The sequence below is a fragment of the Somniosus microcephalus genome, unplaced genomic scaffold (genome assembly GCF_052327205.1).
Source record: "Somniosus microcephalus isolate GS21.2 unplaced genomic scaffold, FLI_Smic_1.0 unresolved_chr9, whole genome shotgun sequence".
Lineage (NCBI taxonomy): Eukaryota > Metazoa > Chordata > Chondrichthyes > Squaliformes > Somniosidae > Somniosus > Somniosus microcephalus.
In genome coordinates, this window is record NW_028225187.1 from 26,708,179 (window position 1) to 26,843,126 (window position 134,948).

The 134,948-nt window shown below is 53.9% G+C and overlaps 1 protein-coding gene across 1 annotated transcript; it reads right to left on the minus strand.

Moving 5' to 3' along the window:
- Window positions 1-7,129: 7,129 nt before the first annotated feature.
- On the minus strand, window positions 7,130-107,377 carry LOC147084971 (uncharacterized). The gene is made up of 6 exons (XM_085979392.1): window positions 105,074-107,377; window positions 37,572-37,679; window positions 26,747-26,941; window positions 23,813-23,949; window positions 13,797-14,272; window positions 7,130-8,303 (listed from the first exon to the last, which is right to left on the minus strand). Exons 1-6 carry the CDS (start codon window positions 107,375-107,377, stop codon window positions 8,167-8,169), a joined length of 3,357 nt encoding a protein of 1,118 aa, XP_085835518.1. The 3' UTR covers window positions 7,130-8,166.
- Between the last annotated feature and the right edge of the window lie 27,571 nt (window positions 107,378-134,948).

The window sequence follows — 134,948 nt, forward strand, 5'->3', positions numbered from 1 at the left end:
CCTCAACCTCGTCATCCTCCTGAGGTAATCCCACAGCCCCCATGACTGTGAGGAAGTGTTGTGAGCCGAAGCCTTTAAAGAAATAATGAGTGACTTTTGCACTTGAAGCAACACTCCCCATCAACAGAAAAAAACTTGAAATAACTAAAGGGAGCGGTTTCAGTGGCAGGAAGTAGCGAACATGCACTGAAACCATGTCAGTTGGAGCTGATTGGGGATGGTGCCTTTAAACATCATCGCTGCAGCCTGCTTCCTGCTGTTAGACACCAGCTCTCCCTGTCGCTGTTCTGCACTGCCGTTAGGGTAAGTGGCTATAACGAAGTTGGGAGATCAGGCGTCCAGTGAGCGTTGCACACTCACTGATGTCACGATCTCCAAGACGTCACGATCTCCATGACGGCACGATCTCCATGGTGGCAAGGTCCCTGGCGATCGAGTTTACCGGCAGCACCGATATGACACATGGGGCTGGAACCGGCCTCAGCTGTCATTACAGCCGGCAACGGCGTTTTTGCGCTATCTTGTGGCGCCAAACCACACAAATTTCCCCCCCCCATGCCTCTGTTTATAAAGCTGAGGATCCCGAATGCCTTTTTAACAGCCTTCTCAACTTGTCCTGCCACCTTGTGTCTGCCCATTTCACCAGTCTATGTCCTCCTGAAGTCTGTTACTATCCTCCTCACTACATTTCCCAGTTTTGTTTCATCTGCAAACTTGGAAATTATGCCCCGAATACAAAAGTCCAGGTCAGTAATATACAGGAAACTCTTTTTGCTGGCACCTAAATATCCGGAAATCTCTCTTAACCGGCAATATTCAGGAGTAGGTTCAGGTTTTACTTTATATTAGTGGCCGTGTAACCAGGGTTCCTGCACCTGTGGCCGTGTAACCAGGGTTCCTGCACCTGTGGCCGTGTAACCGGGGTTCCTGCACCTGTGGCCGTGTAACCGGGGTTCCTGTACCTGTGGCCGTGTAACCGGGGTTCCTGCACCTGTGGCCGTGTAACCGGGATTCCTGCACCTGTGGCCGTGTAACCAGGGTTCCTGCACCTGTGGCCGTGTAACCGGGGTTCCTGTACCTGTGGCCGTGTAACCGGGGTTCCTGTACCTGTGGCCGTGTAACCGGGGCTCCTGCACCTGTGGCCGTGTAACCAGGGTTCCGGCACCTGTGGCCGTGTAACCGGGGCTCCTGCACCTGTGGCCGTGTAACCGGGGTTCCTGCACCTGTGGCCGTGTAACCAGGGTTCCTGCACCTGTGGCCGTGTAACCGGGGCTCCTGCACCTGTGGCCGTGTAACCGGGGTTCCTGCACCTGTGGCCGTGTAACCAGGGTTCCGGCACCTGTGGCCGTGTAACCAGGGTTCCTGCACCTGTGGCCGTGTAACCGGGGTTCCGGCACCTGTGGCCGTGTAACCGGGGCTCCTGCACCTGTGGCCGTGTAACCAGGGTTCCTGCACCTGTGGCCGTGTAACCAGGGTTCCGGCACCTGTGGCCGTATAACCAGGGTTCCTGCACCTGTGGCCGTGTAACCGGGGTTCCGGCACCTGTGGCCGTGTAACCGGGACTCCTGCACCTGTGGCCGTGTAACCGGGGCTCCTGCACCTGTGGCTGTGTAACCGGGGTTCCTGCACCTGTGGCCGTGTAACTGGGGTTCCGGCACCTGTGGCCGTGTAACTGGGGTTCCTGCACCTGTGGCCGTGTAACCGGGGTTCCTGCACCTGTGGCCGTGTAACCGGGGCTCCAGCACCTGTGGCCGTGTAACCGGGGTTCCTGCACCTGTGGCCGTGTAACCGGGGCTCCTGCACCTGTGGCCGTGTAACCGGGGCTCCTGCACCTGTGGCCGTGTAACCGGGGTTCCTGCACCTGTGGCCGTGTAACCGGGGTTCCTGCACCTGTGGCCGTGTAACCGGGGTTCCTGCACCTGTGGCCGTGTAACCGGGGCTCCTGCACCTGTGGCCGTGTAACCGGGGTTCCTGCACCTGTGGCCGTGTAACTGGGACTCCTGACCCTGTGGCCGTGTACGGGGCTCTTGTACCTTGGTAAGTATACCTCTCTGTAATCCGGACTTTTTGATCAACCGGCACCACGCCGGTCCCGTATAAAAAAGAGTTTCCTGTATATCATAAAGAGTAGTGGTCCTAATACCGACTCCCTGGGGGACCCTACTGCACACTTCTCTCCAGTCCGAAAAACTAACCGTTCACCACTACTCTCTGCTTTCTGGCCCTTAGCCAATCTTGTATCCACACAGCCACTGCCCCTTTAATCTCACGGGCTTTATTTTGGCTAATAAGTCTATTATGTGGTACTTTATCAATCGCCTTTTGAAAGTCCATATATATAATAAAATATCCGCACTGCCTTCATCAACCCTATCCATTACTTGATCAAAGAAGTCAGTCAAGTAAGTCAAATCTGATTTGCCTATAACAAATCCGTGCTGACGTTCATTTAAGCGCCAAGTAATTTTGTCCTGGATTAACCTCTCTTTAATCTCATTAGTTACTCCAACTGATTAAATCTAGTTAGTTCCTCCCCTTTATTTATTTTTATTGTTCCCTCGCATCTCTGGTACTTCATCCTCATGCTCTACTGTGAAGAACACGACAGAGCAATTTAGTACCTCTGTCATTTCCTGATTTCCAATTACAGGTGCTCACTCATCTCACTATACTCTTAGTCACTCTCTTTGACACAGAGTGAGACAGAGAGAGTGAAACAGAGAGAGAGAGAGAGACAGGGTGAGACAGAGTGAGACAGAGAGTGAGACAGAGAGTGAAACAGAGAGACAGACAGAGAGACAGACAGAGAGAGAGTGAGACAGACAGAGAGAGAGAAAGACAGAGAGAGAGAGAGAGGGAGACAGAGAGAGAGGGGACAGAGAGAGAGGGGACAGAGAGAGCGGGGGAGAGAGAGAGAGGCGGAGACAGAGAGAGACAGAGACAGAGAGAGCGGGGGAGAGAGAGAGGCGGAGACAGAGAGAGACAGAGACAGAGAGAGGGAGACAGAGGGAGCGAGAGAGAGGCAGAGAGTGAGAGACAGGGAGAGAGAGAGAGGGAGACAGAGAGAGAGGGAGCGAGAGAGAGAGAGACAGAGAGTGAGAGACAGGGAGAGAGAGGGAGAGAGAGAGAGGGAGACAGAGGGAGATGGAGAGAGGGAGGGAGACAGAGAGTGAGACACAGCGAAAGAGACAGAGAGAGAGACAGAGGGAGACAGAGAGAGAGAGAGACAGAGATATAGAGATACAGAGAGGGAGAGAGAGACAGAGGGAGAGAGACAGAGAGAGAGGGAGACAGAGAGAGAGGGAGACAGAGAGAGAGAGAGAGAGAGAGACAGAGAGAGAGGGAGACAGAGAGAGAGGGAGACAGAGAGAGAGAGAGAGAGAGACAGAGAGAGAGGGAGACAGAGAGAAAGGGAGACAGAGAGAGAGGAAGACAGAGAGAGAGGGAGACAGAGAGAGAGGGAGACAGAGAGAGAGGGAGACAGAGAGAGAGACAGAGAGAGATGGAGAGAGAGAGAGACAGAGACAGAGAGAGGGAGACAGAGAGAGAGATAGAGAGAGATGGAGACAGAGAGAGAGATGGAGACAGAGAGAGAGAGAGAGAGCGAGAGACAGAGAGAGGGAGACAGAGAGAGAGAGGGAGACAGAGAGAGAGAGACAGAGAGAGAGAGAGAGACAGAGAGAGAGAGAGACAGAGAGAGAGGGAGACAGAGAGAGAGATAGAGAGAGATGGAGACAGAGAGAGAGGGAGACAGAGAGAGAGGGAGACAGAGAGAGAGGGAGACAGAGAGAGAGGGAGACAGAGAGGGAGACAGAGAGAAAGGGAGACAGAGAGAAAGGGAGACAGAGAGAGAGGGAGACAGAGAGAGAGGGAGACAGAGAGAGATGAGGAATTATGCCTTACTTATTGTCAGGCACTAACACAATACAAAAACACACTCAGAACCAAGAAAGAGCAGTATATTAAGAATACACTCATCTCCATTGAGGAATCCATTGATTCCAATTGTTTCTGGGACAACTGGAATACATTACACAAAAAACAACACGACGAATTGGCCATTCAAAACGGAGACACATGGGAAAACCATTTTGAAAAATTATACCAGAAAAACACACTAAGCCCAGAGCAATACCAAATATGCGAAAAACTGGCAAAGCTAGAATTTGCCATAAAAGATAACCAAAACCCGATAGACCCCATAATATCTGAAAAAGAGCTAATTGAAAAACTCAAAGACCTGCGACCAGGAAAAGCTTGCGGTGCAGACGGCATCCTAAGCGAGATGATTAAACACACGGACGATAAAATGAAATTGGCTATACTGAAACTCTTCAACTTGGTTCTGAGTGTCGGTTACTTCCCTGATATCTGGAACAAAGGACTCATAACGCCCATATACAAAAGTGGGGACAAAGTTGACCCAAATAACTATCGAGGCATCTGTGTAAACAGTAACCTGGGGAAGGTTTTCTGTAGTATCATAAACAAAAGACTTATAAACTTCCTTGAGGAGCACAATGTCTTGAGTAAAAGCCAAATTGGATTCCTACCAAACTATAGAACATCAGATCATATCTTCACCCTACAGACCCTAATTGACAAACATGTTCATCAAAATAAAAGCAAAATTTTTGCCTGCTTTATAGATTTCCAGAAGGCTTTCGATTCCATCTGGCACGACGGTCTATTCTTGAAACTTATTGAAAGTGGTGTAGGGGGAAAAACATATGATGTAATTAAATCAATGTATACAAACAATAAATGTGCAGTTAAAATTGGAGACAAACAAACAAAATACTTCCCACAGGGCTCGCCCATCTCACCGACACTCTTTAATATTTACATAAATGAGTTGGCAAAACTACTTGAACAATCTACAGCACCCGGCCTCACCCTATATGAATCCAAGGTTAAATTCCTCCTCTATGCAGATGACCTGGTTCTGCTGTCACCAACTAAGGAGGGTCTACAGCAGAACCTGGACCTGCTGGAGTCATTCTGTCAGACCTGGGCCCTGACAATAAACCCCCAAAAAAAACAAAGTCCTTGTGTTCCAGCAAAGATCCAGACATCAGGGACCCAGAATAAATTTCACACTAGGAACAACTAAAATCGAACAAACCACTAACGACACATACTTGGGCATAAAAATCAGCTCTACGGGAAATTTTCATCTGGCTGTGAATGAACTGAAAGAGAAAGCTAGAAGGGCTTTCTATGCCATTAAAAGATCAATCCAAATAGAAATCCCAATTAGCATTTGGCTCAAAATTTTTAAATCAGTAATTGAACCAATTGCACTCTATGGCAGTGAGGTGTGGGGACCGCTAACACAACAAGAATTTGCAAAATGGGACAAACACCCAATTGAGATCCTACATGCAGAATTCTGTAAAAGTATCCTCCGGACTCAAAGGAAAACCATAAACAATGCATGCAGGGCAGAACTAGGCCAATATCCACTAATAATTACTATCCAAAAAAGAGCCACCAAATTCTGGAAACACCTAAAAATGAGCAACCCCTACTGCTATCATTACAAAGCCTTGAAATGCCAAGAGAGGACCATAAAGAAGAATACCCTCAGTCAACTAGTCCTGGGACTCAGTGAAGCAACCACTAACACTACTAACAATAACCAGCCCCAGGACAGTGACATCGTAGCACAGATAATTCGACCCAACACAATTGTCACTAAGCAAAAGGAAAAATACCTGTCATATTGGGCAGAAACAACAAAAACCCAAAACAAACTCAATTGCTACTTGGCCCTAAACAGACAATACAACATGGCTGAATACCTGACCATGGTAAAGGATAGCAAACTGAGAAAAACCTTGACAAGGTACAGACTTAGTGAACATAGCCTGGCGATCGAAAAAGGCAGACACAGACAGACCCGGCTGCCAAGAGAGGACAGGTTATGCTCTCACTGCAGTCAGGGAGTGGTGGAGACAGAGATGCACTTCCTCACAGCTTGTGGAAAATATCAGGGCATCAGGGAGAATTTCTACCCAAAATTCTCACAAATATGCCCTGAATTCAGAAATTTGAATGACGACCAAAAACTCCCATACCTACTAGGGGAACAGAGAAACTGTGTAACCTTAGCGGCACACTATGTTACAGCTTGCCATAAACAGAGGGACAACCAGTAAACCTAAGAAAAGAGTACATACAAATTATACGAATGTATATTTATGCACTCAGGGATATATCTGTTTATACACTGTATGAATAGATCTGTGTTTATGTGTTCAACCATAAATGTTTTTCGATGCTTTGGCAACATAAAATGTACCTTATCATGCCAATAACGCGATTTTAATTGAATTGAATTGAATTGAAAAATTGAGAGATGGAGACAGAGAGAGAGAGAGAGAGGGAGACAGAGAGAAAGGGAGACAGAGAGAGGGAGACAGAGAGAGAGAGGGAGACAGAGAGCAACAGAGCGAGAGGGAGACAGAGAGCGAGAGGGAGACGGAGAGCGAGGGGGAGACGGAGAGCGAGGGGGAGACGGAGAGCGAGGGGGAGACGGAGAGCGAGAGGGAGACGGAGAGCGAGAGGGAGACGGAGAGAGAGAGAGAGAGGGAGAGGGAGAGGGAGAGGGAGAGGGAGAGGGAGAGGGAGAGGGAGAGGGAGAGGGAGAGAGAGAGGGAGAGAGAGAGGGAGAGGGAGAGGGAGAGAGAGAGGGAGAGGGAGAGAGAGAGGGAGAGGAGAGAGAGAGGGAGAGGGAGACAGAGAGCGAGAGGGAGACAGAGAGCGAGAGGGAGACAGAGAGCGAGAGGGAGACAGAGAGCGAGAGGGAGACAGAGAGCGAGAGGGAGACAGAGAGCGAGAGGGAGACAGAGAGCGAGAGGGAGACAGAGAGCGAGAGGGAGACAGAGAGCGAGAGGGAGACAGAGAGCGAGAGGGAGACAGAGAGCGAGAGGGAGACAGAGAGAGGGACAGACAGAGGGAGCCAGAGAGTGGGAGAGAAAGAGAGAGGGACAGACAGAGAGGGAGAGACAGAGAGTGGGAGAGACAGAGAGTGGGAGAGACAGAGAGAGGGAGAGACAGAGAGAGGGAGAGACAGAGAGAGGGAGAGACAGAGAGAGGGAGAGACAGAGAGAGGGAGAGACAGAGAGAGGGACAGACAGAGAGAGGGACAGACAGAGAGAGGGACAGACAGAGAGAGGGACAGACAGAGAGAGGGACAGACAGAGAGTGGGAGAGACAGAGAGTGGGAGAGACAGAGAGAGGGACAGACAGAGAGGGAGAGACAGAGAGTGGGAGAGACAGAGAGAGGGACAGACAGAGAGGGAGAGACAGAGAGTGGGAGAGACAGAGAGTGGGAGAGACAGAGAGGGAGAGACAGAGCGAGAGTGACAGAGAGAGATGTTAATGATGTCCTACACTTACCCAGCGACTGAGGGGAGGGTGATACACAGAAACTACGAGAAAGACGAAGTGGTTTGAATAAATACCATTTATTTTGAATTGTGACTCTACCCAGGCCTGGGAGTTACTCTCTGGCCGCACTGGGATCGAAGTAGCACATGGAGCTGGATAGAGCTCCGCCACACCCCATTTCTGGTCACCCCAGTGCCCACGCCCCACAACCCTCTCACGCAGTCCTGCCCCGCTCCCTCACCCTGCCCCCTCTCACTTCATCCCGCTGGGCATATCCCGCCATCTTGTTAAACCTGTCATCGCTTCCCCCTTTCCCACCCCCACCCCCGGCCAACAGCGCCCTCTCCCTCACTCTCTCTGGCTGGTTGTCCCTGCTCCGTGGGTGCCTGTGTATCCTATTCTGGTGGCCCATTCTCCTTCAGGAGCAAGTGCCTTGCCGCCAGCTGTTCGACTGCAGGGGGCATCGCCCCCACCGCACGCAGAGCCTCTGGCAGCGGGTGCCAAGACGGGAGTCGCCTGATTGGTTTGCCACGCCCCCACTCCCGGCGCCCCGCCCAGCATCACCAACGCAGGAGCAACACACCGGGTGAGGGGGCCTAACTCAGCACAGGCCGGGGATGGGGCCAGGGCCGGGGCCTGGGCCTTTCCTGCTCTGGCCGGCTGCCTCCGAGACCCACAGCCCCGTTATCGATGAACGAGGTATTGTCGCTCCTCCCCGCCACCCCCTGCCGCCAGCAGCACCACAACGACCCTGTGCTTGCCACCCTTGCCTCAGCGTTCCCTCAGCTGCCGCTCGAGGCTGTGGAGGTGGGCCAGGGCTCGGGCTCCATTGAAGGCGACGGACAGGCCCGTCCTGTCTTTCAGCCAGTCCGAGACTTCGCTCGACAGCAGCGCAGCCATCTCCGCACCTGTCGGGGTCAAAGCAAACACAGGGCGGTCAGACGCTAAACTCTCGGCCTTTTGCGGTCAGATCCGGGGCCCAGCTGCTGTCCTGGGACAGTGTAGAGGGAGCTTTACTCTGTATCTAACCCCGTGCTGTGCCTGCCCTGGGAGTGTTTGATGGGACAGTGTAGAGAGAGCTTTACTCTGTATCTAACCCCGTGCTGTGCCTGCCCTGGGAGTGTTTGATGGGACAGTGTAGAGGGAGCTTTACTCTGTATCTAACCCGTGCTGTACCTGCCCAGGGAGTGTTTGATGGGACAGTGTAGAGGGAGCTTTACTCTGTATCTAACCCGTGCTGTACCTGCCCTGGGAGTGTTTGATGGGACAGTGTAGAGGCAGCTTTACTCTGTATCTAACCCGTGCTGTACCTGCCCTGGGAGTGTTTGTTGGGACAGTGTAGAGGGAGATTTACTCTGTATCCACCCCGTGCTGTACCTGCCCTGGGAGCGTTTGATGGGATAGTGTAGATGGAGATTTACTATGTATCTAACCCGTGCTTTACCTGCCCTGGGAGTGTTTAATGGGACAGTGTAGAGGGAGCTTTACTCTGTATCTAACTCCGTGCTGTACCTGCCCTGGGAGTGTTTGATGGGACAGTGTGGAGGGAGCTTTACACTGTATCTCAGCCCGTGCTGTACTTGCCCTGCGAGTGTTTGATGGGACAGTGTAGAGAGAGCTATACTCTGTATCTAACCTGTAGTGTATGTAACCTGAAGAAGGAACTATATTCTGCAGCCCCTGTATACTGCAGTACCAGTATTGACCACCCCTGTATATAAGCCTGTGTAGTAACCTTGCATAGTAGTTCCAGTTTTGTCTCCATTCAGTAAACACCTGTTATAACCAACTCCTGCAGTCCGTGTCTCAATTACACACGGACGTTACACTGGCGACGAACAGATCCGAACTTACCTACAGTTCTGCACCACCTCACGGGGATCCATCCCTGAAGCGAAGTTGTTCGAGGTCGAGGCCAGAAGGAAGAAATCCAAAAAGAAAATAAAGAAACAGAAGAAACGGGCGTCGACCGTGGGCAACCGCCCTCTGATTCATCGAATTCAAAGATTTGCAGGAGAGGCTGTCGAGAGCTGGGCTTGGTTATCCAGTCTATGGTGTTCCAGCTAATCGGGCTGGTGGCAGGTAGTACAGATCCTTCCTGGGCTGCGGCGGGCTAGAGCTCGATCGGGTGACTTTTCAACGGGGCCGAGCAGCGTTGTCGGGAAGAGGAGAGAGAGAGAGGGTGGAGCACACAGGGCGCGGCCGGTGCTACGAAGCCGGGCAGCGTACAGACCCGAGCAGAGGGAGGAAAGTGTCCCATAGGGTCTGCTCTGACGACAGGAACAGTAATTAACATAAAAGAATTTGGAAGCGCAGAAAGCCGCGAGGAGCTGCAGTTTGCCACGGGGACCGCGGAGAGCGGCGTTGGCAGCAGCGCGGGGGGGAAGTGCGCAAAGACCATAGGGCGTCACCATCAAGGCATAAAAACGCCAGCAACAGCGCTAGCAGCAGCGGAAAAGACAGAAAGCGCGGGAGGCGCCATCTTAATCCAGCGGGGAAGAAGGCAAAGCGCGGGAGGCGCCATTTTGTTCAATCGGGGAAGAAGGCAAAGCGCGGGGGGCGCCATCTTAGATCTCCAAGATGCCGAAGACTGGCAATATCACTGCCTTCGATAATGCAATAGAAGACTGGACCACGTATGTGCAAAGAGTCGAAGTATATTGCAAGGCAAATGAAGTAGCCGATGAGAAAAAGGCATCGGTAGTACTAAACTTAATGGGCGCAAGAACGTACGGCCTATTGCGGAACCTGATCACTCCAGTCAAACCGATGGCGAAGAGTTTTAACGGAATTGTTGATATCCTACAGGAACACCTAAATCCTACACCGCTGCTGATAGCAGAAAGATTTAAATTCCACAAGAGAAATCAGCATAAAGATGAGAGCGATGCTGATTACCTTACAGAACTACGCGGGCTATCGAAGCACTGCCAGTTCGGAGCAGGACTGGCAGATACCCTACGGGACAAATTTGTCTGTGGACTCCTGAGTGAAGGAACCCAGAAGAGGTTACTCTCAGAGAAAGAGCTGACGCTAGATAAGGCTTTCAGCGTGGCAGTATCGTACGAAGCAGCAGCAAGGGGAGCTGCGGAAATACAGCAAAAGCCACAGGAATACGGCACCCATGAAATGACACGGGGATTCGAAAAATGTTATCGCTGCGGCAGAACAACCCATGACCAGAAGGACTGCTGGTCCAAGGACAAAACATGCAGGCAATGCAGAAAGATGGGACACATTGCATGAGTTTGCAGGTCCGGGAAGAAGACTAACGACAACAAAAAAGGCTACTAAGGAACAGTACAGGAAAGTACAAAAGATGACGGACAGTAGTTCCGAAGACCAGAAGAGCGATAGTGAATCCGGGAACAAGAGACTAAGCTGTCTCAAACTACACAACGTAATCGCAAAAGAGGGTCACCGAACCATTTGGGTCACCCTCACGATAGCAGGGTCCCAAGTCAAAATGGAATTGGATACAGGATCAGCCCTGACCGTCATGAATCGACGAGACTACGAGCGGCTATTCTCACACATACCCTTGAAAGACACATCCATGGTCTTGAAGACGTATACGGGGCAGAAAGTATACCTGAGGGAAAATAAGGGTGCCTGTCGAATACAACGGCAAAGAAATACAGAAATTGTATCTTTACATACTGCAAGATGGCGGACCACCGTTATTGGGACGTGAATGGATCAGAAAGATAAGTTTAGACTGGCACTCCATTCAGGCACTGACTGTGGCTGGTAAAAAGGATGACGACGTCACACCTGGACGATTGTCAAAAATCTTAGCTAACGCTAAAGAGGTATTTCAACAAGGACTGGGAACTCTTAAAGGCGTAACCGCCTCGATAAAAATAGAAGACAATGCAATTCCCAAGTTTTTCAAAGCAAGACTGGTACCGTATGCAATTCGCCCAGCCGTCGAGGCAGAGCTGGAGAATCTGGAGAATGCAGGCGTGTTATCTAAGGTCGACTGGAGCGAGTGGGCGACACCCATCGTTCCTGTCATGAAGAAAACGTTAAACAATAAATCTGAGGAGCCAAGGAAGGTTCGCATCTGTGGGGACTTCAAGGTGACTGTGAACCCAGTCCTTCACACAGTACAGTATCCTCTTCCGAGGATAGAAGATATTTTCGCCTCACTATCTGGAGGGAAGCGTTTTACAAAAATTGACCTAGCACAAGCATATTTGCAGATGGAGGTTGAAGAATCCTCTAGGAAATATCTCACGATAAACACTCACAAAGGTCTTTACCAGTATAATCGACTGGTATTCGGAGTAGCATCAGCTCCGGCGATATGGCAAAGAACGATGGAACAAGTCCTGCAAGGGATTCCGGGGACTCAGTGTTACTTGGACGACATCCTAGTGACAGGTGAAAATGACAGTGAACACCTTGCCAACCTAGAGCAGGTGCTCACTAGACTAAGAGAACATGGGCTACGAGCCAATCGTCCCAAGTGCGAATTTTTTAAGAAACAGATATCGTATTGTGGCCACGTGATTGATGAAGAGGGGTTACATAAGTCCCCTGACAAAATTGAAGCGGCAGTTAAGGCTCCAGCGCCTGAAAATGTGTCGCAACTGAGGTCATTCCTCAGATTGGTGAATTACTACCATAAGTTTTTGCCGAATTTGTCCACAATTCTGCTGCACCCACTGAACGCCCAACTACAAACTGGAGTAGCATGGAAATGGAGCGATGAATGTAAGCGGGCCTTTCAGAAGTGTGAAGACCTGATCACTTCAAGAGAAGTATTGGCTCACTACAACCCATCACTACCAATAAGACTGGCGTGTGATGCGTCTCCCTACGGCATTGGAGCGGTACTGTCACAAACATTCAAGAAGGCTATCAAGGCAATGTGTAATGAACACATACCCCTACATCACAAGGTGGATAACTTCTTGTTTGCCTACCGGAATGCGACACATGCGGTTACCAACCAAACCCCAGCCATGATGTTCTTCAATCGAAGACTAAGATGCCGCTTGGATTTGGTTAAGCCAAACATCAGAAGAGATGTGGAGAACAGGCAGTTTCAGAATATGAATGAAAGGCCAACCAGGAGTTTCAAGATAGGTCAACCAGTTTTAGCCCGGGACTACCGCACAGAGAAATGGCAGCCAGGAACGATCTGCACACGGCAAGGACCTCTAATGTATACCGTGGACGTTGGAGAGAGCATTGTAAGACGCCATGCTGACCAGATTCTAGAGTCACTGGAAAACGTCAAATCTACACCGCGATCCTATACACCTGGTGATGAAACCGAAGTACCAATTGCATCTACCTCAGAATCGGTGATATTGGAAGCAGACGAACCAAACAACGACGTTGATCCCGAATCAACTTTGCCAGAAGAACCTGATACCCCAAAGAGGCGTTATCTGGACAGAATCAGGAAGCCTCCTCAAAGACTGAATTTATAATTGATTAACTTCAGCTAATGTACATAGCAACTGTAATTGTAAATATGTTATTTAACTATTAATCGAATGTTATGTACTGTTTAGCTAAAAGGGGAGGAATTGTAGTGTATGTAACCTGAAGAAGGAACTATATTCTGCAGCCCCTGTATACTGCAGTACCAGTAGTGACCACCCCTGTATATAAGCCTGTGCAGTAACCTTGCATTGTAGTTCCAGTTTTGTCTCCATTCAGTAAACACCTGTTATAACCAACTCCTGCAGTCCGTGTCTCAATTACACACGGACGTTACATAACCCGTGCTGTATCTACCCTGGGAGTGTTTGATGGGACAGTGTAGAGGGAGCTTTACTCTGTATCTAACCTGTGCTGTACCTGCCCTGGGAGTGTTTGATGGGACAGTGTAGAGGGAGCTTTACTCTGTATCTAACCTGTGCTGTACCTGCCCTGGGAGTGTTTGATGGGACAGTGTAGAGGGAGCTTTACTCTGTATCTAACCCATGCTGTACCTGCCCTGGGAGTGTTTGATGGGACAGTGTAGAGGGAGCTTTACTCTGTATCTAACCCATGCCGTACCTGCCCTGCGAGTGTTTGTTGGGCCAGTGTAGAGGGAGCTTTACTCTGTATCTAACCCATGCCGTACCTGCCCTGGGAGTGTTTGATGGGACAGTGTAGAGGGAGCTTTACTCTGTATCTAACCTGTGCTGTACCTGCCCTGGGAGTGTTTGATGGGACAGTGTAGAGGGAGCTTTACTCTGTATCTAACCCATGCTGTACCTGCCCTGGGAGTGTTTGATGGGACAGTGTAGAGGGAGCTTTACTCTGTATCTAACCCGTGCTGTACCTGCCCTGGGAGTGTTTGATGGGACAGTGTAGAGGGAGCTTTACTCTGTATCTAACCCATGCTGTACCTGCCCTGGGAGTGTTTGTTGGGCTAGTGTAGAGAGAGTGTTACTCACCACAATCGGCCGATGTGTCGGTGCGGCGACGCTGGTGGAGGAGGGTGAAGGTGTGGGCCAGCATCAGCTCCTTGATATGCTCCTGTTGGGCCCGGTGGACCAGGGCCACCAGCAGCTCGCCGTTGTTGGAGGTGGTCTTCTTGTACAGCATGTTGGAGTGGCCCAGGGCTCGCTCGTTGCGCTTGAGCTGGAAGAGGCGCAGGGAGCGGTGGATCATCAGGGTGCCGAAGAGCAACAGCACCAGCAGGAAGTCCACCTGCAGGCTGTAGAAGCCCAGCACCGTCAAGTTGCCGAGCATGGCCGAGCCCCCCGCCACCAGGGTGAAGTAGAGGAAGGTACGGTCGTAGAAGGGGATGTGCATCTGCACTTCCGGCAGCAGGTGCTCCAGGCTCTCCAGGGGGACGTCCTTGAACGACTTCAGGATCAGCTGGCCGTTCCGCAGGCGAGATGCAACTAGTACCCGCTTGCAGTACCGCCTGCGGGAGTGAGGGGGGAGAGGAGGGAAAGAAAGATTTGCATTGATACACTGTCCTCAGGGCTACCCCAAGCGTCTTCACTCTTGTCATCCTATTAAACATGCCCACCGTGCCCCCTTCAGAGATAGCCACCCTGCCCATATCAAGCATGGCCGCTGTGCCCACTCCAATGATGCCCTCCCTGCCCACATGAAACATGGCCGCCACGCTCATTCCAAAGATGGCCACCATGCCCATTCCAAAGATGGCCGCCCCGCTGACATTAAACATGCCCATCATGCCCATTCCAAAGATGGCCTCCCCGCTGACATTAAACATGGCCACCATGCCCATTCTAAAGATGGCCTCCCCGCTGACATTAAACATGGCCACCATGCCCATTCTAAAGATGGCCTCCCCACTGACATTAAACATGGCCACCATGCCCATTCTAAAGATGGCCTCCCCACTGACATTAAACATGGCCACCATGCCCATTCTAAAGATAGCCTCCCCACTGACATTAAACATGGCCACCATGCCCATTCTAAAGATGGCCTCCCCGCTGACATTAAACATAGCCACCATGCCCATTCCAAAGATGGCCTCCCCACTGACATTAAACATGGCCACCATGCCCATTCTAAAGATGGCCTCCCCGCTGACATTAAACATAGCCACCATGCCCATTCCAAAGATGGCCTTCCCACTGACATTAAACATGGCCACCATGCCCATTCTAAAGATGGCTTCCCTGCTGACATTAAACATAGCCACCATGCCCATTCCAAAGATGGCCTCCCCACTGACATTAAACATGGCCACCATGCCCATTCTAAAGATGGCTTCCCTGCTGACATTAAACATGGCTGCCATGCCCATTCCAAAGATGGCCACCCTGTTGGAGTTTTGCTAAGTGGGAGAAAAATCATTTAAGTGTATTTTGTGAATTTTAGTGTGTTAAGAAGTCAATTATTTGAAGTAAGTTTAATTTTTTAAGGGTTTTTTAAACTCTTGGGCAGTTTAAACAGGAAGTAGAATCCGGGTATAAAAGGGGAGGGGCTAGTGCAGTGGACGGAGTGCTTTGTGCATTGAGTGCTGTTGGAGTTTTGCTAAGTGGGAGAGTTCGGATAAGTGGGAGGTGAGGGTGTATTTTTTGCTCTGTTTTGTTCCCCACTCCCAGGCTTAGACAGCACTGCGGAGGCGGAGCAGCGAGACGAGTCAACCAAACAGGCCCCACAGACAGTATTCAAGGAGGAGGTTGGTGATCAGCTGGTTGGTTGGTTTTCTTCCTTCTCTTCTCTTTTATACCTTTAAGTTGGTAAGTCCTATTGAATAGTGGTGTGATATTATCATATATATCCGGGCAGGGTCTTCATAACTAATAATAAGAAATTAAATTAATTATATAGAATGGAGCAGGTGATGTGTTACTGTTGAGAGATGTGGGAGCCGGTGAACCCCATTGAGGCTCACGGTGATTACATCTGCGACAAGTGTTTGCTGCTAGAGGAACTCAAGTTCCATGTTATGGAGCTGGAGACCGAGCTTCAGACACTGCGACACATCAGGGAGGGGGAGAAGTTCCTGGACTCTATGTTTCAGGAGATGGTCACACCTATGAAGTTAATTACTGCAGATGTAGTCCGTGGTCAGGGACAGGACGGTGTGACTACGAGTGAGGAGGTACAGGGATCCAGGATGTAGTGTTGAAGGAGACGCAGCCCTTGTTCTTGTCCAGCAGGATCGAGGTACTTACTCCCTGTGAGGGCGGGAGTGGGGACTGCAGGGAGGATGAGCAACCTGACCACAGCACCGTGGTACAGGGGGCCATTCAAGTGGAGGGAGTAAAAAGAAATGTTGTAGTGGTAGGGGGTAGTATCATTAGGGGGATAGATAGGGTTCTCTGCAGTCAAGAGCGGGAGTCCCGAAGGCTGTGTTGCCTGCCTGGTGCCAGGGTTAAGGACATCTCTTCTGGGCTGGAAAGAAACTTGGAGTGGGAGGGGGAGGATCCAGTTGTCGTGGTCCATGTTGGTACAAACGACGTAGATAGGACAAGGAAGACGGTTCTGTTAAAGGAGTATGAGCAGCTAGGGGTCAAATTAAAAAACAGAACCTCAAGGGTAATAATCTCTGGGTTATTACCTGAGCCACGAGCGAATATGGCTAGGATAAATAAAATTAAAGCGTTAAATGCGTGGCTCAAAGACTGGTGTGGGAGAAATGGGTTTTGCTTCTTGGGACACTGGCACCAGTACTGGGACAGGAGGGAGCTGTTCCGTTGGGACGGACTCCACTTGGCCAGTGCTGGGACTAGAGTCCTGGCGAATCATATAACTAGGGCTGTAGAGAGGGCTTTAAACTAATTAGTTGGGGGGGAGGTTTCTAGAGAGCAAATAATAGAAATGACAACAGAGAAGGTCATAGACTTAGGTAGCAGTGGGGGAATTAAAAAACAGAATGTGTCAGGAAGGGACAGAAGGTATGGAGTAAAAAGTGAAGTACTAAAAAGGGAAAAAACAGGAACTAAGTGTTACAAAACATATTTGAAAGTTCTTTATCTGAATGCACGTAGCATTCGTAACAAAATGAATGAGTTAACGGCACAAATAATGACATATGGGTATGATCTTGTGGCCATTACAGAAACATGGCTGCAGGGTGACCATGACTGGGAAATAAACATACCAGGTTATTTAACAATCAGGAAGGACAGGCAGGAAGGGAGAGGAGGTGGGGTGGCTATGTTAATAAAGGAAGGAATCACTATAATACAGAGAAATGATATTGGGTCAAAGGAGCAGGATAGTGAAACAGTTTGGGTGGAGATAAGGAATAATAAGGGGAAAAAAACACTAGTGGGTGTAGTCTATAGGCCTCCGAACAGTTGCAACTCTGTTGGACGGAGTATTAATCAGGAAATAGTTGAGGCTTGTAATAAGGGAACAGCTATAATTATGGGGGATTTTAATTATCATATTAACTGGACAAATCAAATTGGGCAGAGCAGCCTTGAGGAAGAGTTCATTGAGTGTATTAGGGATGGGTTTCTTGAGCAGTATGTAACTGAACCGACCAGGGGGCAAGCAACCTCAGATCTGGTCCTGTGTAATGAGACAGGATTAATTAAAAATGTCCTAGTAAAGGATCCCCTTGGAATGAGTGACCATAACATGGTTGAGTTCCATATTCAATTAGAGGGTGAGAAGGTTGGATCTCAAACAAGCGTGCTGAGCTTGAATAAAGGAGACTATGAAGGTATGAGAGCGGAATTAATTAGAGTGGACTGGGAAAATAGATTAAAGGGTAAGACGGTACATCACCAGTGGTGCACATTTAAGGAGTATTTTATAACTTCCAAAAAAATATATTCCACTGAGGAAAAAAGGGTGTAAAAGAAAAGACAGCCATCCGTGGCTAAGTAAAGTAATTAAGGATAGTATCCGACTAAAAACAAGGGCATATAAGGTCGCCAAATCTAGTGGGAGGATGGAAGATTGGGAAGTCTTTAAAAGACAGCAAAAAATAACTAAAAGATTGATTAAGAAAGGGAAGATAGATTATGAAAGTAAATTAGCAAAAAATATAAAAACAGACAGTAAAAGTTTCTATAGTTATATAAAAAGAAAAAGGGTGGCTAAAGTAAATGTTGTCCCTTAGAGGATGAGACCGGGAAATTAATGGTGGGAAACATGGAGATGGCAAAAACACTGAACAATTATTTTGTATCAGTCTTTACAGTAGAGGACACTAAGAATATCCCAACACTGGACAAACAGGGGGCTCTAGGGGGGGAGGAACTAAATACGATTAAAATCACTAAGGAAGTGGTACTTGGTAAAATAATGGGACTTAAGCAGGATAAATCCCCTGGACCTGATGGCTTGCATCCTAGGGTCTTGAGGGAAGTAGCGGTAGGGATTGTGGATGCATTGGTAATAATTTTCCAAAACTCACTGGACTCAGCAAAGGTCCTGGCAGATTGGAAAACTGCTAATGTAACACCCTTATTTAAAAAGGGTAGTAGGCAGAAGGCTGGAAACTATAGACCTGTTAGCCTAACATCTGTGGTTGGTAAAATGTTAGAGTCCATTATTAAGGAGACAGTAACTGGACATTTGGATAAACATAATTTAATAGGACAAACTCAGCATGGTTTCATGAAGGGGAAGTCATGTTTGACAAATTTGCTTGAGTTCTTTGAGGAAGTAACATACAGGGTGGATAAAGGGGAACCAGTAGACATAGTGTATTTAGACTTCCAAAAGGCATTTGACAAGGTGCCACACAAAAGATTATTGCTCAAGATAAAAAATCACGGGATTGGGGGTAATATTCTAGCGTGGGTGGAGGATTGGCTCTCTAACAGAAAGCAGAGAGTTGGGATAAATGGTTCGTTCTCAGATTGGCAACCAGTAACTAGTGGTGTTCCGCAGGGGTCAGTGCTGGGTCCCCAACTCTTTACAATCTATATTAACGATTTGGAGGAGGGGACCGAGTGTAACATATCAAAGTTTGCAGATGATACAAAGATGGGACAGAAAGTAGTGAGTGAGGAGGACGTAAAAAACCTGCAAAGGGACATAGACAGGCTAAGTAAGTGGGCAGAGATTTGGCAGATGGAATACAATACTGGAAAGTGTGAGGTTATGCACTTTGGCAGGAAAAATCATAGAGCAAGTTATTATCTTAATGGCAAGAAACTGGAAAGTACTGTAGTACAAAGGGATCTGGGGGTCCTGGTGCACGAAACTCAAAAAGTTGGTATGCAGGTGCAGCAAGTGATTAAGAAGGCCAATGGAATGTTGGCTTTTATTGCTAGGGGGTTGGAATATAAAAACAGGGAGGTATTGCTGCAGTTGTACAAGGTATTGGTGAGACCGCACCTGGAATACTGCGTACAGTTTTGGTGTCCATACTTAAGAAAATACATACTTGCTCTCGAGTCAGTACAAAGAAGGTTCACTCGGTTAATCCCGGGGATGAGGGGGTGGTCATATGAGCAGAGGTTGAGTAGATTGGGACTCTACTCATTGGAGTTCAGAAGAATGAGAGGCGATCTTATTGAAACATATAAGATTGTGAAGGGGCTTGATCGGGTGGATGCGGTGAGGATGTTCCCAATGGTGGGTGAAACTAGAACTAGGGGGCATAATCTTAAAATAAGGGGCTGCTCATTCAAAACTGAGATGAGGAGAAACTTCTTCACTCAGAGGGTGGTAGGTTTGTGGAATTTGCTGCCCCAGAAAGCTGTGGAAGCTACATCATTAAATAAATTTAAAACAGAAATAGATAGTTTCCTAGAAGTAAAGGGAATTAAGGGTTACGGGGAGCGGGCAGGAAATTGGACATGAGTCTAGGTTCGGAATGGTCATGGCCCTGTGGGTAGTGGAGCGGGCCCAGGGGCCGTGTAGCCTTGTTCTGCTCCTACTGTGTTCTAATTCTGTGTTAGATTTCAGGAGATGGTTTTATTCCTGTTCCTGGCTGGGGTGGAGATCGCCTTTACAGAAGGTAAGTACTGTAGAAAATATAGGGACAGAGTGATCTCCTGGAAGAATTTCGATCGCCTAGATGGGTCGGAGAGGAATTTCCCAGATTTTTTTCTCCCAAATTGGCCATTGGGTCTTTATCTGGTTTTTCGCCTCTCCCGGGAGATCACATGGGTTCGGGTGGATGCAGAGTGATAGAAGATTTGGGGTTAGGATCAGATCAGCCATGATCTTATTGAATGGTGGAGCAGGCTCGAGGGTCCGATTGGCCTACTCCTGCTCCTATTTCTTATGTTCTTATGTTCTCCTCACACTAAACATGGTCACTGTGCCCAGATTAAACATGGCCATGCTGCTCACATTAAACATGGGGCCGCTCGCCACACTAAATGTGGCCACCCTGTCCAAAAATATACTTGGCTACTCATTGTGTACCGATTGCACTATTAAACTGCAACAAGCTCTGAGCATTTTTGCATGGTCTCACTCAAATCTTTATCACAGAATCATAGAATAATACAGCAGGGAAGGAGGCCATTTGGCCCATCGTGCCTGTGCCGGCTCTTTGAATGAGCTATACAATGAGTCCCTCTCCGCCCTGCTCTTTCCCCAGATCCCTACAAATTTCTCCTTTTCAAGTATTTATCCAATTCCCTTTTGAAAGTTATTATTGAATTGGCTTCCGCCACCCTTTCAGGCAGCGCATTCCAGATCACAACTCGCTGTGTGTAAAAAAAAAAAATTCTCCTCATCTCACCCACTGGTTCTTTTGCCAATTATCATAAATCTGTATCCTCTGGTTAATGACCCTCCTGACAGGTTTTTTCATACTTACTCCATCTAAACCCTTTGGCCTAAAAATTCAGTTGCTTTGTGCCTCCGGTTACCGCCCAAGGAGGGCGCTAACGTGGCACAAAGCAACTAGCGCCCGGGCACGGTGCCACCAACGCCTCCTGCGCAATTCAGCAGGAGGTTAGCGGCGGCGGTAACCGTTAGCGCCCCGCAGCGCTGCACCGCCGGCGATGATGTCATCGCCGTGCGCAGCGCCCCGCTCGCGCCCCGTCCACGATCTTCGGTAGCACCCCCTGACTTACCGCCGGACGCTATGCCCAACGGGGTCAGGGGGGCGTACGTGCGGCACTAATTAACGGGAAGGTGCTGGGCGGCCATTTTGGTTGCTGGCCGCCTGCCAGCACCTGCCCCCTCTGCCGTCCCCGGCCTCCTCTGCAGCCCCCCCCCCCACCCCCAGTCAGCTCCGTGAGTCTGGCACTTCCCTTGAGTGCCGGGCTCTTTTGCCGGTACTCCGATCCCTGGTGGCCCAGCTGGGCCCCGGATCGCGCTGCGCAAGGCCCCTCCCCTTCAATAAGGGGAGGAAGGCCTGCAGTACTGCAGCACCTAGCGCCGCGACATTCACTCGCAGTGCCCCAAGAGGGAGGCGGGGCGCTTCCAGTGGCACCTCGCCTCCCTCTTGGGGCGCTACCGATGAATTTCGGCCCCTCATTTTTTCGGGGCGCTAAAAGTAGCGCAGTTAGTGCCCCAAAGGAGGCGCGACTCAGTTTTTCCCCCTTTCTCTCATTGAAACATATAAGATTCTGTGGGGGATTGACAGGGCTGAGAGGTTGTTTCCCCCTGGCTGGAGAATCTAGAACCAGGGGTCACAGTCTCAGGATAAGGGGTCGGCCATTTAGGACTGACATGAGGAGGAATTTCTTCACTCAGAGGGTGGTGAATCTTTGGAATTCTCTGCCCCAGAGGGCTGTGGAGGCTCAGTCGTTGAGTATATTCAAATCAAATCAAATCAAATTTTATTGTCATTGTTAGTGCACAAGTGCAGTACAACGAAATGTAGGCTTGCGGCTCCCGAGAGTGTACAATTTGGATTAGGACACTTAAACATTTCAACATACATTTGTACATATATATTAGCATAAATATGACCATAATAAAGTGCATCGGCAGATGTGCAGGCTTTAGTGTTTATTTGTGGAGTTCAGTAGGATGACAGCCCTGGGAAAGAAGCTGTTCCTAAATCTGGTCGTACGGGTGCGAATGCATCTGTAGCGTCTTCCAGATGGTAGGAGGGCGAACAGACTGTGGCTGGGGTGGGTAGGGTCTTTGATGATGGACCGTGCCCTCCGTAGGCAGCGTTTCTGATATATATGTTCTATGGTCGGTAGCCGGGTGCCGGTAATGCGTTGGGCAGTTTTGACTACCCGCTGCAGGGCTTTCCGGTCATGGGAGCTACAGCTGCCGTACCATACCGTGATACAGTTTGTCAGGATGCTCTCTATAGTGCAGCGGTAGAAGTTAGAGAGGATCGGGGGTGACAGATTACATCCCTTCAGCCTCCTCAAGAAATATAGGCGCTGCTGGGCCTTCTTCGCCAGAGAGGAGGTGCTGAGGGACCAGGAGAGATCGATAGATTTTTGGACTCTAGGGGAATCTAAGGATCGGGCGGGGAGAGTGGAGTTGAGGTCGATGATCAGCTATGATCTTATTGAATGGCGGAGCAGGCTCGAGGGGCCGTATGGCCTACTCCTGCTCCTATTTCTTATGTTCATGATTTTGAACATCTCTACCAAATCTCCCCTTAACTTCCTCTGCCCGAAGCAGGACAACCCCAGTCTCTCCACATAACTGAAGTCCTGCATCCCTGGTACATCTCCCCGTAAACCTCTCTGCGCTAACGACAACTTGCATTTATATAGGCGCCTTTTAACACAGTGAAACGCTCCAAGGCAGGTAAGCATTTGCACTGACCCATCATAAGGCACTTCACAGGAGCATAGTCAGACGAAATTTGTATGTGACTTGGGCGGGTGTTAGCACGCCATGGCTGCAGTGCATACCAACCGCAAGATGCACTGCAGCAGCTCGCCAAGGCTTCCTCAGCGATGGCGTCACCACCATCTTCTCAAGGGGGCAACAAGGGATGGGCAAGAAAAGCCGGCCTTGCCAGTGACGCCCACGTCCCGAGAATCAATTTTTTTTTTAAAAAGGTGGGGCGGGCAATGGGCCTCCAGAGAACAAATCAAATCATTAAAAAGGGGTGACGCAAGATAACTACTAGGCACTTGGTCTAAGCATTAAACAAAGCTTTAATCAACTGTTTTTCAACATGGAGGTCCAGTTGTGTCCTTCACTAGTTCCTGTTAAAGAATGTTCTGAGCAAGCTGGGCCCATGCCCGAGTATTTATACTCTCCCTGGACAGCGCCACCCATAGGCCGCTCAGTATTAATTCATAGAAACATAGAAGATAGGAGCAGGAGTAGGCCATTCAGCCCCTCGAGCCTGCTCCGCCATTCAATGAGATCATGGCTGATCATCCAAATTCAGTACCCTGTTCCTGCCTTCTCCCCATATCCCTTGATCCCTTTAGCCTTAAGAAATATATCTAACTCCTTCTTGAATATATTTAATGAATTGGCCTCTACTGCCTTCTTTGGTAGAGAATTCCACAGGTTCACCACTCTCTGGGTGAAGAAATTCCTCCTCATCTCTGTCCTAAATGGCTTACCCCTTATCCTTAGACTGTGACCCCTGGTTCTGGACTCCCCGACCATCGGGAACATCCTTCCTGCATCTAGTCTATCTAGTCCTGTTAGAATTTTATAAGTTTCAATGAGATCCCCTCCTATTCTTCTAAACTCCAGCAAGTACAAGCCCAATCGACCCAATCTCTCCTCACATGTCATTCCTGCCACCCCAGGTATCAGCCTGGCGAATCTTCGCTGCACTCCCTCCAAGGCAAGAACATCCTTCCTCAGATAAGGCGACCAAAACTGCACACAATACTCCAGATGTGGTCTCACCAAGGCCCTGTACAACTGCAGCAAGACATCCTTGTTCCTGTACTCGAACCCTGTCGCTACGAAGGCCAACATACCATTTGCCTTCTTAACCGCCTGCTGCACCTGCATGCTTAATTTCATAAGTCTTTCTTCCATGAATGACTGATTCATGTCAAAGGGTGGCCGTTGACACTCGCAATCCGCGCGGTGCGCCCGTTATCCGTAAGCGACCGCCGATGTCTTGCGTTACCACCCCCCCCAACGCGGAGGGCGCCCTTACCGGTTCATCGGCGCCTTCACCTTGCGCTGGAAGAACGTGGACTGCATCATCTTCTTCATCTCCCTTGGCGGTGCTCCCACTCGCACGCCGAGTGCCCAGAACTTCATGTACTCGTAACGCGCCACGTCGACTTTCACCTGGGGGAAGAGGAGAGAGAGAGAGAGAGGGCAGATTGTTCAGCTCGGCTCGCTGGGGGGAGGGCGGGCGGGAGGGAGAGGCCGTCCCATCTTAAAGAGGCGCGAGCGAAATAGGAAGCTGAGAGCAAGAGGCCCAGCCACGCGCGCGCCAGCCAAGTAATTCCATCCGTTGGTCGGGCTATGAAAGCTTTGCTCTAGTGCTGGAATCATAGAATGGTACGACGCGGATGGAGGCTGACATGAATCAGTCATTCATGAAAGAAAGACTTATGAAATAATACTGGGCGGCCTGCGGGTAGCGCTGTCCAGGGAGAGTATAAATACTCGGGCACGGGCCCAGCTTGCGCAGGACATTAACAGGAACTAGTAAAGGGCACAACAAGACCTCTATGTTGAAAAACAGTTGTTTAACGCTTAGACCAAGTGCCTAGTAGTTTTGTCCGTCAGAGGCCATTCGGCCCATCGTGCCTGTGCCGGTACTTTGAAGGAACCCACTCCCACTCCCTTCCTCTTTCCACATAGCCCTTTTCAAGGATATATCCAATTCGCCTTTTGAAAGTTACAAATTTCTAGGCCAAAGAGCCTGCAAAGGGATATGGACAGGTTAGGTGAGTGGGCAGTAAGGTGGCGGAGGGAGTTTAATGTGGGGAAATGTGAGGTTATTCACTTTGGTAGGAAAAATGGAAAAACATAACGGCCCAGAACTTCGGGTCTCCACGGGTGAGTACGCACGGGGTACTCACCTGTAAGCCCAATGGAAGTGCCGGTTTCGTGCATGCACTGCCCATGTGCGGGAAACCGGCACTTCCGTTCCCCTGAACGAAGGGGTTCAGAAGTCGAACGCGTGCGCCGGAGAGGCAGCGCGTGCGCATCGAACTTACGTTGTTTTTGCAGGTTTTCCCGGGAGGGTAAGTCTCCAGAAGTTACACATTTAAAAAGCAGGCGCAAGGCCTGCTTTTAACAAGGTAAGTGGTGAATTAATTAAAATTAAAACATTGTTTCCACAGGTTTATTATTTTTAAATACTTTAAAGAAAGGTAAGGTTATTTTTAGCCCTGTTACAAAATAAAATAATTTTTTCAAAAATTAAAATTATTGTTTAAAATAGTTATTTCATGTAATTTATAGTTTATTTAAAAAATGTGATTTAAAAAAAAAATTATTTCAAGATTTAGTGATGTTTTGGGGCTCGTAGTATTTCTAAGTTTGACAGCACTTCCTGTCAAACTTATGAATGGAGCATTCCCTGCTCCGATTGGCTCTCCATGGCCCACGTGATCCCAGGGGACGCATCGAGCTAACTGCGCCCCCGGGATACACAAGCACTGCGCGCCGGCAGTGGGAGGAGGCCCAGGATCGGAATCCCACGCGGGCCCACAGCTCAACGGCCGGCGCGCTGGGTAAGTGCAGGTCGGGGGCTTGCACCCACGGGAAGCCCCCGACCCGAATTTCTGGGCCGTTAATGTTTTTGAAATGGTGTGAAACTATTAAACGTTGGTGTTCAGAGGGATTTGGGTGCAAGAAACACAGAAAGCTGGCATGCGGGTACAGCAAGCAATGAGGAAGGCAAATGGTGTGTTGGCCTTTATTGTAAGGGGGTTGGAGTATGAGAGTGAGGAAGTCTTGCTAAAGTTGTACAGGGCCTTGGTGAGACCACACCTGGAGTACTGGGCACAGTTCTGGTCTCCTTATCTAAGGAAGGATACACTTGCCTTGGAGGCGGTGCAACGAAGGTTCACTAGATTGATTCCTGGGACGAGAGGGCTGTACTATGGTGAGAGATTGTGTCGAATGGGCCGATACTCTCTGGAGTTTAGAAGAATGAGAGGTGATCTCATTGAAACATACAAGATTCTGAGGGGGATTGACAGGGTAGATGCTGAGAGGTTGGTCCCCCTGGCTGGAGTGTCTAGAACTAGGGGGCATAGTCTCAGGATAAGGGGTCGGCCATTTAGAAGATGAGAAATTTTACTCACTCAAAGGGTTGTGAATCTTTGGAATTCACAACCTCAGAGGGCTGTGGATGCTGAATCGTTGAGTATATTCAAGGCTGAGCTAGATGAGGAGTGTGATGGAATACTCTCCACTTGCCTGGATGAGTGCAGCTCCAACAACACTCAAGAAGCTCGACACCATTCAGGACAAAGCAGCCCGCTTGATTGGCACCCCATCCACCACCTTCAAAATTCACTCCCTCCACCACCGGCGCACCGTGGCTGCAGTGTGTACCATCTACAAGATGCACTGCAGCAACTCGCCAAAGCTTCTTCGGCAGCACCTCCCAAACCCGCCACCTCTTCCACCTAGAAGGACAAGGGCAGCAGACGCATGGGAACATCACCACCTACAAGTTCCCCTCCAAGCCACACACCATCCTGACTTGGACCTGTATCGCCGTTCCTTCACTGTCGCTGGGCCAAAATCCTGGAACTCCCTTCCTAACAGCATTGTGGGTGTACCGACACCATATGGACTGCAGCGGTTCAAGAAGGCGGCTCACCACCATCTTAAGGGCAATTAGGGATGGGCACTAAATGCAGGCCTAGCCAGCGACGCCCACATCCCATCAATGAATAAAAAAAAGATAGATTTTTGGGCTCTAGGGGAATCAAGGGATATGGGGATCGGGCGGGAAAGTGGAGTTGAGGTCGATGATCAGCCATGATCTTATTGAATGGCGGAGCAGGCTCGAGGGGCCGTATGGCCGACTCCTGCTCTTATCTCTTTCGTTCTTCAGCTTATCTAGTTCTAGACGGTAAGGGGAGGGGCTTCAAGTACAGGAGGTGTTGGAGCCTACCTGGGATTTAAAGAGCGGATCGTGTTGCGAAAGTGCGTACTTGATAGTTTCGTCCGACAGCGCGTTGAAGTTGGCCTGCTCCAATACTTCGCGCAGGTTACTGAGGAGAATCTTCTCCTGCTCCAATCTCTTCGGGTCCTCCAGGGTCAGATCGGGCAGCGTGTCGCGGTCTGGATTGATGGGTTCATGCAGTGCCTGCAATTCATCAGAAAAAAAACACCGTGCATCAGTTTCTTCCGCAGCGCCTCCCAAACCCCGCGGCCTCTGCCACCGAGAAGGACAAGGGCAGCAGGCGCATGGGAACACCGCCCCTTGAGTCACTACACCAAGTGTCAGTGTCAGCCGTGGCTCAGTGGGCAGCACACTCGCCTCGGAGTCAGAAGGTTGTGGGTTCAAGTCCCACTCCAGGGACACGAGCACATAAAGCTAGGCTGACACACCAGTGCAGTGCTGAGGGAGTGCTGCACTGTCGGAGGTGCCGTCTTTCGGATGAGACGTTAAACCGAGGCCCCCGTCTGCCCTCTCAGGTGGACGTATTTCGAAGAAGAGCAGGAGGTGTTATCCCCGGTGTCCTGGCCAATATTTATCCCTCAACCAACATAACAGAAACAGATTATCCGGTCATTATCACATTACTGTTTGTGGGAGCTTGCTGTGCGCAAATTGGCTGCCGCATTTCCCAAATTACAACAAAAGTAATTCAAAAGTACTTCATTGGCTGTAAAGCGCTTTGAGGTGTCCGGTGGTCGTGAAGGGCGCTATATAAATGCAAGTCTTTCTTTCAGGTCACACACCGTCCAGCCTTGGAAATATATCGGCCGTTCCTTCATCGTCACTGGGTCAAAATCCTGGAACTCCCTTCCTAATACCACACGGACTGCAGCGGTTCAAGGCGGCGGCTCAGCACCGCCTTCTCAAGGGGCAATAAATGCTGGCCTTGCCAGCGACGCCGACATCCCGTGAACGAATAAAAAAAAAAGTTTTGCATCCATCTACTCTCAGCCCTCCCTTGTTTCCTGTAAGCTCCAAATTCCCCGTATCCCACACACTCTCCTTCCTCCTCCCTGTATCCCACACACTCTCCCTCCTCATGTTCCACAATCGCTGTATCCCCAGACGCTACTTTGATACGGGGCTATGGGGGGAGAGTGGGTTATTTCTTTAGCGCCTTTCATGACCTCAGGATGTCCCAACACACTTGACAGCCAATGTAGTACTTTTGAAGTGTAGTCACTGTTGAAATGTGGGAAACGCAGCAGCCAATTTGCGCACAGCAAGCTCCCACAGACAGCAATGTGATGATGACCACTGCTGCTGCCAATGGTCTACAGAGCAGCAGTGATACCCGCCCTGCTGTATGCCTCAGAGACATGGACCATGTACAGCAGGCACCTCAAAGCACTGGAGAGGTACCACCAACGCTGCCTCCGCAAGATCCTGCAAATCCGTTGGCAGGATAGGCGCACCAACGTCAGTGTTCTTGCTCAGGCCAACAGCCCCAGCATCGAAGCTTTGACCACGTTCGATCAGCTCCGATGGACAGGTCACATTGTCCGCATGCCCGATACGAGATTCCCAAAACAAGTGCTCTACTCGGAGCTCTGGCACGGCAAGAGAGCCCCAGGTGGGCAGAGGAAACGCTTCAAGGACACCCTCAAAGGCTCCTTGAAAAAGTGTAACATCCCCACTGACACCTGGGAATCCCTGGCCCAAGACTGCAGCACAAAGTAGAGGAGAAGCATCCGGGAAGGCGCCGAACACCTCGAGTCTCTTTGCCGGGAGCAAGCGGTAGCCAAGCGCAGGCAGCGCAAGGAGCGCACGTCAACCCAAGCACCCCACCCACCTGCCCCCTTCAACCACCGTCTGCCCCACCTATGACAGAGACTGTAGGTCCCGCATTGGACTCATCAGTCACCTGAGAACTAATTTTTAATGTGGAAGCAAGTCATCCTCGGTTCCGAGGGACTGCCTAAGAAGAAGAAAGGAGGAGATAAAGTAGATAAAGTGACATTTAAAAGGTTGGCAGCAGCACTCAAAGTAGAAAAGTCACCCGCTCCGGATAGGATACATCCTGGGTTGCTGAGGGAAGTAAAGGTAGAAATTGTGGAGGCTCTGGCCACAATCTTCCAATCCTCCTTGGATACGGGGATGGTGCCAGAGGGCTGGAGGATTGCAAATGTTACAGCGCCATTTAAAAAAGGGGAGAGGGATAAACCCGGCAATTACAGGACCATCAGCCGACCGTGGGCGGTGGGGAAACGTTTAGAGACGATAATCCGAGACAAAATTAACTGTCGGTCGGAAAAATGTGTTGCTGAATGACAGCCAGCACAGATTTGTGGAAGGCAAATCGTGTTTGACTAACTTGATTGAGTACTTTGATGCAGTAACAGAGATTCTTGATTAAGGTAGAGCGGTTGATGAGCTAATGGAATTTAAAAGGTGTTTGATAAATTATTACACTTGTTGGCAAGATTGAAGCCCGTGGGATTAAAGGGGCAATAGCAGCATGGGTATAAAATTGGCTAAGGGACAGAAAGCAGAGAGTGGCAGTGAACGGTTGTTTTTCGGACTGGAGGGAAGCGTGCAGTGATGTCCCCCCCAGGGGTCGGTGCTAGGACCACTGCTCCTTTTGATATATATTAATGACCTGGACTTGGGTATACAGGGCATCATGTCAAAGTTTGCAGATGACACGAAACTCGGAAACGCAGTAAACAGTGAGGAGGACAGAAACAGACTTCAGGAGCACGGAGACAGACCGGTAAAACGGACAGGCACGTGGCAGATGAAATTTAACGCAGAGGAGTGTGAAGTGACACACTTTGGTAGAAAGAATGAGTAGCGGTTATATGAAATAGACGGTACAATTTTAAAGAAGGTTCAGGAATGGAGAGACCTGGGTGTGTACGTACACAATTCTCAGGTGGTGACGGGACAAGTTGAGATGACTGTTAAAAAAGGCATACGAGACCCTTGGCCTTCTAAACTGCGGCATAGAGTACAAAAATCAAGGAAGTTATGCTAAACCTTTATAAAACATTGGTTAGGCCCCAGCTGGAGCATTGTGACTAATTCTGGGCACCACACCTCAGGAAAAATGTGTAGGCCTTAGAGAGGGGGCAGAGGAGATTGACCAGAATGGTACCAGGGATGAGGGACTTCAGTGATGTGGAGAGACTGGAGAAGCTGGGGTTGTTCTCCTTAGAGCAGAGAAGGTTAAGGGGAGAATGACCAGAATGGTACCAGGGATGAGGGACTTCAGTGATGTGGAGAGACTGGAGAAGCTGGGATTGTTCTCCTTAGAGCAGAGAAGGTTAAGGGGAGATTGACCGGAATGGGACCAGGGATGAGGGACTTCAGTGATGTGGAGAGACTGGAGAAGCTGGGGTTGTTCTCCTTAGAGCAGAGAAGGTTAAGGGGAGATTGACCAGAATGGTACCAGGGATGAGGGACTTCAGTGATGTGGAGAGACTGGCGAAGCTGGGGTTGTTCTCCTTAGAGCAGAAAAGGTTAAGGGGAGATTGACCAGAATGGTACCAGGGATGAGGGACTTCAGTGATGTGGAGAGACTGGAGAAGCTGGAATTGTTCTCCTTAGGGCAGAGAAGGTTAAGGGGAGATTGACCAGAATGGTACCAGGGATGAGGGACTTCAGTGATGTGGAGAGACTGGAGAAGCTGGAATTGTTCTCCTTAGGGCAGAGAAGGTTAAGGGGAGATTGACCAGAATGGTACCAGGGATGAGGGACTTCAGCGACGTGGAGAGACTGGAGAAGCTGGGGTTGTTCTCCTTAGAGCAGAGAAGGTTAAGGGGAGATTGACCAGAATGGTATCGGGGATGAGGGACTTCAGTGATGTGCAGAGACTGGAGAAGCTGAGATTGTTCTCCTTAGAGCAGAGAAGGTTAAGGGGAGATTGACCAGAATGGGACCAGGGATGAGCGACTTCAGTGATATGGAGAGACTGGAGAAGCTGGGGTTGTTCTCCTTAGAGCAGAGAATGTTAAGGGGAGATTGACCAGAATGGTACCGGGGATGAGGGCCTTCAGTGATGTGGAGAGACTGGAGAAGCTGGGATTGTTCTCCTTAGAGCAGAGAAGGTTAAGGGGAGATTTAATAGAGGTGTTCAAAATCATGAAGGGTTTTGATGGAGTAAATAAGGAGAAACTGTTTCCAGTGGCAGGAGGGTCGGTAACCAGAGGACACAGATTGAAGATAATTGGCAAAAGAACCAGAGGCGAGATGAGAAATTCTTTTACGCAGCGAGTTGTTGTGATCTGGAACGCGCTGCCTGAAAAGGGCGGTGGTAGCAGGTTCAATAGTAAATTCCGAAAGGGAATACTAGGAGGGAAAACATTTGCCAGGTTATGAGGAAAGAGCAGGGGTGAGTGGGCCTAATTGGATCGCTCGACCAACGAGCCAGCACAGGCACGAAGGGCCGAACGGCCCCCTTCTGTGCTGTATCATTCTATGGCCTAGAAATTCAGTATAGCCACGTTCGGGGCGCTAAAGTCGGGCGGCCGCTAAAGTTTGCGCCCGGCGCAAGTTCGCGCCACCTTCGCCGATATTCAGTCGCATCGCCCCAAGAGGTTGCTGCTGCGCTAAAACAGGCGATGCACGACTATCTTTAGGCGCTAAGCCGGCGGTCCGGGGCGATACGCCCGAGGGCAGGCGCAGCGTAGGTGCGGCGAGTTGTTGATTGACGGCAGACACTCTGGCGCCGGTCAGCCCTTAAAGGGGGAGGGAAGATTTGTTTGCCTGCCACGCCCTGCACACTGCAGCCCTCAACCTAGGCCTGACCACTTCTGCTTCATCTGCGCAACGCCCAGGGCTATGGAGAAGGCCAGGGAGAGAGCGCAGCGCTTCAGCGAGGGTGACCTGAGGGTGCTGGTTGGCGGAGTGGAGCACAGGCGCCATGTTCTGTTCCCAGAAGGTGGCAGGAGGCCGCTGCCCAGCGCCTACCGGAAAGCCTGGACGGAGGTCTCAAACAGGGTGTCTTCCAACAGCGTGGTTGCCAGGACTCCTGTGCAATGCCGGAAAAAGTTCAACGACCTCACTCGGGTTGTCAGGGTGAGTACCCTTTCCAGTGTCCTCCTCATCCCTGCATGTGCACCTCACTTTATGGGCAAAGGGACCTGAAAGCCCTAATGGCCAGCCCTCATCCAGCAGCTATGGGACTGTCATGAAAACCACTTGCACATTCAGCACTTTACACACTGTACAATCTATTCGACCATGGGAGGCAGTGCAGACAAGATCAGGGCTTCACACTGTCAGGGCCAGTCCACCATGGGAGGCAGTGCAGACAAGATCAGGGCTTCACACTGTCAGGGCCAGTCCACCATGGGAGGCAGTGCAGACAAGGTCAGGGCTTCACACTGTCAGGGCCAGTCCACCATGGGAGGCAGTGCAGACAAGATCAGGGCTTCACACTGTCAGGGCCAGTCCACCATGGGAGGCAGTGCAGACAAGATCAGGGCTTCACACTGTCAGGGCCAGTCCACCATGGGAGGCAGTGCAGACAAGATCAGGGCTTCACACTGTCAGGGCCAGTCCACCATGGGAGGCAGTGCAGACAAGATCAGGGCTTCACACTGTCAGGGCCAATCCACCATGGGAGGCAGTGCAGACAAGATCATGGCTTCACACTGTACTTAGAGGCCGTCCGTTCTCTTGCAGGCCAAGGTGGCGCACAACCGGAGGAAGCAACGTGAGACCGGGGGAGGCCGTCCTGACGTCAAAGAGCTCTCCGACCTCAACCAGCGTGTGGAGCGCATTATGGCAGGACGGCTGATTGGCCCCGTCGCCAGTGGAGATGCCGACCCTGTTCTGGGCACCAATGGTAAGGGCATCACCTTTTTGACCTCTCTCTTTCCACTTGCGCCTCAGATCAGCATCCTTTGCCACTGTCCGACCAATGCAGTGCATGGCAGCACTCATGCCTCCCTCGCTGCTGCCCTGTCCTCACTCTAAAGCTACTCTTGTGCCTTCCTGCTTTCAGATGGTGAATCGCCAGGTGAGGAGGCGGGCCCTCAAGCTGCCACTGTCAGCGATTCCGAATTCGAGGAGGAGGAAGAGGAAGCCGGCCCATCAGTGCCACCCTCAGCCGCGCCAGCCCATGGCGATGAAGGGGACACGTCTTCCCTGGAGGGGAGCCGGGGGGAAGGGTCGGAGGAGAGTGAAGCTCCGGGGCCCAGCGGCCTGCAGCAACGCGGGAGGGGTGGGGAAGCTCGGCGGACTTCTCCCCAGAGGGTGAGTGCGGCCTCCAGTCCTGCGACGGTCAGCGCAGAGGAGGTCCGGCTCCTGGAGGAAATGGCCGTCCAGGCTGAGCGCAGGCACAATGAGCTCATGGCTGCAGTGGCAAGGATGCCTGACTCCATTGAGTCTCTGTCAAGGAGTGTGCAGGAATTCGGAGCAGCACAGGCCAGGAGTCTGCAACAATTCAGTGCAGCACAGGCCAGGAGTCTGCAGGACTTCGCGGCAGCACAGGCGGCTTCGAGCCAAGTGCTCAGTCGTGCCGTTCATTCACTGGCTGGTGTCATGCGGACACAGACCAGGGCCACACGGGCACTAACTGCTGCCACCCTTGCTGGATCGGCCAGGCATCGCCAGGGCACTCGCCGCGCAGCAGCAGCCCAGCAGTCTGTTCTTCAGCAGTTTGCTGCGCATGCTGCAGTGCTAGCCCGTGCGAGTGCCAATGTCTCAGGCGACCAGGGAGCACCTGCGATCTGCCAGGTTGGCACCATTCCTGCAGCCGACACTGCCATTCCGCCATTGCAGCTGCCATGAGCTGCTGGACAGACTGCTGCCGCCCAAGCAGAGTTGGAGCAGTTAGCAGCCGGACCCTCCAGGGCCAGAGCTGGTGCAGGCCGACCCCCAAGGGCATCTGCCGTCTCGCCATCTGACCCTCAGCAGCCTTCCCCCAGCCTTGCTGCAGCCACTGGGCTCCCATTGAGGAGGAGCTGCAGGGCGGGCAGGGGCCAGTCACGGATGCGAAAGGCATCGCCCTCGCAGGGCAAAAAGTAGAAGGTCTGGCCAAATGCTTTGTGTTTGTTGAAAGGCCGAGACTGGTGTCTTTCTTTGTTTTGTAAGGCCGAGACTGGTGTCTTTCTTTGTTTTGTAAGGCCGAGACTGGTGTCTTTCTTTTTTTGTAAGGCCGAGACTGGTGTCTTTCTTTGTTTTGTAAGGCCGAGACTGTTCGTTTTGTGTTTTTGGAGGGGGCTTCTCTCCATGAGGTTGTAATGTGGGAAGGGCAGAGGTTTCCAATAAATAAATGTTCTTAAATCGCACTGTGCATGCTTTTTTTTGCAAGTCCTGGTTGCCCTGCTCGGCTGAGGGCTTGTGGAGCAGCTACATTCATCTGCTGACATTGGCACAAGCCATTCCCTGAGAGGGGGCCTAGAACCGACGTTCAATAAGCCGCCGACGGGCGGCCCTTGCACTTTCTGCCTCCCTCCTGTGCTGGTCCTCCTCCTCCTCCTCCTCCTCCTCCTCAGGTGGTCCTCCAATCTCTGGTGGCAGTGGCTGAGTCCTGCGGATAGCCAGGTTGTGCAGCATGCGGCACACGACCACGAAATGGGAGACTCGCTCCGGCGAATATTGTAGGGCTCCACCGGAACGATCCAGACAGCGGAACCGTTGCTTCAGGACGCCGATTGTTTGCTCAATGATGTTCCTGGTCGCTTGATGGCTGTCGTTGTATCCCTCTTCAGCAGGGGTGCTGGGCGCATGGAGCGGGGTCATCAGCCAGGTACACAAAGGATAGCCTTTGTCCCCGAGAAGCCATCCTCGTGGGTGAGGCTGGGCCTGGAACATGTCTGCCACAGAAGTCTGGCGCAGGATGAAGGCATCGTGGCTGCTGCCTGGAAAGCGGGCATTGACAGCTAGGATGAGCTGCCTGTGGTCACACACCAGCTGTACGTTCAGCGAATGGTAGCCCTTCCGGTTGCGGTAATCCTCGGCATTCTCCAGAGGTGCCCGCAAAGCCACATGCGTGCAGTCAATGGCGCCCTGCACCATGGGGAAGCCCGTGAATGCTGCAAAGCCCATTGCACGCTGTTGCTGCTTGACAAGGGCCATGGAGAAGGAGATGAACTGACGTCTCCTTTTGAAAAGGGCATTGGTCACCTGGCGGATGCAGCAATGCACGGCGAACTGGGAGATGTTGGAAATGTCCCCAGTAGCGGATTGGAAGGAGCCGGTGGCATAGAAGTTGAGAGCCACCGTCACCTTCACTGCCACCGACAGAGACGTCCTGCACCTCAGGTGTGGCTGCAGATCAACGGCAAGCAGCTGGCAGATCTCTGTGACCACCTCCCTTCTGAATCACAGCCTCCGAACACACTGCTCGTCAGACATGTTCAGATAGGAGAACTGCTGGCGGTATACCCTGGGTGGGTAAGGCCTCCTTTCCCGACGCCTGTTGCCCCCTCTCCATCTAGCCAGGACTGCCACTCTCTCACGGCGTCTGTGAGCCCTTTGGATGCAATGGAGAAGGCCAGCGTTTGCACCCATTGCAGCCCCCATTATATGTTTGCAAACAATGATATGACACTGAAGGCAAAGACAAGTGGAAAGCTGTGGCCTGAAGCCACAAGTACCTGTCCGAGTGTTGAGCCAAAGCAGAAAGCTCTCTACCTTTGTCTCTCTGCAAAGATCCGTCTCTCACAAAGGAGTGCTGCAAAATGGCAGCCTTTTCTAGTGCAGGAGGAGTGCCCTTTAATTTGCGCCCCCCGCGCCCCGCATCGACTGAGAACCGTTCCCCTCTACCAGTCGCTAGGGGCGCCAGGCGCACAATAGGGCGTCGCGACTGAATTTCCGGTTTGGGGCGCACAAAGGGCATTGCACGAGGGAATGACGTCAGGATCTGCGCGCGCAGCTGAGCGCGCGCAAAGACTTTGCGCCGCTGCTAAATCGTGAGTGAAGTTGGGGAGAGGCGCAGATCGCGCTGCGCCCGGCCGCTAGCTGCCTAGCGCCCAACATCTCCTCCTCCTAAGGTGCTACCGGCTGGCGCAAGCAACTGAATTTCTAGGCCTATGATATTCTGTTTTATTTTAGTGATGCTGGTTGAGGGATAAATGTTGGCCCAGGACACGGGAGAGAACTCCCCTCTGCTCTTCTTCAAATAATGGCCGCGGAATCTTCTACGTCCACCTGATGGGGCAGACGGAGCCTCAGTTTAAAATCTCATCCCAAAAGGCGACACCTGCGACAGTGCGGCACTCCCTCAGTACTGACACTCCGAAAGTGCAACGCTCCTTCAGTACTGCACCTCCGACAGTGCAGCGCTCCCTCAGTACTGCCCCTCCGACAGTGCGTCGCTCCCTCAGTACTGCCCCTCCGACAGTGCAGCGCTCCCTCAGTACTGCCCATCCGACAGTGCAGCGCTCCCTCAGTACTGCACCTCCGACAGTGCGGCGCTCCCTCAGTACTGCCCCTCCGACAGTGCAGCGCTCCCTCAGTACTGCCCCTCCGACAGTGCGTCGCTCCCTCAGTACTGCCCCTCCGACAGTGCAGCGCTCCCTCAGTACTGCCCATCCGACAGTGCAGCGTTCACTCTGTACTGTCTCTCCGACAGTGCAGCGCTCCCTCAGTACTGCCCCTCCGACAGTGCAGCGCACCCTCAGTACTACCCCTCTGACAGTGCTGCGCTCCCTCAGTACTGCCTCTCTGACAGTGCAGCGCTCCCTCACTACTGCCTCTCCGACAGTGCAGCAGTCCCTCAGTACTGCCCCTCCGACAGTGCAGCACTCCCTCAGTACTGCCCCTCCGACAGTGCAGCACTCCCTCAGTACTGCCCCTCCGACAGTGCAGCGCTCCCTCAGTACTGCCTCGCCGACAGTGCAGCAGTCCCTCAGTACTGCCCCTCCAACAGTGCAGCGCACCCTCAGTACTGCCCCTCCGACAGTGCAGTGCTCCCTCAGTACTGCCCCTCCGACAGTGCAGCACTCCCTCAGACTGCCCCTCCGACAGTGCAGCGCTCCCTCAGTACTGCCTCGCCGACAGTGCAGCAGTCCCTCAGTACTGCCCCTCCGACAGTGCAGCGCACCCTCAGTACTGCCCCTCCGACAGTGCAGCGCACCCTCAGTACTGCCCCTCCGACAGTGCAGTGCTCCCTCAGTACTGCCCCTCCGACAGTGCAGCGCTCCCTCAGTACTGCCCCTCCGGCAGTGCGGCGCTCCCGCAGTACTGCCCCTCCAACAGTGCAGCGCTCCCTCAGTACTGCCTCTCCGACAGTGCGGCGCTCCCTTAGTACTGCCCCTCCGACAGTGCGGCGCTCCCTTAGTACTGCTCCCCAACAATGCAGCGCTGCCTCAGTACTGTCCCTCCGACAGTGCAGCGCTCCCTCAGTACTGCCCCTCCAACAGTGCGGTACTCCCTCTGTACTGATCCACTCCAGATACCTGAGCCCCATAATCCATTACTGAGGGAGCACTGCACTATTGGAGGGGCAGTACTGAGGGAGCGCTGCACTGTCAGAGGTGCCGTCTTTTGGGTGTGATGTTAAAACCGAGGCCCGTCTGCCCTCTCAGGTGGACGTAAAAGATCCCGTGGCACTAATTCGAAGAAGAGCAAGGCAGTTCTCCCTGGTGTCCTTGGGTCAATATTTTATCCCTCAATCGAGGGATAAAATAGATTATCTGGTCATCATCATACTGCTGCTTGTGGGAGCTTGCTGTGCGCAAATTGGCTGCCAAGTTTCCTACAGTATAACCGTGACTGCATTTTTAAAAAAAAGGCGCTGTATAAATGCAAGTCTTTTCTTTTCAAACACAGTACCGGGGTTGTGCTTGCGATCATGCGACGCTTTGACATGGGCCCTTACCATAAGCCGTTCCAGTGTCTCGTGGTAATGCATCATGATGACTATTTCGGCCTTTTCCACCAGCGTCCTCAGTGAGGCCCTCTCCTGCTCCGAGACGCAGCTCAGCTCCTGGGGCGAGAGGAAATGGAATAAGCAGAGAGAGAGAGAGAGAGAGAGTCAGTGTGTGAAGGGCTGGACAGACAAGACGTAGGATCACACGGAATTTCACAGCACAGGAAGGAGCCCATTCAACCCAAAGCTCCACACGAGCCTCCTCCCCACCCTTCTTCATCTCACCCTATCCGCATATCCTCCTATTCCTTTCTTCCTCACACGGTAGCGAGTTCCACATCCTCACCACTCTCTGGGTAAAGACGTTTATCCTGAATTCCCTATTGGATTTATTAGTGACTGTCTTATATTTATGGCCCCTAGTTCTGGTCTTCCCCACGTGTGGAAACATTTTCTCTAACAAATTCCTTCATAATTTTAAAGGCCTCTATCAGGTCACCTTTTCCAGAGAAAAGATCCGCAGCCTGTTCAGTCTGTCCTGACGGTCATAGATAAGGCGAGGCATTCCCCCAATTTCACTTTCTACTCAGTTGTGCCTCAGTATCTCACTGCCTCCCATAGAAACATAGAAGATAGGAGCAGGAGTCGGCCATTCGGCCCCTCGAGCCTGCTCCGCCATTCAATACGATCATGGCTGATCATCCAAATTCAGTACCCTGTCCCTGCCTTCTCCCCATATCCCTTGATCCCTTTAGCCTTAAGAAATATATCCAACTCTTTCTTGAATATATTTAATGTGGCAGAGAATTCCACAGGTTCACCACTCTCTGGGTGAAGAAATTCATAGAAACATAGAAGTTAGGAGCAGGAGTAGGCCATTCGGCCCTTCGAGCCTGCTCCGCCATTCAACGAGATCATGGCTGATCATCCAAACCCTAGCACCCGGTCCCTACACCGACAGCCATCCCACCCAAGCCCTATCCCCGTAACCCCGTAACCCCACGTATTTAATCCCCCTAACACTAAGGGTCAATTTTTATCATGGTCAATCAACCTAACCCGCACATCTTTGGACTGTGGGAGGAAACCGGAGCACCCGGAGGAAACCCACGCAAACACGGGGAGAATGTGCAAACTCAACACAGACAGTCACCCGAGGCCGGATTTGAACCCGGGTCCCTGGCACTGTGAGGCAACAGTGCTAACCACTATGCCACCACTATTCCTCCTCATTTCAGTCCTAAAGGGCTTACCCCTTATCTTTAGACTGTGACCCCTGGTTCTGGACTCCCCGGCCATCAGAAACATCCTTCCTGCATCTCGTCTGTCCAGGCCTGACAGAATTTTATAGGTTTCGATGAGATCCCTTCTCAATCTTCTAAACTCCAGCGAGTATAAGCCCAATCGACACAATCTCTCCTTATACGTCATTCCTGCCATCCCAGGTATCAGCCTGGTGAATCTTCGCTGCACTCCCTCCATGGCAAGAACATCCTTCCTCAGATAAGGTGACCAAAACTGCACACAATACTCAAGATGTGGTCTCACCAAGGCCTTGTACAACTGCAGCAAGACATCCTTGTTCCTGTACTCAAACCCTCTCGCTACGAAGGCCAACATACCATTTGCCTTCTTAACTGCCTGCAACACCTGCATGCTTACCTTCAGCGACTGGTGCACAAGAACACCCAGGTCTCTTTGCACTTCCCCTCCTCCCAATCTATTGCCATTCAAAAAAATAATCTGCCCTGTTTTTGCCACCAAAGTGGATAACCTCACATTTATCCACATTATAGTGCATTTGCCATGTTTCTGCCCAATCACCCAACCTGTCCAAATCGTACTGGGGTTTCACGACATCCTCCTCACAGCATACCCTCCCTCCCAGCTTTGTGTCGTCTGCAAATTTGGAGATATTACATCCAATTCCTTCGTCCAGATCATTAATATATATTGTGAACAGCTGGGGTCCTAGGATCGATCCTTGCGGTACCCCACTAGTCACTGCCTGCCACCCGGAAAATGACCCGTTTATTCCAACTCTTTGCTTTCTGTCCGCCAACCAGTTCTCTATCCAAGTCAATACCTTGCCCCCAATCCCATGTGCCTTAATTTTGCACGCTAATCTCTTATGCGGGACCTTATCGAAAGCCTTCTGAAAGTCCAAATACACCACATCCACTGGTTCTCCCTTATCTATTTTACCAGTTACATCCTCAAAAAATTCCAGTAGATTAGTCAAGCATGATTTACCTTTTGTAAATCCATGTTGACTTTGTCCGATCCTATCACTGTCTTCCAAGTGCGCTGCTATTTCATCTTTTATAATAGACTCTAGCATTTTCCCCACTACCGATGTCAGGCTTACCGGTCTATAATTCCCCGCTTTTTCTCTACCACCTTTTTTGAATAGTGGGGTAACATTAGCTACCCTCCAATCCATGGCTACTGTTCCAGAGTCTATCGAGTTCTGGAAGATGACCAGCAATGCATCTACTATTTCTAGGGCCACTTCCTTAAGTACCCTAGGATGTAGATTATCAGGCCCTGGGGATTTATCAGCCTTCAGTCCCATCAATTTTCCTAACACCATTTCCCGACAAATACTGATTTCTTTCAGTTCCACCCTTTCATCAGACCCTATGTTCCCCAGCATCTGTGGGAGGTTATTTGTGTCCTCCTTTGTGAAGACAGAACCAAAATATGTATTTAGTTGGTCTCCCATTCCAGGTTGTCCCTAATCCACTCTGTGTTCCTCCCCCCGCAGTGTGTCCTAGCTTCACTGTGTCTCTCCCTCTCTCTCCCCCCGTGTGTGTCGCAGTCTCTCTCTCCCCGCAGTGTGTCCTAGCTTCACTGTCTCTCCCTCTCTCTCTCCCCCCGTGTGTCCCAGTCTCTCTCTCCCCGCAGTGTCTCCGAGCTTCACTGTGTCTCCCTCTCTCTCCCCCCGTGTGTTCCAGTCTCTCTCTCCCCGCAGTGTGTCCTAGCTTCACTGTCTCTCCCTCTCTCTCTCCCCCCGTGTGTCCCAGTCTCTCTCTCCCCCGCAGTGTGTCCTAGCTTCAGTGTCTCCCTCTCTCTCTTCCCCCGTGTGTCCCAGTCTCTCTCTCCCCGCAGTGTGTCCGAGCTTGACGGTGTCTCCCTCTCTTCCCTCGTGTGTGTCCCAGTCTCTCTCTCCCCCGCAGTGTGTCCGAGCTTCATTGTGTATCCCTCTCTCTTCCCCCGTGTGTCCCAGTCTCTCTCTCCCCCGCAGTGTGTCCAAGATTCACTGTGCATCCCTCTCTTCCCCCGTGTGTCCCAGTCTCTCTCTCCCCCGCAGTGTGTCCAAGCTTCACTGTGTCTCCCTCTCTCTCTTCCCCCGTGTGTCCCAGTCTCTCTCTCCCCCGCAGTGTCCTAGCTTCACTGTCTCTCCCTCTCTCTTCCCCCGTGTGTGTCCGTCTCTCTCCCCCGTGTGTCCCAGTCTCTCTCCCCCGCAGTGTGTCAGAGCTTCACTGTGTCTCCCTCACTCTCTCCCCCGTGTGTCCCAGTCTCTCTCTCCCCCGCAGTGTGTCCGAGCTTCACTGTGTCTTCCTCTCTCTCTCTCACCCCGTGTAAACCAGTCTCTCTCCCCCTCGCAGTGTGTCCGAGCTTCACTGTGTCTCCCTCTCTCTCTTCCCCCGTGTGTGTCCCAGTCTCTCTCTCCCCCGCAGTGTGTCCTAGCTTCACTGTCTCTCCCTCTCTCTTCCCCCGTGTGTGTCCGTCTCTCTCCCCCGTGTGTCCCAGTCTCTCTCCCCCGCAGTGTGTCAGAGCTTCACTGTGTCTCCCTCTCTCTCTCCCCCGTGTGTCCCAGTCTCTCTCCCCCGCAGTGTGTTGGAGCTTCACTGTCTCTCCCTCGCTCTCTCCCCCGTGTGTCCCAGTCTCTCTCTCCCCCGCAGTGTGTCCGAGCTTCACTGTGTCTTCCTCTCTCTCTCCCCCCGTGTCCAAGTCTCTCTCTCCCCTGCAGTGTGTCCGAGCTTCAGTGTCTCCCTCTCTCCCCCCGTGTGTCCCAGTCTCTCTCCCCCGCAGTGTGTCCGAGCTTCACTGTGTCTCCCTCTCTCTCCCCGTGTGTCCCAGTCTCTCTCCCCCGCAGTGTGTCCGAGCTTCTGTCTCTCCCTCTCTCTCTCCCCGTGTGTGTCTCAGTCTCTCTCTCCCCGCAGTGTGACCGAGCTTCACTGTGTCTCCCTCTCTCTCCCCCCATGTGTCCCATCTCTCTCCCGCAGTGTGTCCGAGCTTCACTGTGTCTCCCTCTCTCTCCCCCCGTGTGTCCCATTCTCTCTTTCCCCGCAGTGTGTCCGAGCTTCACTGTGTCTCCCTCTCTCTCTCCGTGTGTCCCAGTCTCTCTCCCCCGCAGTGTGTCCGAGCTTCACTGTCTCCCTCTCTCTCCCCCCGTGTGTCCCAGTCTCTCTCTCCCCGCAGTGTCCTAGCTTCACTCTGTCTCCCTCTCTCTCTCCCCCGTGTGTCCCAGTCTCTTCCCCCTGCAATGTGTCCGAGCTTCACTGTGTCTTCCTCTCTCTCTCCCCCCGTGTCCAAGTCTCTCTCTCCCCTGCAGTGTGTCCGAGCTTCAGTGTCTCCCTCTCTCCCCCCGTGTGTCCCAGTCTCTCTCCCCCGCAGTGTGTCCGAGCTTCACTGTGTCTCCCTCTCTCTCCCCGTGTGTCCCAGTCTCTCTCTCCCCCGCAGTGTGTCCGAGCTTCTGTGTCTCCCTCTCTCTCTCCCCACGCGTGTGTCCCAGTCTCTTCCCCCTGCAATGTGTCCGAGCTTCACTGTGTCTCCCTCTCTCTCTCCCCGTGTGTGTCGCCCTCTCTCTCCCCGCTGTGTGTCCGAGCTTCACTGTGTCTCCCTCTCTCTCCCCCGTGTGTGTCCCAGTCTCTCTCCCCGCAGTGTGTCCGAGCTTCACTGTGTCTCCCTCTCTCTCTCCGTGTCCCAGTCTCTCTCTCCCCCGCAGTGTGTCCTAGCTTCACTGTGTCTCCCTCTCTCTCTTCCCCCGTGTGTGTCCCAGTCTCTCTCCCCCGCAGTGTGTCCGAGCTTCACTGTGTCTCCCTCTCTCTCTTCCCCCGTGTGTGTCCCAGTCTCTCTCTCCCCGCAGTGTGTCCTAGCTTCACTGTGTCTCCCTCTCTCTCTTCCCCCGTGTGTCCCAGTCTCTCTCTCCCCGCAGTGTCCCAGCTTCACTGTGTCTCCCTCTCTCTTCCCCCGTGTGTGTCCCAGTCTCTCTCCCCCGCAGTGTCCTAGCTTCACTGTGTCTCCCTCTCTCTCTCCCCGTGTGTCCCAGTCTCTCTCCCCCGCAGTGTGTCCGAGCTTCACTGTGTCTCCCTCTCTCCCCCCGTGTGTGTCCCAGTCTCTCTCCCCCACAGTGTGTCCGAACTTCACTCTGTCTCCCTCTCTCTCTCCCCCGTGTGTCCCAGTCTCTCTGCCCCCGCAGTGCGTCCGAGCTTCACTGTGACTCCCTCTCTCTCCCCCGTGTCCCAGTCTCTCTCTCCCCGCAGTGTGTCCGAGCCTCACTGTGTCTCCCTCTCTCTATCCCCGTGTGTGTCCCAGTCTCTCTCCCCCGCAGTGTGTCCGAGCTTCACTGTGTCTCCCTCTCTCTCCCCCGTGTGTCCCAGTCTCTCTCCCCCGCAGTGTGTCCGAGCTTCACTGTGTCTCCCTCTCTCTCTCCCCCGTGTGTGTCGCAGTCTCTCCCCCGCAGTGTGTCCGAGCTTCACTGTGTCTCCCTCTCTCTCTCCCCCGTGTCCCAGTCTCTCTCCCCGCAGTGTGTCCAAGCTTCACTGTGTCTCCCTCTCTCTCTCCCCCGTGTCCCAGTCTCTCTCCCCCGCAGTGTGTCCGAGCTTCACTGTGTCTCTCTCTCTCTCCCCCGTGTGTGTCGCAGTCTCTCTCCCCCGCAGTGTGTCCGAGCTTCACTGTGTCTCTCTCTCTCTTCCCCCCGTGTCCCAGTCTCTCTCCCCCGCAGTGTGTCCGAGCTTCACTGTGTCTCCCTCTCTCTCCCGTGTGTGTCCCAGTCTCTCTCTCCCCCGCAGTGTGTCCGAGCTTCACTGTGTCTCCCTCTCTCTCCCCCCCGCCGCCGTGTGTCCCAGTCTCTCTCCCCCGCAGTGTGTCCGAGCTTCAGTGTCTCCCTCTCTCTCTCCCCCCGTGTGTCCCAGTCTCCCTCCCGCAGTGTGTCCGAGCTTCACTGTGTCTACCTCTCTCCCCCGTGTCCCAGTCTCTCTTTCCCCGCAGTGTGTCCTAGCTTCACTGTGTCTCCCTCTCTCTCCCCCGTGTGTGTCCCAGTCTCTCTCCCCCGCAGTGTGTCCGAGCTTCACTGTGTCTCCCTCTCTCTCTCCCCCGTGTGTGTCCCTGTCTCTCTCTCCCCCGCAGTGTGTCCGAGCTTCACTGTGTCTCCCTCTCTCTCCCCCCATGTGTGTCCCAGTCTCTCTCCTCCCGCAGTGTGTCCGAGCTTCACTGTGTCTCCCTCTCTCTTCCCCGTGTGTCCCAGTCTCTCTCCCCCGCAGTGTGTCCAAGCTTCACTGTGTCTCCCTCTCTCTCTCCCCCGTGTCCCAGTCTCTCTCCCCCGCAGTGTGTCCGAGCTTCACTGTGTCTCTCTCTCTCTCCCCCGTGTGTGTCGCAGTCTCTCTCCCCCGCAGTGTGTCCGAGCTTCACTGTGTCTCTCTCTCTCTTCCCCCCGTGTCCCAGTCTCTCTCCCCCGCAGTGTGTCCGAGCTTCACTGTGTCTCCCTCTCTCTCCCGTGTGTGTCCCAGTCTCTCTCTCCCCCGCAGTGTGTCCGAGCTTCACTGTGTCTCCCTCTCTCTCCCCCCCGCCGCCGTGTGTCCCAGTCTCTCTCCCCCGCAGTGTGTCCGAGCTTCACTGTGTCTCCCTCTCTCTCCCCGTGTGTCCCAGTCTCTCTCCCCCGCAGTGTGTCCGAGCTTCTGTCTCTCCCTCTCTCTCTCCCCGTGTGTGTCTCAGTCTCTCTCTCCCCGCAGTGTGACCGAGCTTCACTGTGTCTCCCTCTCTCTCCCCCCATGTGTCCCATCTCTCTCCCGCAGTGTGTCCGAGCTTCACTGTGTCTCCCTCTCTCTCCCCCCGTGTGTCCCATTCTCTCTTTCCCCGCAGTGTGTCCGAGCTTCACTGTGTCTCCCTCTCTCTCTCCCCCGTGTGTCCCAGTCTCTCTCCCCCGCAGTGTGTCCGAGCTTCACTGTCTCCCTCTCTCTCCCCCCGTGTGTCCCAGTCTCTCTCTCCCCGCAGTGTCCTAGCTTCACTCTGTCTCCCTCTCTCTCTCCCCCGTGTGTCCCAGTCTCTTCCCCCTGCAATGTGTCCGAGCTTCACTGTGTCTTCCTCTCTCTCTCCCCCCGTGTCCAAGTCTCTCTCTCCCCTGCAGTGTGTCCGAGCTTCAGTGTCTCCCTCTCTCCCCCCGTGTGTCCCAGTCTCTCTCCCCCGCAGTGTGTCCGAGCTTCACTGTGTCTCCCTCTCTCTCCCCGTGTGTCCCAGTCTCTCTCTCCCCCGCAGTGTGTCCGAGCTTCTGTGTCTCCCTCTCTCTCTCCCCACGCGTGTGTCCCAGTCTCTTCCCCCTGCAATGTGTCCGAGCTTCACTGTGTCTCCCTCTCTCTCTCCCCGTGTGTGTCGCCCTCTCTCTCCCCGCTGTGTGTCCGAGCTTCACTGTGTCTCCCTCTCTCTCCCCCGTGTGTGTCCCAGTCTCTCTCCCCGCAGTGTGTCCGAGCTTCACTGTGTCTCCCTCTCTCTCTCCGTGTCCCAGTCTCTCTCTCCCCCGCAGTGTGTCCTAGCTTCACTGTGTCTCCCTCTCTCTCTTCCCCCGTGTGTGTCCCAGTCTCTCTCCCCCGCAGTGTGTCCGAGCTTCACTGTGTCTCCCTCTCTCTCTTCCCCCGTGTGTGTCCCAGTCTCTCTCTCCCCGCAGTGTGTCCTAGCTTCACTGTGTCTCCCTCTCTCTCTTCCCCCGTGTGTCCCAGTCTCTCTCTCCCCGCAGTGTCCCAGCTTCACTGTGTCTCCCTCTCTCTTCCCCCGTGTGTGTCCCAGTCTCTCTCCCCCGCAGTGTCCTAGCTTCACTGTGTCTCCCTCTCTCTCTCCCCGTGTGTCCCAGTCTCTCTCTCCCCCGCAGTGTGTCCGAGCTTCACTGTGTCTCCCTCTCTCCCCCCGTGTGTGTCCCAGTCTCTCTCCCCCACAGTGTGTCCGAACTTCACTCTGTCTCCCTCTCTCTCTCCCCCGTGTGTCCCAGTCTCTCTGCCCCCGCAGTGCGTCCGAGCTTCACTGTGACTCCCTCTCTCTCCCCCGTGTCCCAGTCTCTCTCTCCCCGCAGTGTGTCCGAGCCTCACTGTGTCTCCCTCTCTCTATCCCCGTGTGTGTCCCAGTCTCTCTCCCCCGCAGTGTGTCCGAGCTTCACTGTGTCTCCCTCTCTCTCCCCCGTGTGTCCCAGTCTCTCTCCCCCGCAGTGTGTCCGAGCTTCACTGTGTCTCCCTCTCTCTCTTCCCCGTGTGTGTCGCAGTCTCTCCCCCGCAGTGTGTCCGAGCTTCACTGTGTCTCCCTCTCTCTCTCCCCCGTGTCCCAGTCTCTCTCCCCGCAGTGTGTCCAAGCTTCACTGTGTCTCCCTCTCTCTCTCCCCCGTGTCCCAGTCTCTCTCCCCCGCAGTGTGTCCGAGCTTCACTGTGTCTCTCTCTCTCCCCCGTGTGTGTCGCAGTCTCTCTCCCCCGCAGTGTGTCCGAGCTTCACTGTGTCTCTCTCTCTCTTCCCCCCGTGTCCCAGTCTCTCTCCCCCGCAGTGTGTCCGAGCTTCACTGTGTCTCCCTCTCTCTCCCGTGTGTGTCCCAGTCTCTCTCTCCCCCGCAGTGTGTCCGAGCTTCACTGTGTCTCCCTCTCTCTCCCCCCCGCCGCCGTGTGTCCCAGTCTCTCTCCCCCGCAGTGTGTCCGAGCTTCAGTGTCTCCCTCTCTCTCTCCCCCCGTGTGTCCCAGTCTCCCTCCCGCAGTGTGTCCGAGCTTCACTGTGTCTACCTCTCTCCCCCGTGTCCCAGTCTCTCTTTCCCCGCAGTGTGTCCTAGCTTCACTGTGTCTCCCTCTCTCTCCCCCGTGTGTGTCCCAGTCTCTCTCCCCCGCAGTGTGTCCGAGCTTCACTGTGTCTCCCTCTCTCTCTCCCCCGTGTGTGTCCCTGTCTCTCTCTCCCCCGCAGTGTGTCCGAGCTTCACTGTGTCTCCCTCTCTCTCCCCCCATGTGTGTCCCAGTCTCTCTCCTCCCGCAGTGTGTCCGAGCTTCACTGTGTCTCCCTCTCTCTTCCCCGTGTGTCCCAGTCTCTCTCCCCCGCAGTGTGTCCAAGCTTCACTGTGTCTCCCTCTCTCTCTCCCCCGTGTCCCAGTCTCTCTCCCCCGCAGTGTGTCCGAGCTTCACTGTGTCTCTCTCTCTCCCCCGTGTGTGTCGCAGTCTCTCTCCCCCGCAGTGTGTCCGAGCTTCACTGTGTCTCTCTCTCTCTTCCCCCCGTGTCCCAGTCTCTCTCCCCCGCAGTGTGTCCGAGCTTCACTGTGTCTCCCTCTCTCTCCCGTGTGTGTCCCAGTCTCTCTCTCCCCCGCAGTGTGTCCGAGCTTCACTGTGTCTCCCTCTCTCTCCCCCCCGCCGCCGTGTGTCCCAGTCTCTCTCCCCCGCAGTGTGTCCGAGCTTCAGTGTCTCCCTCTCTCTCTCCCCCCGTGTGTCCCAGTCTCCCTCCCGCAGTGTGTCCGAGCTTCACTGTGTCTACCTCTCTCCCCCGTGTCCCAGTCTCTCTTTCCCCGCAGTGTGTCCTAGCTTCACTGTGTCTCCCTCTCTCTCCCCCGTGTGTGTCCCAGTCTCTCTCCCCCGCAGTGTGTCCGAGCTTCACTGTGTCTCCCTCTCTCTCTCCCCCGTGTGTGTCCCTGTCTCTCTCTCCCCCGCAGTGTGTCCGAGCTTCACTGTGTCTCCCTCTCTCTCCCCCCATGTGTGTCCCAGTCTCTCTCCTCCCGCAGTGTGTCCGAGCTTCACTGTGTCTCCCTCTCTCTTCCCCGTGTGTCCCAGTCTCTCTCCCCCGCAGTGTGTCCTAGCTTCACTGTCTCTCCCTCTCTCTCTCCCCCGTGTGTGTCTCAGTCTCTCTCCCCCCGCAGTGTGTCCGAGCTTCACTGTCTCCCTCTCTCTCTTCCCCCGTGTGTGTCCCAGTCTCTCCCCAGTGTCTCCGAGCTTCACTGTGTCTCCCTCTCTCTCTCCCCGTGTGTCCCAGTCTCTCTCTCCCCCGCAGTGTCCTAGCTTCACTCTGTCTCCCTCTCTCTCTCTCCCCCGTGTGTCCCAGTCTCTCTCTCCCCGCAGTGTCTCCGAGCTTCACTGTGTCTCCCTCTCTCTCCCCCCGTGTGTTCCAGTCTCTCTCTCCCCGCAGTGTCTCCGAGCTTCACTGTGTCTCCCTCTCTCTCCCCCCGTGTGTTCCAGTCTCTCTCTCCCCCGCAGTGTGTCCGAGCTTCACTGTGTCTCCTTTTCTCTCCCCGTGTGTCCCAGTCTGTCTTTCCCCGCAGTGTGTCCTAGCTTCACTGTGTCTCCCACTCTCTTCCCCCATGTGTCCCAATCTCTCTCCCCCCGCAGTGTGTCCGAGCTTCACTGTCTCCCTCTCTCTCTTCCGTGTGTGTCCCAGTCTCTCCCCAGTGTCTCCGAGCTTCACTGTGTCTCCCTCTCTCTCCCCGTGTGTCCCAGTCTCTCTCTCCCCCGCAGTGTCCTAGCTTCACTCTGTCTCCCTCTCTCTCTCCCCCGTGTGTCCCAGTCTTTCTCTCCCCGCAGTGTCTCCGAGCATCACTGTGTCTCCCTCTCTCTCCCCCCGTGTGTTCCAGTCTCTCTCTCCCCCGCAGTGTGTCCGAGCTTCACTGTGTCTCCTTTTCTCTCCCCGTGTGTCCCAGTCTGTCTTTCCCCGCAGTGTGTCCTAGCTTCACTGTGTCTCCCACTCTCTTCCCCCATGTGTCCCAATCTCTCTCCCCCCGCAGTGTGTCCTAGCTTCACTCTGTCTCCCTCTCTCCCCCCGTGTGTCCCAGTCTCTCTCCCCCGCAGTGTGTCCGAGCTTCACTGTCTCTCCCTCTCTCTCCCCGTGTGTCCCAGTCACTCTCCCCCAGTGTGTCCGAGCTTCACTGTGTCTCCCTCTCTCTCTCCCCCCGCGTGTGTCCCAGTCTCTTCCCCCTGCAATGTGTCCGAGCTTCAGTGTCTCCCTCTCTCTCTCCCCCCGTGTGTGTCGCCCTCTCTCTCCCCCGCAGTGTGTCCGAGCTTCACTGTCTCCCTCTCTCTCCCCCCGTGTGTCCCAGTCTCTCTCCCCACGCAGAGTGTCCTAGCTTCACTGTGTCTCCCTCTCTCTCTTCCCCCGTGTGTGTCCCAGTCTCTCTCCCCCCGCAGTGTCCTAGCTTCACTGTGTCTCCCTCTCTCTCTTCCCCCGTGTGTCCCAGTCTCTCTCTCCCCGCAGTGTCCTAGCTTCACTGTGTCTCCCTCTCTCTTCCCCCGTGTGTCCCAGTCTCTCTCCCCACGCAGTGTGTCCTAGCTTCACTGTGTCTCCCTCTCTCTCTCCCCCCGTGTGTCCCAGTCTCTCTCTCCCCGCAGTGTCCTAGCTTCACTGTCTCTCCCTCTCTCTCTCCCCCCGTGTGTCCCAGTCTCTCTCTGCCCCGCAGTGTCTCCCTCTCTCTCCCCCGTGTGTGTCCCAGTCTCCCTCCCCCCGCAGTGTCCTAGCTTCACTGTGTCTCCCTCTCTCTCTCCCCCCGTGTGTCCCAGTCTCTCTCTCCCCCGCAGTGTGTCCGAGCTTCACTGTGTCTCCTTCTCTCTCCCCGTGTGTCCCAGTCTGTCTTTCCCCGCAGTGTGTCCTAGCTTCACTGTATCTCCCACTCGCTTCCCCCGTGTGTCCCAATCTCTCTCCCCCCGCAGTGTGTCCTAGCTTCAGTGTCTCCCTCTCTCCCCCCGTGTGTGTCCCAGTCTCTCTCCCCCGCAGTGTGTCCGAGCTTCACTGTGTCTCCCTCTCTCTTCCCCCGTGTGCCAGTCTCTTTCCCCGCAGTGTGTCCGAGCTTCACTGTGTCTCCCTCTCTCTCTCCCCCCGTGTGTGTCCCAGTCTCTCTCCCCGCAGTGTCCGAGCTTCACTGTGTCTCCCTCTCTCTCTCCCCCGTGTCCCAGTCTCTCTTTCCCCGCAGTGTGTCCGAGCTTCACTGTGTCTCCCGCTCTTTCTTCCCCGTGTGTCCCATTCTCTCTTTCCCCGCAGTGTGTCCGAGCTTCACTGTCTCTCCCTCTCTCTCTCCCCCCCCCGTGTGTCCCAGTCTCTCTTTCCCCGCAGTGTGTCCGAGCTTCACTGTGTCTCCCTCTCTCTCTTCCCCCGTGTGTGTCTCAGTCTCTCTCTCCCCGCAGTGTGTCCGACCTTCACTGTCTCTCCCTCTATCTCTCCCCCCCGTGTCCCATTCTCTTTCCCCGCAGTGTGTCCGAGCTTCACTGTGTCTCCCTCTCTCCCCGTGTGTCCCAGTCTCTCTCTCCCCCGCAGTGTGTCCGAGCTTCACTGTGTCTCCCTCTCTCTCCCCCCCGTGTGTCCCATTCTCTTTCCCCGCAGTGTGTCCGAGCTTCACTGTGTCTCCCGCTCTCTCCCAGTGTGTCCCAGTCTCTCTCTCCCCCGCAGTGTGTCCGAGCTTCACTGTGTCTCCCTCTCTCTCCCCCCGCGTGTGTCCCAGTCTCTTCCCCCTGCAATGTGTCCGAGCTTCACTGTGTCTCCCTCTCTCTCTTCCCCCGTGTGTGTCCCAGTCTCTCTCCCCCCGCAGTGTCCTAGCTTCACTGTGTCTCCCTCTCTCTCTCCCCCCGTGTGTCCCAGACTCTCTCCCCCGCAGTGTGTCCTAGCTTCACTGTGTCTCCCTCTCTCTTCCCCCGTGTGTCCCAGTCTCTCTCCCCCCGCAGTGTGTCCTAGCTTCACTGTGTCTCCCACTCTCTTCCCCCGTGTGTCCCAATCTCTCTCCCCCCGTGTGTGCCCAGTCTCTCTCTCCCCGCAGTGTGTCCGAGCCTCACTGTGTCTCCCTCTCTCTATCCCCGTGTGTCCCAGTCTCTCTCCCCCGCAGTGTGTCCGAGCTTCACTGTGTCTCCCTCTCTCTCCCCCGTGTTTGTCCCAGTCTCTCTTTCCCCCGCAGTGTGTCCGAGCTTCACTGTGTCTCCCTCTCTCCCCCGTGTGTCCCAGTCTCTCTCTCCCCGCAGTGTGTCCGAGCTTCACTGTGTCTCCCTCTCTCTCTCCCCCGTGTGTGTCGCAGTCTCTCTCCCCCGCAGTGTGTCCGAGCTTCACTGTGTCTCCCTCTCTCCCCCGTGTGTGTCCCAGTCTCTCTCTCCCCCGCAGTGTGTCCGAGCTTCACTGTGTCTCCCTCTCTCCCCCGTGTGTCCCAGTCTCTCTCCCCGCAGTGTGTCCGAGCTTCACTGTGTCTCCCTCTCTCTCCCCCGTGTGTGTCCCAGTCTCTCTCCCCCGCAGTGTGTCCGAGCTTCACTGTGTCTCCCTCTCTCTCTCCCCCCGTGTGTCTCAGTCTCTCTCTCCCCCGCAGTGTGTCCGAGCTTCACTGTGTCTCCCTCTCTCTCCCCACCCCCCGCCGTGTGTCCGAGTCTCTCTCCCCCGCAGTGTGTCTCCGCTTCACTGTGTCTCCGCTTCACTGTGTCTCCCTCTCTCTCTCCCGTGTGTCCCAGTCTCTCTCTCCCCCGCAGTGTGTCCGAGCTTCACTGTGTCTCCCTCTCTCTCTCCCCCGTGTGTGTCCCAGTCTCTCTCCCCCCCGCAGTGTGTCCGAGCTTCACTGTGTCTCCCTCTCTCTCTCCCCCGTGTGTGTCCCAGTCTCTCTCCCCCCCGCAATGTGTCCGAGCTTCACTGTGTCTCCCTCTCTCTCTCCCCCGTGTGTGTCCCAGTCTCTCTCCCCCCGCAGTGTGTCCGAGCTTCACTGTGTCTCCCTCTCCCCGTGTGTGTCCCAGTCCCTTTCCCCCCGCAGTGTGTCCGAGCTTCACTGTGTCTCCCTCTCTCTCCCCCGTGTGTGTCCCAGTCTCTCTCTCCCCCGCAGTGTGTCCGAGCTTCACTGTGTCTCCCACTCTCTCTTCCCCCGTGTGTGTCCCAGTCTCTCTCCCCCGCAGTGTGTCCGAGCTTCACTGTGTCTCTCTCTCTCTTCCCCCGTGTGTGTCCCAGTCTCTCTCCCCCCGCAGTGTGTCCGAGCTTCACTGTGTCTCCCTCTCTTCCCCGTGTGTCGCAGTCTCTCTCTCCCACAGTGTGTCCTAGCTTCACTGTCTCTCCCTCTCTCTCTCCCCCGTGTGTGTCTCAGTCTCTCTCTCCCCCGCAGTGTGTCCGAGCTTCACTGTGTCTCCCTCTCTCTCTTCCCCCGTGTGTCCCAGTCTCTCTCCCCCGCAGTGTCCGAGCTTCACTGTGTCTCCCTCTCTCTTCCCCCGTGTGTCCCAGTCTCTCTTTCCCCGCAGTGTGTCCGTGCTTCACTGTGTCTCCCTCTCTCTCTCCCCCCGTGTGTGTCCCAGTCTCTCTCCCCGCAGTGTGTCCGAGCTTCACTGTGTCTCCCTCTCTCTCTCCCCCGTGTCCCAGTCTCTCTTTCCCCGCAGTGTGTCTGAGCTTCACTGTGTCTCCCTCTCCCTCCCCCCGTGTGTCCCATTCTCTCTTTCCCCGCAGTGTGTCCGAGCTTCACTGTGTCTCTCTCTCTCCCCCCCGTGTGTCCCAGTCTCTCTTTCCCCGCAGTGTGTCCGAGCTTCACTGTGTCTCTCTCTCTCTTCCCCCGTGTGTGTCCCAGTCTCTCTCTCCCCAGTGTGTCCGAGCTTCACTGTGTCTCCCTCTCTCTCTTCCCCCGTGTGTGTCTCAGTCTCTCTCTCCCCGCAGTGTGTCCGAGCTTCACTGTGTCTCCCTCTCTCTCCCCCCGTGTGTCCCTGTCTCTCTCCCGCAGTGTGTCCGAGCTTCACTGTGTCTCCCTCTCTCTCCCCCCGTGTGTCCCATTCTCTCTTTCCCCGCAGTGTGTCCGAGCTTCACGGTGTCTCCCTCTCTCTCTCCCCCGTGTGTGTCTCAGTCTCTCTCTCCCCCGCAGTGTGTCCGAGCTTCACTGTCTCTCCCTCTCTCTCTCCCCGTGTGTGTCTCAGTCTCTCTCTCCCCGCAGTGTGACCGAGCTTCACTGTGTCTCCCTCTCTCTTCCCCCGTGTGTCCCAGTCTCTCTCCCGCAGTGTGTCCGAGCTTCACTGTGTCTCCCTCTCTCTCCCCGTGTGTCCCATTCTCTCTTTCCCCGCAGTGTGTCCGAGCTTCACTGTGTCTCCCTCTCTCTCTCCCCCGTGTGTCCCAGTCTCTCTCCCCCGCAGTGTGTCCGAGCTTCACTGTCTCCCTCTCTCTCCCCCCGTGTGTCCCAGTCTCTCTCTCCCCCGCAGTGTCCTAGCTTCACTCTGTCTCCCTCTCTCTCTCCCCCGTGTGTCCCAGTCTCTTCCCCCTGCAATGTGTCCGAGCTTCACTGTGTCTCCCTCTCTCCCCCCGTGTGTGTCGCCCTCTCTCTCCCCCGCAGTGTGTCCGAGCTTCACTGTGTCTCCCTCTCTCTCCCCCCGTGTGTGTCCCAGTCTCTCTCCCCACGCAGTGTGTCCTAGCTTCACTGTGTCTCCCTCTCTCTCTTCCCCCGTGTGTCCCAGTCTCTCTCCCCCGCAGTGTGTCCTAGCTTCACTGTGTCTCCCTCTCTCTCTTCCCCCGTGTGTCCCAGTCTCTCTCTCCCCGCAGTGTCCTAGCTTCACTGTGTCTCCCTCTCTCTTCCCCCGTGTGTGTCCGTCTCTCTCCCCCGCAGTGTCCTAGCTTCACTGTGTCTCCCTCTCTCTCTCCCCCCGTGTGTCCCAGTCTCTCTCTCCCCCGCAGTGTGTCCGAGCTTCACTGTGTCTCCTTCTCTCTCCCCGTGTGTCCCAGTCTGTCTTTCCCCGCAGTGTGTCCTAGCTTCACTGTATCTCCCACTCTCTTCCCCCGTGTGTCCCAATCTCTCTCCCCCCGCAGTGTGTCCTAGCTTCAGTGTCTCCCTCTCTCCCCCCGTGTGTGTCCCAGTCTCTCTCCCCCACAGTGTGTCCGAGCTTCACTGTGTCTCCCTCTCTCTCTTCCCCCGTGTGCCAGTCTCTTTCCCCCAGTGTGTCCGAGCTTCACTGTGTCTCCCTCTCTCTCTCCCCCCGTGTGTGTCCCAGTCTCTCTCCCCGCAGTGTGTCCGAGCTTCACTGTCTCTCCCTCTCTCTCTCCCCCGTGTGTCCCAGTCTCTCTCCCCGCAGTGTGTCCGAGCTTCACTGTGTCTCCCTCTCTCTCTCCCCCGTGTCCCAGTCTCTCTTTCCCCGCAGTGTGTCCGAGCTTCACTGTGTCTCCCTCTCTTTCTTCCCCGTGTGTCCCATTCTCTCTTTCCCCGCAGTGTGTCTGAGCTTCACTGTCTCTCCCTCTCTCTCCCCCCCCCGTGTGTCCCAGTCTCTCTTTCCCCGCAGTGTGTCCGAGCTTCACTGTGTCTCCCTCTCTCTCTTCCCCCGTGTGTGTCTCAGTCTCTCTCTCCCCGCAGTGTGTCCGACCTTCACTGTGTCTCCCTCTCTCTCCCCCCCGTGTGTCCCATTCTCTTTCCCCGCAGTGTGTCCGAGCTTCACTGTGTCTCCCTCTCTCTCCCCGTGTGTCCCAGTCTCTCTCTCCCCCGCAGTGTGTCCGAGCTTCACTGTGTCTCCCTCTCTCTCTCCCCCCGTGTGTGTCCCAGTCACTCTCCCCCCGCAGTGTGTCCTAGCTTCACTGTGTCTCCCTCTCTCTTCCCCCGTGTGTCCCAGTCTCTCTCCCCCGCAGTGTCCTAGCTTCACTGTGTCTCCTTCTCTCTCCCCGTGTGTCCCAGTCTGTCTTTCCCCGCAGTGTGTCCTAGCTTCACTGTGTCTCCCACTCTCTTCCCCCGTGTGTCCCAATCTCTCTCCCCCCGCAGTGTGTCCTAGCTTCAGTGTCTCCCTCTCTCCCCCCGTGTGTGTCCCAGTCCCTCTCCCCCACAGTGTGTCCGAGCTTCACTGTGTCTCCCTCTCTCTCTCCCCCGTGTGTATCGCAGTCTCTCTGCCCCCGCAGTGCGTCCGAGCTTCACTGTGACTCCCTCTCTCTCCCCCGTGTCCCAGTCTCTCTCTCCCCGCAGTGTCCGAGCCTCACTGTGTCTCCCTCTCTCCCCCGTGTCCCAGTCTCTCTCTCCCCGCAGTGTGTCCGAGCCTCACTGTGTCTCCCTCTCTCTATCCCCGTGTGTGTCCCAGTCTCTCTCCCCCGCAGTGTGTCCGAGCTTCACTGTGTCTCCCTCTCTCTCTCCCCCGTGTGTGTCGCAGTCTCTCTCCCCCCGCAGTGTGTCCGAGCCTCACTGTGTCTCCCTCTCTCTATCCCCGTGTGTGTCCCAGTCTCTCTCCCCCGCAGTGTGTCCGAGCTTCACTGTGTCTCCCTCTCTCTCTCCCCCGTGTGTGTCGCAGTCTCTCTCCCCCCGCAGTGTGTCCGAGCCTCACTGTGTCTCCCTCTCTCTCTTCCCCGTGTGTCCCAGTCTCTCTCTCCCCCGCAGTGTGTCCGAGCTTCAGTGTCTCCCTCTCTCTCTCCCCCGTGTGTGTCGCAGTCTCTCTCCCCCCGCAGTGTGTCCGAGCCTCACTGTGTCTCCCTCTCTCTCTTCCCCGTGTGTGTCCCAGTCTCTCTCTCCCCCGCAGTGTGTCCGAGCTTCAGTGTCTCCCTCTCTCTCTCCCCCGTGTGTGTCGCAGTCTCTCTCCCCCGCAGTGTGTCCGAGCTTCACTGTGTCTCCCTCTCTCTCCCCCGTGTGTGTCCCAGTCTCTCTCTCCCCCGCAGTGTGTCCGAGCTTCACTGTGTCTCCCTCTCTCCCCCGTGTGTCCCAGTCTCTCTCTCCCTGCAGTGTGTCCGAGCCTCACTGTGTCTCCCTCTCTCTCTTCCCCGTGTTTGTCCCAGTCTCTCTCTCCCCCACAGTGTGTCCGAGCTTCACTGTGTCTCCCTCTCTCTCTCCCCCCGTGTGTCTCAGTCTCTCTCTCCCCCGCAGTGTGTCCGAGCTTCACTGTGTCTCCCTCTCTCTCCCCCCCACCCGCCGTGTGTCCCAGTCTCTCTCTCCCCCGCAGTGTGTCGGAGCTTCACTGTGTCTCCCTCTCTCTCTCCCGTGTGTCCCAGTCTCTCTCTCCCCCGCAGTGTGTCCGAGCTTCACTGTGTCTCCCTCTCTCTCTCCCCCGTGTGTGTCCCAGTCTCTCTCCCCCCGCAGTGTGTCCGAGCTTCACTGTGTCTCCCTCTCTCTCCCCCCGTGTGTCCCATTCTCTCTTTCCCCGCAGTGTGTCCGAGCTTCACGGTGTCTCCCTCTCTCTCTCCCCCGTGTGTGTCTCAGTCTCTCTCTCCCCCGCAGTGTGTCCGAGCTTCACTGTCTCTCCCTCTCTCTCTCCCCGTGTGTGTCTCAGTCTCTCTCTCCCCGCAGTGTGACCGAGCTTCACTGTGTCTCCCTCTCTCTTCCCCCGTGTGTCCCAGTCTCTCTCCCGCAGTGTGTCCGAGCTTCACTGTGTCTCCCTCTCTCTCCCCGTGTGTCCCATTCTCTCTTTCCCCGCAGTGTGTCCGAGCTTCACTGTGTCTCCCTCTCTCTCTCCCCCGTGTGTCCCAGTCTCTCTCCCCCGCAGTGTGTCCGAGGTTCACTGTCTCCCTCTCTCTCCCCCCGTGTGTCCCAGTCTCTCTCTCCCCCGCAGTGTCCTAGCTTCACTCTGTCTCCCTCTCTCTCTCCCCCGTGTGTCCCAGTCTCTTCCCCCTGCAATGTGTCCGAGCTTCACTGTGTCTCCCTCTCTCCCCCCGTGTGTGTCGCCCTCTCTCTCCCCCGCAGTGTGTCCGAGCTTCACTGTGTCTCCCTCTCTCTCCCCCCGTGTGTCCCAGTCTCTCTCCCCACGCAGTGTGTCCTAGCTTCACTGTGTCTCCCTCTCTCTCTTCCCCCGTGTGTCCCAGTCTCTCTCCCCCGCAGTGTGTCCTAGCTTCACTGTGTCTCCCTCTCTCTCTTCCCCCGTGTGTCCCAGTCTCTCTCTCCCCGCAGTGTCCTAGCTTCACTGTGTCTCCCTCTCTCTTCCCCCGTGTGTGTCCGTCTCTCTCCCCCGCAGTGTCCTAGCTTCACTGTGTCTCCCTCTCTCTCTCCCCCCGTGTGTCCCAGTCTCTCTCTCCCCCGCAGTGTGTCCGAGCTTCACTGTGTCTCCTTCTCTCTCCCCGTGTGTCCCAGTCTGTCTTTCCCCGCAGTGTGTCCTAGCTTCACTGTATCTCCCACTCTCTTCCCCCGTGTGTCCCAATCTCTCTCCCCCCGGTGTGTCCTAGCTTCAGTGTCTCCCTCTCTCCCCCCCGTGTGTGTCCCAGTCTCTCTCCCCCACAGTGTGTCCGAGCTTCACTGTGTCTCCCTCTCTCTCTTCCCCCGTGTGCCAGTCTCTTTCCCCCAGTGTGTCCGAGCTTCACTGTGTCTCCCTCTCTCTCTCCCCCCGTGTGTGTCCCAGTCTCTCTCCCCGCAGTGTGTCCGAGCTTCACTGTCTCTCCCTCTCTCTCTCCCCCGTGTGTCCCAGTCTCTCTCCCCGCAGTGTGTCCGAGCTTCACTGTGTCTCCCTCTCTCTCTCCCCCGTGTCCCAGTCTCTCTTTCCCCGCAGTGTGTCCGAGCTTCACTGTGTCTCCCTCTCTTTCTTCCCCGTGTGTCCCATTCTCTCTTTCCCCGCAGTGTGTCTGAGCTTCACTGTCTCTCCCTCTCTCTCCCCCCCCCGTGTGTCCCAGTCTCTCTTTCCCCGCAGTGTGTCCGAGCTTCACTGTGTCTCCCTCTCTCTCTTCCCCCGTGTGTGTCTCAGTCTCTCTCTCCCCGCAGTGTGTCCGACCTTCACTGTGTCTCCCTCTCTCTCCCCCCCGTGTGTCCCATTCTCTTTCCCCGCAGTGTGTCCGAGCTTCACTGTGTCTCCCTCTCTCTCCCCGTGTGTCCCAGTCTCTCTCTCCCCCGCAGTGTGTCCGAGCTTCACTGTGTCTCCCTCTCTCTCTCCCCCCGTGTGTGTCCCAGTCACTCTCCCCCCGCAGTGTGTCCTAGCTTCACTGTGTCTCCCTCTCTCTTCCCCCGTGTGTCCCAGTCTCTCTCCCCCGCAGTGTCCTAGCTTCACTGTGTCTCCTTCTCTCTCCCCGTGTGTCCCAGTCTGTCTTTCCCCGCAGTGTGTCCTAGCTTCACTGTGTCTCCCACTCTCTTCCCCCGTGTGTCCCAATCTCTCTCCCCCCGCAGTGTGTCCTAGCTTCAGTGTCTCCCTCTCTCCCCCCGTGTGTGTCCCAGTCCCTCTCCCCCACAGTGTGTCCGAGCTTCACTGTGTCTCCCTCTCTCTCTCCCCCGTGTGTATCGCAGTCTCTCTGCCCCCGCAGTGCGTCCGAGCTTCACTGTGACTCCCTCTCTCTCCCCCGTGTCCCAGTCTCTCTCTCCCCGCAGTGTCCGAGCCTCACTGTGTCTCCCTCTCTCCCCCGTGTCCCAGTCTCTCTCTCCCCGCAGTGTGTCCGAGCCTCACTGTGTCTCCCTCTCTCTATCCCCGTGTGTGTCCCAGTCTCTCTCCCCCGCAGTGTGTCCGAGCTTCACTGTGTCTCCCTCTCTCTCTCCCCCGTGTGTGTCGCAGTCTCTCTCCCCCCGCAGTGTGTCCGAGCCTCACTGTGTCTCCCTCTCTCTATCCCCGTGTGTGTCCCAGTCTCTCTCCCCCGCAGTGTGTCCGAGCTTCACTGTGTCTCCCTCTCTCTCTCCCCCGTGTGTGTCGCAGTCTCTCTCCCCCCGCAGTGTGTCCGAGCCTCACTGTGTCTCCCTCTCTCTCTTCCCCGTGTGTCCCAGTCTCTCTCTCCCCCGCAGTGTGTCCGAGCTTCAGTGTCTCCCTCTCTCTCTCCCCCGTGTGTGTCGCAGTCTCTCTCCCCCCGCAGTGTGTCCGAGCCTCACTGTGTCTCCCTCTCTCTCTTCCCCGTGTGTGTCCCAGTCTCTCTCTCCCCCGCAGTGTGTCCGAGCTTCAGTGTCTCCCTCTCTCTCTCCCCCGTGTGTGTCGCAGTCTCTCTCCCCCGCAGTGTGTCCGAGCTTCACTGTGTCTCCCTCTCTCTCCCCCGTGTGTGTCCCAGTCTCTCTCTCCCCCGCAGTGTGTCCGAGCTTCACTGTGTCTCCCTCTCTCCCCCGTGTGTCCCAGTCTCTCTCTCCCTGCAGTGTGTCCGAGCCTCACTGTGTCTCCCTCTCTCTCTTCCCCGTGTTTGTCCCAGTCTCTCTCTCCCCCACAGTGTGTCCGAGCTTCACTGTGTCTCCCTCTCTCTCTCCCCCCGTGTGTCTCAGTCTCTCTCTCCCCCGCAGTGTGTCCGAGCTTCACTGTGTCTCCCTCTCTCTCCCCCCCACCCGCCGTGTGTCCCAGTCTCTCTCTCCCCCGCAGTGTGTCGGAGCTTCACTGTGTCTCCCTCTCTCTCTCCCGTGTGTCCCAGTCTCTCTCTCCCCCGCAGTGTGTCCGAGCTTCACTGTGTCTCCCTCTCTCTCTCCCCCGTGTGTGTCCCAGTCTCTCTCCCCCCGCAGTGTGTCCGAGCTTCACTGTGTCTCCCTCTCTCTCCCCCCGTGTGTCCCATTCTCTCTTTCCCCGCAGTGTGTCCGAGCTTCACGGTGTCTCCCTCTCTCTCTCCCCCGTGTGTGTCTCAGTCTCTCTCTCCCCCGCAGTGTGTCCGAGCTTCACTGTCTCTCCCTCTCTCTCTCCCCGTGTGTGTCTCAGTCTCTCTCTCCCCGCAGTGTGACCGAGCTTCACTGTGTCTCCCTCTCTCTTCCCCCGTGTGTCCCAGTCTCTCTCCCGCAGTGTGTCCGAGCTTCACTGTGTCTCCCTCTCTCTCCCCGTGTGTCCCATTCTCTCTTTCCCCGCAGTGTGTCCGAGCTTCACTGTGTCTCCCTCTCTCTCTCCCCCGTGTGTCCCAGTCTCTCTCCCCCGCAGTGTGTCCGAGGTTCACTGTCTCCCTCTCTCTCCCCCCGTGTGTCCCAGTCTCTCTCTCCCCCGCAGTGTCCTAGCTTCACTCTGTCTCCCTCTCTCTCTCCCCCGTGTGTCCCAGTCTCTTCCCCCTGCAATGTGTCCGAGCTTCACTGTGTCTCCCTCTCTCCCCCCGTGTGTGTCGCCCTCTCTCTCCCCCGCAGTGTGTCCGAGCTTCACTGTGTCTCCCTCTCTCTCCCCCCGTGTGTCCCAGTCTCTCTCCCCACGCAGTGTGTCCTAGCTTCACTGTGTCTCCCTCTCTCTCTTCCCCCGTGTGTCCCAGTCTCTCTCCCCCGCAGTGTGTCCTAGCTTCACTGTGTCTCCCTCTCTCTCTTCCCCCGTGTGTCCCAGTCTCTCTCTCCCCGCAGTGTCCTAGCTTCACTGTGTCTCCCTCTCTCTTCCCCCGTGTGTGTCCGTCTCTCTCCCCCGCAGTGTCCTAGCTTCACTGTGTCTCCCTCTCTCTCTCCCCCCGTGTGTCCCAGTCTCTCTCTCCCCCGCAGTGTGTCCGAGCTTCACTGTGTCTCCTTCTCTCTCCCCGTGTGTCCCAGTCTGTCTTTCCCCGCAGTGTGTCCTAGCTTCACTGTATCTCCCACTCTCTTCCCCCGTGTGTCCCAATCTCTCTCCCCCCGCAGTGTGTCCTAGCTTCAGTGTCTCCCTCTCTCCCCCCCGTGTGTGTCCCAGTCTCTCTCCCCCACAGTGTGTCCGAGCTTCACTGTGTCTCCCTCTCTCTCTTCCCCCGTGTGCCAGTCTCTTTCCCCCAGTGTGTCCGAGCTTCACTGTGTCTCCCTCTCTCTCTCCCCCCGTGTGTGTCCCAGTCTCTCTCCCCGCAGTGTGTCCGAGCTTCACTGTCTCTCCCTCTCTCTCTCCCCCGTGTGTCCCAGTCTCTCTCCCCGCAGTGTGTCCGAGCTTCACTGTGTCTCCCTCTCTCTCTCCCCCGTGTCCCAGTCTCTCTTTCCCCGCAGTGTGTCCGAGCTTCACTGTGTCTCCCTCTCTTTCTTCCCCGTGTGTCCCATTCTCTCTTTCCCCGCAGTGTGTCTGAGCTTCACTGTCTCTCCCTCTCTCTCCCCCCCCCGTGTGTCCCAGTCTCTCTTTCCCCGCAGTGTGTCCGAGCTTCACTGTGTCTCCCTCTCTCTTCCCCCGTGTGTGTCTCAGTCTCTCTCTCCCCGCAGTGTGTCCGACCTTCACTGTGTCTCCCTCTCTCTCCCCCCCGTGTGTCCCATTCTCTTTCCCCGCAGTGTGTCCGAGCTTCACTGTGTCTCCCTCTCTCTCCCCGTGTGTCCCAGTCTCTCTCTCCCCCGCAGTGTGTCCGAGCTTCACTGTGTCTCCCTCTCTCTCTCCCCCCGTGTGTGTCCCAGTCACTCTCCCCCCGCAGTGTGTCCTAGCTTCACTGTGTCTCCCTCTCTCTTCCCCCGTGTGTCCCAGTCTCTCTCCCCCGCAGTGTCCTAGCTTCACTGTGTCTCCTTCTCTCTCCCCGTGTGTCCCAGTCTGTCTTTCCCCGCAGTGTGTCCTAGCTTCACTGTGTCTCCCACTCTCTTCCCCCGTGTGTCCCAATCTCTCTCCCCCCGCAGTGTGTCCTAGCTTCAGTGTCTCCCTCTCTCCCCCCGTGTGTGTCCCAGTCCCTCACCCCCACAGTGAGTCCGAGCTTCACTGTGTCTCCCTCTCTCTCTCCCCCGTGTGTATCGCAGTCTCTCTGCCCCCGCAGTGCGTCCGAGCTTCACTGTGACACCCTCTCTCTCCCCCGTGTCCCAGTCTCTCTCTCCCCGCAGTGTCCGAGCCTCACTGTGTCTCCCTCTCTCCCCCGTGTCCCAGTCTCTCTCTCCCCGCAGTGTGTCCGAGCCTCACTGTGTCTCCCTCTCTCTATCCCCGTGTGTGTCCCAGTCTCTCTCCCCCGCAGTGTGTCCGAGCTTCACTGTGTCTCCCTCTCTCTCTCCCCCGTGTGTGTCGCAGTCTCTCTCCCCCCGCAGTGTGTCCGAGCCTCACTGTGTCTCCCTCTCTCTATCCCCGTGTGTGTCCCAGTCTCTCTCCCCCGCAGTGTGTCCGAGCTTCACTGTGTCTCCCTCTCTCTCTCCCCCGTGTGTGTCGCAGTCTCTCTCCCCCCGCAGTGTGTCCGAGCCTCACTGTGTCTCCCTCTCTCTCTTCCCCGTGTGTGTCCCAGTCTCTCTCTCCCCCGCAGTGTGTCCGAGCTTCAGTGTCTCCCTCTCTCTCTCCCCCGTGTGTGTCGCAGTCTCTCTCCCCCCGCAGTGTGTCCGAGCTTCACTGTGTCTCCCTCTCTCTCCCCCGTGTGTGTCCCAGTCTCTCTCTCCCCCGCAGTGTGTCCGAGCTTCACTGTGTCTCCCTCTCTCCCCCGTGTGTCCCAGTCTCTCTCTCCCTGCAGTGTGTCCGAGCCTCAGTGTCTCCCTCTCTCTCTTCCCCGTGTTTGTCCCAGTCTCTCTCTCCCCCACAGTGTGTCCGAGCTTCACTGTGTCTCCCTCTCTCTCTCCCCCCGTGTGTCTCAGTCTCTCTCTCCCCCGCAGTGTGTCCGAGCTTCACTGTGTCTCCCTCTCTCTCCCCCCCACCCGCCGTGTGTCCCAGTCTCTCTCTCCCCCGCAGTGTGTCGGAGCTTCACTGTGTCTCCCTCTCTCTCTCCCGTGTGTCCCAGTCTCTCTCTCCCCCGCAGTGTGTCCGAGCTTCACTGTGTCTCCCTCTCTCTCTCCCCCGTGTGTGTCCCAGTCTCTCTCCCCCCGCAGTGTGTCCGAGCTTCACTGTGTCTCCCTCTCTCTCTCCCCATGTGTGTCCCAGTCTCTCTCTCCCCCGCAGTGTGTCCGAGCTTCACTGTGTCTCCCTCTCTCTCTCCCCCGTGTGTGTCCCAGTCTCTCTCCCCCCGCAGTGTGTCCGAGCTTCACTGTGTCTCCCTCTCTCTCTCCCCCATGTGTGTCTCAGTCTCTCTCTCCCCCGCAGTGTGTCCGAGCTTCACTGTGTCTCCGTCTCTCTCTTCCCCGTGTGTGTCCCAGTCTCTCACCCCCCGCAGTGTGTCCTAGCTTCACTGTGTCTCCCTCTCTCTCTTCCCCGTGTGTGTTCCAGTCTCTCTCCCCCGCAGTGTGTCCGAGCTTCACTGTGTCTCCCTCTCTCTCTCCCCCCGTGTGTCCCAGTCTCTCTCCCCCCGCAGTGTGTCCGAGCTTCACTGTGTCTCCCTCTCTCTTCCCCGTGTGTCGCAGTCTCTCTCTCCCGCAGTGTGTCCGAGCTTCACTGTCTCTCCCTCTCTCTCTCCCCCGTGTGTGTCTCAGTCTCTCTCTCCCCCGCAGTGTGTCCGAGCTTCACTGTGTCTCCCTCTCTCTCTTCCCCCGTGTGTCCCAGTCTCTCTTTCCCTGCAGTGTGTCCGAGCTTCACTGTGTCTCCCTCTCTCTCTTCCCCCGTGTGTCCCAGTCTCTCTTTCCCCGCAGTGTGTCCGAGCTTCACTGTGTCTCCCTCTCTCTCTCCCCCCGTGTGTGTCCCAGTCTCTCTCCCCGCAGTGTGTCCGAGCTTCACTGTGTCTCCCTCTCTCTCTCCCCCGTGTCCCACTCTCTCTTTCCCCGCAGTGTCTGAGCTTCACTGTGTCTCCCTCTCTCTCCCCCCGTGTGTCCCATTCTCTCTTTCCCCGCAGTGTGTCCGAGCTTCACTGTCTCTCCCTCTCTCTCTCCCCCCACCGTGTGTCCCAGTCTCTCTTTCCCCGCAGTGTGTCCGAGCTTCACTGTGTCTCTCTCTCTCTTCCCCCGTGTGTGTCCCAGTCTCTCTCTCCCCACAGTGCGTCTGAGCTTCACTGTGTCTCCCTCTCTCTCTTCCCCCGTGTGTGTCTCAGTCTCTCTCTCCCCGCAGTGTGTCCGAGCTTCACTGTGTCTCCCTCTCTCTCCCCCCGTGTGTCCCAGTCTCTCTCCCGCAGTGTGTCCGAGCTTCACTGTGTCTCCCTCTCTCTCCCCCCGTGTGTCCCATTCTCTCTTTCCCCGCAGTGTGTCCGAGCTTCACTGTGTCTCCCTCTCTCTCTCCCCCGTGTGTCTGTCTCTCTCTCCCCCGCAGTGTGTCCGAGCTTCACTGTGTCTCCCTCTCTCTCTCTTCCCCGTGTGTGTCCCAGTCTCTCTCCCCCGCAGTGTGTCCGAGCTTCACTGTCTCCCTCTCTCTCTCCCCCCGTGTCCCAGTCTCTCCCCCCCGCAGTGTCCTAGCTTCACTCTGTCTCCCTCTCTCTCTCCCCCGTGTGCCCCAGTCTCTCTCTCCCCGCAGTGTGTCCGAGCTTCACTGTGTCTCCCTCTCTCCCCCCGTTTGTCCCAGTCTCTCTCTCCCCCGCAGTGTGTCCGAGCTTCACTGTGTCTCCTTCTCTCTCCCCGTGTGTCCCAGTCTGTCTTTCCCCGCAGTGTGTCCTAGCTTCACTGTGTCTCCCACTCTCTTCCCCCATGTGTCCCAATCTCTCTCCCCCCGCAGTGTGTCCTAGCTTCACTCTGTCTCCCTCTCTCTCTCCCCCCGCGTGTGTCCCAGTCTCTCTCTCCCCGCAGTGTGTCCGAGCTTCACTGTCTCTCCCTCTCTCTCTCCCCCGTGTGTGTCTCAGTCTCTCTCTTCCCCGCAGTGTGTCCGAGCTTCACTGTGTCTCCCTCTCTCTCTCCCCCCGTGTGTCCCAGTCTCTTCCCCCTGCAATGTGTCCGAGCTTCACTGTGTCTCCCTCTCTCTCTCCCCCCGTGTGTGTCGCCCTCTCTCTCCCCCGCAGTGTGTCCGAGCTTCACTGTGTCTCCCTCTCTCCCCCCGTGTGTGTCCCAGTCTCTCTCCCCACGCAGTGTGTCCTAGCTTCACTGTGTCTCCCTCTCTCTCTTCCCCCGTGTGTGTCCCAGTCTCTCTCCCCCGCAGTGTCCTAGCTTCACTGTGTCTCCCTCTCTCTCTTCCCCCGTGTGTGTCCCAGTCTCTCTCTCCCCGCAGTGTCCGAGCTTCACTGTGTCTCCCTCTCTCTCCCCCCGTGTGTGTCCCAGTCTCTCTCCCCCCCGCAGTGTGTCCTAGCTTCACTGTGTCTCCCTCTCTCTCTTCCCCCGTGTGTGTCCCAGTCTCTCTCCCCCCGCAGTGTGTCCGAGCTTCACTGTGTCTCCCTCTCTCTCTCCCCCCGTGTGTCCCAGTCTCTCTCTCCCCCGCAGTGTGTCCGAGCTTCACTGTGTCTCCTTCTCTCTCCCCGTGTGTCCCAGTCTGTCTTTCCCCGCAGTGTGTCCTAGCTTCACTGTATCTCCCACTCTCTTCCCCCGTGTGTCCCAATCTCTCTCCCCCGCAGTGTGTCCTAGCTTCAGTGTCTCCCTCTCTCCCCCCGTGTGTGTCCCAGTCTCTCTCCCCCACAGTGTGTCCGAGCTTCACTGTGTCTCCCTCTCTCTTCCCCCGTGTCCCAGTCTCTTTCCCCGCAGTGCGTCCGAGCTTCACTGTGTCTCCCTCTCTCTCTCCCCCCGTGTGTCCCAATCTCTCTTTCCCCGCAGTGTGTCCGAGCTTCACTGTCTCTCCCTCTCTCTCTCCCCCCCCCGTGTGTCCCAGTCTCTCTTTCCCCGCAGTGTGTCCGAGCTTCACTGTGTCTCCCTCTCTCTCTTCCCCCGTGTGTGTCTCAGTCTCTCTCTCCCCGCAGTGTGTCCGAGCTTCACTGTGTCTCCCTCTCTCTCTCCCCCGTGTCTCCCAGTCTCTCTCCCCGCAGTGTGTCCGAGCTTCACTGTGTCTCCCTCTCTCTCTCCCCCGTGTCTCCCAGTCTCTCTCCCCGCAGTGTGTCCGAGCTTCACTGTGTCTCCCTCTCTCCCCCGTGTGTCCCAGTCTCTCTCTCCCCGCAGTGTGTCCGAGCTTCACTGTGTCTCCCACTCTCTTCCCCCGTGTGTGTCCCAGTCTCTCTCTCCCCGCAGTGTGTCCGAGCTTCACTGTGTCTCCCACTCTCTTCCCCCGTGTGTGTCCCAGTCTCTCTCTCCCCGCAGTGTGTCCGAGCTTCACTGTGTCTCCCTCTCTCCCCCGTGTGTCCCAGTCTCTCTCTCCCCGCAGTGTGTCCGAGCTTCACTGTGTCTCCCACTCTCTTCCCCCGTGTGTGTCCCAGTCTCTCTCTCCCCCGCAGTGTGTCCGAGCTTCACTGTGTCTCCCTCTCTCTCCACCCCCCCCGCCGTGTGTCCCAGTCTCTCTCTCCCCCGCAGTGTGTCGGAGCTTCACTGTGTCTCCGCTTCCCTGTGTCTCCCTCTCTCTCTCCCGTGTGTCCCAGTCTCTCTCTCCCCCGCAGTGTGTCCAAGCTTCACTGTGTCTCCCTCTCTCTCTCCCCCGTGTGTGTCCCAGTCTCTCTCCCCCCCGCAGTGTGTCCGAGCTTCACTGTGTCTCCCTCTCTCTCTCCCCCGTGTGTGTCCCAGTCTCTCTCCCCCCGCAGTGTGTCCGAGCTTCACTGTGTCTCCCTCTCTCTCTTCCCCGTGTGTCCCAGTCTCTCTCCCCCGCAGTGTGTCCGAGCTTCACTGTGTCTCCCTCTCTCTCTCCCCCCGTGTGTCCCAGTCTCTCTCCCCCCGCAGTGTGTCCTAGCTTCACTGTGTCTCCCTCTCTCTCTTCCCCCGTGTGTGTCCAAGTCTCTCTCTCCCGCAGTGTGTCCTAGCTTCACTGTCTCTCCCTCTCTCTCCCCCGTGTGTACCAGTCTCTCTCCCCCGCAGTGTGTCCGAGCTTCACTGTGTCTCCCTCTCTCTCTTCCCCCGTGTGTGTCCCAGTCTCTCTCCCCCGCAGTGTGTCCGAGCTTCACTGTGACTCCCTCTCTCTTTCCCCCCGTGTGTGTCCCAGTCTCTCTCTCCCCGCAGTGTGTCCGAGCTTCACTGTGTCTCCCTCTCTCTCTTCCCCCGTGTGTCCCAGTCTCTCTTTCCCCGCAGTGTGTCCGAGCTTCACTGTGTCTCCCTCTCTCTCTCCCCCCGTGTGTCCCAGTCTCTCTCCCCGCAGTGTGTCCGAGCTTCACTGTGTCTCCCTCTCTCTCTCCCCCCGTGTGTGTCCCTCTCTCTCTCCCCCCGTGTGTGTCCCAGTCTCTCTCCCCGCAGTGTGTCCGAGCTTCACTGTGTCTCCCTCTCTCTCCCCCCGTGTGTGTCCCAGTCTCTCTCCCCGCAGTGTGTCCGAGCTTCACTGTGTCTCCCTCTCTCTCTCCCCCGTGTCCCAGTCTCTCTTTCCCCGCAGTGTGTCTGAGCTTCACTGTGTCTCCCTCTCTCTCCCCCCGTGTGTCCCATTCTCTCTTTCCCCGCAGTGTGTCCGAGCTTCACTGTCTCTCCCTCTCTCTCTCCCCACCGTGTGTCCCAGTCTCTCTTTCCCCGCAGTATGTCCGAGCTTCACTGTGTCTCCCTCTCTCTCTCCCCCGTGTGTCCCAGTCTCTCTCTCCCCACAGTGTGTCCGAGCTTCACTGTGTCTCCCTCTCTCTCTTCCCCCGTGTGTGTCTCAGTCTCTCTCTCCCCGCAGTGTGTCCGAGCTTCAGTGTCTCCCTCTCACTTCCCCCGTGTGTGTCCCAGTCTCTCTCCCCCCGCAGTGTCCTAGCTTCACTGTGTCTCCCTCTCTCTCTTCCCCCGTGTGTGTCTCAGTCTCTCTCTCCCCGCAGTGTGTCCGAGCTTCAGTGTCTCCCTCTCTCTTCCCCCGTGTGTGTCTCAGTCTCTCTCTCCCCGCAGTGTGTCCGAGCTTCACTGTGTCTCCCTCTCTCTCCCTCCGTGTGTCCCTGTCTCTCTCCCGCAGTGTGTCCGAGCTTCACTGTGTCTCCCTCTCTCTCCCCCCGTGTGTCCCATTCTCTCTTTCCCCGCAGTGTGTCCGAGCTTCACGGTGTCTCCCTCTCTCTCCCCCGTGTGTGTCTCAGTCTCTCTCTCCCCCGCAGTGTGTCCGAGCTTCACTGTCTCTCCCTCTCTCTCTCCCCGTGTGTGTCTCAGTCTCTCTCTCCCCGCAGTGTGACCGAGCTTCACTGTGTCTCCCTCTCTCTTCCCCCGTGTGTCCCAGTCTCTCTCCCGCAGTGTGTCCGAGCTTCAGTGTCTCCCTCTCTCTCCCCCCGTGTGTCCCATTCTCTCTTTCCCCGCAGTGTGTCCGAGCTTCACTGTGTCTCCCTCTCTCTCTCCCCCGTGTGTCCCAGTCTCTCTCCCCCGCAGTGTGTCCGAGCTTCACTGTCTCCCTCTCTCTCCCCCCGTGTGTCCCAGTCTCTCTCTCCCCCGCAGTGTCCTAGCTTCACTCTGTCTCCCTCTCTCTCTCCCCCGTGTGTCCCAGTCTCTTCCCCCTGCAATGTGTCCGAGCTTCACTGTGTCTCCCTCTCTCCCCCCGTGTGTGTCGCCCTCTCTCCCCCGCAGTGTGTCCGAGCTTCACTGTGTCTCCCTCTCTCTCCCCCCGTGTGTGTCCCAGTCTCTCTCCCCACGCAGTGTGTCCTAGCTTCACTGTGTCTCCCTCTCTCTCTTCCCCCGTGTGTCCCAGTCTCTCTCCCCCGCAGTGTGTCCTAGCTTCACTGTGTCTCCCTCTCTCTCTTCCCCCGTGTGTCCCAGTCTCTCTCTCCCCGCAGTGTCCTAGCTTCACTGTGTCTCCCTCTCTCTTCCCCCGTGTGTGTCCGTCTCTCTCCCCCGCAGTGTCCTAGCTTCACTGTGTCTCCCTCTCTCTCTCCCCCCGTGTGTCCCAGTCTCTCTCTCCCCCGCAGTGTGTCCGAGCTTCACTGTGTCTCCTTCTCTCTCCCCGTGTGTCCCAGTCTGTCTTTCCCCGCAGTGTGTCCTAGCTTCACTGTATCTCCCACTCTCTTCCCCCGTGTGTCCCAATCTCTCTCCCCCCGCAGTGTGTCCTAGCTTCAGTGTCTCCCTCTCTCCCCCCGTGTGTGTCCCAGTCTCTCTCCCCCACAGTGTGTCCGAGCTTCACTGTGTCTCCCTCTCTCTCTTCCCCCGTGTGCCAGTCTCTTTCCCCCAGTGTGTCCGAGCTTCACTGTGTCTCCCTCTCTCTCTCCCCCCGTGTGTGTCCCAGTCTCTCTCCCCGCAGTGTGTCCGAGCTTCACTGTCTCTCCCTCTCTCTCTCCCCCGTGTGTCCCAGTCTCTCTCCCCGCAGTGTGTCCGAGCTTCACTGTGTCTCCCTCTCTCTCTCCCCCGTGTCCCAGTCTCTCTTTCCCCGCAGTGTGTCCGAGCTTCACTGTGTCTCCCTCTCTTTCTTCCCCGTGTGTCCCATTCTCTCTTTCCCCGCAGTGTGTCTGAGCTTCACTGTCTCTCCCTCTCTCTCCCCCCCCCCGTGTGTCCCAGTCTCTCTTTCCCCGCAGTGTGTCCGAGCTTCACTGTGTCTCCCGCTCTCTCTTCCCCCGTGTGTGTCTCAGTCTCTCTCTCCCCGCAGTGTGTCCGACCTTCACTGTGTCTCCCTCTCTCTCCCCCCCGTGTGTCCCATTCTCTTTCCCCGCAGTGTGTCCGAGCTTCACTGTGTCTCCCTCTCTCTCCCCGTGTGTCCCAGTCTCTCTCTCCCCCGCAGTGTGTCCGAGCTTCACTGTGTCTCCCTCTCTCTCTCCCCCCGTGTGTGTCCCAGTCACTCTCCCCCCGCAGTGTGTCCTAGCTTCACTGTGTCTCCCTCTCTCTTCCCCCGTGTGTCCCAGTCTCTCTCCCCCGCAGTGTCCTAGCTTCACTGTGTCTCCTTCTCTCTCCCCGTGTGTCCCAGTCTGTCTTTCCCCGCAGTGTGTCCTAGCTTCACTGTGTCTCCCACGCTCTTCCCCCGTGTGTCCCAATCTCTCTCCCCCCGCAGTGTGTCCTAGCTTCAGTGTCTCCCTCTCTCCCCCCGTGTGTGTCCCAGTCCCTCTCCCCCACAGTGTGTCCGAGCTTCACTGTGTCTCCCTCTCTCTCTCCCCCGTGTGTATCGCAGTCTCTCTGCCCCCGCAGTGCGTCCGAGCTTCACTGTGACTCCCTCTCTCTCCCCCGTGTCCCAGTCTCTCTCTCCCCGCAGTGTCCGAGCCTCACTGTGTCTCCCTCTCTCCCCCGTGTCCCAGTCTCTCTCTCCCCGCAGTGTGTCCGAGCCTCACTGTGTCTCCCTCTCTCTATCCCCGTGTGTGTCCCAGTCTCTCTCCCCCGCAGTGTGTCCGAGCTTCACTGTGTCTCCCTCTCTCTCTCCCCCGTGTGTGTCGCAGTCTCTCTCCCCCCGCAGTGTGTCCGAGCCTCACTGTGTCTCCCTCTCTCTATCCCCGTGTGTGTCCCAGTCTCTCTCCCCCGCAGTGTGTCCGAGCTTCACTGTGTCTCCCTCTCTCTCTCCCCCGTGTGTGTCGCAGTCTCTCTCCCCCCGCAGTGTGTCCGAGCCTCACTGTGTCTCCCTCTCTCTCTTCCCCGTGTGTGTCCCAGTCTCTCTCTCCCCCGCAGTGTGTCCGAGCTTCAGTGTCTCCCTCTCTCTCTCCCCCGTGTGTGTCGCAGTCTCTCTCCCCCCGCAGTGTGTCCGAGCCTCACTGTGTCTCCCTCTCTCTCTTCCCCGTGTGTGTCCCAGTCTCTCTCTCCCCCGCAGTGTGTCCGAGCTTCAGTGTCTCCCTCTCTCTCTCCCCCGTGTGTGTCGCAGTCTCTCTCCCCCGCAGTGTGTCCGAGCTTCACTGTGTCTCCCTCTCTCTCCCCCGTGTGTGTCCCAGTCTCTCTCTCCCCCGCAGTGTGTCCGAGCTTCACTGTGTCTCCCTCTCTCCCCCGTGTGTCCCAGTCTCTCTCTCCCTGCAGTGTGTCCGAGCCTCACTGTGTCTCCCTCTCTCTCTTCCCCGTGTTTGTCCCAGTCTCTCTCTCCCCCACAGTGTGTCCGAGCTTCACTGTGTCTCCCTCTCTCTCTCCCCCCGTGTGTCTCAGTCTCTCTCTCCCCCGCAGTGTGTCCGAGCTTCACTATGTCTCCCTCTCTCTCCCCCCCACCCGCCGTGTGTCCCAGTCTCTCTCTCCCCCGCAGTGTGTCGGAGCTTCACTGTGTCTCCCTCTCTCTCTCCCGTGTGTCCCAGTCTCTCTCTCCCCCGCAGTGTGTCCGAGCTTCACTGTGTCTCCCTCTCTCTCTCCCCCGTGTGTGTCCCAGTCTCTCTCCCCCCGCAGTGTGTCCGAGCTTCACTGTGTCTCCCTCTCTCTCTCCCCCATGTGTGTCCCAGTCTCTCTCTCCCCCGCAGTGTGTCCGAGCTTCACTGTGTCTCCGTCTCTCTCTTCCCCGTGTGTGTCCCAGTCTCTCACCCCCCGCAGTGTGTCCTAGCTTCACTGTGTCTCCCTCTCTCTCTTCCCCGTGTGTGTTCCAGTCTCTCTCCCCCGCAGTGTGTCCGAGCTTCACTGTGTCTCCCTCTCTCTCTCCCCCCGTGTGTCCCAGTCTCTCTCCCCCCGCAGTGTGTCCGAGCTTCACTGTGTCTCCCTCTCTCTTCCCCGTGTGTGTCGCAGTCTCTCTCTCCCGCAGTGTGTCCGAGCTTCACTGTCTCTCCCTCTCTCTCCCCCGTGTGTGTCTCAGTCTCTCTCTCCCCCGCAGTGTGTCCGAGCTTCACTGTGTCTCCCTCTCTCTCTTCCCCCGTGTGTCCCAGTCTCTCTTTCCCTGCAGTGTGTCCGAGCTTCACTGTGTCTCCCTCTCTCTCTCCCCCCGTGTGTGTCCCAGTCTCTCTCCCCGCAGTGTGTCCGAGCTTCACTGTGTCTCCCTCTCTCTCTCCCCCGTGTCCCACTCTCTCTTTCCCCGCAGTGTCTGAGCTTCACTGTGTCTCCCTCTCTCTCCCCCCGTGTGTCCCATTCTCTCTTTCCCCGCAGTGTGTCCGAGCTTCACTGTCTCTCCCTCTCTCTCTCCCCCCACCGTGTGTCCCAGTCTCTCTTTCCCCGCAGTGTGTCCGAGCTTCACTGTGTCTCTCTCTCTCTTCCCCCGTGTGTGTCCCAGTCTCTCTCTCCCCACAGTGCGTCCGAGCTTCACTGTGTCTCCCTCTCTCTCTTCCCCCGTGTGTGTCTCAGTCTCTCTCTCCCCGCAGTGTGTCCGAGCTTCACTGTGTCTCCCTCTCTCTCCCCCCGTGTGTCCCAGTCTCTCTCCCGCAGTGTGTCCGAGCTTCACTGTGTCTCCCTCTCTCTCCCCCCGTGTGTCCCATTCTCTCTTTCCCCGCAGTGTGTCCGAGCTTCACTGTGTCTCCCTCTCTCTCTCCCCCGTGTGTCTGTCTCTCTCTCCCCCGCAGTGTGTCCGAGCTTCACTGTGTCTCCCTCTCTCTCTCTTCCCCGTGTGTGTCCCAGTCTCTCTCCCCCGCAGTGTGTCCGAGCTTCACTGTCTCCCTCTCTCTCTCCCCCCGTGTCCCAGTCTCTCTCCCCCGCAGTGTCCTAGCTTCACTCTGTCTCCCTCTCTCTCTCCCCCGTGTGCCCCAGTCTCTCTCTCCCCGCAGTGTGTCCGAGCTTCACTGTGTCTCCCTCTCTCTCCCCCCGTTTGTCCCAGTCTCTCTCTCCCCCGCAGTGTGTCCGAGCTTCACTGTGTCTCCTTCTCTCTCCCCGTGTGTCCCAGTCTGTCTTTCCCCGCAGTGTGTCCTAGCTTCACTGTGTCTCCCACTCTCTTCCCCCATGTGTCCCAATCTCTCTCCCCCCGCAGTGTGTCCTAGCTTCACTCTGTCTCCCTCTCTCCCCCCGTGTGTCCCAGTCTCTCTCCCCCGCATTGTGTCCAAGCTTCACTGTGTCTCCCTCTCTCTCTCCCCCCGCGTGTGTCCCAGTCTCTCTCCCCCGCAGTGTGTCCGAGCTTCACTGTCTCTCCCTCTCTCTCTCCCCCGTGTGTCTCAGTCTCTCTCTCCCCCGCAGTGTGTCCGAGCTTCACTGTGTCTCCCTCTCTCTCTCCCCCCGTGTGTCCCAGTCTCTTCCCCCTGCAATGTGTCCGAGCTTCACTGTGTCTCCCTCTCTCTCTCCCCCCGTGTGTCGCCCTCTCTCTCCCCCGCAGTGTGTCCGAGCTTCACTGTGTCTCCCTCTCTCTCCCCCCGTGTGTGTCCCAGTCTCTCTCCCCACGCAGTGTGTCCTAGCTTCACTGTGTCTCCCTCTCTCTCTTCCCCCGTGTGTGTCCCAGTCTCTCTCCCCCGCAGTGTCCTAGCTTCACTGTGTCTCCCTCTCTCTCTTCCCCCGTGTGTGTCCCAGTCTCTCTCTCCCCGCAGTGTCCGAGCTTCACTGTGTCTCCCTCTCTCTCCCCCCGTGTGTGTCCCAGTCTCTCTCCCCCCGCAGTGTGTCCTAGCTTCACTGTGTCTCCCTCTCTCTCTTCCCCCGTGTGTGTCCCAGTCTCTCTCCCCCCGCAGTGTGTCCGAGCTTCACTGTGTCTCCCTCTCTCTCTCCCCCCGTGTGTCCCAGTCTCTCTCTCCCCCGCAGTGTGTCCGAGCTTCACTGTGTCTCCTTCTCTCTCCCCGTGTGTCCCAGTCTGTCTTTCCCCGCAGTGTGTCCTAGCTTCACTGTATCTCCCACTCTCTTCCCCCGTGTGTCCCAATCTCTCTCCCCCGCAGTGTGTCCTAGCTTCAGTGTCTCCCTCTCTCCCCCCGTGTGTGTCCCAGTCTCTCTCCCCCACAGTGTGTCCGAGCTTCACTGTGTCTCCCTCTCTCTCTTCCCCCGTGTCCCAGTCTCTTTCCCCGCAGTGCGTCCGAGCTTCACTGTGTCTCCCTCTCTCTCTCCCCCCGTGTGTCCCAATCTCTCTTTCCCCGCAGTGTGTCCGAGCTTCACTGTCTCTCCCTCTCTCTCTCCCCCCCCCGTGTGTCCCAGTCTCTCTTTCCCCGCAGTGTGTCCGAGCTTCACTGTGTCTCCCTCTCTCTCTTCCCCGTGTGTGTCTCAGTCTCTCTCTCCCCGCAGTGTGTCCGAGCTTCACTGTGTCTCCCTCTCTCTCTCCCCCCCCCGTGTCCCAGTCTCTCTTTCCCCGCAGTGTGTCCGAGCTTCACTGTGTCTCCCTCTCTCTCCCCCGTGTGTGTCCCAGTCTCTCTCTCCCCCGCAGTGTGTCCTAGCTTCACTCTGTCTCCCTCTCTCCCCCCGTGTGTCCCAGTCTCTCTCCCCCGCAGTGTGTCCGAGCTTCACTGTGTCTCCCTCTCTCTCTCCCCCCGCGTGTGTCCCAGTCTCTCTCTCCCCCGCAGTGTGTCCGAGCTTCACTGTCTCTCCCTCTCTCTCTCCCCCGTGTGTGTCTCAGTCTCTCTCTCCCCCGCAGTGTGTCCGAGCTTCACTGTGTCTCCCTCTCTCTCTCCCCCCGTGTGTCCCAGTCTCTTCCCCCTGCAATGTGTCCGAGCTTCACTGTGTCTCCCTCTCTCTCTCCCCCCGTGTGTGTCGCCCTCTCTCTCCCCCGCAGTGTGTCCGAGCTTCACTGTGTCTCCCTCTCTCTCCCCCCGTGTGTGTCCCAGTCTCTCTCCCCACGCAGTGTGTCCTAGCTTCACTGTGTCTCCCTCTCTCTCTTCCCCCGTGTGTGTCCCAGTCTCTCTCTCCCCGCAGTGTCCGAGCTTCACTGTGTCTCCCTCTCTCTCCCCCCGTGTGTGTCCCAGTCTCTCTCCCCCCGCAGTGTGTCCTAGCTTCACTGTGTCTCCCTCTCTCTCTTCCCCCGTGTGTGTCCCAGTCTCTCTCCCCCCGCAGTGTGTCCGAGCTTCACTGTGTCTCCCTCTCTCTCTCCCCCCGTGTGTCCCAGTCTCTCTCTCCCCCGCAGTGTGTCCGAGCTTCACTGTGTCTCCTTCTCTCTCCCCGTGTGTCCCAGTCTGTCTTTCCCCGCAGTGTGTCCTAGCTTCACTGTATCTCCCACTCTCTTCCCCCGTGTGTCCCAATCTCTCTCCCCCGCAGTGTGTCCTAGCTTCAGTGTCTCCCTCTCTCCCCCCGTGTGTGTCCCAGTCTCTCTCCCCCACAGTGTGTCCGAGCTTCACTGTGTCTCCCTCTCTCTCTTCCCCCGTGTCCCAGTCTCTTTCCCCGCAGTGCGTCCGAGCTTCACTGTGTCTCCCTCTCTCTCTCCCCCCGTGTGTCCCAATCTCTCTTTCCCCGCAGTGTGTCCGAGCTTCACTGTCTCTCCCTCTCTCTCTCCCCCCCCCGTGTGTCCCAGTCTCTCTTTCCCCGCAGTGTGTCCGAGCTTCACTGTGTCTCCCTCTCTCTCTTCCCCCGTGTGTGTCTCAGTCTCTCTCTCCCCGCAGTGTGTCCGAGCTTCACTGTGTCTCCCTCTCTCTCTCCCCCCGCCGTGTGTCCCAGTCTCTCTTTCCCCGCAGTGTGTCCGAGCTTCACTGTGTCTCCCTCTCTCTCTCCCCCCGTGTGTGTCCCAGTCTCTCTCCCCACGCAGTGTCCGAGCTTCACTGTGTCTCCCTCTCTCTTCCCCCGTGTGTCCCAGTCCCTCTCCCCCGCAGTGTCCTAGCTTCACTGTGTCTCCCTCTCTCTCCCCCCCGTGTGTCCCATTCTCTTTCCCCGCAGTGTGTCCGAGCTTCACTGTGTCTCCCTCTCTCTCCCCGTGTGTCCCAGTCTCTCTCTCCCCCGCAGTGTGCCCGAGCTTCACTGTGTCTCCCTCTCTCTCTCCCCCCGTGTGTGTCCCAGTCTCTCTCCCCACGCAGTGTCCGAGCTTCACTGTGTCTCCCTCTCTCTTCCCCCGTGTGTCCCAGTCCCTCTCCCCCGCAGTGTCCTAGCTTCACTGTGTCTCCCTCTCTCTTCCCCCGTGTGTGCCCCAGTCTCTCTCCCCACGCAGTGTCCGAGCTTCACTGTGTCTCCTTCTCTCTTCCCCCGTTTGTCCCAGTCTCTCTCCCCCGCAGTGTCCTAGCTTCACTGTGTCTCCCTCTCTCTTCCCCCGTGTGTGCCCCAGTCTCTCTCCCCCCGCAGTGTCCTAGCTTCACTCTGTCTCCCTCTCTCTCCCCCGGTGTGTCCCAGTCTCTCTCCCCCCGCAGTGTGTCCGAGCTTCACTGTGTCTCCCTCTCTCTCCCCCCGTGTGTCCCAGTCTCTCTCCCCGCAGTGTCCTAGCTTCACTGTGTCTCCCTCTCTCTCCCCCGGTGTGTCCCAGTCTCTCTCTCCCCCGCAGTGTCCGAGCTTCACTGTGTCTCCTTCTCTCTCCCCGTGTGTCCCAGTCTGTCTTTCCCCGCAGTGTGTCCTAGCTTCACTGTGTCTCCCACTCTCTTCCCCCGTGTGTCCCAATCTCTCTCCCCCCGCAGTGTGTCCTAGCTTCACTGTGTCTCCCTCTCTCCCCCCGTGTGTGTCCCAGTCCCTCTCCCCCAGTGTGTCCGAGCTTCACTGTGTCTCCCTCTCTCTCTCCCCCGTGTGTATCGCAGTCTCTCTGCCCCCGCAGTGCGTCCGAGCTTCACTGTGACTTCCTCTCTCTCCCCCGTGTCCAAGTCTCTCTCTCCCCGCAGTGTGTCCGAGCCTCACTGTGTCTCCCACTCTCTATCCCCGTGTGTGTCCCAGTCTCTCTCTCCCCGCAGTGTGTCCGAGCCTCACTGTGTCTCCCTCTCTCTCTCCCGCGTGTGTGTCCCAGTCTCTCTCCCCCGCAGTGTGTCCGAGCTTCACTGTGTCTCCCTCTCTCTCTTCCCCGTGTGTGTCGCAGTCTCTCTCCCCCGCAGTGTGTCCGAGCTTCACTGTCTCTCCCTCTCTCTCTCCCCCGTGTCTCCCAGTCTCTCTCCCCGCAGTGTGTCCGAGCTTCACTGTGTCTCCCTCTCTCTCTCCCCCGTGTCTCCCAGTCTCTCTCCCCGCAGTGTGTCCGAGCTTCACTGTGTCTCCCTCTCTCCCCCGTGTGTCCCAGTCTCTCTCTCCCCGCAGTGTGTCCGAGCTTCACTGTGTCTCCCACTCTCTTCCCCCGTGTGTGTCCCAGTCTCTCTCTCCCCGCAGTGTGTCCGAGCTTCACTGTGTCTCCCACTCTCTTCCCCCGTGTGTGTCCCAGTCTCTCTCTCCCCGCAGTGTGTCCGAGCTTCACTGTGTCTCCCTCTCTCCCCCGTGTGTCCCAGTCTCTCTCTCCCCGCAGTGTGTCCGAGCTTCACTGTGTCTCCCACTCTCTTCCCCCGTGTGTGTCCCAGTCTCTCTCTCCCCCGCAGTGTGTCCGAGCTTCACTGTGTCTCCCTCTCTCTCCACCCCCCCCGCCGTGTGTCCCAGTCTCTCTCTCCCCCGCAGTGTGTCGGAGCTTCACTGTGTCTCCGCTTCCCTGTGTCTCCCTCTCTCTCTCCCGTGTGTCCCAGTCTCTCTCTCCCCCGCAGTGTGTCCAAGCTTCACTGTGTCTCCCTCTCTCTCTCCCCCGTATGTGTCCCAGTCTCTCTCCCCCCCGCAGTGTGTCCGAGCTTCACTGTGTCTCCCTCTCTCTCTCCCCCGTGTGTGTCCCAGTCTCTCTCCCCCCGCAGTGTGTCCGAGCTTCACTGTGTCTCCCTCTCTCTCTTCCCCGTGTGTCCCAGTCTCTCTCCCCCGCAGTGTGTCCGAGCTTCACTGTGTCTCCCTCTCTCTCTCCCCCCGTGTGTCCCAGTCTCTCTCCCCCCGCAGTGTGTCCTAGCTTCACTGTGTCTCCCTCTCTCTCTTCCCCCGTGTGTCCAAGTCTCTCTCTCCCGCAGTGTGTCCTAGCTTCACTGTCTCTCCCTCTCTCTCCCCCGTGTGTCCCAGTCTCTCTCCCCCGCAGTGTGTCCGAGCTTCACTGTGTCTCCCTCTCTCTCTTCCCCCGTGTGTGTCCCAGTCTCTCTCCCCCGCAGTGTGTCCGAGCTTCACTGTGACTCCCTCTCTCTTTCCCCCCGTGTGTGTCCCAGTCTCTCTCTCCCCGCAGTGTGTCCGAGCTTCACTGTGTCTCCCTCTCTCTCTTCCCCCGTGTGTCCCAGTCTCTCTTTCCCCGCAGTGTGTCCGAGCTTCACTGTGTCTCCCTCTCTCTTTCCCCCCGTGTGTGTCCCAGTCTCTCTCTCCCCGCAGTGTGTCCGAGCTTCACTGTGTCTCCCTCTCTCTCTTCCCCCGTGTGTCCCAGTCTCTCTTTCCCCGCAGTGTGTCCGAGCTTCACTGTGTCTCCCTCTCTCTCTCCCCCCATGTGTGTCCCAGTCTCTCTCCCCGCAGTGTGTCCGAGCTTCACTGTGTCTCCCTCTCTCTCTCCCCCGTGTCCCAGTCTCTCTTTCCCCGCAGTGTGTCTGAGCTTCACTGTGTCTCCCTCTCTCTCCCCCCGTGTGTCCCATTCTCTCTTTCCCCGCAGTGTGTCCGAGCTTCACTGTCTCTCCCTCTCTCTCTCCCCACCGTGTGTCCCAGTCTCTCTTTCCCCGCAGTATGTCCGAGCTTCACTGTGTCTCTCTCTCTTCCCCCGTGTGTCCCAGTCTCTCTCTCCCCACAGTGTGTCCGAGCTTCACTGTGTCTCCCTCTCTCTCTTCCCCCGTGTGTGTCTCAGTCTCTCTCTCCCCGCAGTGTGTCCGAGCTTCAGTGTCTCCCTCTCACTTCCCCCGTGTGTGTCCCAGTCTCTCTCCCCCCGCAGTGTCCTAGCTTCACTGTGTCTCCCTCTCTCTCCCCCCGTGTGTCCCAGTCTGTCTTTCCCCGCAGTGTGTCCTAGCTTCACTGTGTCTCCCACTCTTCCCCCGTGTGTCCCAATCTCTCTCTCCCCGCAGTGTGTCCGAGCTTCACTGTGTCTCCCTCTCTCCCCCCGTGTGTGTCCCAGTCCCTCTCCCCCACAGTGTGTCCGAGCTTCACTGTGTCTCCCTCTCTCTCTTCCCCCGTGTCCCAGTCTCTTTCCCCGCAGTGCGTCCGAGCTTCACTGTGTCTCCCTCTCTCTCTCCCCCGTGTGTCCCAGTCTCTCTTTCCCCGCAGTGTGTCCGAGCTTCACTGTGTCTCCCTCTCTCTCTCCCCCCGTGTGTCCCAGTCTCTCTCCCCCGCAGTGTGTCCTAGCTTCACTCTGTCTCCCTCTCTCCCCCCGTGTCCCAGTCTCTCTCCCCCGCAGTGTGTCCGAGCTTCACTGTCTCTCCCTCTCTCTCTCCCCCGCGTGTCCCAGTCTTTCCCCGCAGTGCGTCCGAGCTTCACTGTGTCTCCCACTCTCTTCCCCCATGTGTCCCAATCTCTCTCCCCCCGCAGTGTGTCCGAGCTTCACTGTGTCTCCCTCTCTCTCTCCCCCCGTGTGTCCCAGTCTCTTCCCCCTGCAATGTGTCCGAGCTTCACTGTGTCTCCCTCTCTCTCTCCCCCCGTGTGTGTCGCCCTCTCTCTCCCCCGCAGTGTGTCCGAGCTTCACTGTGTCTCCCTCTCTCTCTCCCCCCGTGTGTGTCTCAGTCTCTCTCCCCACGCAGTGTGTCCAAGCTTCACTGTGTCTCCCTCTCTCTCTTCCCCCGTGTGTGTCCCAGTCTCTCTCCTCCCGCAGTGTGTCCTAGCTTCACTGTGTCTCCTTCTCTCTCCCCGTGTGTCCCAGTCTGTCTTTCCCCGCAGTGTGTCCTAGCTTCACTGTATCTCCCACTCTCTTCCCCCGTGTGTCCCAATCTCTCTCTCCCCGCAGTGTGTCCTAGCATCACTGTGTCTCCCTCTCTCCCCCCGTGTGTCCCAGTCTCTCTCCCCCAGTGTGTCCGAGCTTCAGTGTCTCCCTCTCTCTCTTCCCCGTGTGTGTCCCAGTCTCTCTCCCCCGCAGTGTGTCCGAGCTTCACTGTGTCTCCCTCTCTCTCTTCCCCGTGTGTGTCGCAGTCTCTCTCCCCCACAGTGTGTCCTAGCTTCACTGTGTCTCCCTCTCTCTCTCCCCCCGTGTGTGTCTCTCAGTCTCTCTCCCCGCAGTGTGTCCGAGCTTCACTGTGTCTCCCTCTCTCTCTCCCCCGTGTCTCCCAGTCTCTCTCCCCGCAGTGTGTCCGAGCTTCACTGTGTCTCCCTCTCTCCCCCGTGTGTCCCAGTCTCTCTCTCCCCGCAGTGTGTCCGAGCTTCACTGTGTCTCCCACTCTCTTCCCCCGTGTGTGTCCCAGTCTCTCTCTCCCCGCAGTGTGTCCGAGCTTCACTGTGTCTCCCACTCTCTTCCCCCGTGTGTGTCCCAGTCTCTCTCTCCCCGCAGTGTGACCGAGCTTCACTGTGTCTCCCTCTCTCCCCCGTGTGTCCCAGTCTCTCTCTCCCCGCAGTGTGTCCGAGCTTCACTGTGTCTCCCACTCTCTTCCCCCGTGTGTGTCCCAGTCTCTCTCTCCCCCGCAGTGTGTCCGAGCTTCACTGTGTCTCCCTCTCTCTCAACCCCCCCCGCCGTGTGTCCCAGTCTCTCTCTCCCCCGCAGTGTGTCGGAGCTTCACTGTGTCTCCGCTTCCCTGTGTCTCCCTCTCTCTCTCCCGTGTGTCCCAGTCTCTCTCTCCCCCGCAGTGTGTCCAAGCTTCACTGTGTCTCCCTCTCTCTCTCCCCCGTGTGTGTCCCAGTCTCTCTCCCCCCCGCAGTGTGTCCGAGCTTCACTGTGTCTCCCTCTCTCTCTCCCCCGTGTGTGTCCCAGTCTCTCTCCCCCCGCAGTGTGTCCGAGCTTCACTGTGTCTCCCTCTCTCTCTTCCCCGTGTGTCCCAGTCTCTCTCCCCCCGCAGTGTGTCCGAGCTTCACTGTGTCTCCCTCTCTCTCTCCCCCCCGTGTGTCCCAGTCTCTCTCCCCCCACAGTGTGTCCTAGCTTCACTGTGTCTCCCTCTCTCTCTTCCCCCGTGTGTGTCCCAGTCTCTCTCTCCCGCAGTGTGTCCTAGCTTCACTGTCTCTCCCTCTCTCTCCCCCGTGTGTCCCAGTCTCTCTCCCCCGCAGTGTGTCCGAGCTTCACTGTGTCTCCCTCTCTCTCTTCCCCCGTGTGTGTCCCAGTCTCTCTCCCCCGCAGTGTGTCCGAGCTTCACTGTGACTCCCTCTCTCTTTCCCCCCGTGTGTGTCCCAGTCTCTCTCTCCCCGCAGTGTGTCCGAGCTTCACTGTGTCTCCCTCTCTCTCTTCCCCCGTGTGTCCCAGTCTCTCTTTCCCCGCAGTGTGTCCGAGCTTCACTGTGTCTCCCTCTCTCTTTCCCCCCGTGTGTGTCCCAGTCTCTCTCTCCCCGCAGTGTGTCCGAGCTTCACTGTGTCTCCCTCTCTCTCTTCCCCCGTGTGTCCCAGTCTCTCTTTCCCCGCAGTGTGTCCGAGCTTCACTGTGTCTCCCTCTCTCTCTCCCCCCGTGTGTCCCAGTCTCTCTCCCCGCAGTGTGTCCGAGCTTCACTGTGTCTCCCTCTCTCTCTCCCCCGTGTCCCAGTCTCTCTTTCCCCGCAGTGTGTCTGAGCTTCACTGTGTCTCCCTCTCTCTCCCCCCGTGTGTCCCATTCTCTCTTTCCCCGCAGTGTGTCCGAGCTTCACTGTCTCTCCCCTCTCTCTCTCCCCACCGTGTCCCAGTCTCTCTTTCCCCGCAGTATGTCCGAGCTTCACTGTGTCTCTCTCTCTTCCCCCGTGTGTCCCAGTCTCTCTCTCCCCACAGTGTGTCCGAGCTTCACTGTGTCTCCCTCTCTCTCTTCCCCCGTGTGTGTCTCAGTCTCTCTCTCCCCGCAGTGTGTCCGAGCTTCACTGTGTCTCCCTCTCTCCCCCCGTGTGTGTCCCAGTCCCTCTCCCCCACAGTGTGTCCGAGCTTCACTGTGTCTCCCTCTCTCTCTTCCCCCGTGTCCGTCTCTTTCCCCGCAGTGCGTCCGAGCTTCACTGTGTCTCCCTCTCTCTCTCCCCCGTGTGTCCCAGTCTCTCTTTCCCCGCAGTGTGTCCGAGCTTCACTGTGTCTCCCTCTCTCTCTCCCCCCGTGTGTCCCAGTCTCTCTCCCCCGCAGTGTGTCCTAGCTTCACTCTGTCTCCCTCTCTCCCCCCGTGTGTCCCAGTCTCTCTCCCCCGCAGTGTGTCCGAGCTTCACTGTCTCTCCCTCTCTCTCTCCCCCGCGTGTCCCAGTCTTTCCCCGCAGTGCGTCCGAGCTTCACTGTGTCTCCCACTCTCTTCCCCCATGTGTCCCAATCTCTCTCCCCCCGCAGTGTGTCCGAGCTTCACTGTGTCTCCCTCTCTCTCTCCCCCCGTGTGTCCCAGTCTCTTCCCCCTGCAATGTGTCCGAGCTTCACTGTGTCTCCCTCTCTCTCTCCCCCCGTGTGTGTCGCCCTCTCTCTCCCCCGCAGTGTGTCCGAGCTTCACTGTGTCTCCCTCTCTCTCTTCCCCCGTGTGTGTCTCAGTCTCTCTCCCCACGCAGTGTGTCCAAGCTTCACTGTGTCTCCCTCTCTCTCTTCCCCCGTGTGTGTCCCAGTCTCTCTCCTCCCGCAGTGTGTCCTAGCTTCACTGTGTCTCCTTCTCTCTCCCCGTGTGTCCCAGTCTGTCTTTCCCCGCAGTGTGTCCTAGCTTCACTGTATCTCCCACTCTCTTCCCCCGTGTGTCCCAATCTCTCTCCCCCCGCAGTGTGTCCTAGCTTCTCTGTGTCTCCCTCTCTCCCCCCGTGTGTCCCAGTCTCTCTCCCCCAGTGTGTCCGAGCTTCACTGTGTCTCCCTCTCTCTCTCCCCCCGTGTGTGTCTCAGTCTCTCTCCCCACGCAGTGTGTCCTAGCTTCTGTGTCTCCCTCCCTCTCTCCCCCCGTGTGTGTCCCAGTCTCTCTCCCCCAGTGTGTCCTAGCTTCACTGTGTCTCCCTCTCTCTCTCCCCCCGTGTGTGTCTCAGTCTCTCTCCCCACGCAGTGTGTCCTAGCTTCACTGTGTCTCCCTCCCTCTCTCCCCCCGTGTGTGTCCCAGTCTCTCTCCCCCACAGTGTGTCCGAGCTCCACTGTCTCTCCCTCTCTCTCTTCCCCCGTGTCCCAGTCTCTTTCCCCGCAGTGCGTCCGAGCTTCACTGTGTCTCCCTCTCTCTCTCCCCCCGTGTGTCCCATTCTCTCTTTCCCCGCAGTGTGTCCGAGCTTCACTGTCTCTCCCTCTCTCTCTCCCCCCCCCCGTGTGTCCCAGTCTCTCTTTCCCCGCAGTGTGTCCGAGCTTCACTGTGTCTCCCTCTCTCTCTCCCCCCGTGTGTGTCCCAGTCTCTCTCCCCGCAGTGTGTCCGAGCTTCACTGTGTCTCCCTCTCTCTCTCCCCCGTGTCCCAGTCTCTCTTTCCCCGCAGTGTGTCTGAGCTTCACTGTGTCTCCCTCTCTCTCCCCCCGTGTGTCCCATTCTCTCTTTCCCCGCAGTGTGTCCGAGCTTCACTGTCTCTCCCTCTCTCTCTCCCCACCGTGTCCCAGTCTCTCTTTCCCCGCAGTATGTCCGAGCTTCACTGTGTCTCTCTCTCTTCCCCCGTGTGTCCCAGTCTCTCTCTCCCCACAGTGTGTCCGAGCTTCACTGTGTCTCCCTCTCTCTCTTCCCCCGTGTGTGTCTCAGTCTCTCTCTCCCCGCAGTGTGTCCGAGCTTGACTGTGTCTCCCTCTCACTTCCCCCGTGTGTGTCCCAGTCTCTCTCCCCCCGCAGTGTCCTAGCTTCACTGTGTCTCCCTCTCTCTCCCCCCGTGTGTCCCAGTCTCTCTCTCCCCCGCAGTGTCCGAGCTTCACTGTGTCTCCTTCTCACTCCCCGTGTGTCCCAGTCTGTCTTTCCCCGCAGTGTGTCCTAGCTTCACTGTGTCTCCCACTCTTCCCCCGTGTGTCCCAATCTCTCTCTCCCCGCAGTGTGTCCGAGCTTCACTGTGTCTCCCTCTCTCCCCCCGTGTGTGTCCCAGTCCCTCTCCCCCACAGTGTGTCCGAGCTTCACTGTGTCTCCCTCTCTCTCTTCCCCCGTGTCCGTCTCTTTCCCCGCAGTGCGTCCGAGCTTCACTGTGTCTCCCTCTCTCTCTCCCCCGTGTGTCCCAGTCTCTCTTTCCCCGCAGTGTGTCCGAGCTTCACTGTGTCTCCCTCTCTCTCTCCCCCGTGTGTCCCAGTCTCTCTCCCCCGCAGTGTGTCCGAGCTTCACTGTCTCCCTCTCTCTCCCCCCGTGTGTCCCAGTCTCTCTCTCCCCCGCAGTGTCCTAGCTTCACTCTGTCTCCCTCTCTCTCTCCCCCGTGTGTCCCAGTCTCTTCCCCCTGCAATGTGTCCGAGCTTCACTGTGTCTCCCTCTCTCCCCCCGTGTGTGTCGCCCTCTCTCCCCCGCAGTGTGTCCGAGCTTCACTGTGTCTCCCTCTCTCTCCCCCCGTGTGTGTCCCAGTCTCTCTCCCCACGCAGTGTGTCCTAGCTTCACTGTGTCTCCCTCTCTCTCTTCCCCCGTGTGTCCCAGTCTCTCTCCCCCGCAGTGTGTCCTAGCTTCACTGTGTCTCCCTCTCTCTCTTCCCCCGTGTGTCCCAGTCTCTCTCTCCCCGCAGTGTCCTAGCTTCACTGTGTCTCCCTCTCTCTTCCCCCGTGTGTGTCCGTCTCTCTCCCCCGCAGTGTCCTAGCTTCACTGTGTCTCCCTCTCTCTCTCCCCCCGTGTGTCCCAGTCTCTCTCTCCCCCCGCAGTGTGTCCGAGCTTCACTGTGTCTCCTTCTCTCTCCCCGTGTGTCCCAGTCTGTCTTTCCCCGCAGTGTGTCCTAGCTTCACTGTATCTCCCACTCTCTTCCCCCGTGTGTCCCAATCTCTCTCCCCCCGCAGTGTGTCCTAGCTTCAGTGTCTCCCTCTCTCCCCCCGTGTGTGTCCCAGTCTCTCTCCCCCACAGTGTGTCCGAGCTTCACTGTGTCTCCCTCTCTCTCTTCCCCCGTGTGCCAGTCTCTTTCCCCCAGTGTGTCCGAGCTTCACTGTGTCTCCCTCTCTCTCTCCCCCCGTGTGTCCCAGTCTCTCTCCCCGCAGTGTGTCCGAGCTTCACTGTCTCTCCCTCTCTCTCTCCCCCGTGTGTCCCAGTCTCTCTCCCCGCAGTGTGTCCGAGCTTCACTGTGTCTCCCTCTCTCTCTCCCCCGTGTCCCAGTCTCTCTTTCCCCGCAGTGTGTCCGAGCTTCACTGTGTCTCCCTCTCTTTCTTCCCCGTGTGTCCCATTCTCTCTTTCCCCGCAGTGTGTCTGAGCTTCACTGTCTCTCCCTCTCTCTCCCCCCCCCCGTGTGTCCCAGTCTCTCTTTCCCCGCAGTGTGTCCGAGCTTCACTGTGTCTCCCTCTCTCTCTTCCCCCGTGTGTGTCTCAGTCTCTCTCTCCCCGCAGTGTGTCCGACCTTCACTGTGTCTCCCTCTCTCTCCCCCCCGTGTGTCCCATTCTCTTTCCCCGCAGTGTGTCCGAGCTTCACTGTGTCTCCCTCTCTCCCCGTGTGTCCCAGTCTCTCTCTCCCCCGCAGTGTGTCCGAGCTTCACTGTGTCTCCCTCTCTCTCTCCCCCCGTGTGTGTCCCAGTCACTCTCCCCCCGCAGTGTGTCCTAGCTTCACTGTGTCTCCCTCTCTCTTCCCCCGTGTGTCCCAGTCTCTCTCCCCCGCAGTGTCCTAGCTTCACTGTGTCTCCTTCTCTCTCCCCGTGTGTCCCAGTCTGTCTTTCCCCGCAGTGTGTCCTAGCTTCACTGTGTCTCCCACGCTCTTCCCCCGTGTGTCCCAATCTCTCTCCCCCCGCAGTGTGTCCTAGCTTCAGTGTCTCCCTCTCTCCCCCCGTGTGTGTCCCAGTCCCTCTCCCCCCACAGTGTGTCCGAGCTTCACTGTGTCTCCCTCTCTCTCTCCCCCGTGTGTATCGCAGTCTCTCTGCCCCCGCAGTGCGTCCGAGCTTCACTGTGACTCCCTCTCTCTCCCCCGTGTCCCAGTCTCTCTCTCCCCGCAGTGTCCGAGCCTCACTGTGTCTCCCTCTCTCCCCCGTGTCCCAGTCTCTCTCTCCCCGCAGTGTGTCCGAGCCTCACTGTGTCTCCCTCTCTCTATCCCCGTGTGTGTCCCAGTCTCTCTCCCCCGCAGTGTGTCCGAGCTTCACTGTGTCTCCCTCTCTCTCTCCCCCGTGTGTGTCGCAGTCTCTCTCCCCCCGCAGTGTGTCCGAGCCTCACTGTGTCTCCCTCTCTCTATCCCCGTGTGTGTCCCAGTCTCTCTCCCCCGCAGTGTGTCCGAGCTTCACTGTGTCTCCCTCTCTCTCTCCCCCGTGTGTGTCGCAGTCTCTCTCCCCCCGCAGTGTGTCCGAGCCTCACTGTGTCTCCCTCTCTCTCTTCCCCGTGTGTGTCCCAGTCTCTCTCTCCCCCGCAGTGTGTCCGAGCTTCAGTGTCTCCCTCTCTCTCTCCCCCGTGTGTGTCGCAGTCTCTCTCCCCCCGCAGTGTGTCCGAGCCTCACTGTGTCTCCCTCTCTCTCTTCCCCGTGTGTGTCCCAGTCTCTCTCTCCCCCGCAGTGTGTCCGAGCTTCAGTGTCTCCCTCTCTCTCTCCCCCGTGTGTGTCGCAGTCTCTCTCCCCCGCAGTGTGTCCGAGCTTCACTGTGTCTCCCTCTCTCTCCCCCGTGTGTGTCCCAGTCTCTCTCTCCCCCGCAGTGTGTCCGAGCTTCACTGTGTCTCCCTCTCTCCCCCGTGTGTCCCAGTCTCTCTCTCCCTGCAGTGTGTCCGAGCCTCACTGTGTCTCCCTCTCTCTCTTCCCCGTGTTTGTCCCAGTCTCTCTCTCCCCCACAGTGTGTCCGAGCTTCACTGTGTCTCCCTCTCTCTCTCCCCCCGTGTGTCTCAGTCTCTCTCTCCCCCGCAGTGTGTCCGAGCTTCACTATGTCTCCCTCTCTCTCCCCCCCACCCGCCGTGTGTCCCAGTCTCTCTCTCCCCCGCAGTGTGTCGGAGCTTCACTGTGTCTCCCTCTCTCTCTCCCGTGTGTCCCAGTCTCTCTCTCCCCCGCAGTGTGTCCGAGCTTCACTGTGTCTCCCTCTCTCTCTCCCCCGTGTGTGTCCCAGTCTCTCTCCCCCCGCAGTGTGTCCGAGCTTCACTGTGTCTCCCTCTCTCTCTCCCCCATGTGTGTCCCAGTCTCTCTCTCCCCCGCAGTGTGTCCGAGCTTCACTGTGTCTCCGTCTCTCTCTTCCCCGTGTGTGTCCCAGTCTCTCACCCCCCGCAGTGTGTCCTAGCTTCACTGTGTCTCCCTCTCTCTCTTCCCCGTGTGTGTTCCAGTCTCTCTCCCCCGCAGTGTGTCCGAGCTTCACTGTGTCTCCCTCTCTCTCTCCCCCCGTGTGTCCCAGTCTCTCTCCCCCCGCAGTGTGTCCGAGCTTCACTGTGTCTCCCTCTCTCTTCCCCGTGTGTGTCGCAGTCTCTCTCTCCCGCAGTGTGTCCGAGCTTCACTGTCTCTCCCTCTCTCTCCCCCGTGTGTGTCTCAGTCTCTCTCTCCCCCGCAGTGTGTCCGAGCTTCACTGTGTCTCCCTCTCTCTCTTCCCCCGTGTGTCCCAGTCTCTCTTTCCCTGCAGTGTGTCCGAGCTTCACTGTGTCTCCCTCTCTCTCTCCCCCCGTGTGTGTCCCAGTCTCTCTCCCCGCAGTGTGTCCGAGCTTCACTGTGTCTCCCTCTCTCTCTCCCCCGTGTCCCACTCTCTCTTTCCCCGCAGTGTCTGAGCTTCACTGTGTCTCCCTCTCTCTCCCCCCGTGTGTCCCATTCTCTCTTTCCCCGCAGTGTGTCCGAGCTTCACTGTCTCTCCCTCTCTCTCTCCCCCCACCGTGTGTCCCAGTCTCTCTTTCCCCGCAGTGTGTCCGAGCTTCACTGTGTCTCTCTCTCTCTTCCCCCGTGTGTGTCCCAGTCTCTCTCTCCCCACAGTGCGTCCGAGCTTCACTGTGTCTCCCTCTCTCTCTTCCCCCGTGTGTGTCTCAGTCTCTCTCTCCCCGCAGTGTGTCCGAGCTTCACTGTGTCTCCCTCTCTCTCCCCCCGTGTGTCCCAGTCTCTCTCCCGCAGTGTGTCCGAGCTTCACTGTGTCTCCCTCTCTCTCCCCCCGTGTGTCCCATTCTCTCTTTCCCCGCAGTGTGTCCGAGCTTCACTGTGTCTCCCTCTCTCTCTCCCCCGTGTGTCTGTCTCTCTCTCCCCCGCAGTGTGTCCGAGCTTCACTGTGTCTCCCTCTCTCTCTCTTCCCCGTGTGTGTCCCAGTCTCTCTCCCCCGCAGTGTGTCCGAGCTTCACTGTCTCCCTCTCTCTCTCCCCCCGTGTCCCAGTCTCTCTCCCCCGCAGTGTCCTAGCTTCACTCTGTCTCCCTCTCTCTCTCCCCCGTGTGCCCCAGTCTCTCTCTCCCCGCAGTGTGTCCGAGCTTCACTGTGTCTCCCTCTCTCTCCCCCCGTTTGTCCCAGTCTCTCTCTCCCCCGCAGTGTGTCCGAGCTTCACTGTGTCTCCTTCTCTCTCCCCGTGTGTCCCAGTCTGTCTTTCCCCGCAGTGTGTCCTAGCTTCACTGTGTCTCCCACTCTCTTCCCCCATGTGTCCCAATCTCTCTCCCCCCGCAGTGTGTCCTAGCTTCACTCTGTCTCCCTCTCTCCCCCCGTGTGTCCCAGTCTCTCTCCCCCGCATTGTGTCCAAGCTTCACTGTGTCTCCCTCTCTCTCTCCCCCCGCGTGTGTCCCAGTCTCTCTCCCCCGCAGTGTGTCCGAGCTTCACTGTCTCTCCCTCTCTCTCTCCCCCGTGTGTCTCAGTCTCTCTCTCCCCCGCAGTGTGTCCGAGCTTCACTGTGTCTCCCTCTCTCTCTCCCCCCGTGTGTCCCAGTCTCTTCCCCCTGCAATGTGTCCGAGCTTCACTGTGTCTCCCTCTCTCTCTCCCCCCGTGTGTCGCCCTCTCTCTCCCCCGCAGTGTGTCCGAGCTTCACTGTGTCTCCCTCTCTCTCCCCCCGTGTGTGTCCCAGTCTCTCTCCCCACGCAGTGTGTCCTAGCTTCACTGTGTCTCCCTCTCTCTCTTCCCCCGTGTGTGTCCCAGTCTCTCTCCCCCGCAGTGTCCTAGCTTCACTGTGTCTCCCTCTCTCTCTTCCCCCGTGTGTGTCCCAGTCTCTCTCTCCCCGCAGTGTCCGAGCTTCACTGTGTCTCCCTCTCTCTCCCCCCGTGTGTGTCCCAGTCTCTCTCCCCCCGCAGTGTGTCCTAGCTTCACTGTGTCTCCCTCTCTCTCTTCCCCCGTGTGTGTCCCAGTCTCTCTCCCCCCGCAGTGTGTCCGAGCTTCACTGTGTCTCCCTCTCTCTCTCCCCCCGTGTGTCCCAGTCTCTCTCTCCCCCGCAGTGTGTCCGAGCTTCACTGTGTCTCCTTCTCTCTCCCCGTGTGTCCCAGTCTGTCTTTCCCCGCAGTGTGTCCTAGCTTCACTGTATCTCCCACTCTCTTCCCCCGTGTGTCCCAATCTCTCTCCCCCGCAGTGTGTCCTAGCTTCAGTGTCTCCCTCTCTCCCCCCGTGTGTGTCCCAGTCTCTCTCCCCCACAGTGTGTCCGAGCTTCACTGTGTCTCCCTCTCTCTCTTCCCCCGTGTCCCAGTCTCTTTCCCCGCAGTGCGTCCGAGCTTCACTGTGTCTCCCTCTCTCTCTCCCCCCGTGTGTCCCAATCTCTCTTTCCCCGCAGTGTGTCCGAGCTTCACTGTCTCTCCCTCTCTCTCTCCCCCCCCCGTGTGTCCCAGTCTCTCTTTCCCCGCAGTGTGTCCGAGCTTCACTGTGTCTCCCTCTCTCTCTTCCCCGTGTGTGTCTCAGTCTCTCTCTCCCCGCAGTGTGTCCGAGCTTCACTGTGTCTCCCTCTCTCTCTCCCCCCCCCGTGTCCCAGTCTCTCTTTCCCCGCAGTGTGTCCGAGCTTCACTGTGTCTCCCTCTCTCTCCCCCGTGTGTGTCCCAGTCTCTCTCTCCCCCGCAGTGTGTCCTAGCTTCACTCTGTCTCCCTCTCTCCCCCCGTGTGTCCCAGTCTCTCTCCCCCGCAGTGTGTCCGAGCTTCACTGTGTCTCCCTCTCTCTCTCCCCCCGCGTGTGTCCCAGTCTCTCTCTCCCCCGCAGTGTGTCCGAGCTTCACTGTCTCTCCCTCTCTCTCTCCCCCGTGTGTCTCAGTCTCTCTCTCCCCCGCAGTGTGTCCGAGCTTCACTGTGTCTCCCTCTCTCTCTCCCCCCGTGTGTCCCAGTCTCTTCCCCCTGCAATGTGTCCGAGCTTCACTGTGTCTCCCTCTCTCTCTCCCCCCGTGTGTGTCGCCCTCTCTCTCCCCCGCAGTGTGTCCGAGCTTCACTGTGTCTCCCTCTCTCTCCCCCCGTGTGTGTCCCAGTCTCTCTCCCCACGCAGTGTGTCCTAGCTTCACTGTGTCTCCCTCTCTCTCTTCCCCCGTGTGTGTCCCAGTCTCTCTCTCCCCGCAGTGTCCGAGCTTCACTGTGTCTCCCTCTCTCTCCCCCCGTGTGTGTCCCAGTCTCTCTCCCCCCGCAGTGTGTCCTAGCTTCACTGTGTCTCCCTCTCTCTCTTCCCCCGTGTGTGTCCCAGTCTCTCTCCCCCCGCAGTGTGTCCGAGCTTCACTGTGTCTCCCTCTCTCTCTCCCCCCGTGTGTCCCAGTCTCTCTCTCCCCCGCAGTGTGTCCGAGCTTCACTGTGTCTCCTTCTCTCTCCCCGTGTGTCCCAGTCTGTCTTTCCCCGCAGTGTGTCCTAGCTTCACTGTATCTCCCACTCTCTTCCCCCGTGTGTCCCAATCTCTCTCCCCCGCAGTGTGTCCTAGCTTCAGTGTCTCCCTCTCTCCCCCCGTGTGTGTCCCAGTCTCTCTCCCCCACAGTGTGTCCGAGCTTCACTGTGTCTCCCTCTCTCTCTTCCCCCGTGTCCCAGTCTCTTTCCCCGCAGTGCGTCCGAGCTTCACTGTGTCTCCCTCTCTCTCTCCCCCCGTGTGTCCCAATCTCTCTTTCCCCGCAGTGTGTCCGAGCTTCACTGTCTCTCCCTCTCTCTCTCCCCCCCCCGTGTGTCCCAGTCTCTCTTTCCCCGCAGTGTGTCCGAGCTTCACTGTGTCTCCCTCTCTCTCTTCCCCCGTGTGTGTCTCAGTCTCTCTCTCCCCGCAGTGTGTCCGAGCTTCACTGTGTCTCCCTCTCTCTCTCCCCCCGTGTGTGTCCCAGTCTCTCTCCCCACGCAGTGTCCGAGCTTCACTGTGTCTCCCTCTCTCTTCCCCCGTGTGTCCCAGTCCCTCTCCCCCGCAGTGTCCTAGCTTCACTGTGTCTCCCTCTCTCTCCCCCCCGTGTGTCCCATTCTCTTTCCCCGCAGTGTGTCCGAGCTTCACTGTGTCTCCCTCTCTCTCCCCGTGTGTCCCAGTCTCTCTCTCCCCCGCAGTGTGCCCGAGCTTCACTGTGTCTCCCTCTCTCTCTCCCCCCGTGTGTGTCCCAGTCTCTCTCCCCACGCAGTGTCCGAGCTTCACTGTGTCTCCCTCTCTCTTCCCCCGTGTGTCCCAGTCCCTCTCCCCCGCAGTGTCCTAGCTTCACTGTGTCTCCCTCTCTCTTCCCCCGTGTGTGCCCCAGTCTCTCTCCCCACGCAGTGTCCGAGCTTCACTGTGTCTCCTTCTCTCTTCCCCCGTTTGTCCCAGTCTCTCTCCCCCGCAGTGTCCTAGCTTCACTGTGTCTCCCTCTCTCTTCCCCCGTGTGTGCCCCAGTCTCTCTCCCCCCGCAGTGTCCTAGCTTCACTCTGTCTCCCTCTCTCTCCCCCGGTGTGTCCCAGTCTCTCTCCCCCCGCAGTGTGTCCGAGCTTCACTGTGTCTCCCTCTCTCTCCCCCCGTGTGTCCCAGTCTCTCTCCCCGCAGTGTCCTAGCTTCACTGTGTCTCCCTCTCTCTCCCCCGGTGTGTCCCAGTCTCTCTCTCCCCCGCAGTGTCCGAGCTTCACTGTGTCTCCTTCTCTCTCCCCGTGTGTCCCAGTCTGTCTTTCCCCGCAGTGTGTCCTAGCTTCACTGTGTCTCCCACTCTCTTCCCCCGTGTGTCCCAATCTCTCTCCCCCCGCAGTGTGTCCTAGCTTCACTGTGTCTCCCTCTCTCCCCCCGTGTGTGTCCCAGTCCCTCTCCCCCAGTGTGTCCGAGCTTCACTGTGTCTCCCTCTCTCTCTCCCCCGTGTGTATCGCAGTCTCTCTGCCCCCGCAGTGCGTCCGAGCTTCACTGTGACTTCCTCTCTCTCCCCCGTGTCCAAGTCTCTCTCTCCCCGCAGTGTGTCCGAGCCTCACTGTGTCTCCCACTCTCTATCCCCGTGTGTGTCCCAGTCTCTCTCTCCCCGCAGTGTGTCCGAGCCTCACTGTGTCTCCCTCTCTCTCTCCCGCGTGTGTCCCAGTCTCTCTCCCCCGCAGTGTGTCCGAGCTTCACTGTGTCTCCCTCTCTCTCTTCCCCGTGTGTGTCGCAGTCTCTCTCCCCCGCAGTGTGTCCGAGCTTCACTGTCTCTCCCTCTCTCTCTCCCCCGTGTCTCCCAGTCTCTCTCCCCGCAGTGTGTCCGAGCTTCACTGTGTCTCCCTCTCTCTCTCCCCCGTGTCTCCCAGTCTCTCTCCCCGCAGTGTGTCCGAGCTTCACTGTGTCTCCCTCTCTCCCCCGTGTGTCCCAGTCTCTCTCTCCCCGCAGTGTGTCCGAGCTTCACTGTGTCTCCCACTCTCTTCCCCCGTGTGTGTCCCAGTCTCTCTCTCCCCGCAGTGTGTCCGAGCTTCACTGTGTCTCCCACTCTCTTCCCCCGTGTGTGTCCCAGTCTCTCTCTCCCCGCAGTGTGTCCGAGCTTCACTGTGTCTCCCTCTCTCCCCCGTGTGTCCCAGTCTCTCTCTCCCCGCAGTGTGTCCGAGCTTCACTGTGTCTCCCACTCTCTTCCCCCGTGTGTGTCCCAGTCTCTCTCTCCCCCGCAGTGTGTCCGAGCTTCACTGTGTCTCCCTCTCTCTCCACCCCCCCCGCCGTGTGTCCCAGTCTCTCTCTCCCCCGCAGTGTGTCGGAGCTTCACTGTGTCTCCGCTTCCCTGTGTCTCCCTCTCTCTCTCCCGTGTGTCCCAGTCTCTCTCTCCCCCGCAGTGTGTCCAAGCTTCACTGTGTCTCCCTCTCTCTCTCCCCCGTATGTGTCCCAGTCTCTCTCCCCCCCGCAGTGTGTCCGAGCTTCACTGTGTCTCCCTCTCTCTCTCCCCCGTGTGTGTCCCAGTCTCTCTCCCCCCGCAGTGTGTCCGAGCTTCACTGTGTCTCCCTCTCTCTCTTCCCCGTGTGTCCCAGTCTCTCTCCCCCGCAGTGTGTCCGAGCTTCACTGTGTCTCCCTCTCTCTCTCCCCCCGTGTGTCCCAGTCTCTCTCCCCCCGCAGTGTGTCCTAGCTTCACTGTGTCTCCCTCTCTCTCTTCCCCCGTGTGTCCAAGTCTCTCTCTCCCGCAGTGTGTCCTAGCTTCACTGTCTCTCCCTCTCTCTCCCCCGTGTGTCCCAGTCTCTCTCCCCCGCAGTGTGTCCGAGCTTCACTGTGTCTCCCTCTCTCTCTTCCCCCGTGTGTGTCCCAGTCTCTCTCCCCCGCAGTGTGTCCGAGCTTCACTGTGACTCCCTCTCTCTTTCCCCCCGTGTGTGTCCCAGTCTCTCTCTCCCCGCAGTGTGTCCGAGCTTCACTGTGTCTCCCTCTCTCTCTTCCCCCGTGTGTCCCAGTCTCTCTTTCCCCGCAGTGTGTCCGAGCTTCACTGTGTCTCCCTCTCTCTTTCCCCCCGTGTGTGTCCCAGTCTCTCTCTCCCCGCAGTGTGTCCGAGCTTCACTGTGTCTCCCTCTCTCTCTTCCCCCGTGTGTCCCAGTCTCTCTTTCCCCGCAGTGTGTCCGAGCTTCACTGTGTCTCCCTCTCTCTCTCCCCCCATGTGTGTCCCAGTCTCTCTCCCCGCAGTGTGTCCGAGCTTCACTGTGTCTCCCTCTCTCTCTCCCCCGTGTCCCAGTCTCTCTTTCCCCGCAGTGTGTCTGAGCTTCACTGTGTCTCCCTCTCTCTCCCCCCGTGTGTCCCATTCTCTCTTTCCCCGCAGTGTGTCCGAGCTTCACTGTCTCTCCCTCTCTCTCTCCCCACCGTGTGTCCCAGTCTCTCTTTCCCCGCAGTATGTCCGAGCTTCACTGTGTCTCTCTCTCTTCCCCCGTGTGTCCCAGTCTCTCTCTCCCCACAGTGTGTCCGAGCTTCACTGTGTCTCCCTCTCTCTCTTCCCCCGTGTGTGTCTCAGTCTCTCTCTCCCCGCAGTGTGTCCGAGCTTCAGTGTCTCCCTCTCACTTCCCCCGTGTGTGTCCCAGTCTCTCTCCCCCCGCAGTGTCCTAGCTTCACTGTGTCTCCCTCTCTCTCCCCCCGTGTGTCCCAGTCTGTCTTTCCCCGCAGTGTGTCCTAGCTTCACTGTGTCTCCCACTCTTCCCCCGTGTGTCCCAATCTCTCTCTCCCCGCAGTGTGTCCGAGCTTCACTGTGTCTCCCTCTCTCCCCCCGTGTGTGTCCCAGTCCCTCTCCCCCACAGTGTGTCCGAGCTTCACTGTGTCTCCCTCTCTCTCTTCCCCCGTGTCCCAGTCTCTTTCCCCGCAGTGCGTCCGAGCTTCACTGTGTCTCCCTCTCTCTCTCCCCCGTGTGTCCCAGTCTCTCTTTCCCCGCAGTGTGTCCGAGCTTCACTGTGTCTCCCTCTCTCTCTCCCCCCGTGTGTCCCAGTCTCTCTCCCCCGCAGTGTGTCCTAGCTTCACTCTGTCTCCCTCTCTCCCCCCGTGTCCCAGTCTCTCTCCCCCGCAGTGTGTCCGAGCTTCACTGTCTCTCCCTCTCTCTCTCCCCCGCGTGTCCCAGTCTTTCCCCGCAGTGCGTCCGAGCTTCACTGTGTCTCCCACTCTCTTCCCCCATGTGTCCCAATCTCTCTCCCCCCGCAGTGTGTCCGAGCTTCACTGTGTCTCCCTCTCTCTCTCCCCCCGTGTGTCCCAGTCTCTTCCCCCTGCAATGTGTCCGAGCTTCACTGTGTCTCCCTCTCTCTCTCCCCCCGTGTGTGTCGCCCTCTCTCTCCCCCGCAGTGTGTCCGAGCTTCACTGTGTCTCCCTCTCTCTCTCCCCCCGTGTGTGTCTCAGTCTCTCTCCCCACGCAGTGTGTCCAAGCTTCACTGTGTCTCCCTCTCTCTCTTCCCCCGTGTGTGTCCCAGTCTCTCTCCTCCCGCAGTGTGTCCTAGCTTCACTGTGTCTCCTTCTCTCTCCCCGTGTGTCCCAGTCTGTCTTTCCCCGCAGTGTGTCCTAGCTTCACTGTATCTCCCACTCTCTTCCCCCGTGTGTCCCAATCTCTCTCTCCCCGCAGTGTGTCCTAGCATCACTGTGTCTCCCTCTCTCCCCCCGTGTGTCCCAGTCTCTCTCCCCCAGTGTGTCCGAGCTTCAGTGTCTCCCTCTCTCTCTTCCCCGTGTGTGTCCCAGTCTCTCTCCCCCGCAGTGTGTCCGAGCTTCACTGTGTCTCCCTCTCTCTCTTCCCCGTGTGTGTCGCAGTCTCTCTCCCCCACAGTGTGTCCTAGCTTCACTGTGTCTCCCTCTCTCTCTCCCCCCGTGTGTGTCTCAGTCTCTCTCCCCGCAGTGTGTCCGAGCTTCACTGTGTCTCCCTCTCTCTCTCCCCCGTGTCTCCCAGTCTCTCTCCCCGCAGTGTGTCCGAGCTTCACTGTGTCTCCCTCTCTCCCCCGTGTGTCCCAGTCTCTCTCTCCCCGCAGTGTGTCCGAGCTTCACTGTGTCTCCCACTCTCTTCCCCCGTGTGTGTCCCAGTCTCTCTCTCCCCGCAGTGTGTCCGAGCTTCACTGTGTCTCCCACTCTCTTCCCCCGTGTGTGTCCCAGTCTCTCTCTCCCCGCAGTGTGACCGAGCTTCACTGTGTCTCCCTCTCTCCCCCGTGTGTCCCAGTCTCTCTCTCCCCGCAGTGTGTCCGAGCTTCACTGTGTCTCCCACTCTCTTCCCCCGTGTGTGTCCCAGTCTCTCTCTCCCCCGCAGTGTGTCCGAGCTTCACTGTGTCTCCCTCTCTCTCCACCCCCCCCGCCGTGTGTCCCAGTCTCTCTCTCCCCCGCAGTGTGTCGGAGCTTCACTGTGTCTCCGCTTCCCTGTGTCTCCCTCTCTCTCTCCCGTGTGTCCCAGTCTCTCTCTCCCCCGCAGTGTGTCCAAGCTTCACTGTGTCTCCCTCTCTCTCTCCCCCGTGTGTGTCCCAGTCTCTCTCCCCCCCGCAGTGTGTCCGAGCTTCACTGTGTCTCCCTCTCTCTCTCCCCCGTGTGTGTCCCAGTCTCTCTCCCCCCGCAGTGTGTCCGAGCTTCACTGTGTCTCCCTCTCTCTCTTCCCCGTGTGTCCCAGTCTCTCTCCCCCGCAGTGTGTCCGAGCTTCACTGTGTCTCCCTCTCTCTCTCCCCCCGTGTGTCCCAGTCTCTCTCCCCCCACAGTGTGTCCTAGCTTCACTGTGTCTCCCTCTCTCTCTTCCCCCGTGTGTGTCCCAGTCTCTCTCTCCCGCAGTGTGTCCTAGCTTCACTGTCTCTCCCTCTCTCTCCCCCGTGTGTCCCAGTCTCTCTCCCCCGCAGTGTGTCCGAGCTTCACTGTGTCTCCCTCTCTCTCTTCCCCCGTGTGTGTCCCAGTCTCTCTCCCCCGCAGTGTGTCCGAGCTTCACTGTGACTCCCTCTCTCTTTCCCCCCGTGTGTGTCCCAGTCTCTCTCTCCCCGCAGTGTGTCCGAGCTTCACTGTGTCTCCCTCTCTCTCTTCCCCCGTGTGTCCCAGTCTCTCTTTCCCCGCAGTGTGTCCGAGCTTCACTGTGTCTCCCTCTCTCTTTCCCCCCGTGTGTGTCCCAGTCTCTCTCTCCCCGCAGTGTGTCCGAGCTTCACTGTGTCTCCCTCTCTCTCTTCCCCCGTGTGTCCCAGTCTCTCTTTCCCCGCAGTGTGTCCGAGCTTCACTGTGTCTCCCTCTCTCTCTCCCCCCGTGTGTCCCAGTCTCTCTCCCCGCAGTGTGTCCGAGCTTCACTGTGTCTCCCTCTCTCTCTCCCCCGTGTCCCAGTCTCTCTTTCCCCGCAGTGTGTCTGAGCTTCACTGTGTCTCCCTCTCTCTCCCCCCGTGTGTCCCATTCTCTCTTTCCCCGCAGTGTGTCCGAGCTTCACTGTCTCTCCCTCTCTCTCTCCCCACCGTGTCCCAGTCTCTCTTTCCCCGCAGTATGTCCGAGCTTCACTGTGTCTCTCTCTCTTCCCCCGTGTGTCCCAGTCTCTCTCTCCCCACAGTGTGTCCGAGCTTCACTGTGTCTCCCTCTCTCTCTTCCCCCGTGTGTGTCTCAGTCTCTCTCTCCCCGCAGTGTGTCCGAGCTTGACTGTGTCTCCCTCTCACTTCCCCCGTGTGTGTCCCAGTCTCTCTCCCCCCGCAGTGTCCTAGCTTCACTGTGTCTCCCTCTCTCTCCCCCCGTGTGTCCCAGTCTCTCTCTCCCCCGCAGTGTCCGAGCTTCACTGTGTCTCCTTCTCACTCCCCGTGTGTCCCAGTCTGTCTTTCCCCGCAGTGTGTCCTAGCTTCACTGTGTCTCCCACTCTTCCCCCGTGTGTCCCAATCTCTCTCTCCCCGCAGTGTGTCCGAGCTTCACTGTGTCTCCCTCTCTCCCCCCGTGTGTGTCCCAGTCCCTCTCCCCCACAGTGTGTCCGAGCTTCACTGTGTCTCCCTCTCTCTCTTCCCCCGTGTCCGTCTCTTTCCCCGCAGTGCGTCCGAGCTTCACTGTGTCTCCCTCTCTCTCTCCCCCGTGTGTCCCAGTCTCTCTTTCCCCGCAGTGTGTCCGAGCTTCACTGTGTCTCCCTCTCTCTCTCCCCCCGTGTGTCCCAGTCTCTCTCCCCCGCAGTGTGTCCTAGCTTCACTCTGTCTCCCTCTCTCCCCCCGTGTGTCCCAGTCTCTCTCCCCCGCAGTGTGTCCGAGCTTCACTGTCTCTCCCTCTCTCTCTCCCCCGCGTGTCCCAGTCTTTCCCCGCAGTGCGTCCGAGCTTCACTGTGTCTCCCACTCTCTTCCCCCATGTGTCCCAATCTCTCTCCCCCCGCAGTGTGTCCGAGCTTCACTGTGTCTCCCTCTCTCTCTCCCCCCGTGTGTCCCAGTCTCTTCCCCCTGCAATGTGTCCGAGCTTCACTGTGTCTCCCTCTCTCTCTCCCCCCGTGTGTGTCGCCCTCTCTCTCCCCCGCAGTGTGTCCGAGCTTCACTGTGTCTCCCTCTCTCTCTTCCCCCGTGTGTGTCTCAGTCTCTCTCCCCACGCAGTGTGTCCAAGCTTCACTGTGTCTCCCTCTCTCTGTTCCCCCGTGTGTGTCCCAGTCTCTCTCCTCCCGCAGTGTGTCCTAGCTTCACTGTGTCTCCTTCTCTCTCCCCGTGTGTCCCAGTCTGTCTTTCCCCGCAGTGTGTCCTAGCTTCACTGTATCTCCCACTCTCTTCCCCCGTGTGTCCCAATCTCTCTCCCCCCGCAGTGTGTCCTAGCTTCTCTGTGTCTCCCTCTCTCCCCCCGTGTGTCCCAGTCTCTCTCCCCCAGTGTGTCCGAGCTTCACTGTGTCTCCCTCTCTCTCTCCCCCCGTGTGTGTCTCAGTCTCTCTCCCCACGCAGTGTGTCCTAGCTTCTGTGTCTCCCTCCCTCTCTCCCCCCGTGTGTGTCCCAGTCTCTCTCCCCCAGTGTGTCCTAGCTTCACTGTGTCTCCCTCTCTCTCTCCCCCCGTGTGTGTCTCAGTCTCTCTCCCCACGCAGTGTGTCCTAGCTTCACTGTGTCTCCCTCCCTCTCTCCCCCCGTGTGTGTCCCAGTCTCTCTCCCCCACAGTGTGTCCGAGCTCCACTGTCTCTCCCTCTCTCTCTTCCCCCGTGTCCCAGTCTCTTTCCCCGCAGTGCGTCCGAGCTTCACTGTGTCTCCCTCTCTCTCTCCCCCCGTGTGTCCCATTCTCTCTTTCCCCGCAGTGTGTCCGAGCTTCACTGTCTCTCCCTCTCTCTCTCCCCCCCCCGTGTGTCCCAGTCTCTCTTTCCCCGCAGTGTGTCCGAGCTTCACTGTGTCTCCCTCTCTCTCTCCCCCCGTGTGTGTCCCAGTCTCTCTCCCCGCAGTGTGTCCGAGCTTCACTGTGTCTCCCTCTCTCTCTCCCCCGTGTCCCAGTCTCTCTTTCCCCGCAGTGTGTCTGAGCTTCACTGTGTCTCCCTCTCTCTCCCCCCGTGTGTCCCATTCTCTCTTTCCCCGCAGTGTGTCCGAGCTTCACTGTCTCTCCCTCTCTCTCTCCCCACCGTGTCCCAGTCTCTCTTTCCCCGCAGTATGTCCGAGCTTCACTGTGTCTCTCTCTCTTCCCCCGTGTGTCCCAGTCTCTCTCTCCCCACAGTGTGTCCGAGCTTCACTGTGTCTCCCTCTCTCTCTTCCCCCGTGTGTGTCTCAGTCTCTCTCTCCCCGCAGTGTGTCCGAGCTTGACTGTGTCTCCCTCTCACTTCCCCCGTGTGTGTCCCAGTCTCTCTCCCCCCGCAGTGTCCTAGCTTCACTGTGTCTCCCTCTCTCTCCCCCCGTGTGTCCCAGTCTCTCTCTCCCCCGCAGTGTCCGAGCTTCACTGTGTCTCCTTCTCACTCCCCGTGTGTCCCAGTCTGTCTTTCCCCGCAGTGTGTCCTAGCTTCACTGTGTCTCCCACTCTTCCCCCGTGTGTCCCAATCTCTCTCTCCCCGCAGTGTGTCCGAGCTTCACTGTGTCTCCCTCTCTCCCCCCGTGTGTGTCCCAGTCCCTCTCCCCCACAGTGTGTCCGAGCTTCACTGTGTCTCCCTCTCTCTCTTCCCCCGTGTCCGTCTCTTTCCCCGCAGTGCGTCCGAGCTTCACTGTGTCTCCCTCTCTCTCTCCCCCGTGTGTCCCAGTCTCTCTTTCCCCGCAGTGTGTCCGAGCTTCACTGTGTCTCCCTCTCTCTCTCCCCCCGTGTGTCCCAGTCTCTCTCCCCCGCAGTGTGTCCTAGCTTCACTCTGTCTCCCTCTCTCCCCCCGTGTGTCCCAGTCTCTCTCCCCCGCAGTGTGTCCGAGCTTCACTGTCTCTCCCACTCTCTTCCCCCGTGTGTCCCAATCTCTCTCCCCCCGCAGTGTGTCCTAGCTTCTCTGTGTCTCCCTCTCTCCCCCCGTGTGTCCCAGTCTCTCTCCCCCAGTGTGTCCGAGCTTCAGTGTCTCCCTCTCTCTCTCCCCCCGTGTGTGTCTCAGTCTCTCTCCCCACGCAGTGTGTCCTAGCTTCTGTGTCTCCCTCCCTCTCTCCCCCCGTGTGTGTCCCAGTCTCTCTCCCCCAGTGTGTCCTAGCTTCACTGTGTCTCCCTCTCTCTCTCCCCCCGTGTGTGTCTCAGTCTCTCTCCCCACGCAGTGTGTCCTAGCTTCACTGTGTCTCCCTCCCTCTCTCCCCCCGTGTGTGTCCCAGTCTCTCTCCCCCACAGTGTGTCCGAGCTCCACTGTCTCTCCCTCTCTCTCTTCCCCCGTGTCCCAGTCTCTTTCCCCGCAGTGCGTCCGAGCTTCACTGTGTCTCCCTCTCTCTCTCCCCCCGTGTGTCCCATTCTCTCTTTCCCCGCAGTGTGTCCGAGCTTCACTGTCTCTCCCTCTCTCTCTCCCCCCCCCGTGTGTCCCAGTCTCTCTTTCCCCGCAGTGTGTCCGAGCTTCACTGTGTCTCCCTCTCTCTCTTCCCCCGTGTGTGTCTCAGTCTCTCTCTCCCCGCAGTGTGTCCGACCTTCACTGTGTCACCCTCTCTCTCCCCCCCGTGTGTCCCATTCTCTTTCCCCGCAGTGTGTCCGAGCTTCACTGTGTCTCCCTCTCTCTCCCCGTGTGTCCCAGTCTCTCTCTCTCCCCCGCAGTGTGTCCGAGCTTCACTGTGTCTCCCTCTCTCTCCCCCCGCGTGTGTCCCAGTCTCTTCCCCCTGCAATGTGTCCGAGCTTCACTGTGTCTCCCTCTCTCTCCCCCCGTGTGTCCCAGTCTCTCTCCCCACGCAGTGTCCGAGCTTCACTGTGTCTCCCTCTCTCTCTTCCCCCGTGTGTCCCAGTCTCTCTCCCCCGCAGTGTCCTAGCTTCACTGTGTCTCCCTCTCTCTTCCCCCGTGTGTCGCAGTCTCTCTCCCCCGCAGTGTCCTAGCTTCACTGTGTCTCCCTCTCTTCCCCCGTGTGTGTCCCAGTCTCTCTCCCCCCGCAGTGTCCTAGCTTCACTGTGTCTCCCTCTCTCTCCCCCCGTGTGTCCCAGTCTCTCTCTCCCCCGCAGTGTCCGAGCTTCAGTGTCTCCTTCTCTCTCCCCGTGTGTCCCAGTCTGTCTTTCCCCGCAGTGTGTCCTAGCTTCACTGTGTCTCCCTCTCTCCCCCCGTGTGTGTCCCAGTTCCTCTCCCCCACAGTGTGTCCGAGCTTCACTGTGTCTCCCTCTCTCTCTCCCCCGTGTGTATCGCAGTCTCTCTGCCCCCGCAGTGCGTCCGAGCTTCACTGTGACTCCCTCTCTCTCCCCCGTGTCCCAGTCTCTCTCCCCCGCAGTGTGTCCGAGCTTCACTGTGTCTCCCTCTCTCTCTTCCCCGTGTGTGTCGCAGTCTCTCTCCCCCGCAGTGTGTCCGAGCTTCACTGTGTCTCCGCTTCACTGTGTCTCCCTCTCTCTCTCCCGTGTGTCCCAGTCTCTCTCTCCCCCGCAGTGTGTCCGAGCTTCACTGTGTCTCCCTCTCTCTCTCCCCCGTGTGTGTCCCAGTCTCTCTCCCCCCGCAGTGTGTCCGAGCTTCAGTGTCTCCCTCTCTCTTCCCCCGTGTGTCCCAGTCTCTCTCTCCCCCGCAGTGTGTCCGAGCTTCACTGTGTCTCCCTCTCTCTTCCCCGTGTGTGTCCCAGTCTCTCTCCCCCGCAGTGTGTCCGAGCTTCACTGTGTCTCCCTCTCTCTCTCCCCCCGTGTGTCCCAGTCTCTCTCCCCCCGCAGTGTGTCCGAGCTTCACTGTGTCTCCCTCTCTTCCCCCGTGTGTCCCAGTCTCTCTCCCCCGCAGTGTGTCCGAGCTTCACTGTGTCTCCCTCTCTCTCTTCCCCCGTGTGTCCCAGTCTCTCTCCCCCGCAGTGTGTCCGAGCTTCACTGTGTCTCCCTCTCTCTCTCCCCCCGTGTGTGTCCCAGTCTCTCTCCCCGCAGTGTGTCCGAGCTTCACTGTGTCTCCCTCTCTCTCCCCCGTGTCCCAGTCTCTCTTTCCCCGCAGTGTGTCTGAGCTTCACTGTGTCTCCCTCTCTCTCCCCCCGTGTGTCCCATTCTCTCTTTCCCCGCAGTGTGTCCGAGCTTCACTGTCTCTCCCTCTCTCTCTCCCCGCCGTGTGTCCCAGTCTCTCTTTCCCCGCAGTATGTCCGAGCTTCACTGTGTCTCTCTCTCTCTCTTCCCCCGTGTGTCCCAGTCTCTCTCTCCCCACAGTGTGTCCGAGCTTCACTGTGTCTCCCTCTCTCTCTTCCCCCGTGTGTGTCTCAGTCTCTCTCTCCCCGCAGTGTGTCCGAGCTTCACTGTGTCTCCCTCTCTCTCCCCCCGTGTGTCCCAGTCTCTCTCCCGCAGTGTGTCCGAGCTTCACTGTGTCTCCCTCTCTCTCCCCCCGTGTGTCCCATTCTCTCTTTCCCCGCAGTGTGTCCGAGCTTCACTGTGTCTCCCTCTCTCCCCCGTGTGTGTCCCAGTCTCTCTCCCCACAGTGTGTCCGAGCTTCACTGTGTCTCCCTCTCTCTCCCCCGTGTGTGTCCCAGTCTCTCTCCCCCGCAGTGTCTCCGAGCTTCACTGTGTCTCCCTCTCTCTCTCCCCCCGTGTGTCCCAGTCTCTCTCCCCCGCAGTGTCTCCGAGCTTCACTGTGTCTCCCTCTCTCTCTCTCCCGTGTGTCCCAGTCTCTCTCCCCCGCAGTGTCTCCGAGCTTCACTGTGTCTCCCTCTCTCTCCCCCGTGTGTGTCCCAGTCTCTCTCCCCCCGCAGTGTGTCCGAGCTTGACTGTGTCTCCCTCTCTCTCCCCCGTGTGTGTCCCAGTCTCTCTCTCCCGCAGTGTGTCCGAGCTTCACTGTGTCTCCCTCTCTCTCTTCCCCCGTGTGTCCCAGTCTCTCTCTCCCCGCAGTGTGTCCGAGCTTCACTGTGTCTCCCTCTCTCTCCCCCGTGTGTGTCCCAGTCTCTCTCTCTCTTCCCCCCTCACCCCCCCCCCCCACCACCAAGTGTGTCCCCCAGTTTTTCTCTCCCCTCCTCCCTGTCGAAAGAGTACCCTGTATTGCCTCCCGAGATTCGGAATGGGAGTACCTTGTAAACTGCCCGAAGATGACCAGGGACAGTCCCCACCAATTAAAACAACCATGTTTAAAACAGGCAGGCCTAGAAATTCGGTGGGCTGCACCACCAGTTAGCGCCTAAAGAGGGCACTCAGTGGTTTTAGCGCCACTGACCACGCCTCCCGCGAAATTTAGCGGGGCGATAATGGCGGCGTTAGCCTGTAGCGCTGCGCCGCCACCGATGACGTCATCGGTGTGCGCAGCGCCCCGCTACCGCCCCGAACGCGATATTGGGTTGCGCCCCTCCCTGTAGCGCCGGTCGCAATTCGCGACCGGTTCAGGGGGGCCTCCCTGTGGCGGTAGTGGCGCTAATTAAAGGGGAGGTGCGGGGCGGACATTTTTTCGCTGGCCGCCTGCCAGCACCTCCTCGCGCCGCCCTCCCCGGCCTCCAGATCCCCCCACCCCGGGCCGTGCCGGCTGTGTCCCAAGAGCCCGGCACTTCTCCTCGGTGCCGGGCTCTTGTGCCGGCACTCGCGATCGGCGATCGCGCTGGTGCAGGCCCCTCCCCTTTAAGAAGGGGAGGAAGGCCTGCAGTACCACAGCGCGCCGTGCCGCAGCGTGTGGCGCTGCGGCACGTTGCGCTGCGATATTCAGTTTCAGCGCTCCAAGAGGGACGCGGGACGCCTCGAGCAGCACCCCGCTTGTTTGGGGCGCTGAAACTCATTATCGCGCTGGCGCAAGCGGCTGCGACCGGAGCTGAAATTCCGGCGCCCAGGTAAGCTTGGCGCCCGAATTTCTAGGCCGTAGTCTCTTATATCGGCCAAAAAAAAATAACTGTTAGACATTTGCATTAACATTTGCCTGAGAGTAGGGGACCGAGTGCAATGTATCCAATTTTGTGGAGGTTACAAAGCTAGGTGGGACAGTAAGCTGTGAGCAGGATGCAAAGAGCCTGCAAAGGAATATAGACAGGTTAAGTGAGTGGGCAAGAACGTGGCTGATGGGAATATAATGTGGAGAGATGTGAAGTTATCTAAAATAACAACAGAAAACGCTGGAAAAACTCAGCAGGCCAGGCAACATCCGTGGAGAGAGAAACAGACTCAACGTTTCAGGTCGAAACCCTTCGTCAGAACTGAGAAAAATGCAGGAAATGAAACAGATTAAAAGGCCAGTTTGGGGGCTGGGAAATGGGGGAGGGGATGAAAGAACAAAAGGGACGGTCTGGGAGGTGAAGAGACATTAAGAGGTATTCAAGGTGAGACGAGATGGTAATAGGACAGGTAAAGAAACAAAAGACAGCTCTAGATGAAGTGTGAAATACGCTGGCAGAATGAGAGACAGTTGCCATGTGGGACAGAGAGAGAGAGGAAAAGGCACAAACCAAAAGTGTGGATAAAAAATATATAAAAATGTAATAGGGGCCGAGGTTATGATCTGAAACTGTTGAACTCGATATTGAGTCCGGAAGGCTGTAAAGTGCCTAATCGGAAGGTGAGGTGCTGTTCCTTGAGCTTACGCTGAGCTTCCGTGGAACAATGCAAGAGGCCGCGGACGGTGAAGTCTGAGTGGGAATGGAACGGTGAATTAAAGTGACAGGCGACCAGAAGCTCGGGGTCCCCCTTACGGACTGAACGGAGGTGTTCCGCAAAGCGGTCACCCAATCTGCGTTTGGTCTCCCCAATGTAGAGGGGACCACCTCTAGTTATCTAGTTTGGTAGGAAAAATAGAAAAGCGGAATATTTTTTAAATGCTAATTTGGCAAGAAAGAGTTGGTTTGATCCCTCAGTAGCTTCAGCACAACCTAATCGAGGGTTAATAACTTGAATTTATTCCCCCATGTGCCAGTGTCTCTCTCATTGATCTGGAGATCCATGCATCGGTACTACATTGAGGATACCAAACGCAGATTGGGCGATCGCTTTGCCCAGATATCTTCACTTGTGTGTACGGTATATGTTCAATCGCAGCATTAAGCGAGACAGATGATCCCACCACTGAGGGTGTTGCATTGACTCAATGCTCCCAAAGCTCGCGCATGTGTCCCAGAGAGGGAAGGAGACTGACCCAACAGCGCCGCTCGTGAGGACAAGGTCGCGTAAGCTCCGAAGTGTGTTAATTGCACGCACGTGGACCTGAGCTATTTGAAGCTGTTCACTTGACAGCTATCTAAGGAATTACACTTTAAAGTAACCTCACCAATTTATAACCTCAGACTCTGGTCACTGCTATAAATACTCAGCATCCATTAGCACTGATTTACAGCGGTAAGGCTGAATCGCCTGTGTAACCGTTGCTACATGTTTTGTTAAATAACTCTGTCCATTAATGGTTTGCTACTCCAATGCTCTGTAAGTAACCCCGATTACATTCATATTAAGTATTCGTGTGACCAACTTTAGCTATAAGTTGTGACTTGTCGCCAATAAATAGCGTCCAGTGCATGACGTGTTGCAAGCTGTTCCTTGCTAATTTGGCAAGAAAGAGTTAATTTGATCCCTCAGTCGCTTGAGCGCAACCTAATCGAGGGTTAATAACTTGAATTTATTCCCCCATGTCCCAGTGTCTCTCTCTCTCTCCACCCCCATGTCCCAGTGTGTCTCTCTCTCTCTCTCCACCCCCATGTCCCAGTCTCTCTCTCTCTCTCTCTCCACCCCCATGTCCCAGTGTGTGTCTCTCTCTCCCCCCGCCATGTCCGTGTGTCTCTCACTCTCTCTGTCTCCCATGTCCCAGTGTCTCCCCATGTCTGTATCACTCTGTGTCTCTCCCCATGTCCATTCACTCCATTTCTCTCTCCCCCATGTCCTTTTCACTGTGTCTCACGCCCTATGTTCATTTCACTCGGTTTCTCCCTCATCCCATGTCTTTTTCACTCTGTTTCTCTCCCCCTTCAAGTCATTTTCACTCTGTTCCTCTCTGCCCCTGCCGTGCCCCAGTTTCACTCTGTTTCCCCCTCCTCTGCTCCCCCCTGCCCTCCCCATGACCCAGGTTCACCCTGAGCTTTTACCTTCAGTAACATGAGCTGCAGGACATGCTTGTCGAAGGGGATGAACTGTTCCTGATATTCAGCTGACAGTTCCTTTGGCAATTCTCTGCCTTTACTCCCTGGTATGGAGTCACTGATCTTCGCTCCATTACCCAGTGATGTCGAGTCACTGATCTTCGCTCCATTACTCAGTGATGTCGGGTCACTGATCTTCGCTCCATTACTCAGTGATGTCGGGTCACTGATCTTCGCTCCATTACTCAGTGATGTCGGGTCACTGATCTTCGCTCCATTACTCAGTGATGTCGGGTCACTGATCTTCGCTCCATTACTCAGTGATGTCGAGTCACTGATCTTCGCTCCATTACCCAGTGATGTCGAGTCACTGATCTTCGCTCCATTACCCAGTGATGTCGGGTCACTGATCTTCGCTCCATTACCCAGTGATGTCGGGTCACTGATCTTCGCTCCATTACCCAGTGATGTTGGGTCACTGATCTTCGCTCCATTACCCAGTGATGTTGGGTCACTGATCTTCGCTCCATTACTCAGTGATGTCGGGTCACTGATCTTCGCTCCATTACTCAGTGATGTCGGGTCACTGATCTTCGCTCCATTACTCAGTGATGTCGGGTCACTGATCTTCGCTCCATTACCCAGTGATGTCGGGTCACTGATCTTCGCTCCATTACCCAGTGATGTCGGGTCACTGATCTTCGCTCCATTACCCAGTGATGTCGGGTCACTGATCTTCGCTCCATTACTCAGTGATGTCGAGTCACTGATCTTCGCTCCATTACTCAGTGATGTCGGGTCACTGATCTTCGCTCCATTACTCAGTGATGTCGGGTCACTGATCTTCGCTCCATTACTCAGTGATGTCGAGTCACTGATCTTCGCTCCATTACTCAGTGATGTCGAGTCACTGATCTTCGCTCCATTACTCAGTGATGTCGGGTCACTGATCTTCGCTCCATTACCCAGTGATGTCGGGTCACTGATCTTCGCTCCATTACCCAGTGATGTCGGGTCACTGATCTTCGCTCCATTACCCAGTGATGTCGGGTCACTGATCTTCGCTCCATTACTCAGTGATGTCGAGTCACTGATCTTCGCTCCATTACTCAGTGATGTCGAGTCACTGATCTTCGCTCCATTACTCAGTGATGTCGGGTCACTGATCTTCGCTCCATTACCCAGTGATGTTGGGTCACTGATCTTCGCTCCGTTACTCAGTGATGTCGAGTCACTGATCTTCGCTCCATTACTCAGTGATGTCGAGTCACTGATCTTCGCTCCATTACTCAGTGATGTCGGGTCACTGATCTTCGCTCCATTACTCAGTGATGTCGAGTCACTGATCTTCGCTCCATTACCCAGTGATGTCGAGTCACTGATCTTCGCTCCGTTACCCAGTGATGTCGAGTCACTGATCTTCGCTCCATTACCCAGTGATGTCGGGTCACTGATCTTCGCTCCATTACTCAGTGATGTCGGGTCACTGATCTTCGCTCCATTACTCAGTGATGTCGGGTCACTGATCTTCGCTCCATTACCCAGTGATGTCGGGTCACTGATCTTCGCTCCGTTACCCAGTGATGTCGGGTCACTGATCTTCGCTCCATTACTCAGTGATGTCGAGTCACTGATCTTCGCTCCGTTACCCAGTGATGTCGAGTCACTGATCTTCGCTCCATTACTCAGTGATGTCGAGTCACTGATCTTCGCTCCGTTACCCAGTGATGTCGGGTCACTGATCTTCGCTCCATTACCCAGTGATGTCGAGTCACTGATCTTCGCTCCGTTACCCAGTGATGTCGGGTCACTGATCTTCGCTCCATTACCCAGTGATGTCGAGTCACTGATCTTCGCTCCATTACTCAGTGATGTCGGGTCACTGATCTTCGCTCCGTTACCCAGTGATGTCGAGTCACTGATCTTCACTCCGTTACTCAGTGATGTCGGGTCACTGATCTTCGCTCCATTACCCAATGATGTCGGGTCACTGATCTTCGCTCCGTTACCCAATGATGTCGAGTCACTGATCTTCACTCCATTACTCAGTGATGTCGAGTCACTGATCTTCGCTCCATTACCCAGTGATGTCGAGTCACTGATCTTCGCTCCATTACCCAGTGATGTCGAGTCACTGATCTTCGCTCCGTTACCCAGTGATGTCGAGTCACTGATCTTCACTCCGTTCCTCAGTGACGTCGAGTCACTGATCTTCGCCCCATTCCTCAGTGATGGAGTCTTCCACACAAACCAACCCAGGGCTCGGAGCGGAGGATAAGCAGCCCGAAGAAAAGGTGATATGCGGAGCATTCTGCGAGAGAGCAAGAAAGAGGAGGAGAGTTAAGCAAGGGATAAAACAGGAGGAGTTCTCTACCCCAGAGGGCTGTGGAGGCTCAGTTATTGGGTATATTCAAAGCAGAAGTCGATAGATTTCTGACTAGTAAAGGCATCAAGGGATATGGCAATAGGGCCGGTAAATGGAGTTAAGCCAGAAGATCAGCCATGATCTCATTGAATGGTGGAGCAGGCTCGAAGGGCCGAATGGCCGACTCCTGCTCCTATTTCTTATGTTCTTATGTACCGACCCATGGGGGACCCCACTGCATACTTTCCACCAGTCTGAAAAATAACTGTTCACCACTACTCTCTGCTAACAAGTCTATTATGTGGAACTTTATCAAACGCCTTTTGAAAGTCCATATACACAACATCAACCGCACTGCCCTCATCAACCCTCCCTGTTACTTCATCAGAGAACTCAATCAAGTTAATCAAACACGATTTGCCTTTAACAAATCAGTGCTAGATTTCATTTATTCCGGATTACTGTATCAATTTTACATCCAGCTGAGGGGCAGCTCAACATCTCATCCGAAAGACGACACCTCTGACAGTGCAGCACTCCCTTAGTGCTGCACTGGGAGTGTCAGCCTAGATTTTGTGTTCAAATTTCTGGAGTGGGGCTTGAACCCACGACCTTCCGACTCAGAGGTGAGAGTGCTGCCCACTGAGAGACAGAGAGAGGCAGAGCGATGGGAGATAGACACACAGGTAGAGAAAGACAGAGAGACCGAGAGGGAGGAGCAGAGAAAGAGACAGACACAGACAGACGGGAGAGTGAGAGAGAGAGACAGAAAGATGGGACAGAGACAGAGACTCCTCTATCTCTTCTCTATATATCTCTCTCTGTGTATTCCCGTCTCTCTCTCATATATATATACTAGCTGGAGTGCCCGGCGGTGCCGAGGGAACTCAAGAACCCTGTGCCATGTTTATAAAACTGTTTATGAGACTGTTGGGATTGAAGAACTCTTCCTAAGCACCCAGGAGGTGGTTCTTTAACTTTGTTTTTTGTTAATGCAGATCGCCAGTCAGAAGTGGTGCGTCCAAGTCTGCTACGTTTTCTTGAGGGCATGCTGTTATGAAAAAATAAAAAATAATTTTTATTATATATATAAATGAGTCTGTCTGTCTGTGTGGGAAGGAGAGAGAGAGGGGGAAAGAGAGAGGGGGAGGGAGAGAGAGAGAGGAAAGGAGAGAGAGGGAAGGAGAGAGATAGAGAGGGAAGGAGAGAGAGAGAGAGAGGGAAGGAGAGAGATAGAGAGGGAAGGAGAGAGAGAGAGAGAGGGGAGAAGGAGAGAGAGAGAGGGAAGGAGAGAGAGAGAGAGAAAGAGAGAGAGGGAAGGAGAGAGTGCGGGAAGCAGATAGAGAAGAGAGGAAGACACCCCGGGGAAGGGGCTGGACTCAGAGCCCGGCGGGTGAAGGGCGGCCGCCATTTTGTGAGGTCGGCGGGAAGTTTGAATCGCGGCGGCCGAAGGAGGGAAGGAAGGAAGAAGGCGAGATTGTGGGTTTAAAATGTTTAAAAAAGGATCCAGAGAGATGTAGGTGAAGCCGGAGGTTCTCATCGCTCGGGCTGTGTATGTGTTGTGTGAGGAGATGGAGACTCCCTCCCTGCGCTCCTTCTCTCCCTCCCTCTCCCACCCCCTCTCTCTCTCCCTCCCTCACCCTCTCTCTCTCCCTCCCCCTCTCTCTCCCTGCCCCTCTCTCTCTCCCCTCTCCCTCCCTGCTCTCTCTCCCTCCCTCTCTCTCTCTCCCTCCCTCCCTGTGTATATCCCTCCTCTCTCTATATATATCAATGTATATCCCTCTCTCTCAATTCAATTCAATTCAAATTGCTTTATTGGCATGACCAGATACATCTTATGTTGCCAAAGCACAGAAAAACATGTATGATTGAACACGTAAACGCAGATCTAGACATACGGTATATAGACAAATATACCCATGTATACATAAATATACACACAAATAATATACATATAGGCCCAGAAATTCAGGTCGGGGGCTTCCCGCGGGTGCAAGCCCCCGACCTGCACTTACCTTGCGCGCCGGCAGTTGAGCTGTAGGGCCCCCTGGAATTCCGCTCCGGGGCCTGGCCCAGCTGTCGGCGCGCTGTGCTTGCGTGTCCCAGGGGCGTAGTTAGTGCGATGCGTCCCCTGGGATCACGTGAGCCATGGGCAGCCAATCGGAGGAGGGAAAAGCCCATTCATAAGATTGACAGGAAGACCTGTCAAAACGTATGAATGCTGAGGGCCCAAAACAGTAGTTAACCTTCAAATAAATTTTAAAAAAACATCACACTTTTTAAATAAACTATAAATTACATTAAATAACTATTTTAAACAATAATTTACATTTTTGAAAAAAATAATTTTATAAAAAAACAGGGCTAAAAATAAACTTACCTTGTTTTAAAGTATTTAAAAATAATAAACCTGTGGAAAAAATGTTTTAATTTTAATTAACTGACCACTTACCTTTAAAAATGCAGTCCTTACGCCTGGTTTTTACATTTCTAAAATCTAAAGGCTTATCCTCACGGAAAAACCTGTAAAAAAAAAACTAAGTTCAAAGCGCACGCGTTCGACCTCTGAACCCCTTCGTTCAGAGGATCGGAAGTGCCGGTTTCCCGTGCATGCGTAGTGCATGCAAGGAACCGGCACTTCCATCGGGTCCGCTGGGACCCGAATTTCTGGGCCATAATCTTTTCTTAGATTTAATGGTCACTGGTTGTCCCTCTGCTTGTGGCAAGCTGTAACATAGTTTGCCGCTAAAGTTACGCATTTTCTCTGTTCCCCTAATAGATATGGGAGTTTTTGGTGGTCATTCAAATTTTTGAATTCAGGGCATATTTTTATGAATTTTGGGTAGAAATTCCCCCTTATGTCCTGATAGTTTCCACAAGTTGTGAGGGAGTGCATCTCCGTCGCCACCACTCCCTGACTGCAGTGAGAGCATATCCTGTCCTCTCTTGGCAGCCAGGTCTGCCTGTGTCTGCCTTTTTAGATGGCCAGGCTATGCTCACTAAGTCTGTACATTGTCAAGGTTTTTCTCAGTTACCATGGTCAGGTATTCAGCCATGGTGTATTGTCTGTTTAGGGCCAAATAGCAATCGAGTTTGTTTTGGGTTTTTGGTGTTTCTGTCCAATAGGTTAAATATTTTTCTTTTTTGTTTAGTGACAATTGTGTTGGGTCGAATTCTCTGTGCTAGGATGTCACTGTCCTGGGGCTGATTATTATTAGTAGTGTTAGTAGTTACTTCACTGAGTCCCAGGGCTAGTTGACTGAGGGGACTCTTCTCTATGATGATCTCTTGGCATTTCAGGGCTTTGTAAATATCAGTGTATATCCCTCCCTCTCTCTATGTATCAGTGAATATCCCTCTCTCTATATATATCAGTGTATATCCCTCCCTCTCTCTATATATCAGTGAATATCCCTCTCTCTATATATATCAGTGTATATCCCTCCCTCTCTCTATATATCAGTGTATATCCCTCCCTCTCTCTATGTATCAGTGAATATCCCTCTCTCTATATATATCAGTGTATATCCCTCTCTCTCTATATATCAGTGTATATCCCTCCCTCTCTCTATATATCAGTGTATATCCCTCCCTCTCTCTATATATCAGTGTATATCCCTCCCTCTCTCTATATATCAGTGTATATCCCTCTCTCTCTCTAAATATCAGTGTATATCCCTCCCTCTCTCTATGCATCAGTGAATATCCCTCTCTCTATATATCAGTGTATATCCCTCCCTCTCTCTATATATCAGTGTATATCCCTCCCTCTCTCTATATATCAGTGTATATCCCTCCCTCTCTCTATATATCAGTGTATATCCCTCCCTCTCTCTATATATCAGTGTATATCCCTCCCTCTCTCTATATATCAGTGCATATCCCTCCCTCTCTCTATGTATCAGTGAATATCCCTCTCTCTATATATCAGTGAATATCCCTCCCTCTCTATATATCAGTGTATATCCCTCCCTCTCTCTAAATATCAGTGTATATCCCTCCCTCTCTCTATGCATCAGTGAATATCCCTCTCTCTATATATCAGTGTATATCACTCCCTCTCTCTATATATCAGTGTATATCCCTCCCTCTCTCTATATATCAGTGTATATCCCTCCCTCTCTCTATATATCAGTGTATATCCCTCCCTCTCTCTATATATCAGTGTATATCCCTCTCTCTCTCTAAATATCAGTGTATATCCCTCCCTCTCTCTATGCATCAGTGAATATCCCTCTCTCTATATATCAGTGAATATCCCTCCCTCTCTATATATCAGTGTATATCCCTCCCTCTCTCTAAATATCAGTGTATATCCCTCCCTCTCTCTATATCAAACAGCTTTATTTGAAATCACAAGCTTTCGGAGCGCTGCTCCTTCTTCAGGTGAAGTGGAGAAATGCATAAAGACACAGCTTATATAGACAGAGAATCATGTCAGATGTTTACAGGTAACCTTTCCAACTGCCATTTATCACACCTCAGCAGAGAGATAATCACAGCAGTCAAAGGTGTGAATGGTGTCCAAACAGGTCATCCAGACTCGAGTCGACATTGGCTTGTTCTCTCTACACAGATGCGGCCGGACCTGCTGTGATTTCCAGCCAAAAAAAATGTTTTTTGTCTGTTTTTTTGTTTTTCATACAGACCCCAGCATCTGCAATATTTGACCCCTTGTGACCCCACCTCATTGTTCTTTGATGTAATGTTTCCCTGACTGACCTGTTTGGACACCATTCACACCTTTGACTGCTATGATTATCTCTCTGCCGAGGTGTGATAAATAGCAGTTGGAAAGGTTACCTGTAAACATCTGACATGATTCTCTGTCTATATAAGCTGTGTCTTTATGCATTTCTCCACTTCACCTGAAGAAGGAGCAGTGCTCCGAAAGCTTGTGATTTCAAATAAAGCTGCTGGACTATAACCTGGTGTTGTGTGATTTCTTACATTTGTCCACCCCAGTCCAACACTGGCATCTCCACACCATCTCTCTATATCAGTGTATAACCCTCCATCTCTCTCTATATCAGTGTATATCCCTCCCCCTCTCTCTATATCTGTGTATATCCCTCCCTCTCTCTCTCTATACATATATATATATCAGTGTATATCCCTCCGTCTCTCTATATCTCAGTGTATATCCCTCCCTCTCTCTCGATATCAGTGTATATCCCTCCCTCTCTCTATATATCAGTGTATATCCCTCCCTCTCTCTATATATATATCAGTGTATATCCCTCCCTCTCTCTCTATATCAGTGTATATCCCTTCCTCTCTCTATATATCAGTGTATGTCCCTCCCTCTTTCTATATATCAGTGTATATCCCTCCCTCTCCCTATATATATGTGTCTATCCCTCTCTATATATATATATATCAGTGTCTATCCCTCCCTCTCTCTCTATATCAGTGTATATCCCTCCCTTTCTCTCTATATCAGAGTATATCCCTCCCTCTCTCTCTATATCAAATTCAAATCGCTTTATTGGCATGATAAGGTACATCTTATGTTGCCAAAGCATCAAAATACATTTATGGTTGAACACATAAACACAGTTCTATTCATACAGTGTATAAACAGGTATATCCCTGTGTATAAATATACAGTCGCATTATTTATATATACTCTTTTCTTATTTTACTGGTTGTCCCTCTGTTCATGGCAGGCTGTAACATAGTGTGCCGCCAGTGTTATACAGCTTCTCTCCTCCCCCAGTAGGTATGGGAGTTTTTGGTTGTCATTCAGGTTTCTGAATTCAGGGCATATTTGTGAGAATTTTTGGTAGAAATTCTCCCTGATGTCCTGATATTTTCCACAGGCTGTGAGGAAGTGCATCTCTGTCTCCACTACTCCCTGACTGCAGTGAGAGCATATCCTGTCCTCTCTTGGCAGCCTGGTCTGCCTGTGTCTGCCTTTTTCGATCGCTAGGCTATGTTCGCTAAGTCTGTACCTTGTCAAGGTTCTTCTCAGTTTGTTATCCTTTACCATGGTCAGGTAATCAGCTATGTTGTATTGTCTGTTTAGGGCCAGGTAGCAATTGAGTTTGCTTTGGGTTTTTGTTGTTTCTGCCCAATAGGTCAGATATTTTTCCTTTTGCTTATCGACGATTGTGTTGGGTCGAATTCTTTGTGTTACGCTGTCACTGTCCTGGGGCTGGTTATTGTTAGTAGTGTTAGTAGTTACTTCGCTGAGTCCCAGGACTAGTTGACTGAGGGTATTCTTCTTTATGGTCAGCTCTTGGAATTTCAGGGCGTCGTAGTGATAGCATTGGGGGTTGCTCATTTGTAGGTGATTCCAAAATTTGGTGGCTCTTTTTTAGATAGTGATTATTAATGGATATTGGCCTAGTTCCGCCCTGCATGCATTGTTTACTGTTTTCCTTTGAGTCCGGAGGATACTTTTACAGAATTCTGCATGTAGGATCTCAATTGGGTGTTTGTCCCATTTTGTAAATTCTTGTTGTGTTAGCGGTCCCCATACCTCACTGCCATAGAGTGCAATTGGTTCAATTACTGATTTGAAAATTTTTAGCCAAATGCTAATTAGGATATCTATTTGGATTGATTTTTTAATGGCATAGAAAGCCCTTCTTGCTTTCTCTTTCAGTTCATTCACAGCCAGTTTGAAGTTTCCCGTAGAACTGATTTTTAAGCCCAAGTATGTGTAGTTAGTGGTTTGTTCAATTTTGGTTGTTCCTAGTGTGAAATTTATTTTGGGTCCCTGATGTTTGGATCTTTGCTGGAACACCAGGACTTTGATTTTTTGGGGATTTATTGTCAGGGCCCAAGTCTGGCAGTACGACTCCAGCAGGTCCAGGTTCTGCTGTAGACCCTCTTTAGTTGGTGACAGCAGAGCCAGGTCGTCTGCAGAGAGGAGGAATTTAACCTTGGATTCATATAGGGTGAGGCCGGGTGCTGTAGATTGTTCAAGTAGTTTTGCCAATTCATTTATGTAAATATTAAAGAGTGTCGGTGAGATTGGCGAGCCCTGCGTCACCCCCCGCCCCTGTGGGAAGTATTTTGTTTGTTTGTCTCCAATTTTAACTGCACATTTGTTGTTTGTATACATTGATTTAATTACATCATATGTTTTTCCCCCTACCCCGCTTTCGATAAGGTTCAGGAATAGACCGTCATGCCAGATGGAGTCGAAAGCCTTCTGGAAATCTATAAAGCATGCGTAGATTTTGCTTTTGTTATTGTGAACGTGATTGTCAATTAGGGTCTGTAGGGTGAAGATATGATCTGATGTTCTATAGTTTGGCAGGAATCCAATTTGGCTTATACTCAGGACATTGTGCTCCTCAAGGAAGTTTATAAGTCTTTTGTTTATGATGCTACAGAATACCTTCCCCGGGTTACTGTTTACACAGATGCCTCGATAGTTGTTTGGGTCGACTTTGTCCCCACTTTTGTATATGGGCGTTATGAGTCCTTTGTTCCAGATATCAAGGAAATAGCCGACACTCAGAACCAAGTTGAAGAGTTTTAGGATAGCCAGTTTCATTTTGTCGTCTGTGTGTTTAATCATCTCGTTTAGTATGCCGTCTGTCCCGCAAGCTTTTCCTGGTTTCAGGTCCTTGAGTTTTTCAAAAAGTTCTTTTTCTGTTATTATGGAGTCTAGCGGGTTTTGGTTATACTTTATGGCCATTTCTAGCTTTTCCAGTTTTTTGCATATTTGGTGTTGCTCTGGCCTTAGTGTGTTTTTCTGGTATAATTTTTCAAAGTGGTTTACCCATGTGTCCCCATTTTGAATGGCCAATTCGTCGTGTTGTTTTTTGTGTAGTGTTTTCAAGTTGTCCCAGAAACAATTGGAATCAATGGATTCCTCCATGGAGCTGAGTGTATTCTTAATATATTGCTCTTTTTTGGTTCTGAGTGTGTTTCTGTATTGTGTTAGTGTCTGACAATAAGTAAGGCGTAATTCCTCGTTTTCTGGATGTCTGTGTTTTTGGTTTGATATTTTTCTAAGTTTTTTCCTCATGTTATGGCAATCTGGGTCAAACCATTTTTCATAGTTTTTTGTTTTGGGTTTGTTCTTGCGGGCTTTCAAGTTTGCACTTGTTGCCAAATTATCAAAAATATTGTTTAGGTTATTTACTGCCCGGTTTACGCCTTCTTTATTGTGAGTGTATATGTTATCCAGAAAGGTGTCCAAGAGAGCTTGAGTTGATGCATTGCTAATTAACATAAGAACATAAGAAATAGGAGCAAGAGTAGGCCAATCGGCCCCTCGAGCCTGCTCCACCATTCAATAAGATCATGGCTGATCTGATCCTAACCTCAAATCTTCTATCACTCTGCATCCACCCGAACCCATGTGATCTCCCGGGAGAGGCGAAAAACCAGATAAAGACCCAATGGCCAATTTGGGAGAAAAAAATCTGGGAAATTCCTCTCCGACCCATCTAGGCGATCGAAATTCTTCCAGGAGATCACTCTGTCCCTGTATTGTTTTCTGATATTTTTCCGTGTCGTTTTTGGCCCATCTGTACGATTTTTTGGTGTTGTACAGTTTACTGGGTTGTGTTTCTATGTTGTTTGTTTCTGTCTTTTTGAGATACATAGTAATTTGGCTGTGATCTGACAGTGTTGTTTGTGGTTTGACTGTGAATGCTCTGAAAGAGGATGGGTCCAAATCTGTAATCATATAGTCTACTGTGCTGCAGCCAAGAGGTGAGCAATAGGTCGATCTTCCCAGGAGGTCTCCTATGAACCTACCATTGACAATGTACAGACCCAGGTTTCGACAGAGCTGTAGTAGCTGTTTTCCGTTGGTATTTGTCTGCTTGTCGCAGTTATGCCTGTATGGAAGGGAAGGGATGTCAAAGTGGTTATTCCCGAAGACGTAATTGTTTCCCTGATTATTGTTGAAGTCTGGTTTTTCGCCCGTTCTTGAATTGAGGTCCCCACAAATCAACACGTTCCCCTGGGCCTGGTATTGGATAATTTCCCTCTCTATGTTGGAGAAGGTGTCCTCTTTAAAGTACGGGGAATCCATTGGAGGGATGTAAAGTGCGCAAATGTAAACATCTTGGGTGTTTGAGATAATCTCCCTCTCAATTTTGAGCCACATGTGGTTTTCGCCCTTTTTTATAAATTTGATGTAATTCTTAAGTTCTGTTTTAAACCAGATCAGTATGCCTCCGGAGTCTCTGCCTTGGGTTACACTTGGTAATTTATTGGAGGGGACCACCAGCTCAGTGTATCCTTGGGGACAGCCAGTGTGTCCTTTTCCTTTATACCAAGTTTCCTGTAAAATGATAATATCTAGATCTTTAGTTTCATCTATGAACTCTGGGGTCCTACTCTTCACGTCTAGCACCGAAGAGCGTAGACCTTGGATATTCCAGGTCGAAATATATAAGGATTTCATGTTAAGTTTGATCTTTTACTATGATAGGTTAAAGAGTGGTACGCGTTTGTCGTGTCTAAGTGTGGGAAAAAAAGATCATCTCAGTTGTCTATAAAAGTTAATACTATTTGGTTACAGTTCTTTCTATTAATTAGTCCTTGATCCATAAGGCGGAAGTAGATGCTGCTGCACATCTGCTTATTGTCTCTTAATGGATTGTTTCTGTCTGAGGTATTGCGTATGTCCTGTGCATCTCTCCCTCTGTCTGGCTGGGAGCGGCCCTGTTCCCCTGTGGGACAGGAGTGGTGCAGGTCTGATATTGTTGTTTTGCATGGGGATCCTCTCTGGTCTCGGTTGGTGTGGTGGTGGTCTTTGTAGTGGTCCTGATATGTACCCCGCTGATCTCTGGTGGTCGGGGGGGGGGGTCCTCTTGGAGTCTGGGTATGGACCCGGTTAAAAGCGACGTCCTTCAGGGCTTTAGCAAAGATCGATATTCTTTTCCTTTGGATGTGGACGTGGTCGTAAAGACATTCCTCATCGAGGGTGGGGTGTTGGGCCAGGTGCACGTTGTGTTTTGATTCGCAGTCTCTTGCTATGCTGGCATTTATCTCATGAATTGTGTTGTTGTTGAAGTCTGTTCTCGGCAATATTGTGGAAACAGTGATTCTGGTGTTTGGAAATGTACTGCTTGCCTTCCTGATCATTGCTCTGAGCGATGTTGCTACCTCTTTCTGTTGGGCCTTTAGGTCATTTGTGCCCGTGTGTATTATTATGTGTTGGGGGGAGCCTAATCGGGCTTTGGTCAGCCATCCCATGGCTCTGTCTGTTGTTGGGCACCAGATCTTTTCTACTTTACTTCTAGGGAAGAGCTTTTTCTCCCATAGAAATTTCCCATTTGAGTCTATGAGTATTACGATGTCAGCCTTGTTTGTGTTTACTGTCTGGTGGCTTTCGCCTGGACTCATAGTGTGTGTGTTGGGCTGGGGTGTCTGGTGTGTGCGTTCCTCTTGTGAGCGGCTCGCTTGTGGCTCCACGGTGGTGGGGGAAGATTGAGATTCAGTATGCTGGTCGGTCTGTGTGGCACCCCTTGTATTGTGTGTCTGTTGCTTTTGTTCCATGTGGGAGTGCATCTGTTCCGTCCGGCTCTGTCTTGTCTTATCTCTAGCCTCTGGTTGCTGGTCTAATGGTGTTACCTCTCCTCTATGGCGCTCTTCTTTTTCCTGCAGCTCTTTCACCCGATTCCCAAGTAGATTCACCTGGTTCTCAAGTAGATTCAGCTCTCTCTTGTGTCTCTCCCTCTCCTGCAGGAACTCCTCTCTAAGTTTAACCATCTCTATCTCTAATTGATTAAATTTATCTTTTAGTTGTGTCTGGTCGGCCCTGGAAGGCTCACTCACTTCCTGGCTATGCTGCTCTTCTCTTGGTGAGCTGGAATTGGTAGGGGGGCTATGTGTGGCTTCCTCCCTGGTAGTTATGCTGGGGTTTGTCAGTTGTATCGTGTGGCTGTGGGTCCCTGGGGTTAGTGTCTGGTTTGAACTGTGTGGCTCGTTCACCTCCTGACCAGGCAGATTTCCTCCTGGTAAGTTGTCAATGTTGGGGGGAGTGCGTGCCACTCTGGGGCTGTTCCTTCCCCTCTTAGTTATTCCTTTCAGTGTCCTGAAGGCAAATTTGTCGAGGTTGCCTTGCACTAATATTGTTCCGGTATTGTACACGTTGACAGTCGTGGTTGCCCTGTCTCCTGGTGTGTTAATTTTCATTTTGGACCCATTTGCTGTATTTTCTAGCTTAACACTGGTGTAGTGTGATTTTATTGCTGTGATCCAATCCGCTGGCTGATCCGAGTAGAAAATGAGGTTACTTTTTGTCCCATTGTTGTACCAGTCAGCAAAAAGAGTTTCTGGTTTTTCTCTCATCTGATCATGCTTGATCGCTTTTATAGCGCTTTTTTTGGTGTTGGGGGGAATCTGGAAGCGGTTGCTCTCAGTGTCCCTCGGGGGCTGTTGTGGATCTTCTGATTCGCTCATTTTTGGTAAAGTATTGTTGATCTTAGAATAAGCTTTTCTGGGGCCCCGGGTTTGGTGTTTCCCTCTCCGTTCGCGACCTTTCCCGGTCCCCCTCTCCGACCCCGTGGTCCCTGGGCCTCGGCTCCTGGGTTCACCCTTCCCAGGTCTGAGTCTGTGAGCCGCTGTTTCCCGGTGCCTTCGGGCTGTTCCCCTCCCCCTCAGAGGTCTCTGGGCCTCTGTCTCGGCCTGGCTCCTCGGACCTTTCCCTGGGCCTCCCTCCCTGGGCCCTGTACTCACGGTCTTGGTTGCTAGCCTTCTGGTTGCTCCCCTTCTCCTCAGAGGTCTCTGTGCCTGATGGCCTGGCTCCTCGGGTCGATCGGGTGCTGGATTGTTGGGCTGCGGCCCGAGTCCCCTCGGCTGTGCCGATTTGCCGGGCTGCGGCCCGAGTCCCCTCAGCTGTGCCAATTGCCGGGCTGTGGCCCGAGTCCTCTCAGCTGTGCCGATTGCCGGGCTGTGGCCCGAGTCCCCTCAGCTGTGCCAATTTGCCGGGCTGCGGTCCGAGTCCCCTCGGCTGTGCCGATTGCTGGGCTGCGGCCCGAGTCCCCTCAGCTGTGCCGATTGCCGGGCTGCGGCCCGAATCTCCTCGGCTGTGCCGATTGCCGGACTGCGGCCCGAGTCCCCTCAGCTGTGCCGATTTGCCGGGCTGCGGCCCGAGTCCCCTCAGCTGTGCCGATTGCCGGGCTGCGTTCCGAATCTCCTCGGCTGTGCCGATTGCCGGGCTGCGGCCCGAGTCCCCTCGGCAGTGCCGACTGCTGGGCTGCGTCCCGAATCTCCTCGGCTGTGCCGATTGCTGGGCTGCGGTCCGAGTCCCCTCGCCTCCTCGAACTCGGTCCCGATGCTGCCGATTCAACTGCTGCCGCTGAAGCCCCGTGTGGCTGCTGTTCTATGGTTTGTGTAATTCTTCTCTTATTTCTTTTTGCTTTGGCTTTTTTACTTTTCTTTTTCCCTCTATTTTCCTCTGGGTTTTTTTTTCTCTTTCTTTGGTAGTCTTTTTGGCGGTCTTTTCCTTCTCTACTTTGTCTAGACTAATCTAATCTTAAACTTAAACTAAACTAAACTAAATTAACTTAACTAGAACTAAATTTAATTTTAAAACCTGTTAAAACTTGAAATGAAACTTTTTTCCCCACTTTAGACACTAAAAACACTAAAATCTCAGCAGCCCATCTTCAGCATGTGTATCTGCCTCTCTCTCACACTCACACTCACAATCCCAATCAGTGAATATCCCTCCCTCTCTCTATATATCAGTGAATATCCCTCTCTCTATATATCAGTGTATATCCCTCCCTTTCTCTATATATCAGTGTATATCCCTCTCTCTCTCTATATATCAGTGTATATCCCTCCCTCTCTATATATATGTCAGTGTATCTCCCTCCCTCTCTCTATATATCAGTGTATATCCCTCTCTCTATATATCAGTGTATATCCCTCTCTCTCTCTATATCAGTGTATATCCCTCCCTCTCTCTATATATCAGTGTATATCCCTCCCTCTCTCTCTATATCAGTGTATATCCATCCCTCTCTCTATATATCAGTGTATATCCCTCCCTCCCTCTCTCTATATATCAGTGTATATCCCTCCCTCTCTCTATATATCAGTGTATATCCCTCTCTCTCTCTATATCAGTGTATATCCCTCCCTCTCTCTCTATATCAGTGTATATCCATCCCTCTCTCGATATATCAGTGTATATCCCTCCCTCTCTCTATATATCAGTGTATATCCCTCCCTCTCTCTATATATCAGTGTATATCCCTCCCTCTCTCTATATATCAGTGTATATCCCTCCCTCTCTCTATATATCAGTGAATATCCCTCTCTATATATCAGTGTATATCCCTCCCATTCTCTATATATCAGTGTATATCCCTCTCTCTCTCTATATATCAGTGTATATCCCTCCCTCTCTCTATATATCAGTGTATATCCCTCCCTCTCTCTATATATCAGTGTATATCCCTCCCTCTCTCTATATATATCAGTGTATATCCCTCCCTCTCTCTATATATCAGTGTATATCCCTCCCTCTCTCCATATATCAGTGTATATCCCTCCCTCTCTCTATATATCAGGGAATATCCCTCTCTATATATCAGTGTATATCCCTCTCTATATATCAGTGTATATCCCTCCCTTTCTCTATATATCAGTGTATATCCCTCCCTCTCTCTATATATCAGTGTATATCCCTCCCTCTCTCTATATATCAGTGTATACCCCTCCCTCTCTCTATATATCAGTGTATATCCCTCCCTCTCTCTATATATCAGTGTATATCCCTCCCTCTCTCTATATATATCAGTGTATATCCCTTCCTCTCTCTATATATCAGTGTATATCCCTCCCTCTCTCTATATATTAGTGTATATCCCTCCGTCTCTCTATATATCAGTGTATATCCCTCCCTCTCTCTCTATATATCAGTGTATATCCCTCCCTCTCTCTCCATATCAGTGTATATCCCTCCCTCTCTCTCTATATATCAGTGTATATCCCTCCCTCTCTCTCCATATCAGTGTATATCCCTCCCTCTCTATATATCAGTGTATATCCCTCCCTCTCTCTCCATATCAATGTATATCCCTCCCTCTCTCTATATATCAGTGTATATCCCTCCCTCTCTCTCTATATATCAGTGTATATCCCTCCCTCTCTCTCCATATCAGTGTCTATCCCTCCCTCTCTCTCTATATATCAGTGTACATCCCTCCCTCTCTCTCCATATCAGTGTATATCCCTCCCTCTCTCTCCATATCAGTGTATATCCCTCCCTCTCTCTCTATATCAGGGTATATCCCTCCCTCTCTCTATATATCAGTGTATATCCCTCCCTCTCTCTATATATCAGTGTATATCCCTCCCTCTCTCTATATATCAGTGTATATCCCTCCCTCTCTCTATATATCAGTGTATATCATTCCGTCTCTCTATATATCAGTGTCTATCCCTCCCTCTCTCTATATATCAGTGAATATCCCTCCCTCCCTCTCTCTATATATCAGTGTATATCCCTCCCTCTCTCGATATATCAGTGAATATCCCTCCCTCCCTCTCTCTATATATCAGTGTATATCCCTCCCTCTCTCTATATATCAGTGTATATCCCTCCCTCTCTCTCTATATCAGTGTATATCCCTCCCTCTCTCTATATATCAGTGTCTATCCCTCCCTCTCTCTATATATCAGTGTCTATCCCTCCCTCTCTCTATATATGTGAATATCCCTCCCTCTCTCTATATATCAGTGAATATCCCTCCCTCTCTCTATATATCAGTGAATATCCCTCCCTCTCTCTATATATCAGTGTATATCCCTCCCTCTCTATATATATCAGTGTATATCCCTCCCTCTCTCGATATATCAGTGTCTATCCCTCACTCTCTCTATATATCAGTGTATATCCCTCCCTCTCTCTATATATCAGTGTCTATCCCTCCCTCTCTCTATATATCAGTGTATATCCCTCCCTCTCTCTATATATATCAGTGTATATCACTCCCTCTCTCTATATGTCAGTGTATATCACTCCCTCTCTCTATATATCAGTGTATATCCCTCCCTCTCTCTATATATGTGTCGATCCCTCCCTCTCCCTATATATCAGTGTATATCCCTCCCTCTCTCTATATATCAGTGTATATCGCTCCCTCTCTCTATATATCAGTGTATATCCCTCCCTCTCTCTATATATCACTGTATATCCCTCCCTCTCTCTATATATCAGTGTATATCCCTCCCTCTCTCTATATATCAGTGTCTATCCCTCCCTCTCTCTATATATATATATATCAGTGTATATCCCTCCCTCTCTCTATATATCAGTGTATATCCCTCCCTCTCTCTATATATATCAGTGTATATCCCTCCCTCTCTCTCTATATATATCAGTGTATATCCCTCCCTCTCTCTATATATCAGTGTATATCCCTCTCTCTCTATATATCAGCGTATATCCCTCCCTCTATATATGTATCAGTGTATATCCCTCCCTCTCTCTCTATATATCAGTGTATATCCCTCTCTCTATATATCAGTGTATATCGCTCCCTCTATATATATCAGTGTATATCCCTCCCTCTCTATATATCAGTGTATATCCCTCCCTCTCTCTATATATCAGTGTATATCCCTCCCTCTCTCTATATATCAGTGTATATCCCTCCCTCTCTCTATATATCAGTGTATATCCCTCTCTCTCTCTATATATATATCAGTGTATATCCCTCCCTCTCTCTATATATCAGTGTATATCCCTCTCTCTCTATATATCAGTGTATATCCCTCCCTCTCTCTATATATCAGTGTATATCCCTCTCTCTCTATATATCAGCGTATATCCCTCCCTCTCTCTATATATATCAGTGTATATCCCTCCCTCTCTCTATATATCAGTGTATATCCCTCCCTCTCTCTATATATCAGTGCATATCCCTCCCTCTCTCTATATATCAGTGTATATCCCTCTCTCTCTATATATATCAGTGTATATCCCTCCCTCGCTATATATATCAGTGTATATCCCTCCCTCTCTCGATATATCAGTGTCTATCCCTCACTCTCTCTATATATCAGTGTATATCCCTCCCTCTCTCTATATATCAGTGTCTATCCCTCCCTCTCTCTATATATCAGTGTATATCCCTCCCTCTCTCTATATATATCAGTGTATATCACTCCCTCTCTCTATATATCAGTGTATATCACTCCCTCTCTCTATATGTCAGTGTATATCACTCCCTCTCTCTATATATCAGTATATATCCCTCCCTCTCTCTATATATGTGTCGATCCCTCCCTCTCCCTATATATCAGTGTATATCCCTCCCTCTCTCTATATATCAGTGTATATCGCTCCCTCTCTCTATATATCAGTGTATATCCCTCCCTCTCTCTATATATCACTGTATATCCCTCCCTCTCTCTATATATCAGTGTATATCCCTCCCTCTCTCTATATATCAGTGTCTATCCCTCCCTCTCTCTATATATATATATATCAGTGTATATCCCTCCCTCTCTCTATATATCAGTGTATATCCCTCCCTCTCTCTATATATATCAGTGTATATCCCTCCCTCTCTCTATATATCAGTGTATATCCCTCCCTCTCTCTATATATCAGTGTATATCCCTCTCTCTCTATATATCAGCGTATATCCCTCCCTCTATATATGTATCAGTGTATATCCCTCCCTCTCTCTCTATATATCAGTGTATATCCCTCTCTCTATATATCAGTGTATATCGCTCCCTCTATATATATCAGTGTATATCCCTCCCTCTCTATATATCAGTGTATATCCCTCCCTCTCTCTATATATCAGTGTATATCCCTCCCTCTCTCTATATATCAGTGTATATCCCTCCCTCTCTCTATATATCAGTGTATATCCCTCTCTCTCTCTATATATATATCAGTGTATATCCCTCCCTCTCTCTATATATCAGTGTATATCCCTCCCTCTCTCTATATATCAGTGTATATCCCTCCCTCTCTATATGTATCAGTGTATATCCCTCCCTCTCTCTATATATCAGTGAATATCCCTCTCTCTATATATCAGTGTATATCCCTCCCTCTCTCTATATATCAGTGTATATCCCTCCCTCTCTCTATATATCAGTGTTTATCCCTCTCTCTCTCTCTATATATATATCAGTGTATATCCCTCCCTCTCTCTCTATATATATCAGTGTATATTCCTCCCACTCTCTATATATCAGTGTATATCGCTCCCTCTCTCTATATATCAGTGTATATCCCTCCCTCTCTCTATATATCAGTGTATATCCCTCTCTCTCTATATATATCAGTGTATATCCCTCCCTCTCTCTATATATCAGTGTATATCCCTCCCTCTCTCTATATATCAGTGTCTATCCCTCCCTCTCTCTATATATCAGGGAATATCCCTCCCTCTCTCTATATTTCAGTGTATATCCCTCCCTCTCTCTATATATCAGGGAATATCCCTCCGTCTCTCTATATATCAGTGTATATCCCTCCCTCTCTCTATATATCAGTGAATATCCCTCCCTCTCTCTATATATCAGTGTATATCCCTCTCTCTCTATATATAATCAGTGTATATCCCTCCCTCTCTCTCTATATATCCGTGTATATCCCTCCCTCTCTCTATATATCAGTGTATATCCCTCCCTCTCTCTATATATCAGTGTATATCCCTCTCTCTCTATATATAATCAGTGTATATCCCTCCCTCTCTCTCTATATATCCGTGTATATCCCTCCCTCTCTCTATATATCAGTGTATATCCCTCCCTCTCTCTATATATCAGTGTATATCCCTCCCTCTCTCTATATATCATTGTCTTTCCCTCCCTCTCTCTATATATCAGGGAATATCCCTCCCTCTCTCTATATTTCAGTGTATATCCCTCCCTCTCTCTATATATCAGTGTATATCCCTCCCTCTCTCTATATATCAGTGTATATCCCTCCCTCTCTCTCTATATCAGTGTATATCCCTCCCTCTCTATATGTATCAGTGTATATCCCTCCCTCTCTCTATATATCAGTGAATATCCCTCCCTCTCTCTATATATCAGTGTATATCCCTCCCTCTCTCTATGTATCAGTGTATATCCCTCCCTCTCTCTATAGATCAGTGTATATCCCTCCCTCTCTCTATATATCAGTGAATATCCCTCCCTCTCTCTATATATCAGTGTATATCCCTCCCTCTCTCTATATATCAGTGTATATCCCTCCCTCTCTCTATATATCAGTGTATATCCCTCTCTCTATATATCAGTGTATATCCCTCCCTCTCTCTATATATTAGTGTATATCCCTCCCTCTCTCTATATATCAGTGTATATCCCTCCCTCTCTATATATATCAGTGTATATCCCTCCCTCTCTCTATGTATCAGTGTATATCCCTCCCTCTCTCTATAGATCAGTGTATATCCCTCCCTCTCTCTATATATCAGTGTATATCCCTCCCTCTCTCTCTATATATCAGTGTATATCCCTCCCTCTCTCTATATATCAGTGTATATCCCTCCCTCTCTATATATATCAGTGTATATCCCTCCCTCTCTCTATATATCAGTGTATATCCCTCCCTCTCTCTATATATCAGTGTATATCCCTCCCTCTCTCTATATATCAGTGTATATCCCTCCCTCTCTATATATCAGTGTATATCCCTCCCTCTCTCTATATATCAGTGTATATCCCTCCCTCTATATATCAGTGTATATCCCTCCCTCTCTCTCTATATATATCAGTGAATATCCCTCCCTCTCTCTCTATATATCAGTGTATATCGCTCCCTCTCTCTATATATCAGTGTATATCGCTCCCTCTCTCTATATATCAGTGTATATCCCTCCCTCTCTCTATATATCAGTGTTTATCCCTCTCTCTCTCTCTATATATATATCAGTGTATATCCCTCCCTCTCTCTCTATATATATCAGTGTATATTCCTCCCTCTCTCTATATATCAGTGTATATCCCTCCCTCTCTCTATATATCAGTGTATATCGCTCCCTCTCTCTATATATCAGTGTATATTCCTCTCTCTCTCTATATATCAGTGTATATCCCTCCCTCTCTCTATATATATCAGTGTATATCCCTCCCTCTCTATATTTCAGTGTATATCCCTCCCTCTCTCTATATATCAGGGAATATCCCTCCGTCTCTCTATATATCAGTGTATATCCCTCCCTCTCTCTATATATCAGTGAATATCCCTCCCTCCCTCTCTCTATATATCAGTGTATATCCCTCTCTCTCTATATATCAGTTTATATCCCTCCCTCTCTCTATATATCAGTGTATATCGCTCCCTCTCTCTATATATCAGTGTATATCCCTCCCTCTCTCTCTATATATCAGTGCATATCCCTCCCTCTCTCTATATATCAGTGTATATCCCTCTCTCTCTATATATATCAGTGTATATCCCTCCCTCTCTATATATCAGTGTATATCCCTCCCTCTCTCGAAATATCAGGGAATATCCCTCCCTCTCTCTATATTTCAGTGTATATCCCTCCCTCTCTCTATATATCAGGGAATATCCCTCCGTCTCTCTATATATCCGTGTATATCCCTCCCTCTCTCTATATATCAGTGAATATCCCTCCCTCTCTCTATATATCAGTGTATATCCCTCCCTCTCTCTATATATCAGTGTATACCCCTCCCTCTCTCTATATATCAGTGTATATCCCTCCCTCTCTCTATATATCAGTGTATATCCCTCCCTCTCTCTATATATATCAGTGTATATCGCTCCCTCTCTCTCCATATCAGTGTATATCCCTCCCTCTCTCTCTATATATCAGTGTATATCCCTCCCTCTCTCTCCATATCAGTGTCTATCCCTCCCTCTCTCTATCAGTGTATATCCCTCCCTCTCTCTCCATATCAGTGTATATCCCTCCCTCTCTCTCCATATCAGTGTATATCCCTCCCTCTCTCTATATATCAGTGTATATCCCTCCCTCTCTCTATATATCAGTGTATATCCCTCCCTCTCTATATATCAGTGTATATCCCTCCCTCTCTCTATATATCAGTGTATATCACTCCGTCTCTCTATATATCAGTGTATATCCCTCCCTCTCTCTATATATCAGTGAATATCCCTCCCTCCCTCTCTCTATATATCAGTGTATATCCCTCCCTCTCTCGATATATCAGTGAATATCCCTCCCTCCCTCTCTCTATATATCAGTGTATATCCCTCCCTCTCTCTATATATCAGTGTATATCCCTCCCTCTCTCTCTATATCAGTGCATATCCCTCCCTCTCTCTATATATCAGTGTCTATCCCTCCCTCTCTCTATATATCAGTGTCTATCCCTCCCTCTCTCTATATATGTGAATATCCCTCCCTCTCTCTATATATCAGTGAATATCACTCCCTCTCTATATATATCAGTGTATATCCCTCCCTCTCTCGATATATCAGTGTCTATCCCTCACTCTCTCTATATATCAGTGTATATCCCTCCCTCTCTATATGTATCAGTGTCTATCCCTCCCTCTCTCTATATATCAGTGTATATCCCTCCCTCTCTCTATATATATCAGTGTATATCCCTCCCTCTCTCTATATATCAGTGTATATCCCTCCCTCTCTCTATATATCAGTGTATATCACTCCCTCTCTCTATATATCAGTGTATATCACTCCCTCTCTCTATATGTCAGTGTATATCACTCCCTCTCTCTATATATCAGTGTATATCCCTCCCTCTCTCTATATATGTGTCGATCCCTCCCTCTCCCTATATATCAGTGTATATCCCTCCCTCTCTCTATATATCAGTGTATATCGCTCCCTCTCTCTATATATCAGTGTATATCCCTCCCTCTCTCTATATATCACTGTATATCCCTCCCTCTCTCCATATATCAGTGTATATCCCTCCCTCTCTCTATATATCAGTGTCTATCCCTCCCTCTCTCTATATATATATATCAGTGTATATCCCTCCCTCTCTCTATATATCAGTGTATATCCCTCCCTCTCTCTATATATATCAGTGTATATCCCTCCCTCTCTCTCTATATATATCAGTGTATATCCCTCCCTCTGTCTATATATCAGTGAATATCCCTCCGTCTCTCTATATATCAGTGTATATCCCTCCCTCTCTCTATATATCAGTGAATATCCCTCTCTCTATATATATATCAGTGTTTATCCCTCCCTCTCTCTATATATCAGTGTATATCCCTCCCTCTCTATATATCAGTGTATATCCCTCCCTCTCTCTATATATCAGTGTATATCCCTCCCTCTCTCTATGTATCAGTGTATATCCCTCCCTCTCTCTATAGATCAGTGTATAACCCTCCCTCTCTCTATATATCAGTGTATATCCCTCCCTCTCTCTATATATCAGTGTATATCCCTCCCTCTCTCTATATATCAGTGCATATCCCTCCCTCTCTATATATATCAGTGTATATCCCTCCCTCTCTCTATATATCAGTGAATATCCCTCGCTCTCTCTATGTCAGTGTATATCCCTCCCTCTCTCTATATATCCGTGTATATCCCTCCCTCTCTCTATATATCAGTGTCTATCCCTCCCTCTCTCTCTATATCAGTGTATATCCCTCCCTCTCTCTATATATCCGTGTATATCCCTCCCTCTCTCTATATATCAGTGTCTATCCCTCCCTCTCTCTCTATATCAGTGTCTATCCCTCCCTCTCTCTCTATATCAGTGTATATCCCTCCCTCTCTCTATATATCAGTGTATATCCCTCCCTCTCTATATGTATCAGTGTATATCCCTCCCTCTCTCTATATATCAGTGAATATCCCTCTCTCTCTCTATATATCAGTGTATATCCCTCTCTCTCTATATATCAGCGTATATCCCTCCCTCTCTCTATATATATCAGTGTATATCCCTCCCTCTCTCTATATATCAGTGTATATCCCTCCCTCTCTCTATATATCAGTGTATATCCCTCCCTCTCTCTCTATATCAGTGTATATCCCTCCCTCTCTATATGTATCAGTGTATATCCCTCCCTCTCTCTATATATCAGGGAATATCCCTCCGTCTCTCTATATATCAGTGTATATCCCTCCCTCTCTCTATATATCAGTGTATATCCCTCCCTCTCTCTCTATATCAGTGTATATCCCTCCCTCTCTATATGTATCAGTGTATATCCCTCCCTCTCTCTATATATCAGTGCATATCCCTCTCTCTCTATATATATGTGTCTATCCCTCCCTCTCTCTATATATCAGTGTATATCCCTCCCTCTCTCTATATATCAGTGTATATCCCTCCCTCTCTCTATATATCAGTGTATATCCCTCTCTCTCTATATATAATCAGTGTATATCCCTCCCTCTCTCTCTATATATCCGTGTATATCCCTCCCTCTCTCTATATATCAGTGTATATCCCTCCCTCTCTCTATATATCAGTGTATATCCCTCCCTCTCTCTATATATCAGTGTCTTTCCCTCCCTCTCTCTATATATCAGGGAATATCCCTCCCTCTCTCTATATTTCAGTGTATATCCCTCCCTCTCTCTATATATCAGTGTATATCCCTCCCTCTCTCTATATATCAGTGTATATCCCTCCCTCTCTCTCTATATCAGTGTATATCCCTCCCTCTCTATATGTATCAGTGTATATCCCTCCCTCTCTCTATATATCAGTGTATATCCCTCCCTCTCTCTCTATATCAGTGTCTATCCCTCCCTCTCTCTATATATCAGTGTATATCCCTCCCTCTCTCTATATATATCAGTGCATATCCCTCCCTCTCTCTATATATCAGTGTATATCCCTCTCTCTCTATATATATCAGTGTATATCCCTCCCTCTCTCTATATATCAGTGTATATCCCTCCCTCTCTCTATATATCAGTGTATATCCCTCCCTCTCTCTCTATATATCCGTGTATATCCCTCCCTCTCTCTATATATCAGTGTATATCCCTCCCTCTCTCTATATATCAGTGTATATCCCTCCCTCTCTCTATATATCAGGGAATATCCCTCCCTCTCTCTATATTTCAGTGTATATCCCTCCCTCTCTCTATATATCAGGGAATATCCCTCCGTCTCTCTATATATCAGTGTATATCCCTCCCTCTCTCTATATATCAGTGAATATCCCTCCCTCCCTCTCTCTATATATCAGTGTATATCCCTCTCTCTCTATATATCAGTTTATATCCCTCCCTCTCTCTATATATCAGTGTATATCGCTCCCTCTCTCTATATATCAGTGTATATCCCTCCCTCTCTCTCTATATATCAGTGCATATCCCTCCCTCTCTCTATATATCAGTGTATATCCCTCCCTCTCTATATATCAGTGTATATCCCTCCCTCTCTCTATATATCAGTGTATATCCCTCCCTCTCTCTCTATATATCCGTGTATATCCCTCCCTCTCTCTATATATCAGTGTATATCCCTCCCTCTCTCTATATATCAGTGTATATCCCTCCCTCTCTCTATATATCAGTGTCTATCCCTCCCTCTCTCTATATATCAGGGAATATCCCTCCCTCTCTCTATATTTCAGTGTATATCCCTCCCTCTCTCTATATATCAGGGAATATCCCTCCGTCTCTCTATATATCAGTGTATATCCCTCCCTCTCTCTATATATCAGTGAATATCCCTCCCTCCCTCTCTCTATATATCAGTGTATATCCCTCTCTCTCTATATATCAGTGTATATCCCTCCCTCTCTCTATATATCAGTGTATATCGCTCCCTCTCTCTATATATCAGTGTATATCCCTCCCTCTCTCTCTATATATCAGTGTATATCCCTCTCTCTATATATCAGTGTATATCGCTCCCTCTATATATATCAGTGTATATCCCTCCCTCTCTATATATCAGTGTATATCCCTCCCTCTCTCTATATATCAGTGTATATCCCTCCCTCTCTCTATATATCAGTGTATATCCCTCCCTCTCTCTCTATATCAGTGTATATCCCTCCCTCTCTCTATATATCCGTGTATATCCCTCCCTCTCTCTATATATCAGTGTCTATCCCTCCCTCTCTCTCTATATCAGTGTCTATCCCTCCCTCTCTCTCTATATCAGTGTATATCCCTCCCTCTCTCTATATATCAGTGTATATCCCTCCCTCTCTATATGTATCAGTGTATATCCCTCCCTCTCTCTATATATCAGTGAATATCCCTCTCTCTATATATCAGTGTATATCCCTCCCTCTCTCTATATATCAGTGTATATCCCTCTCTCTCTATATATCAGCGTATATCCCTCCCTCTCTCTATATATATCAGTGTATATCCCTCCCTCTCTCTATATATCAGTGTATATCCCTCCCTCTCTCTATATATCAGTGTATATCCCTCCCTCTCTCTCTATATCAGTGTATATCCCTCCCTCTCTATATGTATCAGTGTATATCCCTCCCTCTCTCTATATATCAGGGAATATCCCTCCGTCTCTCTATATATCAGTGTATATCCCTCCCTCTCTCTATATATCAGTGTATATCCCTCCCTCTCTCTCTATATCAGTGTATATCCCTCCCTCTCTATATGTATCAGTGTATATCCCTCCCTCTCTCTATATATCAGTGCATATCCCTCTCTCTCTATATATATGTGTCTATCCCTCCCTCTCTCTATATATCAGTGTATATCCCTCCCTCTCTCTATATATCAGTGTATATCCCTCCCTCTCTCTATATATCAGTGTATATCCCTCTCTCTCTATATATAATCAGTGTATATCCCTCCCTCTCTCTCTATATATCCGTGTATATCCCTCCCTCTCTCTATATATCAGTGTATATCCCTCCCTCTCTCTATATATCAGTGTATATCCCTCCCTCTCTCTATATATCAGTGTCTTTCCCTCCCTCTCTCTATATATCAGGGAATATCCCTCCCTCTCTCTATATTTCAGTGTATATCCCTCCCTCTCTCTATATATCAGTGTATATCCCTCCCTCTCTCTATATATCAGTGTATATCCCTCCCTCTCTCTCTATATCAGTGTATATCCCTCCCTCTCTATATGTATCAGTGTATATCCCTCCCTCTCTCTATATATCAGTGTATATCCCTCCCTCTCTCTCTATATCAGTGTCTATCCCTCCCTCTCTCTATATATCAGTGTATATCCCTCCCTCTCTCTATATATCAGTGCATATCCCTCCCTCTCTCTATATATCAGTGTATATCCCTCTCTCTCTATATATATCAGTGTATATCCCTCCCTCTCTCTATATATCAGTGTATATCCCTCCCTCTCTCTATATATCAGTGTATATCCCTCCCTCTCTCTCTATATATCCGTGTATATCCCTCCCTCTCTCTATATATCAGTGTATATCCCTCCCTCTCTCTATATATCAGTGTATATCCCTCCCTCTCTCTATATATCAGTGTCTATCCCTCCCTCTCTCTATATATCAGGGAATATCCCTCCCTCTCTCTATATTTCAGTGTATATCCCTCCCTCTCTCTATATATCAGGGAATATCCCTCCGTCTCTCTATATATCAGTGTATATCCCTCCCTCTCTCTATATATCAGTGAATATCCCTCCCTCCCTCTCTCTATATATCAGTGTATATCCCTCTCTCTCTATATATCAGTTTATATCCCTCCCTCTCTCTATATATCAGTGTATATCGCTCCCTCTCTCTATATATCAGTGTATATCCCTCCCTCTCTCTCTATATATCAGTGCATATCCCTCCCTCTCTCTATATATCAGTGTATATCCCTCTCTCTCTATATATATCAGTGTATATCCCTCCCTCTCTATATATCAGTGTATATCCCTCCCTCTCTCTATATATCAGTGTATATCCCTCCCTCTCTCTCTATATATCCGTGTATATCCCTCCCTCTCTCTATATATCAGTGTATATCCCTCCCTCTCTCTATATATCAGTGTATATCCCTCCCTCTCTCTATATATCAGTGTCTATCCCTCCCTCTCTCTATATATCAGGGAATATCCCTCCCTCTCTCTATATTTCAGTGTATATCCCTCCCTCTCTCTATATATCAGGGAATATCCCTCCGTCTCTCTATATATCAGTGTATATCCCTCCCTCTCTCTATATATCAGTGAATATCCCTCCCTCCCTCTCTCTATATATCAGTGTATATCCCTCTCTCTCTATATATCAGTGTATATCCCTCCCTCTCTCTATATATCAGTGTATATCGCTCCCTCTCTCTATATATCAGTGTATATCCCTCCCTCTCTCTCTATATATCAGTGTATATCCCTCTCTCTATATATCAGTGTATATCGCTCCCTCTATATATATCAGTGTATATCCCTCCCTCTCTATATATCAGTGTATATCCCTCCCTCTCTCTATATATCAGTGTATATCCCTCCCTCTCTCTATATATCAGTGTATATCCCTCCCTCTCTCTATATATCAGTGTATATCCCTCTCTCTCTCTCTATATATATCAGTGTATATCCCTCCCTCTCTCTATATATCAGTGTATATCCCTCTCTCTCTATATATCAGTGTATATCCCTCCCTCTCTCTATATATCAGTGTATATCCCTCCCCCTCTCTATATATCAGTGTATATCCCTCCCTCTCTCTCTATATCAGTGTATATCCCTCCCTCTCTCTCTATATCAGTCTCTATCCCTCCCTCTATGTATCAGTGTCTATCCCTCCCTCTCTATATATCAGTGTATATCCCTCCCTCTCTATATATATCAGTGTATATCCCTCCCTCTCTCTATATATCAGTGTATATCCCTCCCTCTCTCTATATATATATATATATATATCAGTGTCTATCCCTCCCTCTCTCTATATATCAGTGTATATCCCTCCCTCTCTCTATATATATCAGTGTATATCCCTCCCTCTCTCTATATATCAGTGTATATCCCTCCCCCTCCCTATATATCAGTGTATATCCCTCCCTCTCTCTATATATATCAGTGTATATCCCTCCCTCTCTCTATATATATGTGTCTATCCCTCCCTCTCTCTATATATCAGTGTATATCCCTCCCGCTCTCGATATATCAGTGTATATCCCTCCCTCTCTCTATATATATCAGTGTATATCCCTCTCTCTCTATATATATCAGTGTATATCCCTCCCTCTCTATATCAGTGTATATCCCTCTCTCTCTATATCAATGTATATCCCTCCCTCACTCTATATATCAGTGTATATCGCTCCCTCTCTCTATATATCAGTGTATAACCCTCCCTCTCTCTCTATACATCAGTGTATATCCCTCCCTCTCTATATATATGTGTATATCCCTCCCTCTCTCTATATATCAGTGTATATCCCTCGCTCTCTCTATATATCAGTGTATATCCCTCCCTCTCTCTATATATCAGTGTATATCCCTCCCTCTCGCTATATATCAGTGTATATCCCTCCCTCTCTCTATGTATCAGTGTATATCCCTCCCTCTCTCTCTATATATCCGTGTATATCCCTCCCTCTCTCTATATATCAGTGTATATCCCTCCCTCTCTCTATATATCAGTGTATATCCCTCCCTCTCTCTATATATCAGGGAATATCCCTCCCTCTCTCTATATTTCAG

Coding starts and splice junctions, on each gene's coding strand:
- LOC147084971 (XM_085979392.1), bottom strand. CDS start 107,377: ATGCTCCGCATATCACCTTTTCTTCGGGCTGCTTATCCTCCGCTCCGA. Junction 37,680..105,073: donor TGCAGCTCATGTTACTGAAG/GTAAAAGCTCAG, acceptor CTCTCGCCCCAG/GAGCTGAGCTGCGTCTCGGA. Junction 26,942..37,571: donor AGACACTGGAACGGCTTATG/GTAAGGGCCCAT, acceptor GATGAATTGCAG/GCACTGCATGAACCCATCAA.